Source organism: Sarcophilus harrisii, chromosome 4 (assembly GCF_902635505.1).
Source record: "Sarcophilus harrisii chromosome 4, mSarHar1.11, whole genome shotgun sequence".
NCBI classification, from domain to species: Eukaryota; Metazoa; Chordata; class Mammalia; order Dasyuromorphia; family Dasyuridae; genus Sarcophilus; species Sarcophilus harrisii.
In genome coordinates this window covers 426497067-426639260 of record NC_045429.1, presented here as the reverse complement: position 1 = coordinate 426639260, position 142194 = coordinate 426497067, and the positions used below count along the sequence as shown (strand labels likewise).

The following is a 142194-nucleotide window of genomic DNA, read 5'->3' as shown; positions in this document are numbered from 1 at the left end:
TCTAGGCGAGAGTCTTAGCCAGAACACAGATCAATGGCAACTCTATCTTGGCTGAAGGAGACAGTAGTACAGCAAGCCAGTGGGACAGCACAGAAAGCAAATTCCCAGTATGGGGAAACCAGGTGGGGCTAGGGTGGGCTACTCCCTGCTGTGAGCAAGACACTAAACACAACGTGCCCCTGTATTCAAAGCCAAAATTCAAAGCTGCTCAGAAAGCTTGGGACCTGGAGCTTGAATTTAAAAGCCACAAAAAAGTAATTTTGCTTTCTCCAATCCTGTGCAGTGGAATCTCTACCATTTTTAATAATTTTTCAACAGTCACTTAGAACTTAGCAATGATTTAGCAATAATGTTTAAGATATAGTTTATCCAGGTTTGTTGATTTTAAACGCATTGAAGACAGCAAGCTTCTTTCTTATTTCCCTACTTCCTTTGAGTTTCAATCCTCTCTTAATCACTTTTGTCTTCTTTCCATTACAAAATAGAAGCAAAATAAAACTTGAGTACTTCTGCCTTTTCTCATTCAATTCTCATTGAACCATGTCTGCTTCAAAACAGTGATCTTTTTGCTTCTTTGACACTCCCCTTTTTCCTCCACACAGTTTAAAAAGGTCTGAGTTTTGTTACTCCTGAACAGAAGTATGCTGAAAAATGTTTGTTTTTCCCTTCAGAGGGAGAAAAACTAATATGCCAATAATAGACTTTTAGATTAGTTTGAATTATTAACATTTATTACTTTATATTTTCTGAAGTCTAATTAACAAAACAAATCAAGTCCTGATTTTTACTATTTGCTGATTTTCACGATGAATACTCATGCTGAACATTTGACAATTGGTTCTCATAGGCTACTATTCTTGGACTGTGAGCTCCTTGAGAGCAGACGCTTTTCTATCTTTTCCTTAGGGTATTTGCTATTGTGTATCCACCATACCTAATACATTATAGATTTTTAATAAATGCTTATTGACTGATTGTCAGGACTTCAACTGTCATGTGGTCCTCCTCATTCTGTGTACAATAGCTTCCATGGGTAATCTTTCAGTCTCTCTGACTCTGTCTCTGTCTCTCTCTCTGTGTCTCTGTCTCTCTTTCTTCCTAACTTCCTCCTTTCTCATCTATACCTCCCCAAGCATTTTCTACAAATTAAACATTCCCATCCCTCTCAACCTTTATTGTAAATATAACTCACAAGATCTAGATGTTAGGTCAGCCAGGACATTATTATGATGCAGACAATGATTATCTTTTTTCCAAGAAGTTCTCCTTTATCTGAATAGCTGATACCTAAATCCAGACTTCTCAATTAATGTAATTGCCTCCAAGGCTGGAAACACCCATCTAATTTCTGACTAGACTTGGATTCACCCAGGTAATCTCTCACCTGTACTTAAGGTGAAGAAATACAGCAGAAGCAGAAACCTAGACTTGAGGTCCCATCTTGATCCTGCCTTGGTAAGAACAAAGTGATGGCTATTACTACATATTTGTGCCATTTCTAGAGTGTGGAGTTAGGAAAAAGAAATCCTCCCCTTTCCTGGAAATCCAAGGAAGAGAGAGAAAGTGCTGGCAGAATACCAAAAGCAAAATGCTCAAAAGAAAGTAGAGAGAGCCTTCTTTCCCACAGATTTTATTGAGAGTGCCTCCTTCTGATCCAAAGCAGCCATCTTTCCTGATTCTTAGTGACTAATCACTTGGACAGAATCCTTTAGGAGCTCAGATACTTGGGAACCAATCAAAACCCAAGTGTCTGTCCTTTAGCAAGGAGCTAGAGGGTATAACCACCTCCATGGAAGGTGCCTTTTTCTCATAAAGGTCCATGCCCTATAATCTCAACAAACTGATTAGGATCACTCAATTTCTCAGAGATTTCCCTTGATCAATATTTCCCTCTCCCATACCTATTATTGGCCAGGATTCTAGGAGGACGGAAGAAGCTTGAATTAACTCCCACAGCTCCACAATAAAACCAGAGCTGTTATAAGCCAAGAACTCTGTGGAACAAACCTGGGTAATTTGAGTAAATTTTGCTTCCAGATGAACTGATCTAGAATTCACTTTTCAGCTTTTTTGGATAAAGAGGATATAAAAGCAATTTTAGGACTTTAGCAAAAAGAACTTGCCAACTTAATCTCCTTAATAAACATTTGTTGAACTGAATCAAATTGAAAAAAAATCTCCTTGATACTGGGTTTTACCTATTTTTGGTTTCCTAGATTACTTTTTTCCACCTCAAGGATTACCTTTCTCCTTGGGTTTCCTAAATGTTTTTTATTAAAGGAATTGCTTATACAATTCTTTGGGCTCTGAATAATTTACTGTGCCAGACATAGGGCATAATACACTTGGAGGATAACATTCATGTTGGTTGCTGAATGTACATGGGGAAGAGAACTACTGTAGAAAGACTGAGGGTCTTTGCCTGAATATCAATATACCTTGTATAACATGAAACCATGTGTTGCTTATAGGCAGGATTTATGCGTCACTCCACTGTAAGCAGGACTACTGGCAGGAAAGGTGAATCATGATTGGAATCACTACCAATAGTGAAGAAGATTGTGACAGGATCATTTCTGTAAGATGACCAGAAAACAGAAAGGGAGAAATAGATGGAGCAAGATTCTGGAAGAATCGAGACAAGATAGGAAGAAGGGATATGGCTAGAAAGGAAGACTATACCATTGGGACAAGAGAAAAGGAGAGAAGCAGAGTAATAATATCATATTTATTTAGCACTTTAAAGTCCACAAAGTGTTTTATATATGTAGCACCCAGATACCTCCTTCTTAAACATAGGGTCCCTGAAGAGTTATACCAAATTCAAGTACTTATCAAGTCCACATCTGCTCCAAATGATAATTCGTGAACCTTCATTAATATGTTTCTTTTTTTCTTCAACAACCAGAGAGTTCAAAGCAAAGATACTTAAGGTGAAAAGGATGGCAAGTATGCAAAACAACATTTCTGCCATAAGCATACATTTTCCCATAGATATATACCATCAGTAGGTAAAGTGAATATGCAAAGTGATCATATATGAGAGACCCACCTTCAGGGCATAGGATATTATGAAAGATGGAATAACCATGTTGTAAACCACATTAATTGTTTTTTTTTTTCTTAGCCTCAAGATTTAGTTGACTCGGGGGTCAAAGTTGGTGTAGCTTTCTAATGACTTAAGTACAAAATTCAACCCAAAAAAGGCAAGAATTGTTTGGCTGGCTCATCAGTATGACCAAAATAGGAGCTGGGAATCTATGCCCAAATGAATCAGTCCAGTATACTTCTTTCCATACTAATCTGAACCCTTAAAATTAAAAAAATCAAAGTGATGATAATGTGTAATTAATTTCATTTTGTATCACAAATAAAATTTTGTGTAATTACCTAAATCACATTTCACTGGTTTCTGAGAACAGTTTAGAAGTTCAGTTTTCCTGCTAATCACTATTTTAATCTTGTATCAAGGATATCTGTTACTTCTGAAGGATGCAGATAGATGCCAGGGAGTCTGTTATCTCTGCAACAATGGCTGTTGACGATTGAAAAATGGTCAAAGGATATGAACAGACAATTCTCAGATGAAGAAATTGAAACTATTTCTAGTCATATGAAAAGATGCTCCAAGTCATTATTAATCAGAGAAATGCAAATTAAGACAACTCTAAGATACCACTACACACCTGTCAGATTGGCTAAGATGACAGGAAAAAATAATGATGATTGTTGGAGGGGATGTGGGAAAACTGGGACATTGATGCATTGTTGGTGGAGTTGTGAACGAATCCAACCATTTTGGAGAGTAGTTTGGAACTATGCTCAAAAAGTTATCAAACTGTGCATACCCTTTGATCCAGCAGTGTTACTACTGGGATTATATCCCAAAGAGATTATAAAGAAGGGAAAGGGACCTGTATGTGCACGAATGTTTGTGGCAGCCCTTTTTGTAGTGGCTAGAAACTGGAAACTGAATGGATGTCCATCAGTTGGAGAATGGCTGAATAAATTGTGGTATATGAATATTATGGAATATTACTGTTCTGTAAGAAATGACCAACAGGATGATTTCAGAAAGGCCTGGAGAGACTTACACGAACTGATGCTGAGTGAAATGAGCAGGACCAGGAGATCATTATATACTTCAACAACAATACTATATGATGACCAGTTCTGATGGACCAGGCCATCCTCAGCAACGAGATCAACCAAATCATTTCTAATGGAGCAGTAATGAACTGAACTAGCTATGCCCAGAAAAAGAACTCTGGGAGATGACTAAAAACCATTACATTGAATTCCCAATCCCTATATTTATGCCCACCTGCATTTTTGATTTCCTTCACAAGCTAATTGTACAATATTTCAGAGTCTGATTCTTTTTGTACAGCAAAATAACGTTTTGGTCATGTATGCTTATTGTGTATCTAATTTATATTTTAATATATTTAACATCTACTGGTCATCCTGCCATCTGGGGGAGGGGGTGGGGGGGTAAGAGGTGAAAAATTGGAAAAAGAGGTTTGGCAATTGTTAATGCTGTAAAGTTACTCATACATATAACCTGTAAATAAAAGGCTATTAAATAAAAAAAAAAGATATAAAAAAAACAATGGCTGTTGACTGACGTAATTATTTTGCTTTTATGTTAACAACCAATTATGAAATCAAGATTAAGATTTTTTCTCCTTTATTTCCTCATTTAAGGAATAGCGCTGTATAAGGTCAGTTAGTCTCTGAAGAGTAAGACTGACTGATGGAATGTCCCTGAGCTCTTGGAGAAAATAAAGACCTTATTTCTATTTAGAATATAAATAGAATACAATCTAGGTAAATTTTTGCCTCAAGGAAACAAGCTCTTGTTTTTGTACTTCTGTATTGGAGTTTAGGATGACCCAGCTCATAAAGGAGAAAACCAACCCGAGTAGACTGGGGTAGAGATGGATTTGCCTGAACAAATTGCTGAAAGTAGCTGAGCTGAAGACTTCTAGCCTACCTCCTCATTAAATGTCCACTTGTCAGAATCATTTCTTTTCTTCCTTTCTTTGTAAAATTTTAATAGTATTTTATTTTTATTTGTTTATTTATTTTTTTAATTATAACTTTTTATTGACAGAACCCATGCCAGGGTAATTTTTTTTTACAACATTATCCCTTGCACTCACTTCTGTTCCGATTTTTCCCTCCCACCCTCCACCCCCTCCCCTAGATGGCAAGCAGTCCTATATATGTTGAATATGTCCTAGTATATCCTAGATAACTATGTATGTGTGCAGATCCAAACAGTTTTCTTGTTGCACAGGGAGAATTGGATTCAGAAGGTAAAAATAACCCGGGAAGAAAAACAAAAATGCAAACAGTTTACATTCATTTCCCAGTGTTTTTTCTTTGCGTGTAGCTGCTTCTGTCTATCATTGATCAACTGAAACTGAATTAGGTCTTTTTGTCAAAGAAATCCACTTCCATCAGATTATATCTTCATACAGTATCATTGTTGACGTATATAATGATCTCCTAGTTCTGCTCATTTCACTCAGCATCAGTTCATGTAAGTCTTTCCAAGCCTCTCTGTATTCATCCTGCTGGTCATTTCTTACAGAACAATAATATTCCATAACATTCATATACCACAATTTACCCAACCATTCTCCAATTGATGGGCATCCATTCATTTTCCAGTTTCTAGCCACTACAAACAGGGCTGCCACAAACATTTTGGCACATACAGGTCCCTTTCCCTTCTTTAGTATCTCCTTAGGATATAAGCTCAGTAGAAACTGCTGGGTCAAAGGGTATGCACAGTTTGATAACTTTTTGAGCATAGTTCCAAATTGCTCTCCAGAATGCTTGGATTCATTCACAACTCCACCAACAATGTATCAGTGTCCCAGTTTTCCCGCATCCCCTCCAACAATCATCATTATTTTTTCCTGTCATCTTAGCCAATCTGACAGGTGTGTAGTGGTATCTCAGAGTTGTCTTAATTTGCATTTCTCTGATTAATAATGATTTGGAGCACTCTTTCATATGAGTGGTAATAGTTTCAATTTCATCATCTGAAAATTGTCTGTTCATATCCTTTGACCATTTGTCAACTGGAGAATGGCTTGGTTTCTTATAAATTTGAGTAAATTCTCTGTATATTTTGGAAATGAGGCCTTTATCAGAACCTTTAACTGTGAAGATGTTTTCCCAGTTTGTTGCTTCCCTTCTAATCTTATTTGCATTAGTTTTGTTTGTACAGAAGCTTCTTAATTTGATGCAATCAAAATTTTCTATTTTGTGATCAATAATGTTCTCTAGTTCATCTTTGGTCACAAATTTCTTCCTCCTCCAATAGTATTTTATTTTTCCAATTACATGCAAGGACAGTTTTCATCATTCATTTCTTGAGTTTCAAATTTTTTTTTCTCCTTCCTCCCTTACCTTTCCCCTCCCACAAGACAGCAAGCAATCCAATATAGGGTATACATGTACAATCATTTTAAACATATCTCCATATTAGCCATATTGTGAAAGAAAAATCAGAATAAAAAGGGAAAAGCACAAGGGGAAAAAAAGCAAACAAACAAAAAAGTGCAAATAGTATGCTTCAATCCACATTCAAACTCCATAGTTCTCTCTCTGGATGCAGATGGTATTTGCTAACCCAAGCCTATTGGAATTGCCTTGGAACATTGTATTGCTGAGAAGAGCTAACTCTCTCTTAGCTGATCATCACATAATCTTGCTATTGCTGTGCACAATGTTCTTCTGGTTCTGCTCATTTCACTCAGCAATAATTCATATAAATCTTTCCAGGCTTTTCTGAAATCAGCCTGCTCATCATTTCTTATAAAAATGATATTCCATTACATTCATACACCATGACCTATTTAGCCATTCCCCAACTGACTGACATTTGCTCAATTTCCAATTCTTTGCCACCACTAAAAGAACTACAAATATTTCTGCACATGTGGGTCCTTTTCCATCTTTTATGATCTCTTTGGGATACAGACTCAGTAGAGACACTGCTGAATGAAAGAGTATCAACAGTTTTATAGCTCTTTGGGCAATTGTTCTCCAGAATGGTGGGATCAGTATACAATTTCACTAACAATGCATTAGTGTACCACTTTTCTCACATCCCCTCCAACATTTATCATTATCTTTTCCTGTCATCTTAGCCAATTTAATAGGTATGAGGTGGTACTTCAGAGATGTTTTAATCTGCATTTCTCTAATTAATTGTGATTTAGACCATTTTTTCATATGACTTTTCATTTCTTCCTCTGAAATTGTTCATATCCTTTGACCATTTATCAATTGGTTAATGACTTGTATTCTTTGTGTCTTTATAATAATTTTTTATTTTTTCCAAATACATGCAAAAATAGTTCTCAACATTCACCTTTGCAAAACTTTGTGTTCCCAATTTTTCTCCTTCCTCTCCTACTCCTCTCCTAGACAGCAAGCAATCCAATATAGGTTAAACATATGCAATTCTTCTAAACACATTTCCATATTTGTCATGCTGCACAAGAAAAATCAGTTCAAAAGGAGAAAAAAAATATGAAAAAGAAAAAACAAGGAAACAAACAACAGCAACAACAACAAAAATGAAAATAACTATGCTTTGATCCACATTCAGTCTCCATCGTTCTGTCACTCCATGCAGATGGCTCTCTCCATTATAGTCTATTGGAGTTCTCTTGAATCACCTCATTGTTGAAAAGAGCAAAGTTCATCAGACTTGATCATCACATAATCTTGCTGTTACTATGAGCAATGTTCTCTTCATTCTACTCACTTCACTTGACATCAATTCATATAAATTTTTCCAGACATTTCTGAAATCAGCCTGCTCATGATTTGTATTCTTACAAATTTGATTCAGTTCTCAATATATTTTAGAAATGAGGCCTTTATCAGAAACACTGGCCATAAAAATTGTTTCAGGATCATTTCCTGAAAAAGATATTTAAGGCTTTCAGGCTCTCCATGTTTTTGTCTTTGGTTGCCATGAGAAACCACTGATCATCGATTTGTTGGTTATTAGTCAGTCTAACTAGTAAATTAGTAGTTAATTACCTATAAACTCTGTCTCTTGGGTCTTTTGTTCATCAGATTGTTCTTTAGGAAAATCTGGTCTATTATCAATGTGACACTGACTAGGCATAGAAGTAGACATCACCAATGAGCTTTCCATAGTGGCAAGATGGAAGAAGAGATTGTTGCTAGCCCTCCATTCCCACTTTCCAGCCAATCATAGTGTTTGCCTGCATCTAAGATGCTTTTGACTTGTAAACAATTGCAATGTCTTTCCTATCTATGATGATGCCTTCTAGTTTTTTGATGCTCCTCCTTTTATCCACAAGAATAATCTGTCCGGCCTCTCTTGGGGTCTTTTGACTGAGGAGCTAAAGACTCTTTTTACTGGTAAATGCCAGCCTTATCAATAAATGTAATGGGCTCTAGCACAACTTTCTTGCCTCAGTTTACCTTTTGTATTGCCACAGCTAGAGCCATGAGAACAGCCTGAATCTAGCCCAGTTTACAACACATGGATGATAGCATCTCGCCACCAATACTGCCAGATATTTCTATTCTGAGTGCAAAAGAAATTTCTTTGAGCAGAGTAAGAAACAAAGAGGAGTAATTAACATAAATTTTCATTTCTGCTCACTAAGACTCTGTGTTCCCATTTGTATTTTTTTTATCTTTTTGTCTCTGTGTGATTTGAAAGACTGACTTGTATTTGCTTCAAACAAACAAGGCTAAAAGCTGTGAAGCAGGGTGAGGTCTTAATCAGTCAGAACAATAATACTTTGCCTGAAGGCACTCTTTGTAATGTTATTTATTAAAGAATAAAGGACAAAAATGAAGAAAAATGTCTTACTTGTGGAGTGCAGGAGGCATCATCCCCATCTATAGGTTTTTTATGAAGCTGTTTTAAGATGTAATTTTGGGAATCTGTTAAGTTTTTCTTCTTTCAAGGTGGTATGATCTAGGGAGACATGTATTTACTACTCTCCTAAGCTGTGCACTGGTCAGTGAGCAACCACAAGCACCCTTTTCTTCTCCAGAACTGTCATACTTCACAAAAACCTAAAGTTTGGCCCCTCTCCACTCTAGAAGTAGAACCTCACTTTAGCATTAGAATTAAAGATCAAGATATAGGCTGGAACAGGATGATTTCAGAGAGGCCTGGGGGGATTTACATGAACTGATGCTAAGTGAAGTGAGCAGAACCAGGAGATCACTGTACAGGGCAACAACAAGACTATACCATGATCAATTCTGAGGGAATTCAACAATTCAACAATGAAATGATTCAAACCAGTTCCAATTGTTCAGTGATGAAGAGAACCATCTACACACAGAGAGAGGACTGTGGGAACTGAATATGGACCACAACATAGCATTTTCACTCTTTCTGTTGTTGTTTGCTTGCATTTTGTTTTCTTTCTCAAGTTTTTTTTCCTTCTTGATCCAATTTTTCTTGTGTAGCAAGATAACTGTATAAAAGCGTGTACATATATTGAATTTAACATATATTTTAACATATTCAACATGTATTGAACTATCTGCCATCTAGGGGAGGAGGTGAGGGAAGGAGGGGTAAATTTGGAACAGAAGGTTTTGCAAGGGTCAATGTTGAAAAATTACCTATGCATATGTTTTGTAAATAAAAAGCTTTAATAAAATTAAAATTTTTAAAAATGTTATGTCACCTTAAAAAAGATATAGGGCTGGAAAGTGAATAAACAGAAGAAAAGAATACATCTGACTATAGAAAATTACTATGGTGACAGAGAAAATCAAAACACAAACTTAGAAGAATACATCAAAGTCAAAACTACTACTTTCAAAGCCTCAAGAAAAAAATATGCATTGACCCCAAGGCATAGAAGACCTCAAAAAGGATTTTTGAAAATCAAATAAGAGTGATAGAGGAAAAGTTGGGAAGAGAAATGAGAATGATGCAAGAAAATCATAAAAAAAGTCAGCAACTTGGTAAAGGAAACAAAATACAGAAGAAAAACAGCCCCCTAAAAACAGAATAGTCCTGATGTGCCTGAATGTGGGATATACAAGAAAAATCAGAGCTGTTTGTGAGAAGGATCCTTTTAGAGTTAAGGAACAAGAGCCCCAGTAAGACTTTTTTAGTTAGGGTAATTAAAAGGGCCAACACATTAAAGGGCCAAGCCAGGAGACTGATGAGAGACTTAAATGCCTGTTCTGACTACAATCCTGTTTGTAAGTTTGCCTCCATGATAAGATCAACACCTGCTGCAATCATCCAGAAGTGATAGTGCTGGTTGCATTCCTCAGTGTGCAGACCATGCTGGGGGCGAGGGGGAGAGGAGGCAGGGAATAACAGCAAAAAAAACAAAAAACGGGGGGCATTGTTAGGGGATCAATTCCCCAAGAGCTTCCACAATTGTGGATCATAACATCTGAAGGAGTTGCAAAGCCTTTATTGAACCAGGTGTTGCAGACTGGGAATGAGATAAATAGGAGGCAGAGGGAAGAGGAGAGAGGTCAGACAACGCAAGGACCTCTCACTCAGAGAGGTCAGAGAAAAGCAACTGCCTCTCAGTCTCCTTGTATCATCCTCTTAGAACACGAGGAGATCCATTCTGCAGGTCTGGTTGGATCTCCAGCAGCCATTGTCAGTGGCTTCTGTGTATTCCAACAGCTCTCATGTATTCCAACAGGGGTAAATACAGTTGATAATCATTAATGTGGAAAAAATTTTATACAAAGTTTTTCTGATAAAGACCTCATTTTTTAAATATATAAAAAACAGTCAAATTTATAGAAATAAAAGCCATTCCTCAACTGACAAAATGGTCAAAGGATATATACCCGCAATTTGTAATTGTAATCAAAGGAACTGTAATCAAAGTTATCTATTGTTGTACAAAAAAGTGTTCTAAATCACTCTTGATTAGAGAAATACGGATTAAAACAAGTCTGAGTTACCACTTCCCATCTATCAGATTAACTAATAAGACAAAGAGGAAAAATAACAAATGTTGGAGGGAATGTGAAAAATTTGAGTCATTAATGCATTGTTGGTGCATTCTGGAGAGCATAGGCTCTCCTACGCTATAGTCTCCAGGACTATAAAACTGGACACCCTTTGACCAAGCAATACCACTACTTGGTCTATATCCAAAAGAGATAGAAAACAAAAGGGACTCCAAGTCATTATTAATCAGAGAAATACAAATTAAGACAACTCTGAGATACCACTATACACCTGTCAGATTGGCTAGAATGACAGGGAAAGATAATGGGGAATGTTGGAGGGGATGTGGGAAAACAGGAACACTGATACATTGTTGGTGGAATTGTGAATACATCCTGCCATTCTGGAGAGCAATTTGGAACTGTGCTCAAAAAGTTATCAAATTGTGCATACCCTTTGATCCAGCAGTGTTTCTAATAGGCTTATATCTCAAAGAAATCTTAAAGAAAGGAAAGGGATCTGTATGTACAAAAATGTTTGTGGCAGCCCTCTTTGTAGTGGCCAGAAACTGGAAACTGAGTGGATGCCCATCAATTGGAGAATGGCTGAATAAATTATGGCATATGAATATTATGGAATATTACTGTTCTGTAAGAAATGATCAGCAGGTTGATTTCAGAAAGGTTTGGAGAGACCTACATGAGCTGATGCTGAGTGAAATGAGCAGGACCAGAAGATCATTATATACTTTAACAACAATACTATATGATGATCAATTCTGATGGACGTGGCCATCTCCAGCAATGAAATGAACCAAATCAGTTCCAATAGGGCAGTAATGGATTGAACCAGCTACACCCAGAGAAAGAACTCTGGGAGATGACTATGAACCATTACATAGAATTCCCAATCCCTATATTTTTGTCCATCTGAATTTTTGATTTCCTTCATAGGCTAATAATACACTATTTCAAAGTCCAATTCTTTTTGTACAGCAAAATAACTGTTAGGACATGTATACTTATATTGCATTTAATTTATACTTTAACATATTTAACATGTATTGGTCAACCTGCCATCTGGGGGAGGGGGTGGGAGGAAGGAGGGGAAAAATTGGAACAAAAGGTTTGGCAATTGTCAATGCTGTAAAATTACCCATGCATATAACTTGTAAATAAAAAAGCTATAATAAAAAAAAAAAGAAAACAAAAGAGGAAAGGACCTATATTTACAAAAATATTTATAGCAGCTCTTTTACTGGTGACAAAGAATTAGAAAGAGGGGATATCCATCAATTGGAAATGACTGAACAAGTTATTGTACATGATTGTGATGGAATACTATTGAGTTATAAGAAATAATAAGCAGAACGCTCTCAGAAAAACCTAAAAAATCTTTCTTAGAAGAACTGATGTAAAATAAAATGAGCAGAACCAGAACATTATATACAGTACCAGCAATAGTAGATGATGATTTATCATGACTAACTTAACTAATCTCAGCAATACAATGATCCAAGACCCTTCTGAAGGACTTATGAAGAAAGATGCTGTCCATCTCCAGACAAAGAACTGATGGCATCTGAATGCAGATAAAAGAAATTTTTTCTTTATTTTCTTTATTTTGGGGGGTTGGTTTTTTGTTTGTTGGTAGTGGTGGGTTTTTTGATCTGTGCTTTCTTTCCATCATGACTACTTGCTCTCTAAGAATTAAAGGTAACATGTCAAATCGCACATCTTTTCAGTGAAGGGGAGAGAGGAGGGAGAGAATTTGGAACTCAAAATTTGAAAAAAAAAAAAGTATGTTAAAATTGTTTTTATATGATATTGCAAAAAAAAATTAATTTTTTTAAAGTCTCCTTTTTGGGGGGTATGATAACAGCAACTGTTTATCTTAAGCTCTGAATTGTTAAGAGATAAGATTTCAGAACCACACCTCCTTTATAATCTCTCTACCCAGCTTGGCTCTGTGGACTCTGGTGTAGGCTGCAAATGCTGAGGGAAATTTTCTGTTTATTACACATCCTATGCCTTTAATTCTTAGAGAGCAGATTACTCTCTCAATTGAGATTAATTGATAGCTACCTAAAGCATTTGGACTGTGGGAGAAATTTTTTTTAAGCTTTTTATTTTCAAAACATATGCATAATTTTCAACATTCACCCTTGCAAAACCTTTTGTTCCAATTTTTTTTCCTTCTCTTCTCCCCACCCTTTTCCCTAGATGGCAAGTAATCCAATACATGCTAAACATGTGCAATTCTTCTACGCATATTTCCACAATTAACATGCAGCAAGAAAAATCAGATCAAAAAGGAAAAAAAATGAGAAAGAAAAAATGCAAACAAACAACAATTTTTAAAAAGTGAAACTACTATGCTGTGGTCCACACTCAGTTCCCACGGTCCTCTCTCTGGGTTCAGATGGTTCTTTCCATCACAAGTCTGTTGGAACTGGCCTGAATCATCTCACTGCTGAAAATTGCCAAATCCATCAGAACTGATCATCATATAATCTTATTGTTGCTGTGTATGATGTTCTCCTGACTCTACTCACTTCACTCAGCATCAGTTCATGTAAGTGTCTCCAGGCCTCTCTGAAATCATCCTGTTGATCCTTTCTTACAGATTAATAATATTCCATAACATTCATATACCATAACTTATTCTGTCATTCCCCAACTGATGGGCACCCACTCAATTTCCAGTTTCTTGCCACCACAAAAAAGGCTGCCATAAATATTTTTGTACATGTGGGTCCTTTTCCCTTTTTCATGATCTCTTTGGGATACAAGCCCAGTAGACATACTGATAGATCAAAGGGAATGCACAGTTTGAAAGTCTTTTGGGCATAGTTCTACATTGCTCTCCAGAATGGTTGGATCAGTTCACAACTCCACCAACAATATGTTTATGTCCCAGTTTTCCCACATCCCCTCAAATATTCATCATTATCTTTTCCTGTCACCTTGGCCAATATGAGAGATGTGTAGTGTTACCTCAGAGTTGTCTTAATTAGCATTTCTCTGATCAATAGAGATCAACAATTTATTTTTAAAATGTTATGAATTACTAAGTATTAACTCTCTCTTAACTGTCTGAAAAGTCTGAAGTCTATGTCTGAAAAGTGAAGAGTAAGTAAGCAGAAAAAAGAATTTTTTTTTTAGTTGAGAAAACTGCTTTGAGTTGATTTGTGTAGTAAAATAATAGATCTCTGCTGTTATTTGGGCAATGAAGCCTTTTTTTTATTTATTAACAGGGTTGAGAGTAGCCAGAACCCTTCTTTAGTGTTTCAACAGAAACATAAGGCACTGCTTGCCTCCTAAAACTTTTTGTAATCACTAAAAACATATTAATGGTTAGAAAGAAAGAAAAAAGGAAAGAAAGAAAAAAAAAGCTGTTCAATAAACTTCTTCCTATTTTGGGACTAGATATAGGCAGTGAGGTTTTTATTTCCTTTTGGGAGAATGAGAGATTTAGAGCAATTTGACTTATTAGAGAACATCTGAATTGTGAATAATCAAACAACAGGTTATATTTGATTAGTGAAGAAAATTACCTGGGTTGAACTTAACCATAAATCTTGGAAAGTTTAACAACAATATGTACTAAAAACTGTTTAGATAATTCAGTAGAATGAATATAAAGGATATGGTTCAAATATAAAGGAAAGTTTGGTAGTCTGAGTAATGTGTTTAGAAGATTTAGAAAGAGAAATATAAGGTTGAGGGAAAAGATGGAAGTTAAATAAGAAGGTTTGAGTTTTCAAACATTGTCTCATATAACATATATATGTATATATGTATATATATATATATATATATATATATATATAAAACAGATGGTTTAAGCATATTGAAGAAGGTTTGAAGAAGTTAGAGCTTGTAGAAAAATTAAAAGCTATGGTAATATGAAAATTATGAAATTTGTTTTCTAATCCACTATAGACAGTTATAGAGCATTAGGAGAAATTTGATAAGCAAGGTGTTCCTAACATGATAACTAGGGCAGATAACTATCCCTTTTAAAATCTTTTGCAGTGAATTAACTGGAAATAGTGAATCCCACAATGTGAAATGCTTAGAATTAATAGCCCTTGTATAAAATCTTACACTGAATCACTGAAATTATAAATTGAGGATACAATTTGGAAAATAGATCCAGGTTCTACAAGAAATGATGAGAATTGATTCTGGTCACAAGTGAAATGTGTCCCTTCTAGAATTTATTATCCTATATAGATCCAGAAACTTGTTAGCTGTGTGGTTTTAAATCAAGTTACCTCAGTTATTTAATGTGTAATGTGTATAATGTTGATGTCTAACATTAATCTGATTCATTGTATTAGAGATATTGCTAGAAAAATGAACTCTTCTTTCATTCTTTTGGGTTATGAATTTTTAAAAGACTGGTGTAAATGATCTTTTAAAAAAAAACTCTTTAAAAATAAAGGAAATAGTAAAGACTTCCTGTGAAGTTGGTATACCAAGGAACCCTTTAAAATGTCCTCATCTGTGAAATGCAGAGTCCTAAAATTTTATCAGACCTGCTAATAGTTTAAAATACTGATGAGTGTTTGATTTTATGACGATTGATGACTAGGGAATTAATATTTTTAAGACTTTAAGATCTACACAAAGGAGGGAAAGGGACCCACATGTGCAAAAATGTTTGTGGCAGCCCTTTATATAGTGGCAAGAAACTGGGAACTGAGTGGATGCCCATCAATTGGAGAATGACTGAATATGTATGGTGTATGAATGTTATGGAATATTATTGTTCCATAAGAAACATTCATCAGGATGATTTCAGAGACTTCTGGAGAGACTTACGTGAACTGCTGTGAAGTGAAATGAGCAGAAGCATATGCTGCAACAACAAGCCTATTCGATGATCAATTCTGATGGATATGGCTCTCTTCAACAATGAGATGATTAAGGCCAGTTCCAATGATCTTGTGATGAAGAGATCCATCTGCACCCAGAGAGAGAACTATGGGAACTAAGTGTGGATCACAACATAGTACTTTCACTCTTTTTGTTGTTTGCTTTCATTTTGTTTTCTTTCTCATTTTTTTCCTTTTGATCTGATCTTTCTTGTGCAACAAGATAATTGTGGAAATATTTATAGAAGAATTGCACATGTTTAGCATATATTGGATTACTTGCCATCTAAGGGAGGAGGTGGGGGGAAGGGGGAGAAAATGTGAAACACAAGGTTTTACAAGAGTTAATGTGTATGTTTTGAAAATAAAAAGCTTTAATTAAAAAAAAAAAAAGCCTTTAAGATCTAGCTCCATGCTAAGATTAGAGTACAATGATATGATTTTAGTAGAGAACTACAGATTACAAAAGGGAAAAGTTTCAGTATCTACCATTGTATCACACTGTCCTAAGAATGACTTTTCAGATTTATCTTTAATCTCCTATGAGTAAGTTTCAATAAATATCTAGTTAGTGGTAGATATCTAAGATGGTCTTTAAGAAGCTCATATTATAAGCCTAATACCATATAAATATTGGTTGTGATTTTTAAAATTGTTTTTTGTGAGCTGTGACTATTATATGGGACCCTAAATGTTTCCATTTTGTGCATATTGACAATTATTTAATCTACTCCTCTGAAAACTGTTAAAAGCTTCTTGTGGTGGTTTTCTGGAGGCAGCCTTAGTCTCAGTTACAATTGAATAATTACTCCAAAATCTCAGCCAGCTGATAAAAGATCTGAACTTTTATTGTGTCCTTCAATAAACCTGGTTAGCTCAGGCGTATCTCTCTGCCTGGTTCCAAGAGATCTTGCAGCTTTGTGCTTGGCCTCTGCCTCTGCTTTCTTCAGCCTCCAGCCAGTACCAAGGTAGAAGATACGAGGAATCTCTCTTGCCTCGAAGATAGGGCTTGTAAGCTTTCTTCCAGAGTCTCCGTCTCTGACCCCCGTCAATGTTCTGGAGAAATTCTCCCTTAGCTCTAAGAGCTTCCTCCATATATATCCTCTCCCAAAGGTTAACTCCTCCTTTTCGAGGCAGGGATTGTGGGTTATCTCCCAGAGTGCTCTCTGGTCCTAAAAACTTCAAGGGAGGTGTGAATTCAGACTAAGCCAGCCCTACTAAGCCCTGCATTCTCCCAAACGTGTGAACTCCATTGGGTACTTAGATACTTATGAGCTCTCTAAAGGTGTGAACACAAGCATTGTTCTATCAGTTCCACTTAGTACCTTGTTTCAAGTTCTGACCCCAAATATCTCTTTCTAAGATCAAATCAGTCACACTGAACCATGCCAAACCAGATAACTATTGTCTCTATCAACTCCAATGTCTTAACACTTTGTAAAGATTCCAAAAGCTTCTGCCTAGGAAAACCTGTTCATACCCTGCCAGTTAATTGGATCAAACTCTAAGTTTTTTGCCTGGACCAAAAAACTGTCCTTCAACTAAACTTTTATAATAGTTTAACTTAGCTCATCTTAAGTTATCTAATAATAACAGGTTTGAATTTAAATCAGTAAAGCTTTCTGCATATTTCTTATCATTGTTAATATAAAATTAAACACACATATATTGTGAAACTTGGTAAAACCAACATAGTTAGAAACCTAGATTCTCTTTGAATTTAGATATTGTTAGGTTGTAATTTCAGTGTAAAGAGTATTTTATTATTGTTCTACAAGAAATAATAAGCAGGCTGATTTCAGAAAAAGCCTGGAAATATTTATGTGAACTGATGCTGAGTAAAGTGAACAGAACCAGGAAAACATCATACACAGCAATAGCAAAATTATGTGACAATCAACTGTGATAGACTTAGCTCTTCTCAGCAATACAAGTCCAACAGACTTGGGATGTCATCCTCATCCAGAGAGAGAACTATGGAGACTGAATCTGGATCAAAGCATACTTTTTCATTTTTGAGGGGCCTTTTCTTGTGTTTTCCCCCTTTTGTTCCGATTTTTCTTTTACATGATTAACAGGGAAATATGTTTAAAATGATTGTATATGTATAACTTACATGAGATTGCTTGCTGTCTTGGGGGTGAAAAGAGAAAAGAAGCTCAAAATCTTATAAAAATGAATTTTGTTGAAAATTATTTTGATGTAATTAGAAAAATAAAATATTATTATTTCTCAAAAGAATATTTTATGTTATATAGATTATAATAATGGGGGAAATCTTTCTTCATTTTTATCTGATATTTAATATCATTATGTTTGTTCCAGCTCTGCTGGTGACATTATAAATTCTATTACGCTTAAATCTAAGAGCTACTAATGGGTAAATACCTCCCATATCTAATTAAAATGAGAGAGGTTATATATCAGTTTATGTAAGTTCTATTTAAATTTATAAATAAATAATTTTATTTATAAAATAATTTAGAGATTTATTCGACTGAATTGAAGTAACAAACTAGAAATGGCTTTGTTTTATGTTTCAAATCCATAATATTGTTTGTTATATTGTACAAATATGTATTAGGAAACCACTTCTCTTTTGTAATCTGGGTGTTGTTACATTATGAGATAAATTGTCCCATGAAAAAGAAAAGGGTTACAAACTGTTAACATTGTGATGTGTTATTGCCTGTAGTAGATAAGAAGTTTCATGTAAAATTATTTAGCTATCACTTGTGAAAATTGTAAGATTACTTAAATTATTAAGGGTTGTTATAATAAGGCCAATTTGATTGTATTTTTGGTATTGCTTCTCTTAGAAAATGGAATCTCTTCCCCCAACATAAATACTGAATTTAACAATTAAGAAATCTTTGGTAATCTTTGAGAGCCCTTTGATAGGGTTGCAAATGTTTGAAAAGTGAATAAGGAGACAAATTGGACGCTAGGCATATGGCAGGTTTTTCCATGAGAGGGAAGAGAGAACATATGGGATGGTAGGTTGAGGGAAGTGCTGGGTCAAGGGGAAATTTAATAAGGATCCCTCATTGTCTTTTTAAGGAATTTACATCCTGCTTTGTAAACACACACGTGTGCTTGCCCACATTCAGAAACACACCACACACACATACACACACACACACAACACACACACATACCCTCCCACCCTCCCCCCACCAGAATGTTTCAAGCCCGGGAACGCCGTCCAGAGCTCAGCCAAGCCACCTGCCCTTGGCTCTGGGCCTTCGGTCTCCTGCTGCACCTGTCCCTGGAGAGAAGAGGCCGAGGAACGTGGGGGGATGGCCCTCCTGCTTCCTGCAGAGCAGGCTTGACGTCCAGTTCTCCCCGTGCTTCTCCTGCCTAATTTCCATCCTTGGGAGGGGAGAAGCCTCCCTCGGGCCCTGCACTCCCCGTCTCGTTCTGTGGCCCAAGCCCAGCCTCCCTCGCTTGTGGTTGGATTCTCGGCCTTGGAGTGCACGTAAATAGCCACTGTTTCTGTTTGGGCCCCAGACTTCGAGGATCTTCTCTCCCAGACTGACTCTCTCACCAGGTAAAAGGGGCCGCTCCTCGCTTCATTTTCAGGGGCCTGAATCCACTGCCCCCTGACAGACGGAGCCCTGGGAGAGAGCTCAGCTTAAAAAGGCTGCTCTCTCCCCCTGCATCTGGCTCCAGCTCCAGCCGCCCCGTCTGTATCTGGAGCCCGGAGGCTCCAAAGGGGAGAAGGAGGGGTCGACTTTGCCCGGCCCACCCTTGCTTAAATCCAAGTCTCTTGGATTTTGTCCCCTGACTCTTCCCCTATGGTCTACAAAGGAGCCAATGTCCCCCACATCCTGGAAAGATCCTCAATTGAGCTTTTGCTCTTACCATCATCCCATAGCTCTTCTGGTTAAACTTTGTGGTGAACCCCGAACTCTCTTCCTAACTAACCCTCTACAATCTGGCTTCTGAAGTCATTGAGCCATGCTCTCTCCAAAGTGACATTTGCAGTTCACTTCCTGGTGGCCCTATGCCCAGCGCTTGCCTCCTCCAGCCTCCTTTGGGAAGAGAAGAGGTAGCCTTTATTCAAGAAGGAACAAGATCCTTGACCCCCAGGGAGGTGTGAGTCATAACCAAAGTCCTCTTCCCCTCCTCTGCTACCTGATCCCTCATTCCTTGCCACTGCAGACCTCCCACGCCAGATCTCTAACCATTTACCCAGGTGCTCTCTAGAATGACTCTTCCATTGGCAATAAGGGTTCATCCTAGATCTCCTCTCCCCCTTTTCCCCATCTAGCAGCAGTTACCCGATAATGCAGCCTCCCTGCCCCGCCTTCCCCCCCCCCCATTCTGGTCCTGGTTGTACCTTTACTCCTTCTGCTTGGCTCCCTGGTTGAGGCAGGAAAGTTGGAACACTCCTTCCTTCTTGTTGCTATTAGTTCTTTCCCTCCCTCCCTCAGACACTTCTCTTCCTTTGAGGTATATGCAGCTCATCTCTGCTACCCAGTCCAGACCCTGCTAGCCATCGTCTGCAAACTTCCAGGTCACTCCCCTCCCTTCCTCAATAAGCCACGTTCAGTACCCGGCTCAAAGTTTTTCTCTCCTCTCCAACTCCTGCCCTCATAGCTAAAGACTTACTTGTTTTTATTTTGTTTTTTAATTAAAGTTTTTTATTTACAAGGCCTATGCATGGGTAATTTTTCCAACACTGACCTTTGCATAACCTTTTGCACAAATTTCCCTCCCACTCCTTCCCAGAGCTGGCAGGTAGTCGGATACATGTTAAATATGTTGAAATACAAGTTAGATCCAATATGTGTATACCTAGCTATACAGTTAGTTATCTTGTTGCACAAGAACAGGAGATTTACTTATTTGTGTATATATATATATATATATATATATATATATTGTGTATATATATATATATGTATATACATATATATATATACAATGTATCTATGTATATGTATAATATAATATATAATGTATAATATAATGTATATAATATAATATAATGTATAATATATACATTATAACATTATACATATGTTATATATATTATGCTTTATAATATAATATATAATATATAGACTGTCCCTCAAACATTCTAACTACTCCTTCCTATGACCTACTCTTCTATCCCACCCCAGCCACTCACAAGATGACCCGAGCCTTGATCTTTCCATCACTCACAAATGCACCACCTTTCCATTTAAGAATCCGAACACTCCTTATCTTGACTCTCCCTCTCTCCATCTGCCTTCCCTTACCAAGTCCTCCTCTTCATCCACATTATGATGTCCTGTTCTTTGATCCCTCAGTTCTCTCCCAGGCCATCCCCCCTGCACTAGCCTCTCTCCTCCCCATCTTGACCCCTTAGTGAACCAGTTCAGTCCTCCCTTGAATCCCTACCCTCGTTATCATATTGCTGATTATGCCCTACCATGTATCAGTCTTGAATTACTCCCATCATTTGCTGCCTTCACTCCTACACACAGACTCACAGCTAAAAGAAAGGGGAGAAAATCATGCAACTTTTCCGATTGCGCCCACTATAAATTTATGTTACACGACCTCCGATGGGCCCTGGGCAATCCTAGGATACTACCTTCATTAACTCATTATTCCATTCTCCATAGCAGCTCTTCCACATCTTTTTATTCTTCCTCAGAACCCTCGTGGCTCTCCCTCTCTCCATCTTCTCAACCGAGAACCTTCACTTATATTATACAGGGGGAAAAGTGAATCCATTTTCTATGAGCTTCCTCTTAATATCACTAATATTAGCTATTAATACTAATATTTAGTATTAATAATATTAATATTGACTCTATCTCCTCCTTCACCCTTAAGTCACATGATGAGGTAGCGTTGCTCCTATTCAAGGCTACCTGCTCTATCTGCTCAAGTGATCCCATTTCATTTTGTCTCCTCCAACATGTTGCTCTCTCTGCCTTTCCCACTCTATCACCTATTTCCAATCTCCTTTTATGTACTCTCTTCCCCTATTGCCTACAAAGACACCAATATCTCCCACATCCTGAAAAAAATTCTCATTTGATCTTTCATTCCTACTATCACCCTGTAGCTCTTCTGTCCTTGTAGTAAAACTCCTTGAATTCTCTTCTTAACCTCCTGTACTCTAGCTTTTGACTTTATCATTCCACTGATAATGCTCTCTCCAAAGTTATTAAATATCCTGTTAATTGCCAAATCCAATGGCCTTTTCTCAATCCTCTTTCCCCTCAACCTCTCTGCAGCCCGTGATGTTTCTCCTCCCTAAAATTCTCTTCCCTCTAGGTTTTCAGGATGCCCTTCTTTCCTGGTCCTCCTCCTACCTATCTGACTTCTCCTTGAGTGTCTTAATAGATCCTCTTCCACATCACACCCTAATTATAGGGATTCTGTCATGAGCTCTCTTTTCTTCTCCTCCTATATTATTTCACTTGATGAAACAGCTCTCATGGGTTTAATTACCCTATTTATACTGACAATTCTCAAATCTAATTTTCCTGCCCCAATATCTAATCTCACATTTCCAGCTGCCTTTCAGGGATTTTAAATTGGATGTCATAGCCATCTTAAACTCAACATATCCAAAATCAAACTCATAATCTTTCCACCTAAACTCTGCCCCTCCCCACACACATACCCCTTTTATATCACTGTAGAGAGCAATATGTAACACCATATACATGTTCCTCCAGGCTCATAATGTAGGACTCATCCTAGTATCTTTTTCTTTCACTGCCCCTCCAATTCCCCCCTCATTTCCAGTCTGTTGTCAAAACCTGTTAATGTTCTCTCTGCAACATCTCTCAAATATGCTCCCTTCTCTCCTCTGACATTGCCATTATTCTAATGCTGTTCTTCACCTTGTACCTGGATTAGTTCAATAGCCTACTTGTGGATCTGCCCGCCTCTGGTCTCTCCCCCTCCAATGAATCTCCACTATCAAAGTGATTTTCTTATAGTGCAAGTTAAATCATATCACTCCCTACTCAATAAACTCAAACAGCTTCCTATTGCCTCCAGGTTTAAATATTAAATTTTCTGTTTGCATTCAAAGCCCTTTATAACTTGCCCTTTCCTACCTTTCTAGTCTTCTCACAACTTACTCCCTGCTACTGGTGGGGACATATAGTGGGTGCCAGATTCTGTGTTAAGTACTATATAAATATTATCTCATTTTATGTTTATACAGTATCTGAGATTGGATTTGAACCAACTATAGGCTCAGAACTCGATCTGCTATATCACCTAGCTGCCTTAAAATTCTTTCTCAGAGTATTAGAAGTAACTCTGGCGGGCAGGGGAGAGATTGAGAGGAATATACACTCTTACTACTTACCACAATAATTTCTGAGCCTCCACCAGTATGCTCCCCATTTACAAAACCTTTTTTCACTCACAGCCACCCTAAAAAGAATACTGAGGAAAAGTGTTACACTCATTTAGTGACAAACAGTCCTTCCCAAAGGACTGCCAAGCTGCTCAGTTATGCAAGTACCAGAGGATTCTGTTCTGTCCAATCAGCTCCAATTTTCTTCTCAAAGCAGAGCACAAGTCAGAGAAAAACAGATGCAAAATCTGTCTTTTCCTCTCTGTTTCTTCTCCCTGATTTTACAAGCCAGAGAGGGTAATAGAGAATAACATAGAAAACCCTGAGGTGTTCCTCCTTCAGGTTTTAGATGCTGCCAGAAAGTAATAAACTCAATAGTTCTTCATACACCACAGTATTCGATATGAGTTTCCAGCAGCTGTTTCAGCCTTCCTTCAGCTAATCAGCAAAGGTAAGTCTTTCTTTTAAAGCTCAAGTTCCCACTTAATTGCTGAAGTTAGTAGCTGCTTCTAATGTCTATCTTCTGTTTCCAACTTCCTGTGATTCCAACAGCACTCAGCTTATTCTCCTTTTGCTTCCTATTGCTCCTTACCAATTATGGCTGCTGGCTTCTTAACAGCTTCTAGAGATCTTCCCAAAGACCACATCCTAGATGCAGGAAACATTTAGAGCTGCCATATGGGAATTAATGCTCAAATGAATTAAAAGACATTTGTTGAGCAACTTCTTCAGGGTGAGCACTTGACACACAATACAAAAATGAAACTGCCTGTTCTCAAGGAATACGTATTCTACTAGGATAAGACATATATAGAAGGAGAAGTATTAGGAGAGAAAAATGAATTAAATATATAGCAGATGATGTTGAATTAAATATCACTGGATCACTAAAATCTAGGACTTGCCCAGATTTAGTGAAAAAGCATTTCAGAAGCTAAATTTCAAAAAGTTTTCAAGTTACTCATTTTACTGCCACTGGAACGCCAATAAGGACGTGAAATTGTCAATAGCATGGCAAGTTACAGGTCATATGGAATTACAAAGGAAATTTGCTCATGGCAAAATACACATTTTTTGGTGTCACAAACTCCTTTGACAGTGTGGTAAAGTCTAATAGTACTAGGACATGCTGTTTACATTCATGATTAAAGGAAATATTGAATTTCATTCAAGGAAATGTTGAATTTCAGTTAGAAGTGAGTGACAATAAAGAGGTAATTCTTTACATGAGTGGACTGTGATGTTTTTATTATTGTTGTCTTTGCCTTTGGATGAGAAAAATATCATGATTATTCTTGCTTTTGCCTTAGTTTTGGTAAATGTTTTATAGGTAAGAGTTAATTGTGTCATGGTAACTGACTGTGTAAATGGGAGGCACACTAGTGAAGGCTCAGAGGTACAGAGATGAATAGTAAGAGAATACACACACGTAATCCCTAGGATCCTTAGAGACGGACGTTTGAGTTGAGCAGAATGGTGTTGACACTTTCTTGGGAGCCTCCAGACTCTCCAGCATGGAGGGCGGGTTGAGATAATCAATCCCACTAGGAAACAGGATGGATCATATATGCCACCCGGCTGGGGGCTTCAGTTAAATTGAGTCTCATAATATTATAGTATCTATCTCACAGAATGACCTAAGGCTGAAATGAAGTATTGTACCAAATGTACTCTGCAAATTTAAAAGTGTTATACAAACAATTACTATCACCATCATTGTCATCATTATTAATCCTTTATTACAAACTCCGAGATGACTTGGTCTTCTCTCTCCAGGGTTTTTGTCACTTTCACACCACTGACTAGTTCTCCCTTATTCATCAGAATTAAGTACAAAAGGGGGGCTTGCTCCCCTTTATTTTCTCATCTCTCTGAAAGAGCTATCATTCCTTTTTCATCTGTCATATTATAACTACAAACTACCATAAAAACCAAATTAACAGGGAGTGTCAGGGAGTTGCCTGCCCCACCTGTGGAACTACAAACCCCATAAAGAGCTATCTCAAAGAACCATATATTAAAAATGTCATAAGTAACTTTCCTTTGTGAATTCCTTACTCCCTATAACTTGCCATGCTATTGATAATTCCATGTCCTTGTTGGTCCACCAGCTTGAAAATGTTTTGAAATTTAGCTTTTGGACAAGCCTATCACTAAGTTTGGGGAAGTACTAGATTTCAGTGGTTCAACAATATTCAATTCAATATTCTCTGCTGTGTATATGTCTTGTCCTAGGAGAAGGTATATTTCCTGAAGACACAGGCAGTCTCACTTTTGTATTATATACCAAACACCTAACAGAGTGCTGACACAGAAGAAGGCACTTAATAAATGTCATAATTCACCCGAGTGTTCGTTCACATAAGGTCCTAAATGTTTCCTGCATCCAGATGTGGTCTTTGGGAAGATCTCAGGAAAGGTCATTTCATTTAGTGTCATGGAGTTGGAATATCTGGGGGACTGAGCCCACCTTGTTCTTAATACCATGAATATCAGAAGATAAATCACCCACAAGGACATGCTCTTGTCTTTTGGGACATGGAATAAGAATCATCTCCTTTCAAGAGGTAGGTACCTTGGCCTGAGGTGAGCCCCTGAGCTCTGGAGGTTCGACAGGATTGATTTCAGACTGAGTTATGGCAACAGGATGGGGCCTTAGGACCCAAAGATCCTTCCCCAATCCAAAGCAGAAGTTTTACTCTGGGCTTTGATGGCCCAACTAGGGCCATTAACTGAGGATGATGTAATCTTTTCTCCCTGGGGCTTCTTCAAATTGGGGTTCAAGCCAAATGGTCTTCTAAGAAGGCAGAGATGATAAAAGTTATTTTATGATTTTTATTTTGCTCCTCTGGAGCCAGGGCTGAAAAAAGCCAGGAGAGAAAAAAAGGGGCGTTGGGATCCCTAGGTCCCAAGTATGGCGGTGAAAGATGAAATGACCGAAGGAACAAAGGTTCGTTCTTCCAGACGTATTGTTTTATTAAGCAACAAATGGCAATTGCCCAACAAACCTGGACCAGATCTCCTCAGCTTAGACCTGGACCCTGAATACAGGGGGAGACAGGCTTTATATATTAAAAACAATCAATTGAGGCCAATTAATTAAGAAGAAACAACGTATCAGATCTGATTTCTAATTGGCTGAAGGATTAGGGTCTTTCCAAGTTGGGAGGGGAGAGTGAACAGGCACAATTCCCTGAAATCCAAAAGAAGAGGCCCCCCAAAAGCAGCTGGAGCCTTCTCTAGACCAAAGAGGGGTGAGGGCTCCAGCTCACCATGGCATCCCTCGATTTCCTTATTGTCTTCCTCTTTGCAGGGAGCTGGGTAAATTCTGCTGATCCCTATACCCATATTTATTCTTGTGTCTGAACATGAAAAAAAATCTTCCTTCAGGTTGTCCCTGTGGTTTCCCATCTGCTAGTCTCCGGCTGCTCTGTCTCCCTTTGTCTCTCTCCCTCTCTCGCTCCCTTTCCCTCTCTCCATGTCTTTTTTTCTCTGTCTCTCCCTCTCCTCTTTCTCTGTCTCTTTCTTTTCTTCTCTCTCTCTCTCTCTCTGTTTCCCTTTCTCTGTCTGTCTCTCTCTCCATTTCTCTCGCTCTCTTCTCTCTCTCTTTCTCTCTCTTTCTCTTTTCTCTCTCTCTCTCTTTCTCTGTTCTCTCTCTCTCTCTTTCCCTCTCTTTCCTTCCCTCCCTCTTTCTCTTTCTGTCTCTCTCTTTCTCCCCCTATTCCCTTGGCACTTTCCCCCCATTACTTGGAGATAGTGGTATCCCCAGAGACAAAATAAGAGACAAAAAAAATGGCAAAAGAAATAAAAAAAACCCCACTTCACTCTTCTCTCCTGCCAGTCTGACCCTTGACAAAATTATAAATTGGGGCAAAATTGTTTTTGAAGCCCTCTTTTTAGGGTCTTTAATTTTCCCACTTCAGCATCTACCTCACTTACTTGCACTTCCCATATTCCCAGCCATCTGCTATGGTCATCTCTTTCTGCAAGAAAGAAAGCAGGCTAATTTTAAAATGAATTATACTAAAATGTGGATGACTTCTTAAGCTACCTCTAAGGAAAACAGTGATGGCTCCTAGGTCCAGAGGTGAGTATAAGGCTTCCCACCACTGATGTGAGCAACAGCCCATTCATCTCCTCTCACCTCATGGGTCTCGTCCATGTTCTCAAATGGTTCCTTCGGAGAGAACCTCCCCAGTGCTTTACAGGGTCTCTCACATTTTGGGGGTTGCGGTGTAGCAGAGGACTGATCATTTTATGCCTTGTTCTTGGTAAGTAGTTCATACATTTCCCCAGTTATGCACGGTTAATACCTCCCATGTCCTCAAAGACTTTTTTTATGTCATTTTTTTACATGCAAATGACCCTCATTATGCCATAGCCTGCTTAGACCCATTATTTGCTTCTCTATCCATTGTTCTTTGAGTCACCCACAATTTGGATCCTCCTGAAATTGGGTCCTCCCCTGATTTGTAGTCAGAAAACATCACCACAAGAGCAGATCTAAATTATTCTTTTGCAGAAAGGTTGAGAGCTTGGAGCTATTCAAATGAATTTTTCCACAGCTCGTTTTGTCAGAGTTCTTTCTGCTTTTTGATTCTGGGCCCAGCCCATTGCCCCCTGCAGTGTCTGTCAAAGAACGATTTACTGCTAGGGCTAACTCTGTCCAATTTTGTGTTATAATCAAGAATCTACATTTTTCCCTCACTTTTTTTCTACGTGGATGATCAGGTCAATCTCTTTTGAATGGCCATGAACCTTATTGAAATTCTGGGCCATGATACAGCCAGTACAAAATATTCCACAGATAAGAACATATGGAGAATCTTATATCTAAGCCTTCTTTAACAAGCATTTATGAAGCATCTACTATGTACTAAGCACTATGCTAGGTACTAAGAATACAAGGAAAAAAAAGAAACAAAGTCCCTGATCTCGAGATTAGAGTCTATGTAAGGGGTAGGAGGGAAAACACATACACAGATGAGTAAATAGATATATTTGTATATTAAATACATAAATATTAAATATAATGTATAAATATTATAGATATTAATAGGTATATATTTGTATATTATATATACACACATGTATGTCATATAAGTATAGATATAGGATGTATTGGGAGGATGTTGGGGCACAGTGGATAGAGTACTGGGTTGGAAATAACAAGATTCATTTTTATGAGTTCAAATCTGGCTTCAAATACTTACTAGTTGTATGACCCTGAGCAAGTCAGTTCACCCTGTTTACCTCAGTCCCCTCATCTGGAAAATGAACTAGAAAAGGAAATGGCAAATTCTTCCATTATCTTAGCTAAGAAAACTCCAAAGGGGGTCATAAAGAATAGAACATGACTGGAAATGACTGAACAACTAAAGTGTGCATGCACATATACATCTGCAATGTAAAGTAAACTAGAGAGAGGCAAATATTACTAGATAATATACTTGGGAAATGAACTTAGGCATAATAACAAGATTCTCTAATACTTTAAGTCCACAGAGCAGCATGTAGATTTACATTTTTGTCCCTAATTTACAATTAAGAAAAATGATCTTGGGGGCAGCTAGGTGGTACAGTGGATAGAGCACCAGCCCTGAAGTCAGGGGGCCCTGAGTTCAAATCTGGCCTCAGACATTTAACACTTCCTAGCTACGTAACCCTGGGCAAGTCACTTAACCCCAATTGCCTCAGCCAAAAAAAAAAAAAAAAAAAAATGATCTTATACATTATACTTTGTACAAGCTATCCACTCTGATGGTGGTGAACACCTTTGGCAAATATAGTCTCCTACTTGATGTTGATAGTCCAAGGATCTCACACCAATTTATCTGTAATGGTGCACCTATTAAGAAATCTACACACCTATCTGTGTAGAGCATACACATCTAAAGAAGTATACCGCTGGAGGAGAGTCTTTAAAGTTGTGTTTTGCTTTCTTGCTATCAAAAAGATAACACATGTAATGGATCTTATATCCCTGAAACCAGTGTCAAGGTTTGACAACATGATCTTCTCTGGAAAACACGGCAGAAAGAGTTCTATCCACTTCTCACATTTTCATCAAGGATACCTTCAATAATGGATAGACCATTTCTTTCTTCAACTGAAATGATGATGTGATTCCTTCGCTGACAACTTCTGGGGAGAGACAAAGCTGAGAGAAGCTGGGGCTTCTCTTTTTCATGGGCAGCCCCATGAAAGGGATCTCCATCCTTAGACTCTGCTGTGTTTTTTCCTATTCTGGGTAAAAGTCTCTCTTGGAGTATGCTCCCATTTGGAGTAAGCCAGGAAAAATGTCTAAATGTCCTCCTAGAGTAGCTTTTGTCTAGATTCCCCCAAATGTGGGTAACTGTCAATTCCCACCTAAGGGGCTAACTGCATGCCAGGTATGTCATAGTCTCTTTTTCAATTCCTACAAGAAATACTTAAGACCCAAAGGTTTGTAGGAGTTGAACAGAGTCAGAGACCCCAAAAATAGCCTGTTAGATTTTCTCCAAAAAGCAAACTCTTTGGGGACTTTGGAACAAGCATTCCCCTCCTCTCAGACAGGAGCTATGTTATCAGCTCCCAGAAACGGCAGAGAGATTTGGCAAATTCAGATCAGCCCTCTATGAGTCATTCAGCCAGTCAATAAGCATTCATTAACCACCCGAATATGTGCCAGGCACTGTTCTAGCTCTGGGGGTACAAAGAAAGGCAAAAGACAGTCCCTGCTGTCTCAGGGGAGCTCACCTTCTATTAGGGAAGACAACATGTAGACAGAGACAAATACGCTATAGACAAGATGAATAGGAAACAAGACACTAGAAGTAAGAGGGCTTCCTGGGAAAGGTAGGATTTCACTTGGGACAAGAGGGAAGCCGGGAGGCAGAAATGCAGAGGGAAGGCGCTGCAAGCAGGGGGCACAGCCAGAGAAAATGCCCAGAGTCAAGGGATGGAATGTCTTCTTGGGGGATGGGCAAAGATGCCCTTAGATCAAAGAGCTCCCGGATGCTGGAGGGAGGGAAAAAGGCTGGGAGGGCATGTGTGGGAAAGGGGAGGTGCTAAGTGGTAAAAGGCTAAATGCCAGAAGAGCTTGAGTCCATGCTGTTGGGGAAATCATTCTTCCAGGTGTCTGGGACCCTAATGCATGAGTCCCCAACCTGCAGTTGTTACCTATGAAGCTCTTCCCAAAGCTGGTACCACACAGAAAACCTCCTTTCTCTGTTAGATTTCAAGCCACCTTAACTAGGGAATTCAAAAATCTCCTCTCCCCTACAGAGGAGGTAAGAAGGTGTCTTTCTGCTTCTGCCATCTGCTTCCAAGCATGTTCTGGGACAGGAGGAGGAAGAAATCACCTCCCACCTCCAAAGGATCAATTTCCAATCTTGAAATCCAAGGGGAAGGGAGAAAAGATTCAATTCAATCAAATGAGGCGTTCGTAAAGCACTTGGTACAATGTAAGGGTCTTAAGAATGTTTGTCCCTTTCTCTTCCCTTCAACCAACTCCATTTTTGATATCACAGACAATTCAGAAGCAGGAAGATTAATAAGATGTCCAGGGAATAAAGTGAAACATGGCTGGGTCCCACTCAAACACCAGGGCCAGGTGAAGTGCCCACCAAACGGAGGAGCTAAACGGAGTAGGAACTCCGGAGCTAAAAAGGTTAAGTTCCCTGAAAACAGTATCTGGACTGGATGATTGGCTGGGCAGATGGCAAGAAGATGATGAGAAAGCAGAGCAAAGGATGGCTTCAGCCTTGCGGACTTGAGCCTCCATTAATGCCCAATGCTCTTTAGGACAGTGGGTCTCAAATTTTTGTTCTCAGTGGCTTTACACTATTAAAAATTACTAAGGGTCAGCTAGATGGTGCAGTGGATAAAAAACCAGCCCTGAAGTCAGGAGGACTGGAGTTCAAATCTGACCTCAGTCATTTAACACTTCCTAGTTGTGTGACCCTGGGAAAGTCACTTAACTTCAATTGCCTCAGCAAAACAAAAAAATAAAATAAATTATGGAGGATCTGTTCCAACAGTTTTTGCTTATGTGGATTAAATTTATAGACACTTATCATATTAGAAATAAAAACTAATTTGGAATTTGTCAATCCTCTGAAAGGATTTCTGAGACACCGCCCCAGGATTCTCTGGACCATACTTTGAGAACCACTGCATCAGGAGGAGATCCCAGTGACCACTACAGCACTTTTTCAGGAGAATGGGCGCAGTCCCCGGCCTGCCAGAAGATATGGCCCCGAAGGGATTGTCTGGACAGTGCAGAGCCAAGGGAACCATGCAAAATGTTCTCTGGTTTGGTATTTTAAGTAGCATCCTTTCAGGAAGGTAAAGCAGTCATAACAAATCATTTAACAGGCCTTCACTTATGTCTCTGGTTAAGCATTTCCTTTGTGTGGGAGAAACTAATCACACCTGGTTTTCTATTGCTCTGCTTTGGAGAAGGTCCCGATTGGAGCCAGATCTGAGCTCCAAGTGATTGTCTCTCCCGAGATCAGGAACCTCCACGACTGAGGCTGGCCCACAGGGTAGGGGACCCTTAGTGGAGAGGCTCCCTGAGCCTGCTAATGGCTCTGAATTGTTGTTCCACCATGATTAGCCCCTTATTTGTGCACAAGCACAACTCACCTGTTACATAAGCAAAGTGGCAAGAGGCAAAGGGCAGGCAAACAGGAATTATATAACCAGCCAGGCCTCCTAACCACAGCTCATGCCTGCCCTATCTCTAAGAGCGCTCCCAGAAACTCCAACCCCTCTAGCCAGTCAGCCCTCCCAAGGATCCCCTGCCTTTTTCTATCAAAACACGCTCCAAGCTACTATTTCGAACAAGATTTGCTGCTGAGTCAATGTTTGTGGACAAAAAAAAATACCCCAAAAACAAAGAACACCAACTGTGGTTTCAAGAAAATATTGGAGATGGATTTTAACTCTTCAGAAAAGAGCAAAGATTTGGGAGAAAAGGGACAGAACAGAAGCCAAAGTTCTCAGCAGCACCCCCCCTTTCTATGTAATCTAGGGGAACCTTTTCACAATCTTATTTTCACCTCTAGTAAAGAAGTGAATCAGGGAGGCTCTGGAGTTTCTGAGAAACAAGCTAAGGGATTATTAGAAGGTGATTAACCTGATTATCATGCTTTTGTAGGCTTTCAAACTGCATCCTGCCCTTCCTAGCCAAAGTAGTCTGACTGAGTTATACTGTTTAGTCCTGGGTCTTCCCTGGATAATGAAAGGATTGTAGAGACCGGCCAATCAATCTTCTCATTTCGCTAATGGGGAAATTGAGGCACGGAGTAGAAAAGTGATTTGCCCACAATCATTACCACAATCAGGTAATAAATTGTAGAGCCAGGACATAATCCTGGACCAGCTTTCAGATTCTCTTTCCTCTGTCTCTCCTTGGACACGGTAGACCCACAGTCCAATTTTCTTAACCAGTAACCCTGGCTTTGGACCAAAAGTTGTGAGGATAAAAGGAGTAGGAAGTATAGATATTGGGGGAAAGAATAGAGAAATTTATGCAATCTGATGCAAAGTGAAAAAAGCAGAATTAAGGCCAGAGAGATCTGAGTACATGCTGACAAGAAACGATCTCTAGTCAAATGACAGACATAAAACTGTGCAAAATATAAACTTAGCCATGGTTGATTGTATTGCTTGGTTTTTCTGAATTGCTTTCTTCCCTGTTTTTTGTTTTGTTTTGTTTTTACAATTTGTTACAAAGGACTCACTGGATAGGGAAGGGAGAAGGGTTACATTTGGGGAAAAGGTGCTAGAAAAATAATAGCTATCAATATAAATAATATTTTTGAAAGACTATGTAAAAAATCCTTCTTCAGTCAATGACACAGGTAGTAATACTGGCTCCATCCTTTTCCTCTCTCATGGGATTTGCTTCCTCATAGCCAACTCCATTCCTGCCTTTGCAGTAAGATTCAGAGAGCTGAGAAGTGGGACGTAAAGGATACACTGCCTTCCTCCACTGAGTTTCATAAAGCACTTTGCTAATGTATTTTCTGTGTTTATTATCCTATATCCTACATCAGATTGCATAGAACCTTCCATACTTCTCTAAATGCATCATATGCATCATTTCTTACAATACAGTAATATCTTATTACATCAATATTCCACAATTTGTTAAACATTCCCCAGCTGATGGATATCCACTCTGCTTCCTATTTTTTGCTATTCCAAAAGTGCTACCATAAATACTTTGGTACCTATGGAAATGTTTAGAGAGAATAGTTTTAACTGAAATGATGAGGTTGCAAACCACAATACAGAGGATTTAGAAGAGACTGAGAGGTGAGGAAGTTAGCTGTCTACACTCAGTGTAGACAGCTTTTTCAAAGAGTTTAATTGAGAAAAGGAAGAGAGGCATAGGAAAGTCCCAAGCAGGGATAAAAGTGAAGAAAGCAGAATAAAAAAAAATATTCACAATGACCTTGACCTCAGATGGGCTGGAGCCAACTCAAATTGCCAGTAAGACCGATTATTAAATTTTCACTGTGAGCATTTAGCCTTCAGAAGAAACCAAACTCTACAAATCAGGGCTTGCTATGTTATTTTATTGATTGTTCACCTAATTAAAAAAAGTTCAGACTAAAAAAATTACAGATTGAATTTAAAATTGTGTTCAGCAATTTTTCCCCCAAGAAAGCTGGCTGATAAACATTTACCAGCATACCCACGATTGGAGCCGTGTAATCAGAAAAAAACAACCATAAGATAATCGAAAGTGCAAAATTGCCAAGGACAAAGTATGGCTCCAAAGAAGAGACAGAAAAAGATATCCTGAAAAATACATCTTTGCAGAGCTGGGGGATCTAAAGGTATATTTTTCATGTATTGATCATTTATGCTGATTTTTCTTCCTCTCCCCTGAAAAATATAATTTGCTATAGACAATGACTCTGGGGAAAGGGAGTTATTGAGAGCAATTTTAGAGATGTAAAGAAAAGATATCAACTAAAAATATTTAATTATATATATATTCTGTCCTAAGTTATCTAAGGCCTCTTCTCAGTCATCCTCCTCGACCTCTCTGCAGCATTCAAGACCCTTGACCTTGCCCTCTTCCTGGCTGCTCTCTCTCTGGTTTTCATGACCCGTAGCCCTTCTTCTCTTTCCATTCTTTTTACACATTAATTTGTCCGTGTGCTCCATGGTCCAGCCAAAGAGACCTTTCCAGTTCCTCATACATATTGCTGCATCTTTTGTCTCCTTTGCTTTTCGCAGACTCTCCCGGTGGTATCCTCTCCCTCCTCACCTCTGCCTCTTAAAATCTGTGACTTTCTTTAAGACTCAGTTCAAATATCACCTTTCCTACTCCATCCCAAGCTGCTCTGAGCTTTCATTTATTCTGTAAGTAACTTGTATGTCTATTTATATACATTAGAATGTAAATTTGTTGAGGGTAAGGACTATTTGTGCTTTTTCTTTATATCCCCAATACTTATTCAGCACAGTGCAAATGATTAACATATTACTCTGTACTACAGTATCAGCTCAACAGATTGCAACTAGTTGGGGGGCAAAAAAAAAAAAAGGATTCAATAAGGAGATAGTATTTGGATTGGACCCTGAGGAATCAGGTCGATTTAACAGCTAGAAAGGGGAGACACTTTAGACTTGAGGAACAGCATGGCCAAAGACTTGGTTAACATGAAATCACAAGATGTTTTCAGAGAAGAGATAGTAGACCAGCTTGGCTGACATTCAGCAAAGGGGAGTAGGAGTGAAAATAAAGTAGAAAAAACAGAAAATTAGGGACTAAAGCATGGAAGCTAAAGAGTTTGGATTTTAATAACAGTAATAATAGTGATGATGATTATAACTTTTATATAAGTGCTTATTATATCCATCTCTTGCCCAAACGTTGTAACTCACAGGGCTCCCCACATAATAGACTCTTAATAAATAATGGGGGGTGGAAGCAGGGCTCCCACGGAGAGATGCCCAGTGGGGCCCCTTCGCTGGGTTTGTCTACTCCTGAATACATGCTTTCTCCTGCTGAAGTCCAAGATAACCCCTAAGGGCCCAGCTTTATTTCCTGCTCATCTTAGCAGCTTTAGGGAGCCCACAATTACACTCAAGGATAACCTTAGGCCTAAATCTCTGGCACCCCAAACTCTCTAGCTCTATAAAACCCCACCCTGGAGCTTTCATCTGTGGAGATTAAAGTGTTTTTTACAGACAAAAGTCATTCACTGGGCCTCAGCAGGTTTCTGGAAAAAAAAGGAGAGCAGAAATGAAACAGGGAGGGGTCATTCCTGCAAGGAGCCAGTCTTTGGGGATGGGGGAAGACTCAACCTCCAAAGGCATCTCCTCCTGGCCTCCTGAAGCTTTGACAAACTTCAGGGATAGCCTTTAGATGTTTGTGTAGCAAAGTGAAGGGATGAGGAGGCCCCCGTGCTTGCTCTACCCCCTCTCTGTTGTGTGACCATTCCCAGTCTTAAGCCAATTTCTATTCATCCATTCATTCAACAAATAGCACAGGGGCTGCGCAAAGCCCCCGGAAGGTCACAAAGATGAAGCAGACCCGTCTCGCCTGCCCTGGAGGAGCATAGAACATGGTGCATGCAAATAAATATCCGCCATGGTCATTACACAAAGAGCCGCTCATTGCAATTTTCAGGGGGAAGAAACTGCAGATAGTTGAGGACAAAAAAGGAAAAGATTCATTAAAGAGGAGGCAGTTGGGGTATGTGACATTAAAAATAACAGTGACTCCCATTTGCCTTCAGCCACCATTTTGTGAAGCTAAGTCTCAGCTGCTTCTGTCACCTAATTTTGGAATAGTCTCAAGATTATTTCCTTTCCCAAAGGTCACCCCATTTAAGGAATGTCACAAAATTATCCCTCTTTCCCTCTCCTTTTAGCATCTCCCAATCCCCTCCACCAATAAGAACCCAGGTGACTTGATCCTTAATATTATGTTTTTTACTTGCTCCAATAGGTGTAGAATGCAAGGTTCTGCATCTTTGAAATGAATTTGTTTCCAAATAATTTTTTTTTCCATCGGCATGAATTGCTAAATAAATCAGCAAGTGGATTTAATTACTCTGTTGGGCCCAGGAAATTTTAACGGATAGATATGGAAAGGGAAGCCCCAGCATGGTCAAAGGCCACAACATAAAATCATAAATGCATTTAGGGACGAGATTGTAGATCAATTTGGCTGACTTCAGCACAGGGAAGTAGTAGTGAAAAATATAGAAAGATAGGAAGGTATGTAGGGGCCTAAGCATGGAAGGCCTTCAATACCAGGCTAAAGGGTTTGGATTTAATAAATATAGAATTATAACATTAATAGCTAACCTTTATACAAGTGCTTACTATGTGCCAGGCATTAAGCTAAGTGCTTCACAAATACATCATTTCAGCTGATTTCAGAAAAGTCTGGAAAGACTGGCATGGACTGATGCTAAGTGAAGTGAGCAGAACCAGATCATTGTACATGGCAACAACAAGATTATATGACGATTCATTCTGATGGACATGGCTCCTTTCAACAATGAAATGATTCAGACCCATTCCAATAAACTTGTGATGGAGAGAGCCATCTATACCCAGAGAGAGGACCGTGGAGACTGAATGTGGATCACAATCTAGCATTTTCACCATTTTTTTTGTTGTTGTTTGCTTTTTTTTCTTTCTCATTTTTCCCTTTTTGATCTTATTTTTCTTGTGTAGCATCATCAATGTGGAAATATTTAGAAGATTTGCACATGTTTAATTTATTTATTGGATTATTTGTTATCTAGGGGAGGGGGTGGGAAAAGTGAAGGAAAAAAATTCGAAACACAAGGTTTTGTACCTTTGCATAATGTTTTGAAAATAAAAGGCTTTTTTTATCCTGAGGTAATTAGGATTAAGTAACTTGCTCAGGGTCACAGTTGGGAAGTGTTAAGTGTCTGAAACCAAATTTGAACTCAGGTCCTGCTGTCTTCAGGGCTGGTGCTCTATCCACTGCACCACCCAGCTGCCCCTAAAAAGCTATTATTTAAAAAGAGAAAAAGAAAGAAAGAAAGAAAGACAGAAAGAAAGACAGAAAGAAAGAAAGAAAGAAAGAAAGAAAGAAAGAAAGAAAGAAAGAAAGGAAGGAAGGAAGGAAGGAAGGAAGGAAGGAAGAAAGAAAGAAAGAAAGAAAGAAAGAAAGGAAGGAAGGAAGGAAGGAAGGAAGAAAGAAAAAAAGAAAGAAAGAAAGAGAAAGAAAGAAAGGAAGGAAGGAAATAAGGAAGAAAGAAAGAAAGAGAAAGAAAGAAAGGAAGGAAGGAAGGAAGGAAGGAAGAAAGAAAGACAGAAAGAAAGAAAGAAAGAAAGAAAGAAAGAAAGAAAGAAAGAGAAAGGAAGGAAGAAAGAAAGAAAGAAAGAAAGAAAGAAAGAAAGAAAGAAAGGAAGGAAGGAAGGAAATAAGGAAGAAAGAAAGAAAGAAAGGAAAGAAGGAAGGAAGAAAGAGAGAAAGAAAGAAAGAAAGAAAGAAAGAAAGAAAGAAAGAAAGAAAGAAGAAGGAAAGAAAGAAAGAAAGAAAGAAAGAAAGAAAGAAAGAAAGGAAGGAAGAGAAGGAAGGAAGGAAGGAAGGAAGGAAGGAAGGAAGGAAGGAAGGAAGAGAAAGAAAGAAAGAAAGAAAGAAAAGAAAGAAAGAAAGAAAGAAAGAAAGAAAGAAAGAAAAGAAGAAAGAAAGAAAGAAAGAAATGAAGAAGAAAGAAGAAAGAAAAAAGGAAGGAAGGAAGGAAAAGAAGGAAGAAAGAAAAAGAAAGAAAGAAAGAAAGAAAGGAAGGAAGGAAGGAAGGAAGGAAGGAAGGAAGAAAGAAAAAAAGAAAGAAAGAAAGAAAGAAAGAAAGAAAGAAAGAAAGAAAGGAAGGAAGGAAATAAGGAAGAAAGAAAGAGAAAAGAAAGAAGGGAAGGAAGAAAGAAGAAAAGAAAGAAAGAAAGAAGACAGAAAGAAAGAAAGAAAGAAAGAAAGAAAGAAAGAAAGAAAGAAGAAGAGAAGAAAGAAAGAAAGAAAGAAAGAAAGAGAAAGAAAGGAAGAAGGAAGAAAGGAAGGAAGAGAAGGAAAGAAGGAAGGAAGGAAGAAAGAAAGAAAGAAAGAAGGAAGAAGAAGAAGAAGAAAGAAAGAAAGAAAGAAAGAAAGAAAGAGAAAGAAGAAAGAAGGAAAAGAAAGAAAGAAAGAAAGAAAGAAAGAAGGAAGAAGAAGAAAGAAAGAAAGGAAGAAGGAAAGTAAGGAAGAAAGAAAGAAGAAGAAAGAAGAAAGAAAGGAAAGAAGAAAGAAAGAAGAAAAGAAAGAAAGAAAGGAAGGAAGGAAAAGAAAGAAAGAGAAAGAAGAAAGGAAGGAAGGAAAGAAAGAAGAAGAAAGAAGAAAGAAAGAAAGAAAGAAAGGAAGAAAGAAAGGAAGGAAGAGAAAGAAAAGAAGAAAGAAGGAAGGAAGGAAGAAGGAAGAAAAGAAAGAAGGAAAGGAAAGAAAGAAAGAAAGAAAGAAAGAAAGAAAGAAAGAAAGAAAGAAAGAAAAGAAAGAAAGAAAGAGAAAGAATTGACTAGGAAGCAACAGACAGAATGCTAGGAGAGGATCAAGAAAGAAAGACAGGGAGATGGAAGGAAGGAGAAGAAGGAGAGAAGGAAGAAAGCTGAACCTCTCCAGAGAAAGACATCAGAAGGCCTCAGAAAGATAGGGAAGCTACAAGAAGAGAAAGATAAGGAGACAAGAATATGTAAACCCAGGAAGGACAGGAAGTAAAAAGAAGGAAGGACTAGGAAAGGAAGGAAGCTGATAGAAGGCAAGACAGGAACTAATTGATCAAAACTAAGCCTAGGAGGAACGGCCTGACTCCATGCCCCAATCCACACTGCCATAGAGAAAGGACTAGGAAGAAGGGCGAGCAGGGCAGATTCCCTAAATCGAAGAGAGAAGCTAGAAAGATAATAATAGGGAGACTCCGCTTTCTCTTCATTTCAAACCCAACACTAACCCCTTTGTGGTCAGACAGAGCCTAACCCTCACTGGGGGTGAAGGTGGGAGGGAGTCACCGGTGGGTCAGTGGAGGGCAGCGGAGTAAAGTGGACATGAGGCCCATGGTCTGGGCAATCCGGAGCAGGGGAGGAAGAAGAGGCTCTGCCAGGGCCGGGGGGCCTCGGATGGGACAGCAGATCCCAAGAACAAGAGCAGAACAGAGCCACCTCCCGTCAAGCCCCAGGGAACTTCTCTAGAGAGGTCCCTCTCCCTCCTCCTCCTCACCGGCCCTTCCCCCACCCCTTTAAACCAACATGGCTCAGACTACTGGTTAGCCTTGGCCAGCAGTAGCACCCGTGCGCCTTCCCCCTGGCCGGATGCCCGGGTCCTCCCCTGCCCCACCCCCCAGGGTTACATAAATTCCCTCCCCTCTACCCCTGCCCAGTCCCCAGTTGCAGCCTCGAGAAGCCCCAGCCAGATTGCAGACAAGAGGTGAACAGCATGGGTAAGAGCACAGCCACTTTCTTCTCCTCCCCCCACAATGACAAACACTCAGAAGGCTTCGGAGAGCCCGGACCCCATCCCTCCCTCCCCAAGTTGTTCCTCTCTCCCCTTCAGCCGGCCCGGTCAGCTCTCAGGAGTACTCCGCCAGGATCCACACAGAGGTAGCACAGACTGGGAGGACTCTTCTTTCCTTCCCAGTTCAGCTGGGCCTGAGATCCCCAGACTTTGTCCTGCCAGGGTTAGGAGAAAAAATGTGGAGAATGCTTTCCCCTTCCCCCTTCCAGACCTGTGATCCTCCAGACCACCAGAAGCACCCTTTGACCTTATGTTGCCTCAGGTAGGTGAGAGCAGCATCAGCAGCGGACTCTGTCTGGGGTCAGTAAGCCCCAGAATCACATCCTCGGCCCTCCCAAGGTTGGCTTTGGCCGGCCCAGATGCCCCAGGCCGCTTAGGGAGAGGAAATCTCCGAAGCTTTAGTAGCCTTCTCTTTTCTGCAGAGTCCAGCCCTGATTTGTCACCTGCCCCTGGTGAACAGGCTAGAGTTGGGTCGTCTTCTGGAACCGTGTGAAGTTCTGAGCTCTGTGGGGCCTTGGCCGGGAGAGGATCCGGGATGGAATTTCCTTGGGGCCCTTTTTTTAAGACAGCGGGTGGGAGGATTGGAATTGATTAGCAGCCAGCCTCTGGGAAGTGGTGAGGTGGGAACGTAGAACCCAAGATGAGAGATTCAGTCTCGTTAGGAATTCTTTTGGAGTGGTTTGCCAGTTTGCCACTTTTTCTCCAGCTCATTTGACAGATGAAGAAACTGAGGCATACAGGGACAGTGACTTGCCCAGGGATACACAGCCAGTCCGTCTGAGGCCACATTTGAGCTCAGGTCTTCTTGACTCCGGGCCTGGCGCTCTCTCCACTGTGCCCACCTGGCTGCCCTGCACCTCGGAGGAGAGATGGGACCTAATTTTTTCAACTCTGAAATCTCCAACTCCCTTTGGATCTCATTTGTCTTTGTATCTCAGTATTTCTGCCTTTGTGTTTGGAGTCTCTTCCTCTCTCTTCCTGTGTCTCTCCCCTGTATAGTGCTAAACTGCCAGCATAGGGCCACAAAGTGGTCAAATAGGTCTCCTTAATTCCCTTCTCTGTGGTTCCTCCCAAAGTGTTAGAACCCAAAGGGTTCTACCCAAGTGGGACCCTACCAGAAGCCGGAGTGCCTTCTGGACCCAGTATCCCTGGGGCTGATGAGCTGCTGCTCTCCACTCATATCCAGGGCAAGGTTAACATCAGCAGAATCACAACTGTAGGGATCTAGGGGTGATCGTTTCCACTGGCTTCCCCACATCTGTGAATCCTCATTCCTAGAGACAGACCAGATTGGCTATGATGCAGGGAGGTTAGAACCAGACCCATTTCCCATTCTTTCCTCTCCTACCCTCTCTTTATTTACTCTTTCTCAATTTGTGGCTCTTCTCTCCAGTCCTTCCAGTGTGTCACCTCCAAACTGTGGGGTATCTAACAGATGCATAAGTGGCAGTCTCCGCCAAAAATAATTCCTTTCCCCTGGAATCACTCCAGAACATCTTGTCCCTTCCTCCACCCCGATGACTTCCACCACAGCTTTCTGGGAATGACTGGGGCCATCTTGTACAGATCATGGCCCCTCACCTGCAGCAGCCCCTTCTGGGCCTAGCCCTTTGGAGTTTATTGTATTCAGGCTTCTGGTTATATAATGTGGGTCCCTGGCAAGAAGCCCCAGGAAGGACTGAGTATTGCCTAACCACACCCAGCTTGGGTCCCTCTTAGTTTACTTTTGCATGTTCTTTCCCAGCAGATTATCAACATTTCTCTGAGACTCTGGAGATATCAGCCAAAAAAAAAAAAAAAAAAAAAAAGTTTTCAATTTCCTGAATTCTGCCCTCTTAAGACCCAGACTTGATCAGTCTCCAGGTTATTCTTTCCCCTTTCCTTTCCAGTGGGAGAAGGATGACAGTGGAGGAGAGAAAACACCCTTGTTAGAAAGGTAGAAAACTGAACCAGAAGCCTGTGCCAATTGAGCAGATGACGCAGGCCATGGAGGAAGCCAGAACGTGTGTCTTGGGGGACTACAGATGTGTGGCTTAGAAGTGGTGAGGGGTCACCATTTAATAAAAATGCTGGAGAGCTCTCTAGGACAAAACAAAGTTTATTATACTTTCTCGTGAGAAAGTATAATCCTCATTGGCTGAGGATCTTACATTCTAAACGCAGGAACTACCCAAGAAATTGAACTTGACCAATAAGTACATAGTTGCCCGTATTTGACTGAAATAGGGAGAAAATGATGTCTTGGGAGGATAGCAGGAAGAGGACTTAGGTATGCCCTTGGATCAATGCTCACAGTCCTTCAGACCTACTCCAGCTCTGAAGCAGATGAAGCCTTACTCGATTTTCATAATTGTCCTGAGAGAGCTCACCTCATCTGGTTCACAGAGATGAGCCACTCTCTGACCCAAACTTCTCTCTCTTCCACAGCCAAATGTGAGAAATGTGGACCCGGCTATCCCACGCCTCTGGATGCCATGAAAGGCAAGTGTACCTGCTGCCCCGGGACAGGGAGAGGTGCCAGGAGACCCAGCACTTGATGTTCTTCAGAGAACCCTGCCCTTGAATGGGGCTGGGCTCTGCAGCTGCTCTGCTAAATGAGCAGGATCTGGCTGGGGGTCCCCGGCCTTGGCTCCCCGTGGGTTCTGGCTCCTTCCTCTCCCCCACAGCGCCCATTCTCAGACCTCACCTAGTGCCCTCGGCCAGGTCTGTGTAGGCTGACCCACTGTTTGTTATCAGGGCCCCGAGAAGAGCTTCTCTACCTGCCCTGTATCTACAGGAACACGGGCACAGAGGCCCCTGACTACTTGGCCACCATTGACGTGGACCCCAAGTCTCCTTCCTACAGCCAGGTAAGATGGGCCTGGAGCTCTCCCACCCAGCCCCTCGCCCCCACTGGGTGCCATTCCCCCTCTGTCTCAGGGGGGTGGGGGCTTCTGCTGCGGCCCTTTCCCCCTTTGCCCACTGGGCCTCTGCCCCCAGGTGATCCACAGGCTGCCAATGCCGCACCTGAAGGACGAGCTCCATCACTCCGGCTGGAACACCTGCAGCAGCTGTTTTGGTGACAGCAGCAAATCCCGCACCAAGCTCATCCTGCCCAGCCTCATTTCCTCCCGCGTCTACGTGGTGGACGTGGCCACCGAGCCCAGGGCCCCAAAGCTGCATAAGGCAGGTCCCTCTCCTGGCCCACAAGATCCACAATGTCTGCCTCTTCCCTCCATTCCCAAAGAACACCTCCTCCAAGAGTCCGCTCTTTAGTGGGAAGTTTCCTGCAGCAATAGGAAGAGACCAAACAGGGGAAGCGTGGGATACCCCCCTCTAATGCCCCCGTCAGGGGCGAGCTCTCCGTACAGCACAGCTGGGGCAGGAAGGCAGAATCACAGGTGGCCCAGCACCTGCTTGGATGCTCACAGCGATTCCAAGATCCCATGTGCCCCCTCCAAAGGGAGCCGACCTCTGGAAGGGGAATGGGGAGTTTCTGATGTTCTAATTAAGATTGGGAAAAAACCATGAAGATGGGGGTTGCTGACCCTACTCCCAACTTCCATCCAGGTGGTGGAGCCCACAGAAGTGATGTCCAAGTGTGACCTGGCCTACCTGCACACCAGCCACTGCCTGCCCAGTGGGGAAGTGATGATCAGTGCCCTGGGGGATCCGAAGGGCAATGCTAAAGGTACCAGCTTGACAGAGAAGGGTTCTTGTGGGAGGGCAGAGACCTACATGTCTGGGCAGGGGATGCAGGGGCAGGACCAGGGCTAGCTTCATCTCAAGATGCTGGAGCAGCCTGAGGGGCTGCCGACCTACTAAATGAATGAAAAAGCTCGTGTTTATCCGTGTGCCAAGCACTGTGCTGGGTGCTGAGGACCCAAATGCAAAGGACAGTCTCTGCTCTCCAGAAGCTCAGGTTCTAGTCTTTTTATTTTTATTTTTATTATAATAACTTTTTATTGACAGAACCCATGCCAGGGTAATTTTTTACAACATTATCCCTTGCACTCACTTTTGTTCTGATTTTTCCCCTCCTTCCACCCCCTCCCCTAGATGGCAAGCAGTCCTATATATGTTAAATATGTCGCAGTATATCCTAGATACAATATATGTGTGCACTCAGGTTCTAGTCTAATGGCCCCAAGGCCTCAGAGTGCAGCAGCAAAGCAGACCTTAACGCATCCTCCTGTATCTCATTTCTATTGACAAAATTATCTTTATTTCTGATGTTGAACCATGGGCTAGAGCCAAGACTTTCTTCTCTGGATCTTTATTGGGGAGGGCTCCGGAGGAGGCAGGGGCTACAGGACTAGCAGAGCAGGGGTTGGGCCCCATCTCCAGGAGGATTGGTCCCCGGATGATGGTCTTAGTGATCAGGGAAGGGAGGGGTTTGTACCCCCAGGACGTGGCGCCTTAATAAATGCTTGTTGCCTTGACTGGGTCTGGTCTGCCCTGTTCTTCCTGGGACTCAAGCTGACGGGCCTTAAAGGGGTAGAGAGCTGTTGGTGAGGGCAGGAATAGGGGGGCCCTCTTCACTAGGGCAGCAGAGCGTGGACTTCCTAACAATTAATTGTGTCCTTAGTCAATAGACTTCCTAACAATTGTGTCCTTAAGTCAATTAATTTAACCCTTATGGACCTGTTTCTTCATCTGTAAAATGAAGGCTGAATTCCAGTCTTCAGATTCTAACATTTCTAAGTAAGGCATTCTCTGCATTAAGAACCACCTACCTTTAAGGGGCAGGAAGCAAAGGAATGATAGCATAAAAGCCCCGGGAACCCCTCTCAGTGTGAGTCCTGGGAGATAAGCTCCTGGGAACTGCGCCACCTAGAAGTCCGTGCCTGGGTACAGAACTACCTTCTGGAGTGGGATGAGTCTGCGAGCCCCCTTCTCCATACTTCCTTCCTCAGGAGGGTTTCTGCTGCTGGATGGAGAGACATTTGAGGTGAAGGGGACGTGGCAGAAGCCCGGAGGGGCTGCTCGAATGGGCTATGACTTCTGGTACCAGCCTCGGCACAACGTCCTGATCAGCTCCGAGTGGGCTGCTCCCAATGTGTTCAAGGATGGCTTCAATCCTGCAGATGTCTCTGTTGGTAAGGACTTTCCTACTCCGATTCCCAACTTGCTAGGTCTCATTTCTCCTTCCTCCCACTTTTCCCATCCCTGGGCTGTAGACTCCTGGGGATAGGGTCTCGGAGCTGCTGAGTGTTCTTTCCTCCATCCCAGACTTGGCTCTGGTTTCCTACTTTCTCTCTTCCTAGAACCCTTTGTTCAGACTTCCAGCTTCTTGCCTTGTCTTCAGCCTCGCTCCCCACTGTTCCCTCTCACCCCTTAAGCCTTGTGTTCTGATAGCTAAGGATTCCTCATCCCTACTCTCTGTACGCCGACTCTCCATCCTTCTTAGGGCTGTACGGGAGCCAGCTGCATGTTTGGGACTGGCAGCGTCGGGAGCTCATACAGACTCTACAATTGGAGGATGGGCTAATCCCCTTGGAGATCAGGTTCTTGCATGACCCAGCTGCTTCTCAGGGCTTTGTGGGGTGTGCCCTCAGCTCCAATATCCAGCGTTTCTACAAGACTGAGGTGAGTAGAATACTACTTTGCTGACATTGTATGATGGTCAACTTTGATAGATTTAATTTTTCTCAGCAATACAATGATCCAAGATACTTCCAATAGCTTGTGATGGAAAATGCCATCCACATTCAGAGAAAGAACTATGGAGTCCAAATGTAGATTGAAACATACTATTTTTACTTTTTTTTAAAATTTGTTTTCTCTTTCTTGTGGTTTTTCCCTTTTGTTCCGATTCCTCTTTCACATGACAAATATGGAAATACGTTTAACATGATTGTGCACATATAACCTGTATTAGATTGTTTGCTGTCTTAGGGAGGGGGTAGGGAAGGGAAGGAGAGACATTTGGAACTCAAAATCTTACAAAAATGAATGTTGAAAACTACATGTAATTGGAAAAAAAATACTATTAAGTGCAAAAGATTTATATCATAAAAAAGACTACTACTGTGCTGTAAGAAATGATGGGGTTAGTTTTAGAAAAACATGAAAAGATTTGCATAACTGAGTGAAATAAGCAAAAGCAAGAGAACATTGTATATGGTGACTGTAATACCATTCAAAGAGTAGCTGAGTGACTAAGCTATTCCAAGTAACATGACTGTTCAATTACAAAAGACTTATGAAGGAAGATACTGGACATCTCCAGAGAAAGAACTGACAACCAAAAGTATGAGTCGTGTGGTTCCACATATTACCATTCAGTCACTTTCAGTCATGGCTGATTCATCTTGACCCTTTTGGGGGGTTTTCTTGGCAAGCACACTAGTTCCCCACACAGATCTATATCAAATGCTTGGCCTTCTCTAATGTGGAGTTGGAAAGGAGGGATTCAGCTCAGAAATCAAAATCTAAATTAAAAATAATTTAAAAGGATGACTAGGTATGACCCTCTCCATTAATCTTACCCCTCATTCTTAGATCCAGACCTAAGAAAACAAGGCCACAGTTGCACCTCCACTTCCCCTAGCTGCATAGTCCCATGGTCTTGGTCCTCTTACCATACTCAAACCTTGCCAGCACAGAGGTGCTCAATAGACACTTGGTAACCAACTTTTCTCTGCTTGCAAGCAGAGGGGGTCTGAATGTGTCTCTTTTCTCCCCATCCTTGCTGGTCCTCTCTGATACAGGGCGGGAAGTGGGCAATTGAGAAGGTGATCCAGGTGCCATCCAAGAAAGTGGAGGGGTGGATGCTGCCCGATATGCCAGGTGAGCCCCGTGGGGAGGGCATCTAACTGCTTGCAGGAGGCAGGGAATCCAGGGATCAAGCCGTCCTTTTCTTCTCCTTCAGGCCTGATCACAGATATTCTCCTGTCGCTGGATGATCGGTTCCTCTATTTCAGCAACTGGGTCCACGGCGATCTGAGGCAGTACGACATCTCAGACCCCCAAAGGCCCCGCCTCGTGGGACAGGTTGTGGAGCTGGGGGGAGGAAAACCCAAGGGGAGCAAAAGTCGAGGAAAAGGGGGTAAAGGGGGAAGGGGGAACAGGACAGATCACTGAGGAGACAAGTAGGGAAGGGAAGGCAAGAAGCTCAGCAGGCTGGCAAGGAGAGCCGACCAGGAGCCAGACTGGGGCATAGTGGGCTTGGGAGGGGGAGCGGGGTGGGACCAGCTGTCGGATGCAGCTCAAAGGAAGGGGGGGAACAGTGGCCCTGTGCTCACCTCTCTCCCTATCAGATATTCATTGGAGGCAGCATTGTTCAGGGAGGCCCCGTGCGAGTCCTAGAGGATAAGGAATTGAAGTGTCAACCGGTGCCTCTGGTGGTCAAGGTAAGAGCACCTCCTTCCCTCAAAAGCCATCCCCAAGATCTGGGACCCTGACCTAGGAGTTTTCCTCTCTCTACCCTGCATGGGAGGGAAGGGGGAGAGAGAGATGTCTGGATTTATCTCAGCAGAGGCTATCAGGATCTTTGTGCTTCTTCCCCAGGGTAAGAAGATCCAGGGGGGTCCCCAGATGATCCAGCTCAGCTTGGATGGACGGCGTCTCTATGTCACCACCTCCCTATACAGTGCTTGGGATAAGCAGTTCTACCCTGATCTCATTAAGTAAGAGCCAGCCTCTCTTCCCCATCCTTTTCCCTCTCCCTCCACCACCCCAAAGAAACTCCTTGCCAGGCTTCTCCAAGTCCACACACTTTTGGGTTCCTTACATAGAAACCTAATCCCCATGATTGTCCTGAAAACTTGCCCCTAAACATCATCCCACGGAAGTGTCCAAGTTGGGGAGGAAAAATTCCCATGGTTCGGCTGGAGGAGGAGTGAACAAGAGAATCCCAAGGGAAAGAAGGACTTGACCTTCTCCTCCCATATATCTTCTCCTACCTCATGGATCCATATTTTCCTTTTCCTCCAGGGAGGGCTCTGTGATGCTGCAGGTTGATGTGGACACAGAGAAGGGGGGCTTGACACTGAACCCTGATTTCCTGGTGGATTTTGGGAAGGAACCTCTGGGCCCAGCTCTAGCCCATGAGCTCCGCTACCCTGGGGGTGACTGTTCTTCTGACATCTGGCTCTGAGCCACCCCTGCCCTCCTTCGGAGCCCAAACTCCTCAGGCTCTGCAAGTCTGGGCCTCTTGGCAGGGCCTTCTGACTTCCTTCCCCATTTGTACCCCACCAAGCCCTTGGGGAGGGGAGAACCTGGTCTGGAATCTTAAGAAGCAGCTCCCTTTTTAATCCCTGATTATATTTGCTCATCATCTGCTATTTTTATATGGTTTCTTGGTTAACCTCGATGTTGCCGTGATCTTCCCATCTCCCTCCTCCCACTGGTGGTGGGTATTAAGGAATAAATCAAATACTTTCCCTTGGGTCTTTTATAATTGAGAGAGATAGGCATTTACATGTAGATATATATTCCCAGCACAGCTGGCCTTTTTTGCTTAGGCTAAGGAGCATGCAAGAGTTTTATGAGCTTGTAAACCCAACTCCACATCCATTACGTGTGTCTAGTTAGCCCGTGCGATTATAATATAGTGCTATAAGATGATAAATATGAAAATACATTTAATATGACTGAACATATCTATATCCTCTATTAGACTGCTTGCTGCCACGGGAAAAAGGAAGGATGGGAGGGAGGGAGAAAAATAGAAATTAAAACCTTTAAAATGCTGAAAAATAAAAAAAGATTTTTTAAAGAATGTAGTGTTCATTGATTAGAAAAAAAGCAAATTAAAACAACTCTGAGGTACCACCTCACACCTCTCAGATTGGCTAAGATGACAGGAAAAGATAATGATAACTGTTGGAGGGGATGTGGGAGAACTAGGACTCTAATGCATTATTGGTGGAATTGTGAAGTGATCCAAACATTCTGAAGAGCAATTTGGAACTGTGCCCAAAGGGCTATAAAACTAAACTAAAAACCCTTTGACCCAGCAGTTTCACAACTGGGTCTGTTCCCCAGAGAGATCTGGGGGAGAAAGGCCCCATGTGTGCAAAAATGTTTGTAGCACCTCTTTTTGTAGTGGTGAAGAATTGGAAAAGGAGTAAGATGTCCATCATTTGGGGAATGGCTGAACAAGCTGTGGTACATGGAGGTAGTGGAATATTATTGTTCTATAAAAAGAGATGAACAAGTTGATTATAAAAAGGCCTGGAAAGATTTACACGAATTGATGCTGAGAGAAACAAGCAGAACCAGGAATGCATTGTACACAATAACAGCAAGAATGTGTGATGATCAGTCATGAAAGACTAGGCTCTTCTCAGTGTTCAGTGATCCAAAGTAATCCCAATAGACTTTGGACAGAAAAAGTCATTTGCGTCCAGAGAAAGAACTAAGGAGACTGAATGTAAATCATACATGCTATGTTCACTTCTTTTTTCTGTTTCTCTCTCCCATGGTTTTTGCTCTATGTTTTTTCTCTCCAACATGATTCATAAAGTAACATGTATTAAAAGCAAATAAATTTACTACAATAAAAGAAAAAAATGCAGGGCTAATGAGGGTCAAATCAATGACCCTTTAATAAGCTTTGCTATCTTCCAAAGTCTGGGTCTACCACACTTCTACCCCCAGCTAGCCATTGAGGAGATCATTAGGAGGATTAGGAGAAAGGGAATTCCCACTGATGAAGATAGTTATTTCCTCAGTGGAAAATAGACTTCATGTCATGCTGCCCACTATTTTCAAGTCAGCATATAACAGTCAAGTATGGAGAATGCAGAAACCAAAAAAAAAAAAAAAAAAAGGTCTGCCTCTGAGAAAAATATAATTTGCACATAAGTCAAAATGAAAAAAGAGAAAAGAATTTATATGTTTCTGATACTATAAATATGCATGAGGCCAGAAGGGGCAGAAACCACAAACAATCTCATATACTGACCAAAAACTTCATTATTCTGTTGAACAACTTTCTGTCAGATCAACTCCTACCACTTTCTAGTCCCTGGCTTCTTCCTTTGTTGAACTTGCCTCGGGAAGTAGCCCCTGATCTGTGTCACTGGTCCATGGCCCTCACACCTTACCAGAAGACCACAGGGAGCCCCCAGCTAGAGAAAGGACTTCACACTGTTCCAGTCAATTTAATGCTTAATTAGCCCATGAAAGGGCTGCTGAAACCTGTTGACCAAATTGTAGTTTGGCCAAGAAAGCTATATTATCTTTAAATAATTCCTTCACTTGTTTTGTAGAGTCTCCTTTTATCAGTACTCCCCTTCCAGTTCTACTTATCTCAGTTAAAAATATTCCTCATCCCTTCAACCCTCACCTTGAACCTGCTCTCATTCAATTTTCTCTTCTCCTTTGGGTCATAGTTTCAGACTTTAGGTTTTTGAGACTGAATCCAACTAATTCCCATACTATGTAAACCGTTTGGAAAAACAGGTAAAGGAGTCCTGCCAAATTCCTCCTATGACACAAATATGGTACTAATACCTAAACCAGGAAGAGCCGGAGAAAGAAAATTACTGATTAATCTCCCTAATGAATATCCATGCAAAACTTTTAAATAAAATACTAGCAAAGAATTACAATTTATCAGCAGGATAATACTTTGACCAAGTGGGATTTGGGTTTCCCAAGGTTGGTTCATTATCAGGAAAATTATTAGCATAATCAACCACTATAGCAATAATAGAACCAACAGGAATCGTATGAAAATCTTAATAGATGCAGAAAAAGCTTTTGACAAAATACAGCATCCATTCCTCTTAAAAACACTGGAGAGTGGGGCAGCTAAATGGTGCAGTGGATAGAGTACTGGCCCTGAAGTCAGGAGGGCCCCAGTTCAAATCTGCCTTTAGACACTTGACACTTCCTAGCTGTGTGACCCTGAGCAAATCACTTAAACCCTAATTGCCTCAGCAAAACAAAACATTCCCTCCCCCCCCCCCCACACACACACACTAGAGGGCATAGGGATAAAGGGAATTTCCTTGAAATAAACAGTATCTATCTAAAACCAACAGCAAGTATTATATGTAATAGAGAGAAGCCAGAGACTGATTCAGAACTGAAAAATTTTTGATTGGCTTAAATTATTGTAACAGAAGTACCTCTATATATTGGGTCTATAAAAGGGAGCAAACTGTGGTTAAGACTTAAAGGAATTTCCCTTCCCTGGAGAGAGGAACTAGTAAAGGCTTAGAGCAATAAACACTGTTGTTATTTATGTTCAGGGGAAGATCAAGTGATTTAAGTGGAGAAATTGAGAAGGAGGGGGCAGAGGCAACAGTGGAAAAGTCATGAGGTTCCACCATGAAGCAGTTAAGGCAATGATCAACCTCACTTTCCATGTCCCCTTCCCAATCTTCCCCTCCACTGTAATAGCTCCTTCTCACCTCTTTTATGTGAAATAATCTACCCCATTCTCTTTCTTCCACTGCATCTTTCTCACCCTTTAATTTTGTTTTTTTTTTGGATATCATTCCATAATAGTCAACTCACACTTATGCTTTATTGTCTATGTATACTCACTCTTTCTAATTGTAGGGTAATGATCAAAAAAAAAAAAAAAAAAAAAGGAATTCTTTGATTACTTCTGTGAATGAAAATATTTCTTGTTCAGCTTCAACCAGCTAGAAAGCAGAATACTCAAAGGACAAAGGGACAAAGGGAGACTAAATGGTTTTGGGAAAATTATTCTCTAAGAATATACCAAAAATGACCATTGTTCTATTTGATACAACCAGGGGTCCTCAAACTACGGCCGCGGGCCAGATGCAGCAGCTGAGGATGTTTATCCCCCTCATCCAGGGATATGAAGTTTCTTTATTTAAAGGCCCACAAAACAAAGTTTTTGTTTTTACTATAGTCCGGCCCTCCAACAGTCTGAGGGACAGTGAACTGGCCCCCTATTTAAAAAGTTTGAGGACCCCTACAAACTACTGAACTTTTACATTACTCTGAGCAGTCATTATAATTATATTTTATCACCATGTGAAATTTTCTTTGTGCAAGAATCTTATAAACTGTGAGTTTAAAATGAATTGTATTAGATATCCCTGAATATAATGGGCCTATGTCATTTTAGACATTTCTTTTAGGTATTTATTTCTAGCTGACTTGTATCTACAATATAGTACAGGTTTTCTTCCACATTCCTATCTATGTTTGTTAAAATCCCACTCAGAATTAAAGCATAACCTTTCCTTTCTTATTCCTTTTCAAAAAAAAATTTTTTTATAAAGCTAGGAGTGGCTTCAGAAAAAGTTGCACATTAATATTGTGCCATTAATATTGTGAAGCTGTGATTTGATTCTATAATCTTGGAAAAGAATTTGGAAGTAGTCAAAAAAGTTAATATACATAATAACAATAAATATGGAAGAATGATATATAGAGAGGTAGGTTAGAGCTCGGTTGTGTAGAATCCCAAGTGTATATTACAATAATGAAAGCATTTTACCTGATCCACTGGCTTTCAGTTTCTCCCCTCTGCAATATCCCTTCTCTCCTTTTCTCCCTAATACTCCTTTCTATACAACAGCCAGAATCTTTCAGCTCAAGAAATCAGCCCCTTCCTCAGAAACTTCCAGGGGTTCCCTACAATCTCAGCATTAGAGTATGGACTCCTGGCCGGGTACTTAAGGTCCTATACAATCTGGGGTAACCTGTCTTTCCATCCTTATTTCACATTACTCATAGGATCACGGAGTTAGAATTGAAGTCATCTTAGAGCTCTTCTAACTGCAGCCCTCACTTCACAGATAAGTCAATTCCAGAGAGCTCGACCTGATGAGGTAGTTTTATCATTTGCCCTTCCTGCCCTAACTCCCAGTGACTATCTTGGTCCCTGAGCCCTGCTAGCCATTTTCTCCTGACATATCAGAAGCTGTATCTGATTTGGGAAGAGACAAGGCACAGATTGGCTCTGGCAGTCTCATGGCCTGTAAGGCCTAAAATGAGGAGGAGACTATCTTCTTGTCTTCATTTGTATCATTTGTTGTAGAAATGATAGACTCCGGAGTCCTTACCTATCAACTGGAAGGAAAAGAGAGCTTGGTATAAATTGTGGATTTGGAAGGATCAAATTTGACCAGTTTTATAGATGAAGAGGCAAAAACTAAGAGAGATTAAACAATTTGACCCAAGTTGGGTAGCTAAGTGTCTGAGACAGGATTCAAACTTGGGGGTCTTCCCAAAGTCCATCCAAACCTTCTTAGGACACAGTCAACAAACTCCTCTCTTTCTGTCTCTATTACACATGGAAATAAGTAGGGAAGATGTTTCAGACATAGAGGAAAAATTGGTGCAAAGGCCCAGAGATGGGAGGTGGAGTGCTGACTGGTCTGACCTACAGGGTAGAAGTGAAGGGGTCGCCCTGGAAAATTCACCTCTGACATCTGCACTCCAGGGTAGATTGAGACCAGACTGAGAAGAGCTTTTTAAAAAAATTTTATGTTTAATACACATTGCTTTATAAATCATGCTAGGAGAAAAAAAAATCGGAGCAAAAGGGAAAAACAGTAGAAGAGAAAAAAAAAAAAACAGTAAAAAAGAAGTGAACATAGCATATGTTGATTTACATCCAGTCTCCTTGGTTCTTTTTCTGGATGCAGATGGCATTTTCTGTCCAAAATCTATTGGGATTGCTTTAGAACCACTGGGAAGAATCAAGTCTTTCATGGTTGATCATCACAGATTCTTGCTGTTATTATGCACAATATATTCCTGTTCTGTTTGTTTCACTCAGCATCAGTTTGTGTAAATCTTTCCAGGCCTTTCTAAAATCAGCTTGTTCATTTTTATAGAACAATAATATTCCATTACCTTCATGTACCACAACTTGTTCAGTCATTCCCCAACTGATGGGCACCCATCTCTTTTCCAATTCTTAGCTACCACAAAAAGAGCTGCTATGAACATTTTTGCGCATGTATGCAGAGTTTGATAGCCCTTTGGACATAGTTCCAAATTGCTCTCCAGAAGGGAGAGCTTTATCAGAAACACTGGCCATAAAAAATTGTTCTCAGCTTTGTACTGGATCAGTTTATAAGTCCACCAACAATGTATCAGTGTACAGTTTTCCCACATCCCCTTCAACATTTATCATTATCTTTTCCTGTCATCTTAGTCAACCTGAGAGGTGTGAGATAGTATTATTTTAAGTGACATTTTAGACCATTTTTTTCATATGATTATAAATGGCTTTAATTTCATCATCTGAAAATTGTTCATATCCTTTGATCATTTACCAATTGGGGAATGATTTGTATTTTTATGTGACATGGTTCTTTATATATATTTAGAAATGAGAGCTTTATCAGAAACACGGGCCATAAAAAATTGTTCCCAGCTTTGTACTTCCCTTTAAATCTTGTTTGTTAGTTTTTGTTTCTGCAAAAGCTTTTTAATTTAATGTAATCAAAGTTGTTCATTTTGCCTTCTTTGGTCATAAATTCCTCCATTTTCCAAAGATCTGAAAAATTATCCCTTGCTCTAATTTGCTTATAGTATCACCTTTTATGCCCAAATCATATACCCATTTTGACCTTATTTTGGTATGAGGTGTAAGATGTACGTCTATGCCGAGTTTCTGACAATTTCTGACAATTTTGTCAAAATAATGTCTGAAAATAATGTATTTTGCAGTTTTCCCAGCCATTTTTGTGAAATAATGAGTTCTTATTTCAGAAGCTGGAGTTTAAGTGTTTATCGAATACTAGATTATTATAAGTCTTTATTATTGTGCTGCATGTATTTAATCTATTCCATTGATCTACCACTCTATTTCTTGGCCTGTACCAAATGCTTTTGATAACTGTGCTTTATAAAATAGTTTTAAGTTTAATACTAAGCCACCATACTTTGTATTTTTTTTTATTAATTCCCTTGATATTTTTGACCTTTTGTTCTTCCAGATGAATTTTGTTATTTTTTTCTACTTATATAAAATAATTTAAAATGATTGGTATGGCATTGAACAAGTAGATCAATTAAGGCAGAATTGTAATTTTTATTATATTATCTTGGCCTACCCATGAGCAATTGATATTTTTCCAGTTATTTAATTTGACCTTATTTGTATGAGAAGTGTTTTGTAATTGTATTCATATAGTTACTGGTATTTTATTTTGTCTCCAGTTATTTTTAATTGAATTTCTTTTTTTATCTTTTGCTGCTGGACTTTGTCAGTGATATATAGAAATGATTTGTGTGGCTTTTATATTCTGCAACTTTGCTAAAGCTGTTAAATTTCAAATAGGTTTTTAGATCATTTCTAGGATCTGCTAAATATGTCATCATATCTGCAAAGAGTAATTTTATTTCCTCATTGCCTATTCTAATTCTTTTCCTTTTCTTTTTTTATTGCTAAAGTCAACATTTCTAGTACAATGTTGAATAATAGTGGTGATAATGGGCATCCTTATTTCACCCCTGATCTTATTGGGAATGTATCCAGTTTCTCTCCATTACAAATAATGCTTGCTGTTGATTTTATATAAATACTGCTCATTATTTTAAGAAAAGCTCCCTTTTCCTCTAAACACTTGTGTTTTTAATAGGAATGTGTGCTGAATTTTGTGGAAAGCTTTTTTCTGAATCTATTGAGATTATCATGATTTCTGTTGGTTTTGTTGTTGATATGGTAAATTATGGTGATAATTTTCCTGATATTGAACCAGCCCTGAATTCCTGATATAAATCCCACTTGGTCATAGTGTACTATCCTGCTGATAAGTTGCTGTAATCTTTTTGCTAATATTTTATTTAAAATTTTTGCACTCATATTCATTAGGGAGATTGGTCTGTAATTTTTTTCTCTGTTCTGGTTCTTCCTGGTTTAGGTTTCAGTACCATATTTGTGTCATAGCTGGATTTTATTGAGCAGAGAGTGACATGGTTTAAGAGCTGTATGGGGGACAGAATGAAGCAGGGAAAAGCTTAAGGAGGGAAAACCAATTAGGAGGCCATATCAGGGCATCACCTCTCTGATGTCATGGTCCCCTCTTATGAGAACAAAGAACAAACAACAAGAGTAGCTGGGTGGTGCAATGGATGAAGTCAGGAGAACCTGAATTTAAATTTGACCTCAGATACTTGATATTTACTAGCTGTGTGATCCTGGGTAAGTCATTTAAGCCTGATTGCTTTGGGGGAAAAAATACCAGTGCAGGAGAGAGGTGAAGAGGGTCTGAACTATGGTGAGTAGGGGTAGGATTGTTATTTGAGAGGCGCTGAGAATAATACCAAGGTTTTAAATGTGGGTGATTGAACAAAAAATAGAAGAGTCTAGAAAAGGGATGGATTGAGGGAGGAGATAATGAGGACTACTTGGTCTTTTTTTTAATAGTTTTTTATTTACAAGTTATATATATGGGTAATTTTACAGCATTGACAATTGCCAAACCTTTTGTTCCAATTTTTCCCCTCCTTTCCCCCACCTCCTCCCCTAGATGGCAGGATGACCAGTAGATGTTAAATATATTAAAATATAAATTAGATACACAATAAGTATACATGACCAAAACGTTATTTTGCTGTACAAAAAGAATCGGACTCTGAAATATTGTACAATTAGCCTGTGTAGGAAATCCAAAATGCAGGCAGGCAAAAATATAGGGATTGGGAATTCAATGTAATGGTTCTTAGTCATCTCCCAGAGTTCTTTCGCTGGGCGTAGCTGGTTCAGTTCATTACTGCTCCATTGGAACTGATTTGGTTCATCTCATTGCTGAGGATGGCCAGGTCCATCAGAAATGGTCATCATATAGTATTGTTGTTGAAGTGTATAATGATCGCCTGGCCCTGCTTGTTTCACTCAGCATCAGTTCGTGTAAGTTTCTCAAGGCCTTTCTGAAATCATGCTGTTGGTCATTTCTTACCAAACAATAATATTCCATAATATTCATATACGATTTATTCAGCCATTCTCCAATTGAGGGACACCCACTCATTTTCCAGTTTCTGGCCACTACAAAGAGGGCTGACACAAACATTCGTGCACATACAGGTCCTTTTCCCTTCTTTATGATCAATGAGGACTATTTTGGACATTTAGTTTAGTATGCTTATGGAACACCCAATAGAGTGACGGAAGACCAGAGGTCAAGGGGAAGGCTAGGAACTAAATACAGAGCTCTGACAACCATCAGAAAGAGGTAAGTAAACCTGTTTGAAATGAAGAAGTTGCTGAGAGGATACAGAAAGGAAAAGGCTTGAGAGGGAATCTGGGTACACGCCCACGATGAAAAGGCTGATACAAATGATGATCCAGCAAAGGAGACTGAAGGGGAGCTGTCAGGCAAGTACAGGACAAATGGAGAGAACAATGTCAGAAAAAGCAAGAGAAGAGAATACCCAGGGGGAAAAAGTGTTCAATAGTGTTGCATGCTGCAAAGCAGCCAAGGAGGATAAGGTCTGGGCAAAGAGATCTGGCCTTTAAGAAATCACTGCTAACTTTCAAGAAAGCATGTTCCTGAAGGACCAGGTCTCTAGGTATACACACAATCAGTCCAGTATTCTGGAGTTAACTCCAAGGAAATTTCCAAAACCAATCCATCAGCACATATATAGTAAGCATGAGCTGCTAAAGATACAATATACAAAACACAAAAGTCCATCTCAAAAAACTTATATTCTACTAAATGGAAAGCTTAGGCACAGCTGTATCTAGGTTTTCCCCAAAATGGGTAACGAGGTTTTCAGTTCTTATATAGATCAAAGTAAAAAATGCAAATTGGACATAGGACATCCTTTATTTTGCCCCATGGGGGGAAAGCCATAAGATGCAAAGGAGCTGTGGGAGCCCCTAAACAGATACAGAAAATACCCAAAACATTTAAATAGACTGTTAGCTCTTCTCAAAAGGGAATACAACTTGAGGATAACTTTCTCACAGAATCCTGCATAGTCCCCCCAAAAACTAAAGTCCCATATTGTGGTTTAGACACTCCTCCTCCTCCCCCCAACTAATTCTGGGACCCAGGCATGATTTAAACACTATTAAATAAGCAATCTCTTCTCCTCCCTTCTTGGGACATCAGCCTGTCTGCTTCAGCCAGGCTACAAGCATTTATGAGGCTGGAAAACCCACTCTCAGATGCCCTCCTCTTGGAGGTAGGCAAGTTCACGTCTGCCTCTGCTGTGTGCTCCAGCTGTAAGTTACTACCACCTTCTGAAGACAGAAGAGAATTCTCTTATTCTGCCCCCACAGTGCTGGGCACAATATCCAAGTACAAAGGTGATGAAGGACACAGAACAGGACAAACCCTGGCAAAAAGTGTTCCAGCTCCAGTGCATCCTCCTGACTCCCAGCCCACCAATCATCTTGGAGGCAGCCTTGCCACTGAAAATCAATTCAGGAAAACACAAGAACCCATCGTTATTTGGAAGAGTACTAGAAAAACCTGCTTCCCTCCTCTCAGCAAAAAGGCAGTTAGCTAGAAGGTTAGAAGAGGGGAATAAGGCAAACATTTCAGATACAGCCAGTGAGTGAAACTGTTTTTAGTATATATTTATCTACACTTATCTGATTCAAGGAAAGGTTCTACTGTGGGCAAGAGGAGTCACTGGGAAGTGATAGTTCTTAAGTTTTTTAAAAGAGCTTCATTAAAAAAAAAAAAAGAAAACCAATTAAATATTTTCTGTATCAATGAAACGAGATGCTAATGAGCAAGTCCACACATTCCATGGGAAGATGCCACTCAAGATGCCCCAGGGAAGTCTTGCTGGACTCAAATTGACTAGGGAGCTCATGAAATTGATCAAGAACTGGCTTAATCGTTTTTGCACTATTTTTCCAGCACTTGCCACATCCAGCAGCTGCCAATTCTCTTCTGAAAGAAAATATGAAATAGAGGATCAGGGCTTCTGTGTAATCCATGAGCCTTTGATCTTATTCCCAAACCCTTATTTCAGACATTTTTTCATCTTCCTCTATGCTCTGTACTGAAATCACTAAACATCAGTATATCTGCTGATTTCATTTCGAGGCTATGAGTTAGTCCTTCATAACTCCTCTTACTTTGTAAACAATACTAGTCCATAAGCTGCACTCATTTTCACGATGGCCTTTTTGCAGACACTTAAGCCCCGAGCATTGCAATACAAGATGACAAAATGCCCAATGAATTCTGCCTTCAGACAATGAAGCTTACTCCATAACTGTGTTATTGCCTCTCCAAGGAGAACCTGACTGCTGTTCCATTGACAACTATCTTTTGTATTCTATCTTCATTAACACAAAAAAATGTCAAACTATATGGATATAGCAGACACACAAGACAGCAGATATGGTGCCCATCTGAACACTTCTCCTTTCTCACCAGAGTTAGTATGCTCATGCAACCAAAATTGGCTTTCCCAACTCAGACTGGGACCTTCTTTGAGCACTAAGTATAAAAGACAGATCTAAAAAGCTGATGATCCCATCAATGACACAAGTGAGTTCTTACAATGGTCTTCCTTTCAATGGTTGTCTGACTAGGATCTCACATTTAGAGTAATGACAATTCCAACAAATATTCACAGCCAGCCCATGTAAAGACTGGCCCCTCTCCCATGGCTCTGCCACCATGCCTGTACAAGAGCCCTGGGGCCTGGAGCCCAAGATCTCATCTGGGCCAGCAGCCTCCTGGCAATGAGCTTCTGTTTAGCCAGGCCAGACTTCAGAAAGCAACAGGCACAGCTGGTGGCTGCAGGCCCTGCTTTGCACCTTCCCAGCAGCCCAGATTTGGCCATAGCTTATGTCTCTTTGGAAATCCAAAATCCACCGGGATTACCACTGCACCATGAGGTGGCCCTGGAAAAGGACTTTGGGGAGAAGGGATAGCCATCAATCCTTTGAAGTCCAAATCAAATGCCATCTCCTCTTCCAGGAAGCCTTCCCCAAGTCCCTTCCCAATGCCCTACATCCCTATAGATTGTTGCCCTTCCCATGCACTTTTATTCGATTATATATTATAGCATTTGTTCATGTGGTGTATGATCCTGGTGCCATGAGCGCAGGAACGCCTGAACAAAGCTCTCATCCCACTCAGCTGCTTAGGCCTCCTCCCCAAATTGTACTACCTTTGTATCTCTTCTATACATGCATCTTCATTTTACATAATTCTCTTCTTTTTGTACTCTCAGCCCCAAAATTTATGCTCCTTGAGGGTAGGGATTTTTTCCTGTCTCTCTCTGCATCCCTAGTTCCTGGTAAATAGTAGCTGCTACTCAGTGCTTATTAAATGACTTAATTGGGGCAAAAGGACAACCTCCTAGTAAACTCATGTTGAAGCTGGAATACCTTGCCAGATTCACTTTAGTTAAACTGGCTATCTTGGAGCTTCCCGAAGCCTCTGGAAACTTTCTTGATGTAAATGGAGATCTCTGTAGCTCCTCCATCTTACCTCTGCAATTGTCAGCCTCCAAAGGCCTGTCCTCTGGAGCTACTCCTGACCACTCAAAGTGACTTTTGTTTCCTCTGGCTGGAACAATATTGTTTCAGCAATGAATGTCTTGGGTCAAACTCTCCAGCCTAATCAGTCGTCTTATCAGATCCATACTATATCTGGATCACAAAAGGGTTATTCAGACAACCGGCAAGTCCTAGTTGGATTGGCTCTACCTTGTGACAGATATGAATCATTAAATAAAACATTAAAAAATGTACAGAAGAAAACATACATAAAAGTTAAAAAACAAATGATTTTTTTTTTTACCAAAAAAAAGACTGTCATACAAAACATACTTGTTTTCTTTGATCTATTTTCTTATGAATAAGTTTTTTTTTTTAATCAAAATTTTCAGTACAAAGATCCTCAGCCTTCACTGGTTGCTTGGTTAGCGTTAATGAATTCCTCTTCCCTGACCAGAGTGCCACCCGTGTCACCTCCTTATATCCTGAAGAGGATTAGGATAGGAAATCCCTTCAAGTGCCTTAAAACTTGGGTAAGCCTAAAGGAGGAACTGTTGCCACCACAGCAAAGATGCAGGTAGCAGTCAGGAAAGACTCTTGGTAATGACTCCTGTCTCTTCTTACCCTGCAATTCTGGGGCTAGCCTAGGTCCTCCACATTAGGTTTTTAAGCTGGTCTTAACTGCATTTCAATATAATTAGGTTTCAGGGTAGTTATGTGTTTTAATTTATTCATTTCAGTAAGTCAATAAACATTTTCAGTAAGTACCCACTATGTTCCAAGCATTGAGGATGCAAAGAAAGGCAAAAGACAGTCCCCTGTGCTTAAGAGGCTCACAATCTAATGGGAAAAAGCAACAAGAAAACTGCTATGTACAAACAAGCTCTGTGATTGTTCAGTCTCATTGAGCTCTTCCTGATTCCATTTGAGTCTGCCATTCTTTTTTTTCTGGCTTATTTTACAGATGAAGAAATTGAGGCAAAGTTAAGTGACTTGCCCAGAGTCACACAGCCAGGAAGTATCTGAGACTGGGTTTGAAATCTGGTCCTCTTGAGACCAGTCTCAACCACTTAAAGCTTCCTGCAGGAGGTGGAGTTCTAGCTGGAACTTGGGATCAGGGAAGACAAGAAAGGAAAGACCAGGGGAAATGCCTGGTATAGCCGTGAGGAATATCTGTGGTTAGTGTTGCTGGACTGAAAAGCAGCAGAGCAGGGCATAACAAGGTTGGTAAGGTAAGAAGTGGCCCGTCTTCATGACTTCCAACACCAGAGGATTTGGTACAACGGGTGGTAGAGAGCCACTGGAGTTTGTCTGTCTTTGAGGGAGTGGATTAGTGAGACTTGAAGCTGATCGGAGGGAGGACGTGGGCAGGTGATGAGGGCTGGAAGACCCCAGCAGACTACTTCGATGTCCCAGGTGGGAGGTGATGTGGACCCTTCTGTACCTGAGGGGTGGGTGGCAAAGAAAAGCGACAGGCCTTAGCAGCAGGTTGGCTGCGAGATTCCAGGATGACACCTAGGATGCGGGTGTGGGAGAGGGAGAGCAGGTGCCGCGAATAGGGAAGCTGGGAAGAGCAGTTCCCCAGGTTTCACCAGGCCTCCCAGAGGGGCCTCGAACCACAAAAAAAAAGGTGGGGGGGTTGGGGGGGGTTAGAATACTCTGCTTACACCAACAGAGTGGTGGACAGGAACCCCGGTAATCTGAAGTTTCAAAGTTCCGGAGCTCAGACTGGGGTGCATGGCCTTCAGCCTCAGAATAACTAAGGGAGTAACAATCCGTGGGGCCCGGAGATGTTCCCTGTGCCCATTGTGGACGCACACGTATTTGTAATCGTACAGCATCGTGCTGTTGAGAGCTGGGAAGGCCCTCACGAGATGACCGCATCCCGGGTCACTCACTATTATTCCCCCTCCCGAGGAAGCCGCGCTCGTGGCCGCGCTTTCACTCGGACTCACGGGAGCCCGCCCGGCTGGGTGAGGAGGTAGCACCGACCCGTTCAAAGCCTGGGTCCGCCGCGGGGACCAGGGACCCGTGGGAAGCCCGCTAGGAACTGTCAGGCCCTAAGGGCCCCCGAGAGCCGAAGAAGACTGGAATTGTTTGCGCGCAGCGGGGCGAAGGCCACCCCAGCTGGGAACTTGGGCGGGGGAGGGAAGAATAATGTCGGTGCGGCCGCGGGGCCGGCAGGTCCCCGGAGACCCGGCAGGCCCCTGGCGCAGTAGCTCCCCATCCTGGCCCGCCAGTCCCGTGCAAGTGACAAAGGCGAAACGCACAGGGGAGGGGAAAACCCCGGGAATGCAGGGGCCCGGCTTTCCGGCCGCGGCCCCTTTAAGAGAAGAACCTCCCGGAGCCACCCGTCCCAACCGACCCCAACTTAACCGAAACCCAACCCGGACTTCCCCGTTACCGCTCAAATATTGCCAACTTTGGATTTTCCCTCCCCCGCTAACCAATCGAATCTCTGTTACTAGGCAGACTTGAGCTGCTGCCGAAGGGAGAGAGGCGCTGCATCTCAGGGAGGTGGCAAGGACCAATAGCAGACGGGGCCGGCTGGTGTATCCGGGCAGATTGGGGCGGAACCAACCAATCAAAAAAAAAAAAAAAAAGGCCAAGCTACGAGTGGAGCCGGGACCGTGAAGCCGACCTAGAGTCGCGGTGGCTCGGAGGTAGTTTCTTTTTCTCTACTCCCTTTTCTCGTTGGAAAGAAGAGCGAATGCTTGAAGGTGGGGAGGGGGCAGTGTTTGACTTAGAGCGAGCCGGAGAGAATTTGGGCTGCATTTACAATTCCTATCCACCCCCAACCACAAGCACACCCAGCCTCACCACCCCCCCCCCCTCCCGTTCTCGGGACACCCCTCTGCGAGCGGGACCGCTTAGCCACGCCCTACGCCCCTGCCCCATTTTGCACGGATTAAGCGAGTCGCGGCCCAGGGGGTGGGTGGGGGGGAATCTGCACCCTGCTGGGCACGGGGTGAGCGGTTGTGCCCAGGGACGGATAGGCGGCGGTGGGGGTGGGGTGGGGGTGTAGGTTTTCTTCTCCCCAGACTAGCTGCAGCCCCTCTTCTTCGTCATATGACTGGGGGGGAGGTGAGGTGGGGGGAAGGCCGGAAAGGGGCCGACTGGAGGGAAAGCTCCGAAGGGAGTGGAGGTGCGGAGGTGGCACCACTTCTGCATGTTGCCACTTTCCCTCTGGGGCTCACCAGGACCCTGGGATGGCTCAAGTTTGGAGGACTTTGCCAAGTTTCCCTGCACTTGTGAGGGGAAGCAGGTAGTGCCGGTGGGGCCCCGGCTCCCGATTGTTTTGTTCCTCCTTGAAGTGACTGCAGGGGCGCCAAGAGTAGGGAAGGTGTCCCGGATTTCAATCGGCCCCAAGTTCTGATGCCAAGATGGCAGAAGATGAACCTGATGCTAAAAGCCCCAAGACCGGTGGCGCAGCCCCTGGGAGTGGAGATGCCGGAGAGCCCACCACTCTCCTGCAGAAGCTCCGAGGGTCCATCTCGTAAGTCACCACCCTTGGGACCTCTCCTCCAGATCCCGAGGGGCCTCTGGGTCATCCCTGGGCATGGCTTTCCCACCAGGTGGTCTGGAGGGAGGGAGTCAGCATTGGCAGGATCCCGACCCAGCTGTTTGCTCTGTGACCCTGGGCAAATCACCCTGCCTCAGTTTTCTAGCCTTGAAAATAAGGGGATTACACTAGAATGGTCAGTCCCCAGCTCTGATCTCCTTGTGCAGGTCCCATGCCAAGTTTAGACCCCAAAAGCTTAGCTAGAAGTCACCCCGCTGACCGTCAGCTTTTTCCTTCCTACAGCAAGGCCGTGCAGAGCAAAGTAGAGGGGATCCTGGTGAGTAACATGGCTGAGGGTGTGATGAGAATAATGGGTTCATAGGAGCAGTGACAGGGGAAAGAGTGGGAGACGGAGCCAGCAAAGCGGTTCCTAATCCCAGTGATAAGTAGAATAGATGTGACCTTGGACAAGTCACTCAATCTGGTGAGCCTGGCCACCCTTACCTGTAAAACAAGGGAGGGGAGCCTGGGCTAAAATCAGTGCGAAGGCATCCTGGGACCCAGCTCGGGCTCTCACTGCCACCTCTGCGGCCCTCTCTTCCCCAATCATAGCAAGATGTGCAGAGATTCTCGGACAACGACAAGCTGTATCTTTACCTTCAGCTCCCCTCGGGCCCCAGTGGTGGAGATAAAAGGTAAGTTTAGTCACAACTTGGCAGAATAAAGGACCTGGGTTCTCAGCCCGCCTTTGGCAAGTACCAACTGTCACCCACCAGGGGTCTGCATTAAAAAAGGGGAGAAGAGCTAGGACTCCGGGTTTCTGGACTCAGATAACCCTTGTCTGTGCCAGGGGGGACGAGGCTGTGGGCAGAATGACCGCTTTCTCCTACCCCCAGCAGCCTGGAACCAAGTGCACTCAGCCACGATGAGTACATGTATGCCTACAGATGGATTCGAAACCACCTGGAGGAGCACACGGCCACATGTTTGCCAAAGCAGGATGTTTACGATGCTTATAGGTGTGTGCAGGGGCAGAGGTGTGGGTTACACTCATGTCCACCCCAGAGCCCCTCAGGACATGTCCCCACAACACATCCCCTCCCCCCAGCCTCCCGACCCCTGTCCCTTCTATTCACTGGCCTCCCTCCTTTGGGCACCCATTACCCAGAAGGTACTGTGAGAGCTTAGCCTGCTGCCGCCCACTCAGCACTGCCAACTTTGGCAAAATCATTCGGGAAATCTTCCCTGACATCAAGGCTCGGAGGCTGGGAGGCCGGGGCCAATCCAAGTATCCTTGAATGGAAATGGGGGGTGGGGGCGAGTGCTGCGGGACTACACTGACAACGCTGGGGGGCGGGGGGCACCGGGAACATGGTATTCTCCAAGGTGTTAGGAGATCCCTCCTTTGGCCTTCTCCTTAACATAATACCAGATACTGCTACAGTGGTATCCGAAGAAAGACCCTGGTATCTATGCCACCCTTGCCTGGACTTGACCTCAAGGGCTCAGAGAGTGTGAGTAAGGACAAATACCCTCCTCCCCGGGTGAGCATCTCTGAGTTCACTGGGCGCCCTTTGAAGCCTGACTTGGTTGGGGTCCCTGGCCCTGGATGCTTCCTATCTAAGCTGAGCTGGTGCTGCCAGGCACCAGAGATCCTCCCCTCCCCATCTTGATGCAGGGTCCGAGTCCTCAGGAGGGCTCAGGGGCCTCCCCAGGTTTGGGTAGGTAGCTAGGTGTGCTGTCATCTGCCACTCGTAGCCAGAGGTGGGCCCAGAAGTAGGCCCAGGTCCCCGGGACGAACTAGTGGAAGCGGCCTGTGCCCTGACCTGTGACTGGGCGGAGCGCATCTTGAAGCGCTCCTTCAGCTCCATCGTCGAGGTGGCCCGGTTCCTGCTGCAGCAGCATCTCATCTCTGCCCGATCTGCTCATGCACATCTGCTCATGGCCATGGTGCTTGCTGGTATGTCGACCCTCACTCCTTTACCTAGAGTCCTACTGCGCACGCTGGGACAGCGACCCCCGGCTTGGCTCTCCGCACCCATCCCCCTGTTTCTCCATACCCCATGCTGGAAAACCTTGTCCCTTTTCAGATGAACCTGATCGGCCTCCACGGGATCCCTCCTCTGCTACCAAGAATGGTCTGGAGAACCCAGATGGAAGAGCCTACAAAGGGCAGCCCCAGGTGAGGAGGCTGAGTCACCCCTGCTTTGCAGCCCTAGCGTGAGGTGGTGGGATGGGGCAGGAAGTGAGACTACTGATACTCCATATTTTTTTCATTGTTTTCAGCCCCCCAAGGAGCTGGAGGCCCGAACTGGGTCTGCCCCCCCACTTCGGGGGGAGCGTAAGAAAGCTGCAGAAACCTCAGCCCCGGTGGCCAGCAGCCCCCAAGTGAATGCTCTAGTTGCCCGACTACCTGTGCTCCTCCCCCGGGTGCCCCAGCCCCAACTTCCTCGGCCACTCCGAGTCTCCCCACCAGTCCTAGCCCCCAAACTTCCCTCAGGTACCTTAAAAGTCACTACATTGCCTTTGCCCAGTGGGGCCGGGGTATCCCGGGGAACTCTGCCCATCATCAACATGATCTTGCCCACTGTATCTGCTGTGCCTATACCTGGGAGAGCTCCACAGGAAAGTCCTACCCCGACCCAAGGCCTTGAGAAAAACAGGGAGGTGGGCCCCGGGCTGGGCAAGGGTATGAAGAGGACAGCTGAAGTGCCTATGAGTGACCCCAGAGGACAGGAGCTAACTGCCAAAGCATTGAACCAGGATCCAGAAGAAATCGATGCCAAGCGTAAAAGAGGGCGTCCTCGAAAGAAATCAAACAGTGAGGGGGAGCAGAGCTCCTCCTCTGAGAAACCACTGCCCGCTGCAGACTCGGCCCATTCCCCCAGGGTACCACAGGACTCTTGGGGCTTTGGAGGGGAGAGTGACCTGGCTAGAGGGTCAATGGGAAAGGAGGAGGAGAGAAAAGTGCCTTCTCTTGGCCAGGAAGATAGCACTGATTTCAAGGGAGGAAGGGAACCTAGTGCCCAATATGCCAAAGAAATAGGGGATAGAAGTCTGGTCACTTCTAAAGTGAGTGTCATCAGGGGCAACAGAAGCTGGGAGGAGGGCCTCCAGTCCATGGGTAAAGAGGCAGCAGAACCCATAGGGCAAGGTAATGAAGATCCAAAAGGAACAGGATCTCAAGGCTCCTTATTCTTTGGACATAAAGATCCCAAAGCCACACCCCCTTAGTAGGTACATGGTGGGAGAGGGGGGAGATTTTGAATATCCCACATGCCCCTAATAAGGGTCCCTTTTCTGATCCTGCTTGGTCTTGGCCATGCCCAAGGTCTCCCTGTCTCGGTCTCCTTTCCCTTACAGACTTTGATGTTTCCCAGTCTCCTCTCCCTCCCTTTGCCTTTCCCAGCCTAGTACTAGTACCCTTGGATTCAATACTACCTATCAATAAACCTGCCATGTCCCCTCCTTACATCTCTGGGCCTTTTTTTCAAGAAGTTGCACCCATAACAAAACATTTTAAAGCTAAAAAGAGCATAATATAGTGCAGAGAAGCAAACTGGTCTAGGGGATTAAAGGACCAAATTTCTTGTGGACTGGCATTGCTCATTTGTGTCCAAGTAATAGGTACCTAGTACCTCTGATGATTTGAGGGAAAGATGATATCATCACAAAAACATGTGTAAATGAATATTCACCTATACTTACCTATCTCTGCAGACACTTAGTACTAAATCTAAATTTTAAACCTCTGGCAAAAGAAAGCAAAAAAACGTAAAGGTATCAAAAAGAGACGGGAAGTAAAGGGTTGGTAAGACATTCAGGCCACCCACCTGATGATCTGATATTTTGTTTTTATATGAGCTACATTTCCCAAAGGTAGTTTTGCCACCCTCTCTTCTCCCAGAGCCATCATTCATGGAGAAGGGAAGAAAAAAAGTTCAACAAAAACATATCAAAAAAAATCTTGACATTTGCTCTTCTACCTCTGGAAAGAAAAGATGCTTTTCTTTTGGGGGAAGGAAGGGTGTCAAGTTTGACTCTTTATAAATGTTAAGTGTCTGAGGTCACATTTGAACTCAGGTCCTTCTGACTTCAGGGCTGGTTCTCTAGCCATTGTATCACCTACTTTATTCTAAACTTTTTAAAGAAATGCTATTGTCACATTTAAGCAAAAGTCATTACAATGTTTTAATGGTTCTGCCTAATTCACTTTGCACAGTTCACATTATGCTGCTTAAATATTTTAGTATGTAGACTTCTTTTTCACCCCTGAATCCCTTAATATACCTCCAGCAGTCTAAGAGTATGGATGGTTCTTTAGTCACTGTGGCCACATAATTCCAAAGCTCAAGAGTGGTTGCACTGGTCAATGCACAATTCTACCAACATTATATTAGCATGCCCATCTTTCCACAATGCTTCAACATGGACTAGTCTCATTCTGCCTCTGTGAAGAATGGTGGAAGGTCAAGGTTCTGTTTCCACAAATGGCTGTAACAACTATAAGAAGGAATTTAGGGGAGAGGGGGAGCGATGGAGGAGTCAAACCAGTGATGTATATTACCAGGAGGTGCTTGAGGTCACAAAAGACTTTATTGTGCCAAAAATGATGGATTAGTCTCTAAGAATCTAGCAATTAAAGAAAATTTGAGAGGGTTTTGTATACTGCAGGTCTGGAGCTGAGATGAGATCATGATTTAGGGAAGGAGATACAAAAGTCAGGATGGAGGTTCTGCAGGAAGTAGAGTAATAGAAAAAGAGGTTCTCATTAGCTGGACATGCAGTTTGGAGTGAACTCTGGGCTGTAACCCATCAGTAATTGAAAGACCACAGATATGAGATTCATTCAAATTTTGGTCACAGTGCTCTTGTCACTGCCAGGAGGAGCTTAGGCTTCATTAAAATAGATCAGGGAGCTCTGAGGAGGAAGAGGAGGATAGGACTCTGGTACCTGTGAATTGTGTGTGAACTAAGTTTCCACACCTGCTTCCTACAGGAAGGTATTAAAGATTTAAACTGCTTCACTTATCCTGAATTTGTTCATTCACTGCGTCCTTTTGGGGGTTCAGAATATTGTTTCTGGCATCATCTTTGGCAATTTACTAGGTATGGCATGAAACCTTAAAGTTCTTTTTATTTACATTTCTCTTTTTAGTGACCTAGATCATTATTTCGTATAGTTGATAGTTTGCAATTCTTCTATTGAAAATTATCCATATTAATTTGACCATTTGGGAATGAAGAAATTATTAAGGTCCTGTCAAGTGCCAGGCCAGTACTAAACAATTACAAGTACAAAAAGCAAGACAGTCCTTGTCCTCAACGGGCTTATATTCTAATTGAGGAAGACAATACATATGAGAGAATAATGGCTTGGAGGTCACCGTGGATTTTTTTGGAGGAAGAGACAAAACAGGTGAGTTAAAGAGGGATGGCTTTTCACCAGGGCTAATGCAGAAAATTGTTTTGCCTGACTATATGTAACTAGAATGGGTTTTGTTTTTCTTGTCTTCCCAAGAGTTTGGGAGGAGAGAATAAAAATTTGGAACTGAAAATTTAAATTTAATTAAATTTTTTTAATTTTAAAAAGTTAACTGCTTTATATATTACCTATATTAAATTGCTTATCATTTTAGAGAGAGGGAATGATAGGGTAGAGGAGGGAAAATTTTTCTTTCTTAAAATTGTATTTTCATGTAATTGGGGAAAAAATTTTATAAAAAAGTTATGTACAAATTTCAATATTTAAAGATTTTAAAAATGAATTATTTTAATGAGAGCAAAGTAGGATTTGACCCTTTAATAAATAACATTTTAACTATTTTATCTTTATTTCTTTTTTAATATCTACTTTTTATGTATGTTTCATAGCGCACCATATTGGTTTCATAGCGCAACATATGGCAACATATAATTTGAAAAACAAAATGTTTTTAATGACATTGGGAGAGAAGGGAGTTACCCTCGGTCACACAGCTAATAAAGGTCTTAAGCAAGGTGTTCTATCTACTACATTATGTCATTGCCCCTGGCACACAGGAAGAAATTGATCAATTAATGTTTACTGATTTGAGTTAACCTTTCTCATCAACAGTCTTCTCATCAATAAAATGGGGACAATAAAGACCCACCTCCCAGGATTGTTATAAGGATTAAATAACATATATAAAGTGTATAGCTTAAAACGCTATGCAAACATTAATGTTGAAATTGTGGTTAGTCTCCACTGTATATTTGGTTACATCCCATGGCATGGGAAGGAAAAAGGATCTTGAAGCAGGATCTCAAGACACTGAATGCCTCATCCTGTTCTTAGAACTTTTCTCCACATTTTGTGACTTTGTGAGTCCCTTAGAAAACCAATTCTACAGAATCCTGGGATAGAGGCTGGCTCTACATCCGAGGCCTGCCTAAGGCTGCATGGAAGGATCCAGGGATGAGGCAGCAGGCTTGTGACTGTATCCAACAGATGGTGCTATCCCCAGGCTTAACCCCTTAGAAGGGGACATCAAGGGGGTCTAAATCCAACCCATCCCAAGTATTCCAGCACAGTCTAAAGGTTTCCTATTCCCTGCCCCCTTGCACCCAGAGCTCTGGTGGCAAGGCAAGTTGCAAAAGGGAATGAATGAAACTCACTCGAAACAAAACCCCTGATGGAACTGGGAGTTGAGACCTCTGCTAAGGAGCCGAGTATCTCATACACTCTGCTCCAAATCAAAAAATATTCTACCAATAATCTTGCCATACTTCCTTTGTACCTCCTTTTCACCATATAATCCAAACACAGACTAGCTTTAGGTATGTCCAAACATTCCCATTTTCCATACAAATATGGCAACATTTGCTTGACTGTTCAGGTTATTTCATAATTATTCTGTTTTATTCTTTTATTCTTCATGTTTCATTTTAATCCTAATAATGTTTTGTGCTTCTGATGCTGTGTCCTTCAAAGTGGGGATAAAGCAAAGGTCCCTTATTAAGGGACAGGTCAATTCTCTGAGAGCCTCCACAGCTGTTTTTTGTAGTGTCTTTAGGAATTGCAAGGCAGCCTTTGCTGACACATGTTGTAGACTGGGAACAAGATAAATTGGAGGTAGAGGGAAGAGGAAGGAGGTCAGAGAACAGCAATTGCCTCTCAGTCTCCTCTCACAAGAGGAGATCTATTCTACAGGTCTGGGTTGGATCTCCAGCAGCCACTGTCAGATGACTCCAGTGTATTCCAACAGTCCCTGGGTAAGCCCAGTATTAATCTAAAGGCAATTGCCATTATGGCTGGTGTGAGAATTGTGTCAGTGCCTTGAATAGAATCAATCAATCCATAAACATTTATTAAGCACCTACTATGTGCCAGGCACTGTGTGAGATACATAAAGAGGGCAAGGGGAGGAGGGGGTATGGTGTTGGAGGTGAGCAGGTGGCTTGGACAGAGAGAGAGGGCTGAGTCCAGAAAAACTCCTGAGAGACTGGGGGGCTGGAGCTACCCTCTGCAGCGAGGCTGGAGAACTTCTTTCCACCAAAGGCCACTTGGATGTTTAAACTTCATTTGTGGACCATGTAGAATTAAGACCTTACAGAACTCAAGCCATGGGAGGGTGCTGTCCCTAGTTTTCAGCTCATCACTGCCTGCCCTTGCCTTAACAAATGGATCCGCAGTAACAAGGAAGTTTGTAGGGGGAATGAATTTTGTTTCAGACACCTTTCATTTATCTGCTGGACTTCCATGTATGAGGTGTCTGAATGGCAGCTGCAGATGTGAGGGAGAAGAGGGCCCAGGGTGGAGCCCAGGAGACACCTGCAGGAAGAGTACAAGGTCTGGAAAAAGATCCAGCAAAGGAGCTTGACAAGGAGCGCTCAGGTCAGGAGGAGGAGAGAACAATCAGAGAGAAAAGGGTGATTGGCAGTGACGGGCTGCATAAAGATTTCATTTCTCAAATACTTACTGAATATAGATTTATTTTTAGAAATTATTTCTAATAATTTCTAAATAATAATTATTATAATTATTAAATTTCTAAAAATAAAAACCATTTCCCAATTGTTAATGATTACAGGCACTTTTCAGAAGAAATCAAAACAAATACTCTAAGTCACTACTGATTAAAAAAAGGCAAATCAAAAAACTCTGAAGTACCACTTCATATCTATCAGAAATGACAAATGCTGGAGGGGATGGGGGGGGGAATAGGTACACTGATGAACTGTCAGTGGAGGAGTGAACTGGTCCAATCATTCTGGAGAATAATTTAGAATAAAAGAAAGTTACTTATGGCATTTTTAATATATAGTTATTTGGAATATCTCTTTATGATGTTTGAGGTCTGCAGTTCCATAGTTGGAACAGATAACTCTTAATTTGGCTTTATGGTAGTTTGTAGCTGTAATGTAATAGTTGAAAAAGGAATAGTAAATCTTTCAGAAGGATGAGAAAACAAGAAAGAATTGCTCTTTTTATACTTAATTCTGATCAAAAAAGAAAGAACTAGTCAGTGATGTGGAAGTGACTAGAACCCTGAGAGGGAGAATGTCTTGGAGTCTGTAATTCAAAAGTAATAATAATAATAATAATAATAATTGTTTGTATAATGCCTTTTAAGTTTGCAGAGCACTTTAGATATATTACCTCATTTGAGCCTTCCATCAATCCTGTGAGATAGTTACAACCACTATTATTATGCCCAATTTAAATGAAGCCCCCGGCAGTATGGTGTGTAAGATCCTTCTTGCTTCCTAGGCGGGATTGCTCTTTTCAATCTGCATTCAGTGCTGGAGAGTCTGGAGGTTCCCAATGAAATGTTATCTACTCTGCTACAACTCAAATGTGTCTCTTTGAAAGGATCAAAATGACCAACATGGAGCTGATACATGAGATAAAGGGCATAAAAGATCACCTCACTGTCCTTGATGAGTTTTAAGCCTTCTGGCCTGGCTGAATGACATCCTCAGGTACTCCTTAAGAACTAGTAGAGCATTTTTCTGTGATCTCTGAAAGATCACAGGAAACAAGAGACTCTCAGACAGAGCAAGGACCAATGTTGATCCAATTTTCAAAATAGGAAGAACCAGAATCTACAAACCTTAAACCAAAGAGCTTGACTTTGGTTCCTGGGAAAATGTCAGAATAGATCATTAAAAGATACTTGGCAAGAGGCAGAGTCAATTTGATAGAGTAGCAGGAGTAAGTCCCATAAGCCCTACTCCCTCCCAAGAACACAAATTAAGAAAATACACCAGACTGAATCCCAGTGGGAGATCAAAAAAAAAAGTTGCTGTCAATCATTTTCCAGTGAGATTGGCATAAGGAAACAAAAGGTCTGTGCATAGAGGAGACAAAGTGGTCAAGACTGACCAGAGGGAGCGTTTCCCAGTAGCAGCTACAGAAAATGAGGCTGTGCCCTTTAGTAGGAAGAAGTCCCAGTTCCAAATGGCGGCACTGTGACCTCAAGCAGGCTGCTAGAACAGGGGCCAACTGACAGCTGTCACCAACTACCCAGTATCAGGTCACAGATCCAGAACTGAGGGAACCTGTATCCAAGGCTAGCATTCTGGAATGAAGAGTGGTCGCAGGGCCTAGGCCATGTCCTGAGCAAGGAAGAAGTTCAAACAAGGTGTCTCATATCTAAGTCCTACTTTCTAATCATTGAGTATACCACAGAATTCCATCCTGTATTCTCTTTTCATTTTCCTCTATACTATTTCACTAGGTGATCTCACCAGCTCCCAAAGATTCAATATCATCAAAATGTTGGTGATTCTCAAATCTTCTTCATCTACCCCAACCTCTCTACTGTCTCACAACTCCAAATACCTATTGGACTTTTTGAATTGGATATCCTAATTATTAGACATTTTAAACTCAATACATCCAAAACTGAACCCATTATCTTCTCTCCCCCCCATCCCCCCCCCAAAAATCTTCCTTCCAGCTTCCCTGTTATTGGAGATGTTTTTTGTTTTTTTTATTTTGAGGAAGTTTTTTTTGAAGGGGTATAGTCAAGGCAATTGGGGTTTAATGATTTGCCCAGGGTCACACAGCTAGTATGTGTAAAGTGTCTAAGGTTGGATTTGAACTCAGACCTCCTGATCCCAGGGCTGGTGGTCTATCCACTCTGTGCCAACTAGCTGCCCTTTCACTGTTATTGTTGAGAGTACCCTAGTGTCATCGTGGACTCCTCACAATCTGTTGCCAAGGCCTGTCAACCTCCCATTCATGCTCCTTCCCTACTATCTGCAGGATCAAATATAAAATCCTGTTTGGCACTGGAAGCCTTCCTAACCTAGCTACCTCCTACCAATCTTATACCTTCTTCTACACCCCTAAATCAACCTTAATACTCTCTGATCCAGCAACACTGACCTCCTCATTTTAAATTTTTTTAAAATTTTAATGGTATATTATTTTTCTGATTACAAGTAAAAATGGCTTTTGACATCGATTTTTATAAGATTTTGAATTCCAATTTTTTTCTCCCTTCTTCCCTTCCCCCCTCCCAAGACAGCTTGCAAATTGATATAGGTTATACATGTACAATAAATTTTTAAATATATTTCCATATGAGTCATCTTGGGAAAGAAAAATCAGAACAAAAGGTAAAGATTACCAGAAAACAACAAAAGGTGAAAATAGTGTACTTCAATCCATATTCATTCTCCACAGTTCTTTCTTGAGATGTGGATAGCATTTTCCATTCAAAATCTATTGGAATTGTTTGCTGAGAAGAGGTAAGTCTATTATAGTTGATCATCACATAATCTTCCTTTTACTGTATACAATGTTCTCCTGGTTCTCCTCACTTTACTGAGCATCAGTTCATGTAAACATCTTTCCATAGCCTCCTTAATTCTTTAAACAAGACATTCTATCTCCCTACTCCAGGCATTTTCATTGGCTTTCCCCCATGTCTGGAATGTTCTCCTTCCTCATATCCACTTCCTGGATTCTCTGGCTTTTTTCCAGTTCCAGTTAAAATCTTACTTTCTAGATATAAGAAGCCTTTTCTGATTCTCCCTTGATTCTAGTGTCTCCCTTTTACTATTTCCAATTTATCCTATACATATCTTGTCTGTACATAGTTGTTTGCCTATCATCTTCTCTAGTATACTATGAGTTCTTTGAAAGGCTGTTTTTTGCCTTTTGGTGTATTCCCAGTGCTTATTAGCAGCAGGCACTTACTAAATGTTTACTGACTAAATCTGACCCTGTCCAATAAGTAGAACCACCAACTTCATTCATTCTTTACATTATACAGTCTAAGATCAAATTAACTTTCTGGTCTGTCATATTGCACTGTTTAAACTCAGTATGTTGCACTAAATACTGAAAATACAAATGTAAATTGGAAGTTAGAATTCATTACTACCCAATCTTTAAGGAAAGGGAAAAGGAAGTTGGGTCTAGTTTACTTATATAAAATCCAGGAACTGATTTGCTTAATATCCCAAATGCCTAGCATAACATCTTGTTCATAGTGGACACCTAAAAGTTGTCACTGAAAAGACACAGAAGGGAAAGACAAGAGTAATGAAGATCACAGCAAAGATTAAATTTTTTAACTGAATGCTGTTTTTATTTCGAAGGGAGAAAAAAATTTCTAGATTTCAAAGATGGCAAATATCAGAATTAGTTCTTAAAAGTACATTCATTACTACTTCTTGTGTGAAAGGAAAGGTACTCTTGAAATTGTTTTCATCATTAGTAATAGAGAAAAAAAATTCCAATTCTTGATTAGTAGAGTATCAAATTTCTTTTTAACAAAAAAGTCTTTCATAGATTCATATCTCCATCTTGTGGTCTTTTTGAACACTGACATAGCAAACTTTTAAAGCTGTGTTCTGCCATTTGAACTTAAGGCACTAACAATATTCATTACCTCTTGGTACTTGCTTTGAGGGCTACTGAAAGAAAGCCAGAAGACTGGATCCCTAGAACAGCTTCAAAAATCAAAGGTCCTATAATTTCATTCATGTAGGAACTTCTGTTTGGAAACTTTCAAAAGATGCATATTAATAGCTTATACTCTCAGATCTAAAACCACCATTCCATATTTTGCCCTCTTCTAGCTAAACGAATTTGCCATTCCCTCTATAACTCTATGTCCTTATAACACATCACTGAAGTCTTTTGTAGGATGCTTCGTTTGGGCACAGAGGTGTCTTGGAGTCCATGTAAATAAAGTTTAAGCTCTATATCCCAAAGAGATCATAAAAAGGGAAAAGATCCCCCATGTGCAAAAATTTTTGTGGCAGCCCTTTTTGTAGTGGCAAGAAACTGGAAACTGAATAGATAACCATCAATTGGAGAATGGCTGAATAAGTTACGGTATATGAATGTTGTGGAATATTATTGTTCTATAAGAAACAATTAGGAGGATGATTTTAGAGATATGGAGAGACTTGGAGAAACTGATGCTGAGTGAAATAAGCAGAACCAGGAGATCATTGTAACACGGCAACAAGATTATACAATGATCAATTCTGATGGATGTGGCTCTGAGTCTCAACAATGAGATGATTGAGGCCAGTTCCAATGGTCTTGTGATGAAGAGAGCCAGAGAGAGGCCCGTGGACACTGAGTTTGGATCACAACATAACATTGTCATTCTTTTTGTTGTTGTTAGCCTGCATTTTGTTTTTTTTCATTTTTTTCCTTTTTGATTTGATTTTTCTAATGCAGTAAGATAATTGTATAAATACATATGCATACATTGAATTTAACATATTTTTATCATCTTTAACATATATTGGATTACTTGCTATCTACAGGAGGGGGTGGAGGGAAGAGGGGGAATAAATATGAATATAAGGTTTTGCAAGGGTTAATGTTGAAAAACTATCCATGCATATCTTTTGAAAATTAACAAGTTTTTAAAAAAAAAATAAAGCTCAAGTTCTGGAAGATTTCACAAAGATTTTGGAAAGATCAAATACAAGACTTGAAATATTATACCCAGTTGGTAGAGCTGTGAATTGGTCCAATCAATGTAGAAAATAATTTGAATTACTAAAGTCACTAAATCATTTGATGTAGACATTCTACTATTGAACATACATCTCAAATAGATCAAAGAAGGAAAGACAGATCTGATAAACATATGCCAAAATGGTCACAGAACTTTTTTTTGTGGCAGTCCCCTCCCCCAAAAAACTGAAAACAAAGGGTATATCCAGGGGCCCTTGTCAACCAAAACAGTCAAGGACCTGAGTCTATGACATTTGAAGACCAGCTAAAGTATGGGGCATGTTTAGCCTTTTTTATGAGAAGACGCACTGACGCACTGGCCACCTAACTGTTTGCAAGAACCTAGAAGAATTAGACTTGCTATTTCTCCCCACAGGGAAGATCTGGAAATTCAAAGAGGAACATTTACCCTCTAAATCAGGAAAAGCTTCCTAATATCCGAACAATTCCAAAGTGAAATGGGCTACCTGGAGAAGCTTTGAAGCAGAAGTACCCAGTTCTTGTTGGGGACATTACAGTGGAGATTCCTTCCATGGGTCCAATTAGATGGCCACTGAAGTCCCTGTCACTTGGGAAATGACCAAAAAGATCTGTGATATTGCAGTATAAACATTTGTATCACAAGAACAACAAATATGAGGAATTTAGAGATGTATCAAAAACTTGTATGATCTGACAGAATAAAGCAGGGAGAACTAGGAGAACAATGTACACAATGCTTGAAATAACTTCAACAAAAGCACTGAAAGGCAGCCAACCTCTAATTAAAAGGACCTATCTTGTTACAGAACAGATGATGAAATATATCTCCTGCTCTCTGTAGAGAGAAATATGAATGACGAAGGGTGAGGAATGCTGCCAATACTCAGGTGAAATGGCTGTGGGGATTGGGTTTTCTTAACTATTTTCCTTTAGTTAGCAGGGAGAGTTTAATGGAGAAGCACAAAGCAGGAAATCACAACAGTATAAAACGGCAGCAATATAAAAACTTTTAAAAGAAACAAATATGGGCCCCAAGACAGATTGTGTCTTGTCCACTTACCCTAATTTAATGAGGCTCATCTCCAGAAAGTTCATCATCATGAAATATGAAGTAGTCTTGTTTATTTGGTTTATTAGCCAGAAAAGTTTATATAATGATCTAGAAAGTTATAAAAGTGCTACAAGTCAGGGGATATTGCCATCAACTAAATCACAGGTCTTTGGAAGTTCCGATGTGCCCTTCACAGAGATGTCCCTGTCCATCACTTCTTTCAAGACCTGCCCCAAAACATCTCCAAAAAAACTTTCCTTTAATCAAGACAGTGTACTGTGTGGTATGCTGTTTTTGTCAACATCCAATTTATAGATGATTTGGTAGATGTCTCTGTATACTGTGGTTCCAGTTTCGATCTGCATTTCACCAATTCACAATAGTCTTAATTCTGGGGAAATCAATATGATAAAAAAGAAAAGACAAATGATCATAGATTTACAGGTGGAAGGGACATGAATGTTTTGTTGAGAAACTCTGCCCCTAGCTATGTGACTATGCAAATCACCAAATTAACATTTGGATACACGAATACACGTGGATAAGACAAATGTAAACAATGAAACAATATATATAAAATGTGAGAAATACATGAACACTGAAGTACTATGATAGTTCAGATAAGGTGAAAATTACTTCTGTAGGAAAGAATCATCAAAGGCTTCATGGAAAAGGTGGCTTTTAAGCTAGTCCTCCAAGGACTAACTGATATAGGCTGGCAACAAGTCATGAAGGGAGGAGGCATGCCAGACACAGAGAACAGCAGAAACAAAGTCATAGAGACAAGCACGTATACAGGACATCTTTTTAAAACGGGAAGATAAATAGTTCACTCTGCCTGAGGTATATAAGTATATAACAGAATGTGGAGCAGTAAAACTGGAAAGGTAAAGTTGGAAACCAACTATAGAAGGTCTCGAATTTTAGGATCAAAAGTTTTCATTTCATCATATAATACGAGGAGGAGGAAGGGAAGACTTTGCCCTGGTCAGATCATATGTGCAGTACTGGATTCAGTTCTGGATGTGGCATTTTTGGGAAGGCTGTAAAGCATCCAGAATGGGAAAGGATCTCAAGTACATACTAGATGAGGATGAACTTAAAGGAAATGGAGAAGTTTAGCCTCCAGAAGACAAGGCTTGGGAGGTAAGGGGGCAGGGGAACATAAGATGATTATCTGAAAAGATTAAAAGAGTTGTTTTAGGAAAGAGGGATTAGAAACTCTGCATGACCCCAGGGGGAAGAACAAAGAATGATGGTGGAATTTACAAAACCACAAATTTAGGGTTGAGACCTAAAGAAAATTTCTTAACAAGTGGGCAAAAAGCTGTCTCTGGAGATAGTTTAACTTCACTGAAGGTTTTCAAAGAAACGGTGTTTATGTAAAGCAGGACATTTTTGTCTAGTTAGGTTAATGGTCTAGTCTAGGTTAGAGTAGTTGGGCTTGGAGATACCTTCCAGTACTGTGATTTTATATCAGGAGAGTTTAGGAGAGAGGAAAGAGATTATCTGAACACTGGAAGGTAAGAAAAAGACCTGAAGCATTTTCAAAAAAGAGCAGATGCATGTCCTCCAAGAATCAGATGTTCAATGATTCAGTAAAAGTCAAAGGAAGAAGAGACTAACAGTAGTGGTTGGTGACTCCCTGATGAGGAGTATTGAAATATTTATTCTTTCTACCTAGAATGTAGAGAGAATATATCCATAGATAGGATTCACAGGATACAAAATAGGATTCAAGAAAGGAGTCAGTGACATAATCCATGGCTTCTCTTGAGTGTACAAAGTATAGGTAACAAACAGAGTACACTAAAGATCCCAGTGTAAAAAAAAAAAAAAATCAACCAAACTTGACCCCATAGATATATATGACTGAGACTTGGTGGGATAAAAACTAGGACTGGATTATGACTGTCAAAAGGAACCAAATCAATAAAAGGTCAACTAGGATAGACTTATACCATATATATTAAGAACATATGCTTACTGGGGGAAATCCAGAATGGGGAAGCATGAAGAAGCACATTTAGATGAAGTTTTTAAAGAGGCAGAAACATAAGTGAATGGACACTGATGTATATCACCTGGACAAAGATGAGAAATTTGGGAAACAGATGACAAGCATGGAATCTAAGCACCATGGGAGATTTCAATTATCTACACATCTGCTAACGCTCACTGACCAACATAAAAAGAGCAACTAATAAGAATTTCTTGACTTCATAATCATTTTATGCTTCTAAAGATAGGATATAATGAGGAAAAACTTCTGTTCTAGTCCCGATTTTCACCCAAAGGACTGGCTGCTAAGGTGCAAATGATAGCAACTCTGAGGAAGAAGTAACCATTCCATCTTGAAATAAATGCAAAAGAAGGAGAGGAAATCTGGGGATTGTCATATACCCCAGATATAGGGAGAACAAATTTCAAAGGACTGAAGAAAGTCCAGTGGATTCAAATTCTACAAAGTAAGACCAGGAATGATCCGAGGCTCTTAATTAAATTCCGCTCCTACAGAAACAATTCTGATGCTGGAAAAAAGGACCTTCATTGACCAATTAGCAAGCATAGAAAACAAAAACAAAATCAGAATAATAAGATAAAAATTTCCTCATTGCTGTTATTGCAATGCTGCCCCTGACTCTCAGATCTACTTGTCTTAACCTCTCAACCTGCATTTTTGCATCTCCAACTTCTTACTGGATGAGAGTTTATGCCATAAGTTGTGAAGACAGAACACAGCTCTAAAAGTTTGCTGTGACAGTGTTCTAAAAGACCACATCTCAAATTAAACATCCAAAACTGTATTCCTACTATTTCTCTCCTAAAATCTCTTTTGAACTTCTCTATCCTCCCACACAGGTAACCAACCTAGGTATTGTATTTGCTCCTCAAACTCTTACTACCCAAATCCACTCAGTTGTTCTTATTCAGAACATTCTTATGTCCCTTCTCTTTCCTCTTAGTCACAACTCCACTATAGACCCTAATCACCTCAATGCTAGACTATTGTAAAACCCTGTTGGGGGACAGAGGAGTGGGAAGAGTCTGTGCCACTTAAATCTCTCCCTAATCCAATCCATCTTCCCTTCAGCCACCAAAAGTGATTTTCTTGAAATCCAGGTATTTGTCACCTTTGATTTTCAATAAACTCCAGTGGATCCCTATTATTCCAGGATCACATATAAAATCCTGTTTGGTTTTTAAAGCTTTTTGTTACTTATTTCCTTCCATCCCTTACCCTTCCAGTCTTCCTATAACTTACTTTTCTTAATGTTTTCTGTGATCCAATGACACCAGCTGCCTTACTGCTCCTCACACAGGAAACTTCATTTTAAGACTCCCAGCAAGAGGTTTCACTGGCTCTCCTACATGACTAAAACATTGCTTCATATCTCGCCTGAAGTCCCGCTTTTTAATTTTTTTTAAACAACAAGCTTTTAAAATTATCACTCCAAAATGATAAAAAGTCTCAGAAAATAGAAAATAGTGTCTCACCTCTTTTCCAAGTTATCTTCAAATCAAAACAACCAATATGTAGAACTGGGTCTTTGGTTTGGTTTTGTGACTGTTCAATGTAGCAATTGTTGTGGTTTTTTTGATATGTGGTTGAATCTTACATAACTCTCAAAGTTGTAGAACTTCATTCAGTCAATCGAACAAGCAAAACAGCATGTATGTATTCATCATGTCTTGGATTGTTGATAAACTGTGCATATTTTCCCTAGATAACATTGCCTCCTTGTGATACAAAGCCCAGGCCATTCCCATTCACTTCAATGGCAGTTCCTTTGGTAAAAACAGCCAAAGTTGTATATAATAGAGAGGAGGATGATTCTTCATACCAAATGTGGATAGGCAAAAAGTAGTTTTAATTTCAGGGTAAGTTACATAAGCATTCCTAAATTTGGTGATTTTCTAGTGAAGCCATCCCCAACAAAGCAGACTTTAGTAACCATTCTCAAGTTTTCTTTCTCTTTCTTATACAAATAACTTTTAACTCTTCTGCTTCTCCTTGGGCATGAACTTTTGGCAAGAGCACTTCTCATATACCAGCTTTTCATTCCTGTTCAATCATGTTGGAAAGGACTTTGGCTTAGGACTATCCCTCTCTGTCCAGTAGATATACAGACTTGCTTCTTGGGGAATTTTTTCATCATTCTTTTGATTGATATTTCTTTCCATGCATCTTGATAAGTCTTTTTTAACTTAATCTTCTCAAAATTATGCTATTTATGGTAGAGTTTGGCTTTTAGACAATTCATTTTCTTTAGATATTCAGGAGCTTCTCAGCTTTTTTTCTTTCTTTTTTTCTCATAATAATCCAAGCAGTAGCTATACCATTTTCAATATAATTCTATATATTCATTCTGTAACATGTCAATGGCCGGGGGCCCATTGAAGAACCAGCTAAAATGCTTTCCAAACTTCAGACCCTTTGCTGTTAGTGACTGATTCCCCATAAGCAGGAAAAGAAAAGGCTTCTACAAGGAGCTTTTCCCTGTCCTCTTTAATCTATGTGCTTTTCTTCAAACTATTAGCTTACTCCAAGGTAATTTGGGGGGATGGAACAGGTAGTGATCAAGAAAGGTCTGTGATATGTAGTACATGAGATAATATTTAAATTGATTATTGAAAGAAATTAGGGATTCTAAGTGGAAGAGGTGAGGAGACAGTACATTCCAAGTTAAAGGATGTATGTAAAGGCTAACAGATGGTAAATGTTATGTGGTATTACGTCAGAAACACCAGTTTGGCTGAACTGCATTGTACTAAAAAGGAATCAGAAATAACTCTGGAAAGGCAGGCTGAAGTCATGTTTTAAAGGGCTTTAAATGACAAAAAAAATATTACCTTGGCAGCTATGTGGAAGGAACAAGAGAGGAAACTGATATAGTGAAGGGCATTTAAAATATGTTGACCAAGATGGCAAATGTCCTTAAGTATTATTGACAGAAGAATCAATTGAAGAACTGAGAATATTTATCAAGTATTTAAGGGCTATTCCATAGAAGAGGAATTGTACTTGTTCCAGGCACAATGAAGGAAAATTGAAGAGAGGAAGTTTTAGGCTTAAGGATATAAGGGATATCATCTTGATTGGTCTCTCTATCTGGTCTTTTCCTTCTTTCCTCTATTCTTTCAAAATAATCTTCTTCAAGTACGATTCTCAGCTCCAGGATCTTTAGTGTTATCTCTATTACCTCTAGGGTAAAATACAAAATTCTCGATCTAGCACCTCACAGAATTGGGATGAGCATCCAATGTTATCTAGTCCAACCTCTCCATTGACGAGGAAACGGAGGCTCACATGGGCTAAGTGGCTTGTCCAAGTTCACAAGGTGAGCTAATGGCAGAGCCAGAATGTAAATCCAGGTTCTTTTGTCTCAATCCAAAACTCTTTCCACTGCACCACATTGCCTTTTTCATGTAAAATCTTCTACCATTAAGATTCTACCTGCCTTTCCAGGTTTCTTTTCATATTATTCTCTTCCATGCATTTTCATTGCAGTAAAACTGGCTTAGCAAGGGTTCCCACATATTGCACCTCTCATCTTTCTGCCTTTGTCCAGATTGTTCTCTACATCTGGAATGGGTGAGCTCTTCATCTCTGGCTCTCAGAATCCTCCAAGGCCAAGTGCTACTTCTCACCTGAGGACTTTCCTCTTCCTGCCTTCTAAAATTACCTTGTATTTACTTGGCATATATTTATCTGACATTTATCTATGTACATGTTTATACCCCCAGCCTCAAGCAGAACATTTGACAACAGGGAGGACATCGTTTTCCTTTTTGTATCCTCAGTGCCTAGCACAGGGCATTTCACGGACTATACAGTAAATAAAGGTTGGCCAAATTAAACATTAAACAATGGCAGTACCATTAGCTAAATGTAAGAACTGTTAAGGGAAGTTCAATTTCAGTTGTTAGGTTTGAGGTAGCTAAAAACAGGTTTAGAACTTCAAATTAACTATGGGAACAAGAAAAAAGATTTGGATATTCCCTTCCTTTATCAAGATGACAGTTAAACCTGTTTTAACAAGCTATTTCTGGGGTTCTTGTAATTCTTTATAATCCCATTTATTTTATGTATTTAAGAATATTATTCTGACAAGGGGTCCACAGGTTTCACTAAGCCGCTAAAAGGGCCCATAGCACACAGACAAATAAACCCTGGACCAAATTACCAGGGAAGAAAACGACAAAGAATTGGAGGATACCAACATTTAGAAACACCTGCAGCTTGGTAGCAAAGTGGATAGAGTACATATCTGGAATCAGGAGGACACTAATTCAAATCTGACCTCAAACACTTCCTAGCTGTAGGACCCTGTTCAAGTCACTTAACCTAGTTTATCTCTGTTTCTTCATCTGGAAAATAGAGCTGGAATAAGGAGATGGCAAACCACTCTAGAATCATTGCCAAGAAAAACCCTCATAGGGTCAGGAGAGCGGAACGCTACTGACTAACAATAACGCACCAACTGGAAAGAAGCGCCGGCCCCAAAGGTAAAAGGAAAACCAGGAGAATATACACGTGGCAGAAGTCACGGGGAGGAAAGTAGCAAACTAGACCAGAAGGAAGCCATCCCATTGTTGGTTTCTTCTCCATTTCCCTCCACATCTAGTACTCAAAAACAAATCTGGGAATTCCTGCTACGAAGCTCTGGGCTTTAATGGACTCAGACTTGGAACCTGAAGCTCCAAAACTTACTGACGGTCCCACCGATATCAGCAGCTCCCACTGAGAGTAAAGCAGGGTGATGATGCTCATTTTAGAGATGAGCAGTCTAGTGACTTGGCCGGGAGGGGGAAATGGGGGCGGGGGAGCCGCGGCCGGTCACAAGGCATCTTCTGAAGGATCTGAAACAGGGTCTTTCAGATTCCAAGTCCGGCCCTCGGTCGCTGCCACTGAGACGGTGGACAAGGCTCCCCCCCCGCCCCCCGGCTTAGGCCCGTCTGCTGACTGCGAAAGCCGGCGGCGGGGAGCTCCAAAGGCACAGGGGGCTGACCCAGCTCCGCGCCAGCACGTGCGGTCTTTGTACAGACTCAGGAGAGGCGTCGCAACCGACCAAGTCCGGCTCTGGCCCCCGCGCCGGACCCGGGCCGTCCCCGCCTTCCCTCCAGGCGCCCCCAGCACGAGGAGGAACCTCGGGGTTCGAGATGGGGGCAGCAGCTCAGCTCCTGGAGGGAAGGCCCCCGGAGTCAGACTGCGGGGCGAACCTCGGGCACTCGCAGTCTCGGCTTACCTGGGAGAGGAGTGGGCAAACCTTGCCTCACCCACCTCCGGGGGCTGAGGTCAGACAACGGCGCTATCGAAAGGCGGGGGCCGCGGCAGGTCACCCCGCGGGGCGCACCCCCGAGGCTGCACCAGAAGATCCGCAGCTCGGCTTGGGTGGGGAGGGGGAATGAATGGACCCGCCGTCACGTGACCCTCCCCACAGCCGCGAGGCGGAGCTCCCGACCCCGCCCCCGCTTGCCCCGCCCATCGCGTGCCCCGCCCCTCGCGTGCCCCGCCCCCCGCCTCCCTTTACTCACCCTAGGCCAGTGGCCGAGCGGGGCCGAGGTTAGGGGAGAGTGTGTAGAACAAGGGCCCGGCATCGGGCCACGACGAGCCGGAGCTAAAGGCTCCTTTACTGGACGGTGGGGGGGAGGGGAAGGAAACCACCTCTACGGGTTGTGGCGGGTAAAAGCGCGGGAAACGGAGGCCTCGCGGGAGGTCCAGTAACGGCGCCTCGGAAGCGCCTCTGCCAGGAGAAGGTTCGAGCCCGCAGCCCGGCCCTTCCAGGGGGAACGGTTGTGGGCCTCGCCGTCTCCTCCTCCGTAGCTAGAAGCTCCTTAAAGACCCCTCTGCTGAGCCCCCGGCCCCCAAAACGGACAGGAGCTGACTTCATCCAAAGGGGGTTGGGAGGAGACGGAGAAGAGGCAGACATTCAATGAATGACCAGCGACCTCCGAAATCCCCGGTCCTTCTTTACCACATAGTTTGCATAATCATTTAATATCAAACTACACGAGTCTGACCCCACTCCCTGCCTCTTTTCTTGCACAGAGAGTTCCAGAATTAAACAATTCCCAATCGTCCCGAATCCAATTGCTACCCGTCGCTTCCTGCATTTTCGGAATTTTCCTTCTCGGCTCCCTTAGAGCCTCGCTATGCTTGCTCGGCCTCCGAAGGTTGACCCCGCCCCTTTGTCTGGATGCCCCGCCCACCTTTGGCCCCGCCTCTCTAGTCTAAGGTATCTTACTCGGTCCTCCCACCCACGCACACACACCCCCCTTTTCTATTTCTGGATAGGCATGTTTTAGACACCTCAGTCGACTCCATAGGTTACTATGGGCTCAGTGGGGTCCTGAGCCCCCGGGACGCGCGGAGGAAAATCCCCGGGAGGGAGGACTCAGACCCTGAAGCAGATACCACACGGCGGAATCCGGTGCGGAGGAAGACTTTCTGTTTGTTTGTTTCGGTCGCGAGGAGAAGTTGTGCTGGCTGGCCAGGGTGAAGGCGGCTCAAAGGCCCCCGCAGGCAGTGCTCAGGGCAGCCCCGCAGCCGGGGCCTGGTGCAGCCGCCGCCGCTGCCGCCGCCGCCGCCGCCGCCGCCGCCGCCGCTGTCAGAGAAGCGGAGGCGGCCGATGGAGCCCGGGAGCGGCTGCTGCTGCTGAGGCGGCGGCGCCGGCGCCGGCGGCCCGACATCGACCCCACACCACGTCCCTTCCGCGGGGGTCCCCGGAGGTAAGGCGCCCCTCCCCCCTTCACCTCCTCCAGCGTTCCTCTTTTTCCCATCCCCATTCCCCCACCCTCCTTCCTCACCCCCGGTCCGACGGCCCAACTTGCCCCCCCACCCCTGGGAGCACCTGCGTATCGGGTTCCCTCCAACTTTTCCCTTAAGCTTGGGGTCCTCCCACGTACTTTGCCTTCCTCCTCTCTTAGCTCCTCCCCCTAACTCCAGGGTTTCCCCCCGTCTTTCCTCCTCTCGAACCCAGCCCCACTCACTTATTTTCTTCTTCCCCGTCGCGGGCCCCTCCACTCTGCGTCCTCCCCCCCCCTTGCTCTTTCCCCCGCTCTGCGGACCCCAGCCCTCGCCTTCCTCTCTCGTTGTGCCGTCTCCCTGTCACTGGGCTCCCTCCCAGGCCTGACATCGCGAATAGATTTTGGTAACTTCCCCCCTCCCCTCCCCCCGCGTATGGTTTCGGGCCGGCCCAGCGCGAGTACTCCCGCCGCAGAGCAGCCCGGAGGGGCTTAGCCGCGACCACCGCTGACGACCTCCCTCTCTTGAGGAATTCAGCGGAAGTTCCTTTCGGTTTCTCGGGGCCTTAACGATTGGGCTGCACAGTCCGGAATCCCACTTTGCTGTGTGTCCGGCACATCCTCCGTCATCCCCTTCCCCGCCCAGCCAGCCCCCTCCGATTTCCGTATCAAAGAAGTCTTGCGCTAAATAAATATGTTAGAAAGATGGTTCTGGTTTTCCCGAGCAGAAGATTCCCTAAAAGACCGACTGGAGGTGATTTCCTAATGTGTCAAGAGCCTTTGAGCCCAGGCTCGGGTATATGCGCTTAGCAGGGATGAGAAATGTTGGAGAAGTCTGGCTTTGGCGGAGGGGCAGCGCACTGGGCCTGGAATCGAGAAGACCCGAGTTCACATGTGGCCTCCTAACGTTTAGGAGCTGTGTGACCCGAAGCAAACCGCCTTAAGGCTTTTAGGAGCTGTCATACTCCCTTTCAGACTTGTTTCTAGCATTAAATGAGCAGGGTGGGCGCCTTATCGATGCTTTTTCCTTTCACTTCCTCAGTACTAAATGTCAATACTAAATGGATTGACAAATCGGTATGGATGAGGTGGTGGGGAAGTTTGCTGTGGGATATTTAAGCTTTGTTGCTTTAAAGATACTGGAGAATTATCTTTCAGTAGAGGCTGTGCCCTGATCCAGGGTGAAATTTGTTGAATTCCTCTGACTCACTGGAATAGTTTTGTTGACTCCATAAGACTGTGGGCAGCTTGTGCCAGCCTCTGAAAGGTAACCAGCATAACAAAGGAGCATGGGACAGTGGACAGAGCCATGAGGACATAAGACTCCTGGGTTCAGTGTGTGACTTCCTTATTTGATCCCCAGAGTAACCTTAGGCATATTAATCTACTTTGTGTAAGTCAGCTCTGTAATGGTTTAATAGCTGGGACTAGTTGAGGAACAGAATCACACCTACCTTGTTTGTTTACAAAACATTTTAGGAATTATAATCTAAAGGTATTTATTAATAGTTGTAGTATTGTATTCCTGGGAATTTGCCTTCTTGTCTCTTTTATCAGATAAGTCCATGTTCTACAGAGACTATCAAATTAACATGATTAAAAGAGAACCTCAGCTCCATTTAACTTCTCATCTACACCAAGGTGTTAACTAAATTCTCTCCCCTGCCTGATCCATAAACCCATATTCCAAGAAGTGGAAGAGACCCTCAGATGAAAGAGACTTGAGAGTGTAGCTGCTGCTTTATCAGATACCTTTCTATCATAGTCATGTTAGTGAAGAGAGATTTGGTATGTTGCCTGAAAACAATTGTTTTCAGGCACATGGAAAGTGCCTACTCCTCCTACTGAGGTAATTAAAGGACCTCACTTTTTATCTTCTCTCTTGTCCATTTCCCAACTGGGAATGGCTGTGGACCCTTTTCTCAGGAACATTGATGATCTAGAAGAGTTTGAAACTTAAGATTCAAGTTCACCTGCTCCAGCCTTTTTTTCCCCATCTCCCTTTTTCAAGCTATTTCTTCCTCATAGGAAGAACACTTTCTCTGAGCATAGTAAAACTCTTGAGCAGGGAGGAGAACCTTTCTTCTGGTAAGAGCTTTGATGGAAACTACATGAGAATGGAAGTCATCCAAATAACCAAGGGGACTGGGTAGAGAGAGCTCAATTAGAAAAGAGTAACCATTGATTTTTTTTGCCATGTGTCTTTTCTACTTGGTGCTCCTAGAACTGACTTAAGCCTCTGCCCAGAATTTGCTAATACCAGCTCTTTGACCCCATTCCCTCAGATGCAGCTCAAGAAGCTCCCAGCCACATTCATTATTGATTCAGCCACATTTAGTTCACTGCCATCCCTTCATTTGAAGGTCCTGAGAGAAACTTTGCCCAAAGTTCAATATTCTGTTGGGACCATTGCTGTGATTTTTATTTGGTTCCTGATAGAGCATAAGCTTGCTTAACTATATGGCCCTGGAAACTGAATTGAAAGCTAGGAAAATGAGAGGCCCCAGCTTCCAACTTTAGCAGTAATATCAGGTGGACTGAAACTATCGCAAGTAATGTTGAAGTTAGACATAAGAATGATAGTGACCTAGAACTCTGATTTACAAGGCATATCTACTCATCTCATTTGATTCTCACAATAATTTTTGGGGCAGGTGCTGTCATTACTCCCAACATACAGATGAGGAACTTGGAATGACTAGTTTAAGGGATTCACCTACGATCCTATCTTAAGTACCTGAGGCTTTCTGATTCCAGGTCCATTTCTTTCTCTTCGGGCCCCTATTGCTCACAGACTCATAGGATCCAGAGACCCCAAGCTAGGAGAGTTCTCAAAACTTAGTTCAATCTCCTACTTTTACAGACAAGGTGACTGAGGCACAGGTAGAATAACAACTTGCCCAAAATCACACAAAGTAGAAGAGTTCCTTCTCCTCCATTACTCCTCCTCTCCCCCCCTCCACCCCCAATCAATTGGCATCCAAAAGATTGTGATGAGGAGATTTGGACCTGTCAGAAGAAATCCAAGAAAACTATGGACTTAGCTTTGAAAAATCTGTAGCAGAAACTATGGCTTTTTTAGCCTGCAAAAAGGAAGGAGAGTAGGGCTTGGGGAGCACACATTTTATTCTGAAAATTTGAAAAGTTAGATTTGTTCTTTTATATGTTAGAAATAGGATTTGAAGCAAATGTCTTCTGACTGAAGAACAAGGGTTTTTTTCACTGCCTTCTATGAATGGAACAAATAACTGCTACTTCTGTTATATCTTCTTCATTGGTGTTCTGAAAAAAGGACTAGAAGACTTGTTTAGAGGCAGAGTCTGGATTTAAGGACTTTTTTAAAAGTTCAAACATGAAAAGTGCAAGACCTTTACAAATCTCTGAAATCTATTCCATTCCAGAAATGTTAAGTACTTAGTGTGGGCAGAGCATTCTACTACTTGGGGAATGCAGAAATAAAACCGCTCCTACCTTCAAGGAGCCCATATTCTGCTAGGGAGAGAACATGTTCAGAGAAGTATCAGGATCACCAAGTACAAGGAGGCTTATAAGACCATCAGAAGTGGTCTTAGAAGCCATTTAAGAGAACTTGAATGTCAAAGAGCAGGAAAATAAGCCCAGAGAAGAAATGACTTGCCCAAATCTAGTACCCTTACCAATGTCCCACTAAGGAGAGGCATGATGAACAAATGGGTGGGAAGGCTGGTCCTGGCCTCTGGTATGGCTTCAGGCACAGACAGACTCTTGGTAAATGCATTAGTGGAGTAGGGTGAAATGGTAGCTGAGAATAAGAAGGTTTCTGGATCCTTAGAGGCAAAGAACAGAGATGAGCCAGACAAGTGTGACCAACTTCCTTTTGTTGCACGTGTACACGTTCTTCCCTTTGCCCTGTAATAACCCTGGATGCTGAGCTCAGCTCACCAGTAATGGAGCCCATGTTCTGTTGTCAGTACTCCCACTTCCAAGCCAGGGACTTAACCAGAAGAGCAAAGGCTTCTCCAATTTCTTTTTATACCCAATTCTCAAATCACTCAGGCTCCAGTAAGTTTGAGGTAAGGAGCTTCTCTAAGCTGGACAGTCTGAGCTTTAATGGTCAGATAGGAATGGGGATGGTCTGTCCCTTGAAGCCACAGAAATTGTAAACCAAACTGGATTTTCTTCCCTCACTGGTTTTTTTTTTTTTTTCTTTTTCTTTTTCTCTTCCTTTCTGGCAGAGGGGGAGGATGGAATAGAGAGAGTAGATTCAGGACTTGATGACCTAGTCCTTTCAGAGACTGCCCTGTAATTGTCTTTTCTCTGCAAAACTGCCTCCTAGACATCCTAATTTTAAAATTTATCCTTTGAAACCAATATGGGTTATATTTGGGACTATGTTGGACTTTGGGGACCAGACAATCCCCTACTCCTCTTGTCATTCCCCAAAATTTAGGAACAATCTAAACATTCCCTCCTCCATATTTCCTCCATTGTGCCCAACCTCCCAGCCAGAGCATTAAAACTAGACCCTGACAATTTCTAAGTATCAGAGAAACTAGGAAGTTAATTCACTCCTTTATACCTCTCCCCAAATCCAGTTTAGGAAGCCCATCTCCAATGGGGAAGTGTCATGGGGAACCTTTTGTGCTTTGGTACTAGGGAGTCTGGTTCCACACCCTTTGGCAAGCCTGATCTTCTAGAAGAGTTAAGAAACCTGAAGTCAGCAAAGAAGGCTCTTGGAAACTAGTGAAGTGAGGTCCTCTGCTGGACTCTGGGAGAAGATAGGAAGAGGCACATGAACCTCCTATCCTGAAAATTATACCTCACCTTCTCCCTCTCCAACCACTAATAAAGTTAAGCTGCTTTCTATTTGCTAAGCCTCTCAGTGAATGCTGAAACTTTGTACAGACGAGAATAAATAAAGCTCACCTTCACTAAAAGTTTTGGGGAGAAAATGAGCTTGAGGGAAGCATCGGATTTAAAGAGTCAATGAGGCAAGAAAAAGTGGAAGGAGAAGGACTGTGAGAAAAGAAATGTAAATAATGACTGTTGAATAAGAAACTCTTGGCTTTCTGTATCAGTTTATTTTCTGACCTAGAATGATGGAGGAGGCAAGGCAGGGTGGTCCAAGCTGACCCAGAGTTACAGTAGAAAGTATTGAGCCCTTCAGAAGTATGGTGAGGAAAGATTGATATTTTCTTATGCTTATGTTGTACAAGTACGAGTAGAGACAGATCCACACAAGTAGTAGTACTGATTATGCTGCTCAGAAAGCAAGGCCCCCAGGGGCCCTGCCCAGCTTTGGAAGAAGTCGAAGTAGAACAGCCAGCGCTAGTCTCCATCAGAATTAATTGGCATCAGAAAGATTGTGGTTAAAAAATTCCTTGGATTTGTCAGGAGGAATCCAAGAAGACCATGGACTTAGCTTTGAAAAATCTTTAGGAGAACCTAGAGATCTTTAGGTTGTAGAAGGAGATAGGGCATGAGGATCACACAGTGTTTTCATTCAAGTATTTGAAAAGATATGTTCTCTTTAGCTCTAGACATCAAAACTTTAATCATTAAGTGGAAGTAAAAAAACTTCCTAATAGTAGAATTTTCCAAAGGTGGAATAGACTGATCACTAAGTCGTATAAGACCATTTGTTGGTTAGTTTATAGACATTCTTTTTCAGATAGTGGCTGGACTAGATGGCCCTGAGATACCCTCCAGTGCTGATTGGTTGAATTGCCTCACAGCTTGAGGGATATGGTAGACACAAATATAGACCAGAAATCCTCAGTCAAGTAGGATTGTCTTTTACTCTTTATATTGTCTGAGGAATGAGCATTCAGTGACTGCTTAGAGAGTCCAAGCTACCTCCGAGACCCTCCAAATATGTATGCCTCAGCCTGGGCTTAAAAATTCTTGCTAATACTTGGAATTCACCTTCATTCTGATCCTCAAATGTCCTCTGACCGGCCAGTGTTCATTTAATGTACTATAGTCTTAGTCTGTTCGTGGACTTGTAGCCATTGCTGACTATAGCCAGACTCCCAAGCCTTGGTTGATAAAGAATTCACAGTATCCTCCCTCCACCCCTCATCCAGTAAGTTCACTTTGTGGTTCTCCAATTTTTATAAGGATCTAACTAGTAGCTTTAGTTGGAGAGAAGACTAAAAGATGATTCTGATTGGGGACCAGAGAGGGAAGAAGTACTGACCTCTCTTTCTTCCTTGAGATCTCTAGGGGATCTCTCTAGAAGAGAGGTCTGGATCATGGGAATCTCATTCCTCCTCTCCCCCCACTCCAAGTTTTACAGCCAAGATTCTTAGCCCTGGTGGTGGTTGATTTTTGGGACCCCCAAAACATTACTAGGGATATTGAGATAAAGCTTTTTAACCTCAGATTCTTAATCATTTCAATAAAAAATAACATAAATATGCCATCCAGCTCCTTCAGGAATAGGGGAGGGTGTCATGAAAGCAAACAATAGGACGGTGAAAAGTGAAAGACTGAGAATCATTATTCTAGAATGCTTTTCTCTTAACCTGGGCCGCCGTGGTTTCCGATGGCCATCAGAGAGTTTATAGTCTAAAAGGGCAGGTAAGAATACACGTGGAATCAATAAAAGATCTATCTGAACCTTAATGAGGGGTTGTGGGAGGAGTGATAAATTAGTCCAGCTTCCTAGAGAAGGCAGAACTACTCGTGTCAGTTCCACAAACCTTAATTAGGCATCTGCTTAAATTACTATAGTGACAAAATTGAAAAATAACAAGTCTCTACTCTCCAAGAGTTTATAATCAAATCTCAGGTGGGGAGAGGTGAAAGTGAATACATGTATGGAAATGAGTGTAAAACATGTTTTTAAATGATCAAGTGTATAGGAAGATCAGGCTCAATGGCTTGAGGGAAGAGCTATCATTTCCTTCTTGATAGAGTAAGGAATGACTTCATGGAAAAGAAGACACCTGAACTGAGTCTTAAAGGAAAGAGAATGTTATGAGTAGAAATTGGAGGTCAAGGAATCTGTTACAGGCAAAAAAAAAAAAAAAAGTTTTTAAAACATGGTATATACTTAGGCTTAGAAATCTGAAGCTTAAAGAAATGCTCCAAAGGGAAGGGGCACAGAAGGGATGAATGGGAAGGATGGAGAATAAACTTTGGAGCAGCAAGAACACTGTATACCTTTAAAGTGGACCCAGTCTAGAGAAACAATGTATGTACACCTGTGAAAACATTGTAAAAACATTTACAGAGCAACATGTTAGCAAATACATCTTCTGAACCTAGTGCACACTAAATACATTGAGACAAAGTAAAGGAGTATTGAGTGTGATATGGGTAAAATCAGGGAGGTAATGATGTTCCTGCTAAGTAATGCTCAGTGAAGGAAAGCAGATTCCAGGGAGAACTTCATGGAGTTGGAAGTTGGAATATAATAGGAAGGCAGAAAACTGACTGGTTTATGTTTCTTTTTTTCCTGTCCTTCCCCAGCTTGGAAGTGCTGTGTCCGGCTGTGGCCATGGGAGACACAGCCGTGGAGCCAGCCCCATTGAATGCCTCTTCAGAGCCCACTCCAAGCCCACCAGGCACTAATGGGGGTGCCCTGCTCAGTGTCATCACTGAAGGGGTTGGGGAGCTGGCAGTCATTGACCCAGAGGTGGCCCAAAAGGCCTGTGAGGAAGTGTTGGAGAAAGTAAAACTTTTGCATGGTGCAACCAGCTCCCCAGAGGGACCCCCACTTGAGCTTGTCAATGGGGACAGCATAGGCAGTGAACTTCGCTGCCTGGACGAGCCACCCAGCCGCATCCAAGAGGAGGATGAGGTGGGGACCTCTAGCTCAGCTAAAGGGGCGAGGAGGCGGCGGCAGAACAACTCGGCCAAGCAGTCGTGGCTGCTGAGGCTGTTTGAGTCAAAGCTATTTGACATCTCCATGGCCATTTCATACCTGTACAACTCCAAGGAGCCCGGGGTTCAGGCTTATATAGGCAATCGACTCTTCTGTTTCCGCAATGAAGATGTTGACTTCTATCTGCCCCAGCTGCTAAACATGTACATCCACATGGATGAAGATGTGGGGGATGCCATCAAGCCCTACATTGTGCACCGCTGCCGCCAGAGCATTAATTTCTCCCTTCAGTGCGCCCTGCTCCTTGGGGCCTACTCTTCGGACATGCACATCTCCACCCAGCGACACTCCCGTGGGACCAAGCTCCGCAAGCTCATCCTTTCAGATGAGTTGAAGCCAGCTCATCGAAAGAGGGAGCTGCCCTCCCTGAGCCCTGCTCCTGACACAGGCTTATCCCCCTCCAAAAGGACTCACCAGCGCTCCAAATCGGACGCCACTGCCAGCATCAGCCTCAGCAGTAATTTGAAACGCACAGCAAGCAACCCCAAAGTGGAGAATGAGGAGGAGGTAAAATGCAAGGATTGGGTCAGGAACAGTGGTGTGTGGGACTGCATGGGGAGAAGGTTTCTGCCTGAGGGTGGTATTTCTCATGTCTTCTTCCTTCCTCAAATCTTCCATTTCAGTCAGGGGCATGGAATTTTAGAGCTTGAAAGACGGAAAGTATTTAATCTAGCTTCCTCATTTTATAGATGAAGAAAGTGGAAACTCTTGCATACTTAGCTAATTTGCCCAAGGACACCCAGCTAGTTAGTGAGCAAACCAGGTCTCCAGACTCTCAGTCACTTGCTTTTTCTGCCTGGCTTTCAACCTATTCACTTCTTGGTAGGAAGCTCTTGGAGGCCATGATTGTGGAGGAAGAGTTTCTGGTGGCAGGGATTCCTTCTTGTCTCCACTTAAGATCTGGGTTGTCTGCTTAAAATCCACAGGGAATGGCAGAGTCTGTTGGCAAATAAAAAAATAAACACTTTTATCATAGGTGTATATCATGGGTGATGTAGAAAGCTGTTTAAGAGCATCAGCTTATTCTGGCCTTCTGTCACATAAATGCTGTCACACAATTCCCCACTTTGTAGATTCAAGGACAAATTTCATTCGATCAGAATGTCCTTACTACATGATAGCTCTTAGATGATAAAGTGAGGATGAAATACCTAATTTCCCATTTTATGTTTGAGAAGGAATTAGATATAGGTAAGCAAGCTAGATGAGAGTGGTTCTCAGGAGCTCTCAGTATAAAACTAGAGACATGACAGCCAAGAGAAGGAAGCTGTGAAATGACATTATTGGGATAGGTATGTGGCCTAAAGATGGGGAATCTGTATCAGAAATCTAAACTTGCCTTCTAGTACCCAGCTAGGTAAATGGCAGGGGAAATTATCCCAGTGGACAACCAACTGTTGGTGACCTGGTGTCCCAGCCAGACAATGATGCCCCAGTTCTCCACCACTGACTCACCATTGGCTGGGATCCCAGCCTGGCTTCCAGCCCAGTTTGGGAAGGAAGAGAAAAAAGACTAAGGAATTGGCCCTTGTTGGAAACCCCATGTGGCTGGGGTCTTGGCATGTGCCCACTTGGGGGAGTGCCACATCCCATGTTTCTGATACAGTAAGGATCCTTTCAACCTGTCTTGGGTTGGAAGGCAGAGAGGAAATCTGCGAAGCCTCATCTGAAACCTGCTATCTCTGGGAATTAGACTTTATAGCCCAGTTTGTCCTTGATCATGTGGTCAGGTTGTTGACCTGGAGTGAGGCAGAGTGAATACATATGCTCTAGTCCAGAATCATTTACCAGAAACCCCTTCTGGAACTGTCACCTGTCCTTTCTGGCCTTTGGACAGAAGTTGTCCCCAGTATCTACGTCCCCATGACCATACTCTCTTAAGATGGAACTGTTTCCTTCCTTGTTGGACACTGAGCTAGGTAACATCAGTTGGGATGGGGGCCACCTGCCCTCAAGTAGTTGCTATGTTCTAATAGGCAGAGACTATACAAAAGGGAGTGTCATGGTTAGGAAAGTTATAACTCCTCTAGGGAGTTCTAAGTATGGGTGGAACCTATGGAAATTTCTGCTACACTCTTTCCTGTGGTAACCTTAGTTTTGACTTGATCAGGTGGCCATGAAATGAAAGAATGCAGGGGCAAGATTGTAGACCTAAGAAGAGCCATAGGGCTCGATAAATTCCAGGCCTTTTGACTTCAGGGAGTTCAAAATCAGATAGAGAGTTTAGACTCTATTCTTTTATGACCATCTTCAAAATTCTTCAGAGGCCCCCTGGGGCCACTTTATAGGCCTGGCCTTTTCTCCCCTACTTGTACAGCTCCTGTCTTAAGGCTGGACACATTTTGACTTTGGGGCTTTCCTTAGGTACTGGCTATGGCTGGTGCCCTTTTTCTTGCTGGTCCTGTCTAGGCAACTTGTTAAGGCCAATTCTTGTGGGCAGTTGGGTCAGGCCTTCCAGGTAACTCATTTTCCTGAATTGGTTCTCTATCTCAATATATATATATATATCTTGGGAGAGGGAAGGGGATAACAGATCTCCAAACACTCACAGGTTATCAAATGCTAAAAGGATTAGACATCTGATTCCATTGCCCTTCCTGGAGGGAAATGTGATCCAGAGAGTAAAAGAGACCTGATACTTAGAGCTGTAACCAGGACTTTTCCTCCCTTTCCTTTATCATTTATTGATTAATTAAGCTAATACAGTAAGTACCTACCATACACAGAGCACTGTGTCAGTAGTGTGACAACATAAAGATGAAGAGAAAAAACCTGCCCTGGGGTGATTTTTTTTTTTTTTTTTGGTTCAGTCATTTGTCATGTCCAACTCTTCATGATCCCATTTGAGATTTTCTTGTCAAAGACACTGGAATGGTTTGCCATTTCCTTCTCCAGCTCATTTTACAGACGAGGAAACTGAGGCAAACAGGGTTATTGTTCAGGATCACACAGCTTGTTAGTACCTGAAGCTGAATTTGAATTTAGGTATTCCTGATTACTCTCAATGTCCACTCCTAGTGCTTCTTGCCCTTAAGGAGCTTATAGTTTACTAGGCAGAGTCTCCTAGTCTGGGAGAAGGGGTTATTGAACTCCCTTTCTCCCTTTATTTACTCTTCTCCCCCCCCACCCCCACCCCTCCAGCCTCCACAGTTTCCATTTGTTTGCCTAAATGGATATCCTTCCCCTTATCTTCATTACCCATCTCTTAATTCCAATGAGGATTATGTAAGGTGGGGTTGTACCATAGACTTCAGAGACTTGGAACTCCGCTTCCTTCATCTCCTTTCCATAGACAGTCACCAGAAACTGAGCTTAGTAACTTTCGTCAGCTGCTAACCACCAGGCAATTTTCTTTCCCATTTCTGACTAGATCAATTCCTCTACCACCACAGTAGCAACATTTTTGGTGTATCTGTCTTGCTTTCTTGGGACTACCTCAACCTTTGTACAGAGAAATCTGTTCCATGTCATTCTGGGAGCGCCAGCCTGCCTGCCAGCATGATATTGTTCTGATGTCAGCTCTTGGCCCAGCCCTGCTCCCTGGAGCTGACTCAGTGAAGACAGGAGGTCATGATAACCCAGTGGAAAAACCTTCCCCACGGGTATCCCCGAAGCAAAGTAGGAATGGGGGAGATGAGACGGATGGGAGGTGTGGAGGCTGGCTGTTCCAAACTAGGTTTGTGGTACAAGCCATTCTATCGCTGATAAAAGGAGGCCTTGAAGGTTGTGCCTTGGGGCTCTCACCCGGCTCACCAGCCCTCCCCTCACCTGGAGAAGGGATATAGAAAGGTGAGATTTCTAAGGTTAACTTCCCTACACTCTCCTTTGTTCACACTTTCCCTCAATGTTCCCCTGACTTCCCCACCCTCCTACTTTCTTCAACACTCCTCAGGATCTCCAAGGAAAGAGGCAAAAGTTGGGACAGTCTTCAGATTAGAATGAGGCAGCTCAATACTCAAGTAGAATTTGTTGAGTTAAATATTCAAATAGAAATTAAACTTTAATTAATCTTTGCAGAGGAGGGAAAAAGTAGGATTCTGTCCCTTAAGTCTAGGCTTTGGCCTGCACCCCCGCCTCTTCCCCCCCCCTTCCAAAACTCTGGCATACCTCATTGTGGGGGCCACAAGATCGGCGCCGTCCTGAGGGGCCACTGGGGCTTTGTGAAAGAAGAGACAGCCTCATTCTTCCCATCCCCAGCCTGGTCCTGGCTGAACCATTAAGGGGCCTCCTTAGAGCCCCCAGAGCTCAGAAAGAGAGAGACTGTCTGGGACTGTGGTTTCAAGCTGTACCTGGCAGCTAGGAGCAAAATCCAATCACCTGGTGAGTGTATAGGCAGTGCAGGGGTAGTAACTATCACTTAGCACTGAGCAGACTAGAGAGGACATGACTGTTTGTCCCCTGCTTCCTCTGGCACCCAGTGTGGTGAGGAGTCTGTGATGATTCATCAGCTTGTACACCCGGCTCCTTCTTCACAGTATCCCCTCAAGACTACAGTAGAACTGGAGAGCCCTAATTTGAGGACCCTGTATCTAGCAAAACCTGACCTGAATTAAGAGCTGGCATTTGGGAAACTAGTGAGCGTCAAAGTCTTGGCAGACAGTGTTAGTCTAAGGAGAGCTGCCCCTTCTAAGACTCAGATCTGGAATTTTTCTTTGAAATAAGGGCCGAATGAGTGAGAGAGGAGAAAAAGATAGAAAGCACAACAGGGAGATGTGCTGTCCTTCCACAAACAGTGTTGGTCATTTGTCCCTCTCTCTGATTCCTTCAGGGTCTGAACCTACCTCGTCATTTCCCAAACAATGATAATGTTAGGGTCAAACTCCATAACCGGGTTTAATTATTTAAAGAAAAACACAACAGTAGAGATATGAAAGTGAAGTGGTTGTAATCAAAATTGGAGCTAAATTCTTTGCCTTTTTCTCTCTCCCTTCCCCCATCCCCTCCCCCTCTCTCCCCCTGCCCTCCCGGCCCCTTTCCCAGGAACTCTCCTCCAGTACCGAGAGTGTTGATAAATCATTCAGTTCCGTAAGTGGGGCCAGGCTGGGGCTGGGTGGCTGACTCCCCATGTCCGCCCATGGCAGCATTTCCTCTCCGTCCCCAGATCTCCTTTTAGTATTTTTACCTTTGCCCACATGCCAAGATCAGCTTTTAAAAGACTCCTTCCTACCCACCCCCACCCTCATCCCAGGGGCTGGGACCCTTACTGACTCCCCTGACAGAGAGGATCTACCTTTCACCTTGCTGCCATTTGTCCTGAGCCCTGGCTGAATTGTGCCCAGTTCTTTTTTCTCACAGAAGTTAATGAGAACAGGGGGAACTGTCCTTTTTATCCATCCCAGGTTTCTGGAACAAGCTTCCTAGAGGTATTGGTGGGAATTGGTTTTTGGAGCTAGTGCCAGAAACTACTTGGCAAAAATGTGTGCCCTGAAAAGGATTCTTCTTCCCTATGTCCTTTTCCCTCCCCCAGCTTATTTCCTCCCCCTCACCTGGGGCCCTCCAAGGAGCACCCAATACATATGAGGAAAGGACTTGGTCTAAAAAGAAACGTTTGTTTGCCCACAGACTATTTCTCAACTGCAGCTTCATTTCTTATAGATCCAAGTAACTCTGTTTTCCCAATTTATTAGCAAGAATATTTCTTAGTCATCATCTCTCTTGCCTTATCTGTCTTGCCATAAGTCCCTTTGGTTGACATTCCAGTGCATTCCCTACCCCCAAGAGTTTTCCAGGATCAAAGACCCTGCCTCTGGGCAGAGACGTGAGAGGAAATGCTGGGGCCTCTGGGAATTTGAATGATTTTTTTTTTTTTCATTTTGGTTTTTGTTTTGTTTTGGGGTTTTGTTTTTGTTTTGTTTTTGTTTTTTCATTTTGGCTTTTTTACTTGTCTCCCCAATCAATTTTCTGTGTTCTGTGCCATTCCTTTCTCAATCATGATTCCTGTCTCCTCTGTGAAGTGACATATATCATATAATCAGCCAGTCTGGGTGATTCTACTGATTTAAGGATCAGGACAAGTCCTACCCTCTTTTCTGAGATGACTACTTGAACATAAAGTCCAAGGAGGGTCTTTCTCCTTGAGGAACCCCATCTGGGTAGGGTTGAATTTCTAAGTTCATTCTTCCTTTCATCCTTTTTCCCTCACTGGATGTTTGGGGGTATCTTTGATAATAGAGAGCCCCCACTCTGTTTTATTCTTCCTGTTCAGCATTCAAAATTCATGAAAAGACCAGAGTTTAGTTAGTTCTTGAGTGGGATTCCTGAGAATCTCCTAGTCTTGGTAGATATGTACCAAGTGGCTTTCCCGAGAAGGTCAGTCTTGCAGTATTAAGTTAGAAATTCTCGTTTAGGGAAAATAATCATGAGGGGGAAAAAAGTCTGGTGAGTGAAATGTTATTCATATGAAGGAGTGGCCTGTTGATAAGTGAGTGAAATCAGTCAATAAACATTTATTAAATGTCATCTATGCATCAAGCACTAAACAGATAGGATAGGAATCTGAGCTGGTGGTCTTGATAAACTCTTCCCCTGGTGTAGAAGCCTAGGCTAAAGAATCCCCTTTTTGTTGTCTAGCCTAGTCCATCTCTTCCTACCCAGACTACCCCTGCCTCTTTGGGGAGATGTCTGGAATATCCTACACCAGGATATGGAAAGCTTCTTAAATAGTGGATGAGCCATTTCTGGACCTGGGCAGAACTGGATGGCTTGAGAGTATGCTGTTTGTGCCGCTGGATCAGGGCTGGAGAGGGGAGGGCATCTCAGAAAACATGGGTTCTCCTCAAAAATCGAGAGTGAGTCAACAGCTCAGCCTTTGGGTTAAGGGCTTTCTTGAAAGGTCCTCCTTTAGCTGCTACTGCTTTTCCCCATTGATTTTTCACCCATTAGACAAATTCTGTTCTCTCCTACCCCTGCATGTTTATTGCTTGCATGTGGAATGATGGGAGAGAGAAGGGAAGGGAAGAATGTCATTTGCAAGAGCTTGAAGTGGGATTTGGGGAAATATCCATTTTTACTGAGGAAATATCCACCAGAATCTTCTTGTTCCAATCCCCTAAGGAACTGGAAGGTGCCAATCACCTCCATAGATGCTCAAGAGAGTCCCAGTAAGTCAGAATGAGGAGATTGCTTAGTGAGAAAGAGGTATTTCTCACTAAAGTTCTGGAAAACCTCAGACACCCCTCAACATACCCTCTCTTTGTACACTGCATCTTGGGGATATCTCCTAAGGACTCTTAGAACACTGGGAGGGGCCTGACATTCCCTCTGACCTCTCAGAACCTCCACAGGAATCACTGGGGTGATGGGAAGGTTGTGCCATTGGGCCAAAAACCATCCCCCAAAACCTGCTGCTCCCTGGACACCAGGGAACTTTGGCTACAGTCGATCGAAAGAGACTTTGATGAATGGGGTTTCTCTGGCAGCTGTGTAACTCCCTCCTATCTCTTACCCTGATACTTCATAGCCGGTCAGACTGGCTCCTGAGCGAGAGTTCATCAAATCTCTGATGGCAATTGGCAAACGACTGGCAACGCTGCCCACCAAGGAACAGAAGACCCAGAGGCTGATATCTGAGCTGTCCCTACTCAACCACAAGCTCCCTGCCCGAGTCTGGCTGCCAACTGCTGGCTTCGACCACCATGTGGTTCGGGTACCCCACACCCAAGCAGTTGTCCTCAACTCTAAGGATAAGGTAGGTAAGCTCCCACTTGTCCCCCCACGCCCAGAAGCCGACCTCGCTTGCTCCTTTTTATTCAACAAAATCTGCTAAGCAGCTTGTATATGCTGAGCATGGTTGCTAGTCACATGCAGAGCTTAGATAAAACCTAAGGCCTTCTCTCAGAGCTTAGCCTTTCTCTTCCAGTGTTTGCTGTTTGAAAGTCCTAAGGTAAGCCCTGGGTGAGGAGCTTCATTCTTCCACTTGGGTTTAATTTGGAAAAGCTTATAGGAGGCAGGCTTGGATTTGAGTGAAGAGGGAGCAGGGAGTTGGGGGCACAGTAGAAGGAAAATCCCTGTAAGTGCTAAGAACAGTTAGACTGTCCCACCTATACATTTACTGTTCTAATTGACATAGCCCCTTCAATTTGCAGAATTCTACTTCTGCAACATAGTTCACATGCGTTTTCTTTTTTCTTTATTTACTATAGCTTTTTATTTGCAAGATATATGCATGGGTAATTTTTCAGCACTGATACTTGCAAAACTTCTGTTCCAGCTTCTCCCCTCCTTCCTCCCACCCCTCCCCTAGAGGGCAGGTAGACCAATACATCACATGCATTTTCTTACTTGAACCTCAAAAAGCTTGGGAGGTTGGGAGGATAGGGAGGATAGGGAGTTTGAATCTCACCTGAGCAACAGCTAAATGAAGGTTGGGGAAAGTTGAAATGATTTGTTCAACCTCATAGTAATTTACTAGCAGAGTTGTTGGCAGGACCTGCGCTTCTCCACCTTTGTCCCATGTTCTTGCTCCTACTCCACACAGATTCTGTTTCTTGGACCTAAGAGCATTCTATGTCCTCTGACTGAGCTCAGAAGGCTAGAGGTGTCACCAAAACAGCCTGTCGTGGCTGTCACCCAATGGTTTCTCTAAGGCTTTTTGGAAGCTATTACATTTCCTGACCACTACTATTACTTTTCAGGGTAATGAGTTCTATAAATTTAATATAGAGAGTATAGAGTCGGGGTGTTTTACATTTGTTCCTTTTAATAAATGTTCCTTTTTTATTTTTCCTAGATTTCCCTTGCTCAAACTTGACATGTCCCCTCCTGGCTTGCATGTTTCCACCTTTGAGGAATTCTAATCTCTTTAGTATTTTCTCACACAATAGCCTCCTCCCCCCTCTTGCATCATTTGAATTGCCTTCCCCAACCTTTATCCACTTTGGTTATTCTTTTCTTGAGGTTCAGGGAGCAGAAGGACTTACTAGGATTTCAAGGGAGTTTAATTTGTTGGTTTTGTTCCTCACACCCTTATTGATAAATGCTATTTTGTTGGCGTTTGGGGGTGTTGCTGCACACTGGGCCAATGTCTGCAGGAATGTTTGTCCAGCTCGTCATCCAGGACTTTAGTTGGAATGAATTTTCCCTGACTCCATATTGATTCCTCTAACCACCTGTGTGCTCCCCCGCTTTCTCAAGCCCCCGCCCCTGCTTGAGCCTTGCCTTTTGGTACCTCAGAGAGTTCCATCTCATTGGAACCCTTGAGACTTCACCGCACACTCCTTCTTCCAGATCATGGGATTTAGAAGCAAAAGGGACCTTCAGTCAACTAGTCCAACTGCCTCATTTTACAGATGAGGAAACTGAGTCCCAAAAGGCTAAGTAATTTCCCGAACGCCACAGGTCAGAGGAGCAGAGCCAGGCCTTCAGAGCCCCTCCTGTTCCCACCCAGCCATGCTGCCCCCCTCATCTCCAGGACCGAGCGCAGCAGGAGATGACGAGCATCCCAGACATCCGGGGAGGCTCCCGGGGCAGGAGAAGGGGCGGGAGCAGGCCGCCTGAGCCCCCCGCTCTTCCTCCAGGCGCCGTATCTCATTTACGTGGAGGTCCTTGAGTGTGAGAACTTTGACACCACCAGCGTCCCGACCCGGATCCCAGAGAACCGGATCCGCAGCACGCGGTCCGTGGAGAACCTCCCCGAGTGCGGCATCACCCACGAGCAGCGGGCAGGCAGCTTCAGCACCGTCCCCAACTACGACAACGACGACGAAGCCTGGTCTGTGGACGACATCGGCGAGCTCCAGGTGGAGGTGAGAGGCCCACAGGGACCGCCCCAGACAGGCAAGGGGGAGGGGCTGCCGGGACCGACTCCCTGGGGTTCAGGGAAGGGGGAGGGGCTTTGCAGAGAGCACAGGGAGAGGGACAGTGCAGATGCAAAGTCACAAGCGTCAGGGTTCAGGATGTGAGTGGGAGAACCCCAGAGGAGGTTGGCCACAGGGGCAGTGCCCAAAGCGGGGCCAGGAGAGTCTGGGCTGGACTCAGTTATCAGGATGGACAGTTAGAAGCATCAAGGAGCCTGCCTGGAGCAGGGGGAAGTGGACCTCAGCAGGGATCCAGAGGGCTCGTCACGGGGCCCTGGGCACTAAGGCCAGGCTGGGCACAGAGCAAGCGGCTCCCAAGGCCACTGTCCCCACACAGAAGTGGGAACGCTTGGTGGAACGTCTTCTGTCTGTGCTGAAGGCTGGGCCAGACGCTGGCAGACAAATACAAAGGAGGCCCTGCCTCCAGAAGCTGACTGGGCCCATACCTGAGAGTTAATGAGCAACCCAGGGAGGCCTAGTGGCAGGAGGAGGAGCGGGGCTCCGGGCAGTGATACTGACATTGCCCAAGAGGAGGAGGGTTGGGGGGTGGGGAGGGGTGCCAGGCCGGCCCTGGCAGACAATGTGAAAGCACCAGAACGCAGCCTCAGAAATAATGGTTGGGGGGCAAACTATGGCTTAGGGAGGTCAGTGATGGCTGCAGTTGACTTTCACACCCAGGCTGTTAAGGCTCTGGGCACTGGGGAGATTCAGAGGGAAAGTGCCATCATGCCTCCCTCAGGAACCTCCCAGCCTTAGAAAGAAAAAATGGTCCCTGTTGGGGCTCATACCCCGCTGCCAAAGGGACATGAAAGGAGACCACGGTGGGATTGATGTGAGTGTCAGAAGCAAGGTCTGGAAGGGCCCAGAGATCAGGGTGAGAAGGAGGGGAGAGGAGAGGGGTCCTCTGCTTCCTATGGCTACCTCTTCCTTCCCCCCCAGCTCCCCGAAGTACATGCCAACAGCTGTGACAACATCTCCCAGTTCTCTGTGGATAGTATCACCAGCCAAGAGAGCAAAGAGCCCGTGTTCATTGCAGCAGGAGACATCCGGTATGACCACCCCAAGAGCTCTGCCCTTTCTCCCTTGACCTCTCCTTCCTTTAGAGCTGACGTGCCCATCTGGGGGCCACACAACTGGCCTTTTTCATTGCATTCTCTCACTCATTGTTTTTGTCGACCCCAGTCTCTAACCATATTCTAAGTTTCTAAGTTTAGTGCTATCCCGGTTTCTTGGCTTTTTAAAAACATTCTCATCTGGGCCTGACTGGGCTGGGAGTGGGCTGGAGTAGGCCGGATCGGGCCGGAAGTAGGCCAGGGCCAATCCTGTAAATGTCAGCTCCTGACCCGTAGTACGGGATGGCTTTGTCTCCTGCCAGACGGCGCCTCTCAGAGCAGCTAGCCCATACCCCTACCGCCTTTAAACGGGACCCAGAAGACCCATCGGCAGTTGCCCTCAAAGAGCCCTGGCAAGAGAAAGTCAGGTGAGTGGATGCTGTTCTGACTTCAGGCCAGGTCACCCCCTTGATCCCATCAAGATTCACAGTGTCCAGAGGTACAGACCCGGACTTAGCCCATGTGCATCCCACCAGAGTGGGGGGTAGGGGAGATGTTAGGGGGGGCGCACCCACTCACCAGGAGGAGCTGGTTGCCTCCTCATCCTCATCTCCTCCTTCCCTTACAGGCGGATCCGAGAGGGCTCCCCCTACGGCCACCTCCCCAACTGGCGGCTCCTCTCAGTCATTGTCAAGTGTGGGGATGACCTGCGGCAAGAGTTGTTAGCCTTCCAGGTGTTGAAACAGCTGCAGGTAAGGGGAGGGGAGGGGAGGGGAAATGCCCAGCTTGGGGATGAAGAGAACTTGGGCCTGGATGCAGCTCCTGCCCTTAGGGAAGATGGAGGAGACAACAGGGACCTCTCCTGGCTCCTTTTGGCACTGCATCTTCCAGAGGTGGAGAGGAGTCATACTGGCTGGGGTTTAAGACCTTGCTGTTCTCCCTTCCTTAAAATTAATTACTCCTTCCGCACAAAAAACATAGGAGAGCCCATCACACGTACTCCCTCCCCTTGTACCGAGCAACATCGTTCTCCATTTCTGTGACTCTTTTCCTGGTGTTTCCTGCTATGTCGGGGTCTAGCTCCTTCTCTGTTTTCCTGGACCTCTCTAGCTTGCTTTTTGGTCCCGGCAGGATCTTTGGATTGTTTCTAATGTTTCAAGACAATCTTGGTTAAGGTAACAGGCAGAGAAAAGGTGGCTAAGTAGGGATTCAAGTCTCTTCTCCCTCTGGCCCAGCTACCATTTTTCCCAACTAGAGAGATGATGGTGATCCTCCTGTGTCCTTGTCTCTCCTCTCAGTCCATTTGGGAGCAAGAACGGGTGCCCCTTTGGATCAAGCCCTACAAGATCCTTGTGATTTCTGCGGACAGCGGCATGATAGAGCCTGTGGTCAATGCTGTGTCCATCCATCAGGTGAAGAAGCAGTCACAGCTCTCCCTGCTCGATTACTTCCTACAAGAGCATGGCAGCTATACCACCGAGGCGTTCCTCAGCGCCCAGCGCAATTTTGTACAAAGCTGCGCTGGCTATTGTCTTGTCTGCTACCTGCTCCAGGTGAAAGACAGGTGGGTGACTGAGTCCCCAGATCCTCATCCCACCTGCCTTCTGGGCCACTCTCAGCTTTGAGCCCCTGCCCCAACCTCTCACATATGCATATGTCCCCCAGCCTGGGGGACCACCTAGACATCACTGCATCTCTGTCTGTGCTGGAACATCCAGAATGCAACTATATTCCTGCTGGTTGTCCTGAGTGTTGAGTAGTCTTAACATAGATTCTAAAGCCATCTATCAGTGGTTTGGGAAAGGAAACAGCTTGGCTTCCCTGAGCATAGGAGGGTCTGAAAGCAAGAGGTGTGCTTAATTTCCAAGTCATCAGAGCCATGCAAACAAACAGCATGCCAGATGTAGGGGAGGAGGGTGTTGTTTTTGCTAGAAAACCATTTTCTAGGCCAAAGCTCAGGATTTTGAATCCAGTTTCCTGAAGCACTATCACAATAGGATCTAGCAGATGGATGGCTGAAATGGGATGGCTGTCTGCCCTTCCTGTTCCTAACTCGTTTCCAGTTCTCTTAGAGAATGAGAGATTCATTCCATTGTGGAACAAAGAAATCGAACAGCAGTCTGTTGAACCTTTTAAAAAAAAATGATGAGCGACTCAAATGTAGGAAAAACAGAAAAATTGTGGCGTTATTCAGGGAATAACCTGTGATGGTTTAACATGCAGGGAACTGGATCAGAGTAAAATTGCATGGTTTTTTTATCCCAAACCCAGAGCTTTTCCTAATTTGAGCTCTGCTTCCTCTAGTGCCCTGGTGATTGGTTGGGACATGAAAGGAGAGCAGTTTCCCCTCTGGCCAGTGAGATTTAAGGCACCCCACCCCCTTGGCCTCCTTGGATACTAACACTTTACTTAACAAAGGCCTTGCCTGGCTGGGTTGTGTTATGCTGAATAGGTCTCTGCCTTCCCCACCTTGGAGTAATCTTGGCTCCCTTGTGGGACATTCTTTTGGAAGTCATTAAGACCTGGAATTTTCTTTCTTTAATTCATATGCCCCCCAGCAACTAATGTGACTTGTAGGTCTAAGATGTTCCCTGTTAATTTTTTTTTAAACTAAATATAAACATTTCTCTGGGTTTTTAGTGTTCCTGTTTCTGCAGCCCTTCAGACTTTGCTGCTGCTTATTATGGGCTGGTAAACCCAACCATGAATTTTATTAGAAGTGTTGGATTAAGCAAAAAGTTCTTCAGAGAGACTTTCCCCATGAGGTTCGGAGACTGTTCGGACTTATCTGTCGGCTGTGCTCCAGGTGGTTATTGCTAAATAAGTGAGGTGAAAATTGAGTTTTCTCATATTAATAGCAATTTTGGACACTACGGCCTCTGCTGGCATTTTTTCCTCATTGAAGGGTGTCTGCTGGTAGTATGAGCTCCCAGGATGGGTGAAGGCAGCCAGGAGTGGATTTTGCAAAAAGCTTTTGCTCAACACATGTTCACTTGGGGGGGTTCGGGGTCACACTGACCCACAAGTACTTTGCTTCCTCCTTTACCTACTATCTTTATCTCCTCTTCAGGCACAATGGGAATATCCTTCTAGATGCCGATGGTCACATCATCCACATCGACTTTGGCTTCATCCTCTCCAGCTCCCCTCGGAACCTGGGCTTTGAGACTTCAGCGTTTAAACTGACCACAGAGTTTGTGGATGTGAGTTTGTAAAAGCTAGTCTCCATCAAGCTCCCTGCCAGGAGGAGGATGAACTCTGGGGTTCTGTACCATGGAATGGAATGGCCCAGATAGCGAGGGGACATGTGGGTGATCCTTGCCAATTTCTTGGCTAAGGAGGACGTTAGCTCTGTGAGAGGGCAGGTGGGAAGTGAGTGGGGAAGGGCAGAGCTTAGTTGTGAGCTTCTTCCCTTCCCTTCAGAGCTGTGCTTCCCACTTACCCCTCCATTCTCCAGGTGATGGGAGGGCTGGATGGTGACATGTTTAACTACTACAAGATGCTGATGCTGCAGGGGCTCATTGCTGCCCGGAAACACATGGACAAGGTGGTGCAGATCGTGGAGATCATGCAGCAAGGTGGGGGCCCTTGGGCCGAGGTAGTGGAGCGGGCCCCACCCTGCCGCATGCTGGCAGGTCCAAGAGCCCGAGTCCTGGCTGGTAGCTCGGGGAAAGCGACCCACACCTGCATACACCAACTCTCCCGCACTTTGGGGCAGCCCTGGGTGTCCTGGGCTCCGCCTGGTCCCGGAGCTCTTCATTTCTCCCCTACTTCTTAGGGAGTCCAGGTCCTGGTCCCATCTCACTTGGAAGTCAGCAGCCCCATTCCGTTTCCATTTTCCGTCCCACTGGCCACAGCCCCTAGTTCCCAGTTCAGTGCTCTCCCTTGGCTCTCTTCTTTTCTTTCCTGTCTGTCACTTGGGCCTTCCTTCTCTGCCCAAGCCTGCCTTTCCAAGCTCTCCTTCAGCTGTTGGCTCACCTCTTCCCTATCAATACTCAATTGGGCCACCCCGGCCACACCCCACAGGTTGCCGACGTTGCACGGGAGAGTCCCCGCCCAGCCCCGTAATGACGGTGGCCCAGGTCATCTGTGAGTGTCCTGTAGCATAGGCAGAGACTGCAGCCAGATAAGTGACCGGGCCCCGGCCTTCCTTGCCTGGCTCATCACAGCCCAGGGACCCCTCCTGTTCCTGCACCTGGGGCAGGTCTCCCCCAGCTCTTCCCTTCTCACCCCCTACCCCACATAATTGCACTGGAGCCTTGTCAGGGCCCTTAGGCTTGGCAGCTGTGGACAAGAGAACAGGATGGGGGGGAGGGGGGGGGCGCGGGAAGGGGAGGTGCTGATCCAGGTCAGAAGCAGGCCTGCAGGCCTTGTGCTTGTGGGTGACCCCCGAATCCCCCCTCCACAGGCTCCCAGCTGCCCTGCTTCCATGGCTCCAGCACCATCCGCAACCTCAAGGAGCGCTTCCACATGAGCATGACTGAGGAACAGCTACAGCTACTGGTGGAGCAGATGGTGGACGGCAGCATGCGGTCCATCACCACCAAACTCTATGATGGCTTCCAGTACCTCACCAATGGCATCATGTGACGCCCTGCTGCCAGCCCCAGGGAGCAGCGGGGGTGGGGGGGGCAATGAGAGACTCCCTGGGAGGGTCAGCATCCACCCGAGGGAGACAAATGGTGAGAGTGCTAGCGAGGATCACTCGGTGATGAGGGAGCTTGCCCCTGGAGTGGAGGAGTGTCAGGGAGGAAGCTTATTGGGGTTTCCTGACCCCTTCCCCCATTTCTGACAGTATTACCACCTGTGACAGGCTCCAGGAGCCACTGCCCCCCATGGAGATGATGAAGGGATACTAGAGTTTGGGGGAAAGAAGGGGACCTTTCTGGGGTCTGGGGGGTTTTCCTTGGCTCCCCTTCCCCATCTGCTCTGGGTCACAGGAAGAGGAAAGGGGAGCTTGACTAAAGGTGGGGACTAGCCATTCCCTTGGCCCACTGGTTTCTCCATCACCATGTCCGTGGTGGAAGAGGCTCACAGCACGTACCTGGCGTTCCCCCTACTGGAGGGGGAATCTGATTGCGGCCCCTCCACTTACTGTGCCCCCATTGGGGAAACAGGGAAAGGGAAGCAGGCCTCCTTCCTTGAGGTGTGGGTCCAGTCCCCATTCTGCCCCAGGCCCAGGGGGTGGAGATAACCTGTGTCCGTTCTGACCCCACTCCCTCTGGCCTAGGGAAAATGCTCTCAATTTTTTTATTTTTAATTTTTTTTTTTTTTTTTTTTGGTTTGAAATAAAGTCCTTAGTTAGCCACTTGTGTTCTCACTTAACTTGGTCAGCCGCTGACCAGCAGGAAAGCTCCTATGCCTGCCCAACCCAAGGCGCAGAAAGTAGAAGCTGGAATTGGGATTAAACCACTAGCAGTTTTAATGGGCCCAGTGCTCCGCTCCCCTCCCCTCTCAATGTTAATATTATTAATTATTCTTATTACTACAAGAATAAAGATTCCTGAGTACCCACCCCTTCTGCCCTCCCTGGTCCCCACCAACCTCCCATAGAGTTTCTGAACAAAGAGAAGTGAAAGGCACTGTAGGGGCCGGGCCTGGAGCCAGGAGGCTGGGGGCAGGCCCGAGGAGGGGAAGGTCACCTCTCCTGGTGCCTAAGGTTGGGGGGAACCAAGAAGGGGAGGGAGGATCAGTTGGGGGTGCCTCTAAAACCAAAGTAGAGACAGGTTTCTAATCCCCACCCCACCCCCCCACCTACACACTAAATGCCTGAAGAGAGGGGGGAGCTGAGGATTAGTGTTAGGTCGGGAAATGAGATGAGGAAGGTCCTCTCTGGGACCCAGGTGCCAAACCCAATATGGGGCAAGGGAGATGAGAGGAGGGAGGGGATGTCCTTCCTAGCCCGGGCATGAGGAGACAGCAGTGGTGGGGGTCCGTTTTTACCTCCTCTAGAGCTCCAGGGCCCCTCCCCCCTGCTTCCCAGGGAGGAGGGGGTCACCTAGCTGTCCCCATTACCGCCCTGCCGGGCACGGATGAAAGCCATGCCATGGGTTCGAAAATGTGTCTTGAGGTTGAGCGGGCTGTCAAAGCCTTTGCCACAGACCTTGCAGACCAGGGGTCCCCCAGAAGCCGGCGAAGGCGAGTCCCCTCCTTCAAGCTCAGGCCCCGACTGGGGAGGCACTTCCTCCACAGCCCCCGCTCCCCCGCCAGCAAGCCCCCCACAGCGCCTCTTCTTGTGGCTGATGAACCGGTGTCTGCTGAGGGAGCCAGGCGAGGCAAAGCAGAGGCCACAGTCCCGACACTGAGAGGCCCCGTCGTCGCCGCGAAGCCCTCCCGGGTGGCCCTGCTCAGCCCCGCTCGAGGTCCGGTAGCGCAGGGGTGGCCGGCCGCCACCACCGGGCCCGGCTCGCAGGGGTTTGGCTGGTGGAGTGGTGCTGTCTGGCTCCTCACTGCAGGAGTCCGAGGACGGGCGGCGCTTGGGCCCAGAAGCCTGGAAAAGCCAGGGTGACAGCTGGGTGGGAAGGGTGACCCCATGCTAGCCTCTGGGAGCCGTGCCCTCAGCTGCCCACTTCTGAGACCTGTCCGCACCCTCCAGCGGTTGATCTCATCTCCCAGGAGCTGCCTCTAACTGACCGCCCACCCTTGGGTCCCCTGGGTACCTGGGCACCGCCACGTGCAAGTGTCCCTGCCAGACTTGGGGACTGGGCACCCAGCCGCAGCCTGTGCCGGACCTGGACGTGCTTCTCCAAGATCAGCCGGCTGCTGAAAGTGCGTTTGCCCTCTGTGCAGTACCTGGGGTGGAGAGAAGGATAGGATCCGCATGGGACCTCCTGCGGGGGGGGGGGAAGGGAAACAATCCGGGGAGCTAGTGCCGGACAAAGGCCCGGTTACCTGCAGGGGTAGACACGCTTGATGCCCTCATGGTTGACCCTGACGTGGCGCCTCAGGCTGGGGGCAGAGCAAAAGGAGCGTTCACAAAGTCTGCAGGGAAACTTTTTCACCGACTGGAGAGAGGTGGAACCGGGGGATAAGTCAGGGTGAGGTTCCCTGATACTGAGCTTCGGGGACCCCATCACCCACCCCTCAGGCATCTGAGACTAACTACCCCACCCCACTTCGTCATCCCACCGCCTCATCTCCGGTCCCAAGCCCCCCACAAAGTCCCATGTGGCCTCCTGGGTGCTGCTATCCCCTCACCTTGCCGTGTTCCTTCTTCATGTGGGCCACATACTCGTCTTGTTCGGGAAACCACGAGTGGCAGAGGCCGCAGGTCCAGCCCCCAAGCCCCCCACCCCGTCCCCTGCTGCCCCTGTTCCCCCGTGGTTCACGTCGGGACCTCTTAGCTGGTCGGGGTAGGTCAGGGGAACTAGGGGGTTCCTCTTCTTCTGAAGAGGAAGATGACTCTTCTGTGGGAGGGCCTGCCCTACCCCGAGACAGAGCCAATTCCTCAGGTTCAGGCTTAGGGGTAAGCAGGGTACCCCCTGTCCCTTTCCCCCCAGCTTCCTCTCCGGGCCGCACAGTCTGATGACTGTTCTGTGGGATGGAGAGAAGGGAGGGGAGTCACCATGGTTGAGATGGGGAGAGGAGCTTCTCTTTCTATGGCTTAACCCCCACTTCATTTTCCCACAACCCCTACTTCCTGTTGACCCCTTGTCCCCAGAAACATTTCAGCATGGTTTTTCCTGCCCCTCCCATTGCAGGTTCCTGCCCCCCCCCCCCGCCCTCCAGCCCCTCTCAAGATGCTCAGCTACAGTGCCCACGGCCACCTTGAGATGCTCCAGCATGGTCCTCTTCTGAGCAAAAAGTAAAGGGCAGGACGGGCACTTGAAGACACTGACGCGCTGGGGCAGCAGGTGCTGGTCAAAGTGTGAGGAGAGCAGAGGCTTGTGGGTGAAGACTGTGTCACACATGGCACACTTGTAGATCAGCCTATGGAAGGATGCAGGGAGAGGCTCCTTCTGGCTCCTCAGATGCCCCCCCAAGCCCGTGGAGGCCCACGCTCCCCCCCAGATCCTGGGTCTCACTTGGCTTCCTGGGCATTGAAGCCTGGGTGCTGGGTGAGGAGGTGTGCATGAGCGCTGGGTGCGGACTTGAAAGCCATGGGACAAATGGGGCACTTGTGGAAAACTTCGCAGTGGGATGTCTGGATGTGGGACTTGATGGAGTTCACTCCACCAAACACCACTGAACAGCTGGGGCACCTGGGAGGAAAGCGACAATGAGCGGCGAGGGCAGCCCAAACACGACACCATCTCTGGCCCACAGTACCATTCTCGGGCAGATTCTGGGGGAACAGGGATCTGGTCCCCTAGAGAGTAGTGAGGGAAAGAGAGAGGAAGACTGGAGGAGAGGGAGAAAAGTGGCGGCTGCAGGGCCGCAGCCACAAGCAAGCCTCCTGAGTGGGACGGGCAGTGGGCCAGGCAGACTCCCGGAAGGCAGGACCCTCCTTCCACAGCTCCACAGGAAACCAATGGAAACAAAGGAGGGGGCCCCACCGAGCCCTCCGAGGAGACTTAGCGGGCCAAGTTGGGGACACGACAAAGTAAGAGAGGGTGGGCACCTGTATCCGACGCGCCGGGAGAAATGGAGACAGGTTTCCCAAAGGTGAGTTTGGAAGTTGGCCAGCAAGAAGTTCCCCCCACACTCAGGGCAGACATGAGGGGGGCGGCTCTTGTGCATGCGCTGGTGGGCACTCAAGCTACAGCGATTGGGAAGCATCATGGGGCAAGTTGAACACACCTGGAAAGGGGGGGCAGAGTAAGGCAGAGTGCACCTGCTGGAAGCCGCAGGCTCCGAGGGGGCCCAGACTGGAGGCTTAGGCTGAGCCCGCACATACCCCACACGAGCCCCAGGGGGTGTCCCCTTCTTGTCCACAGAGCTTTCTCCCCCCCAGACCTGAGCTTGCCCTCCCCTACTTGGCCTGTCGGTACCGTCCCAGCCCTCGCCCCCTTTCATGGCCGCGGCCCCTCCCCCTGAGAGAAGGATGACTCACGTTGCTGGCGACCCCAGGAGCAGGGGGTCCGACCTGTTGGAAGTGAGCGGCCATCCCGGCCTTGTCCCGACACTGCTCCTTACACTCGAGGCATCGAAAGCAGGTGTAAGTCAAGGTGGGAGCAGAGGTTGGTGGCGGCTCTGCCGCCGGGGGCAACGCCGGGGAGTCAGCCGCCCCTTCCCCTTTGCCTGGAGTGGCAGGAAGGGGGGGCGCCGGGGGGGGCACAGCCACAGGCACCAGAGGCGTGATGTCTGGCTGCCCGACCATCTGGTCCAGGGCCACGGGCCGCATGACGAGGTGAGAGCACTGCATGACCAGGCCCCTGTCCTTGTGCTCACGGGCATGCAGGAGGAGGCTGCATTTGTTGAAGAAGACTAGTCGGCGGGCACAGTGGTTGCAGGTGACCTCGATGCGCATGCTGCGGCGGTCATAATGTCTGGCCAGGCTCTTCTCCAAGGAGAAGGCGTCCCCACACTCCAAGCAGCGGTAGCCAGAAGGGGGCAGGGCCAGCCCCGCCTCCGCCGGCGGGCACAGGTTGGGGCGGTAAGCCGGCAGTAGGTTCTTGCTGTTGAGGACCTTGTTGAAAGCCTCCACCAGCCCTGACTGGGTCCGAGAGATCACTGTGCCCCCAGCACCCGTGGGCCGCGAGGGCTGCACCATCACCACAGAGGCACCATTGACTTTCTGACCCCCGCCCCCCAGTGCCCCCTTCCCCTCAGATTTGGGCAGAGTCTGGGGTGCCAAGCCAAGAACATTTTTGGCCACGCCCTTGGGGGCGGCAGAAGCAGGCAGAACCACGGCCTTGCGGGCCACATTCGCCGCCATCAGCATGGCGGTGCTGGCGTTCTGGATGGTAGCTACTGGAAGCACTGTGCCCTTCAGCTTGGTGCCATCCCCTAGCTGGACGCTCACCACCTTGGGGCTTTCGGGGGTTGAGGTCACCGGGGGTGCCTTTGGGGGGCCAGCCTCTGCTGGAAGGGTCCCTTCAGTCGGGGGAACAGCGGCAGGAGGGGGCTCAGGGTCTGAGGGCACCCGTGTCACTGTTCTGGTAATATTCCCACAGGAGGTTTTAATAGTTTTAATACGAACTTTGAGAGGTCGGGAGGAGCTGGAAGAGGCTGGGGAGTCATTGCTGTCCTCATCGGCTGCCTCAGCTCCGCTTGAAGGACTCTGAGGGGTATCAGGGGCAGACTTGTCGGCTGTTCCCTCATCTTCTTCATCTTCATCCCTCGGTGGACCGGTACCCAGTGGCTTTGGGGAGCTAGGAGGGTTTCCTGAGGCTGGCAATGACTTAAAAAAAGGGGCCCCACCCCCCTGGGCAGGAAGGACGCCCACCTCTTTGGGGCTGGAGGCCACACCAGACCTGCCCGAGCCAGAAGGACGAAGGGGGCTGTCACTGCCTGGCTCTGTGGTTCCTGAGGGTCGGGAAGAATCAGGTGGCAGCAGAGAAGGACCATTTTCCTGGCTCAATTCAAAAGGGGTAGAGAAAGAGGGAGAAGTCAGGGTCCCCTCACGGGATGACGGAACAGGAGGCGGCAAGGGGCCTGGGGCCTGGGACTCGGGCCCAAAATGTGCAAAGAGGTCCAAGGAAGGCTTCCCTTCCCCTGTTTTGTCTTTCCAACTCTCTCCTTTGGGAGGAACTGGGGAGCGGGCAGCTCCTGAGGGGGATGGCTCAGGGCCCCCAAAACCATTCTGTAGTTGTCGGGGTCCCATGGTCCCTTCCTTGGGCCCTGGCCCTCCTCGCACTCCGTCCCCACCTGGACCACCACCCACAGAATCAGGCTGTTCCGGGCATACAGTGTTTTTGACAATAACGCTGACAGCAGAGATGTCTGGATGGGGAAGGCTATGATCAGAGGGCTGGGCCGGAGCCGCCGCGTCTCCAGCAGCCCCTGGTCCTTCCCCGGAAGATCCCCCACCATTGGGTTCTGCCTTCCCTTGGGCCCCAGGCCCCTCACTTTCCTCAGGCCCTGAATGTATGGCCTCATTAGCATCAATATCAGGGATGTCAAAGGCAGCAAGGAGGTCATCAAAGTCTGGGGTCTTCATGTCCCCCATAGTGGGGGTGGGACCTACACCTGGGGAAAGAGGGAATAAGAGGGTGCAGTTGAGACTTCAGGGAGGAGAGAACTTTCTTTTATTTCCCATCCTTTCCCCTCTCTTTAACCTTGTTAAGAACCCTCAGACTGGACAATGCAGTACAACAATCATTTATTAAGGACCCACTGTGTGCAGAGCTCTGTGTTAACCACTGTGGCAGACACAAGGTTGAAACAAAGACACCAATTCTGTCCTTAAGGAGCTTACAGTCTAGTAGGGGGAATAAGTCAACACCTTAGACAGCTTTGATACACAATATTGCAAGAGAAGGGGAGGCAGCTGTGGAACAGCTGGAAGAAACCTGTCTCTAGAATCTCAACAGTGGGTTCAATCTTTCCTGAGGCTTATTTCCCAGTTATTTAGTTAAAGTCATTAACCTCTCTGGACCTCACTTTTCTCATCTGTTAAATGAAAGGACTACACTAGATGAGCTCCGAGATCTCTTCCAGGTCTGCAGGGTCTGTGACTACAGAACAAAAAACCAATATTCTGAGATCTAAAGAAAAAGGTAAATTACCACCCAGGGAGAACAAGGAAGGTTTGGACTGAAAAACAGGTCTACCGATTCATCAGGCAGGGATCTAGCTGAAGTACAAAACAGAAAGAGAAGGGAATGATGGAACATAAGGCTGGAAAAGGAGGAGGCCAGATTGGAAGAGTTTAAATATTATTTGATGAGTAAAAGGAATCTGCCAAAGAGTTTGATCAGGATTGGAATAACCATCTCTAAGGAAGAGGTTTCTGCCAGCAGGATGAAGACTGGATTAAAGGTCAGGCAAAGAATGGAAATGGAGTCAAAGATAATTAGGAGGTTACTACAAGAGACTAGGGAACTGGTAATGAGAGCCTGCACCAGTGTGTTGTCAGTGGAGCAGTGGGAGGGCAGGGTCCCAATTACTAGAGAGGCTGAACTGGGAGGAGCTTTGAGGATCCAAATAGGAAAAAGTCCAAAAAAGCATCTGGGTAAGGATGGTGGTGAGGGAAGGGAGAGAGAAGGATAAGAAGTAATAGCAAGAAAGAAAAGTGAAGACAAGAAAGTAAACAAGAAAGCCAGAGAAAGAGATGGAACTGTGTGAGGGTGGAGGTGGGGGGTAAGAAGGGTCTTGAGTTTACAGAGGGCTGAAATCAGCAGAGGTTTTAGATACAGACATGGGCCCTGTCCTTGAAGTGACTCCATCAGTCAGCTCAGTACCCAGCAAAGAAAAAACAATTAATCGATAATTGTTGATGCATATACTGATCTAGGCTCAAGGTTGGCCACAGAATCAATTAAGGTCAACTATGAGTCAAAGGAAGCCTACAAAAGATGAGGAAGTCAATAGGGCCAAGTGGTCAGAGCCCTAAACTGGGATTCAAGCTCATCCTAAGTTTCACATTCAGCTTCACCACCTATAAAAGGCAGAGATTTATTCCAACTCCCTACAAAACTGTTTTAAGGATAAAATCAAATAAAAACTGTAAAGTGGCACACAAAAGATATATCAAATTCAGATAAAAAAAATACCTCAGATCTGCTAAGGATTAGGATGAGAGGACAATAGAAATCTGAGGTTGGGGCCATTTGAGACCATTCATAAATTCAATGCTAATTGGGGTGATTCTTACCATTTGGAAAGAGAATAAAAACTGATCAAAGTGAAAAATGGCCTCAGGAATAGGGAGATCCAGAGATTAGGAGCCGGAGAGACCCGGAGACAATGCCCCAGAGCTGGTCACAAAAGGCTCGGCTCGGGGCCTCTCCTCAGTCACAAACACCTGCTGCTCAGCTCCCCAGTCTTCCCTAGAGTGGCACACACTTCCCTCAGCCAACCCCTCCTTTCTCCAGCGTTCTCTCTCCTTTCTTCCCAAGCCAAGGGACCAGCACGGATAGGAGAAGCTACCCTGGGATGTGAGAGGGAGCTGGGGGAGGGACCCCTGAGGCCACCAAGGTAAAAAGCTCCACACCTCCATCACCAATTCCATTCAAGGCCAGGCCCCCTCCCTCCCTCCCTCCCTCGGCGCCAAGCCCTTGCCACCCAGTGGCCTTCAGAAAAAAACGCAGAGGTGAAGAAGTTTGGGCAGAGTCTCCAAAGCGAGGGAGAAGGAGTCTCTACCCCCACCAGTCCCCTCCCCCTTCTCTTCTCTCCAGATGCCTCGGGTCCTTGGGGGCCAGGTCCCTCACCTGTCCCCAGCCCTGGGATGGTAACAGGAGATAGGCTCTGCAGGTGGCAGCAGGTACTAGTGGAGGGGCCTTGGGGAGCAAATGGAGGAGGAGGGAAAAAACCCATGCAGTGTGAAGCAAAATGGGGATTCCTCGCCTTTCTCCGGCACCTACAGCTGAGATACAGTGGCCCCTGGCTTTTGTCCTGGCTGCTCCCCGGGGCTGCGAGAAGTGCCTGGCCTGAGCCCGGGGGGCCCTCAAGCCCCGCTCCCCGCCCGCCATCCCCACACCCCCTGCACCATCCGAGGCCCTGGTGCAGGGTGGGCGGCTGGGGTCACTGGATCGCAACGCACACCCAGAGGCAGCAGAAGCCCGCAGCTCACGGGAAGCGCTTTCCGCCTCCCGGTCCGCAGCGCGCTGCCGCCCACCCCCCTCCGATTTTCCTTCTGTTCTCGCCCGAAAGCCAAAGAAGGCTGAACAGGAAGAGGTTCCGCTCCGGCCCCGGCCCCCTCGGCGCGCGTGGGGGAGGGGAGGGGGGAGGAGGGCTCCGCTCTCCCCGGCTCCCAGCGCCTGGCACTGGGGCGAGGTGGGGCAGGGCAGGGAGGGGAGGCGGCGATTAGGCTGCAGCCGCGCCGGGCAGCGGGCGGAATTAAGTCTCTGCCATCTGCCGAGGTGCAGGGTCAGAGCAGCGCGGCGAGGCGGGGAACGGGTGCCAGGGCGCGTTAAGGCCGAGGGGAAACTGAGGCGGCCGGGGGGGGGGGGCGCGCCACGCAAGCCGCGGCGGGCCGGGCCCGGGAAGTCCCACCCCGCCTCCCTGGCTCCGCAGGAGGCTGCCGGCCCTGCGGGGCCGGGGGCTGACCCCGGGCCGGCCCTCCAGGCCGGCTCCGACCTGCCCCGCTCCCAGGCTCCGGGGGGCCCTCCGGGTGGGAAGGGCTAGGCCGGGGTGGGGTGGGGCGGGGCCCCGGACACCAGCTTCCCTCGGAGGCGCGAGCGGCCGCGGAGGGGGGGAGGGGAAGAGCTGACCCCGCAGGCCTCGAGCCTCTGAACCCGGTCCCGCGGGGTCTCCCGGGGCGCGCCTGAAGGAGCGGGAGGCCGCTGGTCCGCGGCTCCGGCTCCCCCGGGGCGCAGACACCATGTTGGGTCGTGCGCCCTCGCGGCCTCCCGGGACCCGTCACCACCCCGGGTCGGAGGCTAGGGGAAGGGGCCAGTACCGAAGTGCCTCCGGCCCCCGAGTATTTACCTGGCTTGCCGGGAGCACGGTTCTGCCGGGGGTTCGCCCACCCCAGGCCGGACCCAGGTGGGCGGCGGCGGCGGAGCAGCATCTTCCCAGTACAGACTTCCACCCCAACCCCCCCGACGCCTCCTCCCCGAGAGAGAGAGAGACAGAGAGGGGGGATTTACCCAAGTGGGGGAGGGGAGGGCATTTACCCGCCCCCAACGAGGGGGCGGGGCCGGAGGCGGGTATTTACCCGGGGCGGGCTTACTTGTTCCGGTCCCGGGCCAGGCTGACACTATGTGGTCTTTGCCCAATTCCTGCAGCCGCTGCCACTGCCAACGCCACCTTCGCCGCTGCCTCCGTTTTTCACCGCGGTTACTTCCTGCTTCTCCACTGTGGAGCTTTTCCCCCTCCCTCAGCCCCCTCGGCGCTCCTAGCCGGAGCCGCCTGCACTTGCACTCGCCATTGGGCATCACGCCCGTCATTCGCGCCCTAACCCCGCCCATAGACGCATACTACTGGCTTCTGCTGCAGTCGCTCTGGACGAGGTCCCCGCTCCCCTCCAATCCTCATTGGGCCGGGGGCCTCGTCACTCAGAGGACTCCGGTCGCCATTGGTCGTCCTCCTGAGCGCAACGTGCCCATCCCTCTTACCTGAGCTTCTTAAAGTTCATTGGAGGAAGCTTCAGTCGCTTACGAACTGCCCTGCCTGATTCCCTCTTTTTCCATTGGAGTAGACTACTCTCCGACGTCCCTCCGCTCTCCTAAAGCCCATTGGTTTGTATGCAAAATGTATGCAAATATGAAAGAGTTTTTCTATCAGATGGGGGCTTGCAGAGGGAGGGGCAGTTCCTCCTCGACTCTTAGAGAAACCCGGATAGGAACTATGCCGTCCATACTACTTTCTGATACAAACGACCTCTGCGACAGTACGCCGCGCCATGACGCTAAGGCGACGTCACTGCGTCACCTCTCGTCATGACAGGGTCTGCTGTTAAGTAGTGCCAAGTTTCCTTGTCAGTGTGGTGACGTCACACCAAACTACACGTGGCCTTGGGATGTTCCCACAGTCCCACTTGCCTTGCCTGGCCCTTCTTCCTATGACGTCTTGGGGGGCGGAGGCGGGACACGTGGAATATGACTTGACTAGGATGCGAAGTGAGCGTGTGAGCTCCCCCATAGAGTGGTCGCTTGTGGCCATCGGGCCGTCCCTTGCCCTTCTCTGAGAAGCTACTCTGAGTCTCCCTCCCTGGCCCAGCCCCCACGCTCCCCAGTGCCTGGACCACTTAAGGGAAAGAAAGGCTCTCTGTGCCTCTCACTGCACTAGCCCTTAATTACTCTGTGGGTATTACAGGGGCTGGGGTTGGATTTAACCGCGGAGACCTAATCCAACCACTTCTTTTAGAGAAGAAGAAACTGAGGAACAGAAAGAGAAATTGAATTTGACCATCAAAATGTCCCCTTCCCCAAGCTTCTCTGATAAAGCCCTTTCTCCTCAAACGTAAAAAGAACTGGGTCAAATTTGTAAAAAAATGAGAGCCATGTTCCAATTAATTGATAAATGAGCAAAAGATAAAATCTACGGCTATATTGTTCTAACAAAAAGAAAAGGGCTTTTATGTATAGAAATATTTATAGCAGATCTCAGAGCAAAAATAAATCAATTGGAAATGGAGGGGATGTTCATCAACGGGGGAATGGCTGAATAAATTGTGGTGTGTGATTGTCAGGGAATATTATTGTTCTATGGGAAATAACGAGCAGGATGCTCTCAGAAAAACAAAGCAAAACAAAAACAAGCTGGAAAGTCCTCCATGAACTCGAGCAAAGTGAAATGTACTGTCTGCAAAGGAGTAGCAATGTTCTGGGATGTTCTCAGCGGTACAGTGATCCACGATTTACCAAAAATCCCATCCATACCCAGAGAAGGAACTGATTCTATCTGAATACAGACTGAAGCATTTTCTCCCTCCCTTTTTCCTTCTTCCTCTCCCTCTCTCTCTCTCTCTCTCTCTCTCTCTCTCTCTCTCTCTCTCTATTTTTCTTGAGAGTTTTTTAAAATTATTATTGGAGAGAGATAATGTTTTCATTCACAACATGACTTTTACGGAAATGTTTTGTACAACTTCGCATGTGGTTTCTTAAGGAGGGATGGGGATAGGGATAAAGGAAAGAATGTGGAATTCAAAAGTTTTCAAAACAAATCTAAAAATAATTGCTTTAAGTGTCACTGGGGAAAATATTAAATAAGTTTTTTTTTTTTTTTAAAACACCCACTTCCCCCAATGATGAGCAAAGATACCTCTAAGAAATGATTGGGGGAGACAGATATCTCCTGGAGAAACAAAGTCCTTGCTCTCAAAGAGTTTGAGGAGATAGTACATAAACCCACAAAGGTGGCTTGTGGCAAAGGGCAGATCAAGAGTTTAGACACTTATGGCTGTTAAGATTTCAGGAGAGAAACCGAGACAGGATTTGGGCTGGCAAGGAAGACTTTGAGTGAGTGATTGGGCTTGACCCCTGGTTTTAAAGTCAGAGCAGGATTTGAATTCCACCTGGTCTCTAAGTAATTGTAAATTAAGTTAAATGAGTCTCAGTTTCCTCATATATATATAAAGTGGATTGTGGTACCTGTAATTTGCCTCACAGAATTGTCATATGAAATTATATATATATATATATATATATATATATATATATATATATATATTTTATTTAATAGCCTTTTATTTACAGGTTATATACATGGGTAACTTTACAGCATTAACAATTGCCAAACCTCTTGTTCCAATTTTTCACTTCTTACCCTCCACCCCCTCCCCCAGATGGCAGGATGACCAGTAGATGTTAAATACATTAAAATATAACTTAGATACACAATAAATATACCTGACCAAACCGTTATTTTGCTGTACAAAAAGAATCAGACTCTGAAATATTGTACAATTAGCTTGTGAAGGAAATCAAAAATGCAGGTGGGCATAAATATAGGGATTGGGAATTCAATGTAATGGTTTTTAGTCATCTCCCAGAGTTCTTTCTTTGGGCATAGCTGGTTCAGTTCATTACTGCTCCATTGGAAATGATTTGATTGATCTCATTGCTGAGGATGGCCAGGTCCATCAGAACTGGTCATCATACAGTATTGTTGTTGAAGTATATAATGATCTCCTGGTCCTGCTCATTTCACTCGGCATCAGTTCGTGTAAGTCTCTCCAGGCCTTTCTGAAATCATCCTGTTGGTCATTTCTTACAGAACAGTAATATTCCATAATTTTCATATACCACAATTTATTCAACCATTCTCCAACTGATGGACATCCATTCAGTTTCAGTTTTTACCACTACAAAAGGGCTGCCACAAACATTCGTGCACATACAGGTCCCTTTCCCTTCTTTATAATCTCTTTGGGATATAATCCCAGTAGTAACACTGCTGGATCAAAGGGTATGCACAGTTTGATAACTTTTTGAGCATAGTTCCAAACTACTCTCCAAAATGGTTGGATTCGTTCACAACTCCACCAACAATGCATCAATGTCCCAGTTTTCCGCATCCCTCTCAACAATCATCATTATTTTTTCCTGTCATCTTAGCCAATCTGACAGGTGTGTAGTGGTATCTCAGAGTTGTCTTAATTTGCATTTCTCTGATTAATAATGACTTGGAGCATCTTTTCATATGACTAGAAATAGTTTCAATTTCTTCATCTGAGAATTGTCTGTTCATATCCTTTGACCAGTTTTCAATTGGAGAAAGGCTTGATTTTTTGTAAATTAGAGTTAATTCTCTATATATTTTGGAAATGAGGCCTTTGAGATTATATATTTTTGTAAAGTGTTTCACCAACCTTAAGGCATTATGCCAGTTAGGAGGAAGAAGAGGAGATGAAGGGAGAATGTCACCTCTCAAGCAGAAGAAATGTTGAAAAAAAAGCCCCAAAGTAGTAATATGAATGTCATGTTTAAAGGATAGAGAATAGACCTGTTAAACTGGATTAAAGTTTAATTTAAAAAAAAAAACTGGATTGTTAGAATTGAAGATGTAGATTGCAAAGAGATTGTAGAAAATCCTTGAAGAGGTAAGACAACTGATCTTTATATAAGCAATGAGAACAGTTTTTTGACTACTTACTGTGGATTTAAGCCTGTTCATTCCTGGTAGTGTGTGGAAAATTGTGGAAAATAAATTTTTTATTTCAGAAATTAATGCCAGACCATAGAGAAAAGGCATCACAAGTAGAGTTTCATTTATTCTGAGAAAGGATTTTTTAATGTTTAACAAGTTGCAAGTTGTAATAATTTCATTATGAAGTTGAAGGAGCTAGATTTCAACTCATCTGAATAATTTCCTAATATATTCCTAATGCTATTGAATAGTTCAGGTTATTAAAGCAGGGGTTCTTCACCTGAGATCTTTGAAGTGTTATTTTTGTTCATTTAAAAATTGAAAATAATATAATAAATTTAATTTCTTTCTTTTATAATACTATATGTCCTATTTTATGTTTTTAAGAATATTATTCTGATTACATACTCGATAGGGATATAGAAATCTATCTTATCCAACAGGAAAATAAGAGGGGAATGGGATATGTGAACAGAGAAGGGTGATAAAAGAGAAGATATATTAGGTGGGGGAGTGGTCAGGACCAAAACACTTTTGAGGAAGGACTGGCTGAAAGAAGAGAGAATAAATGGGGGGAAATACAGTTAGTAATAGTAATTATAAAAAGAATTTCAAAGCAAATTTCTCTGATAAGACCTCATTTTTCATATACAAAGGAAACGGAATCAAATTTATAAAAAATAAGAGCCATATCCCAATTGATAAATGATCATTAGATATGATCTGTGCCCAAAGGGCTATAAATTCATTTGTATCCTTTGACCTAACAACACCACTACTTGACATGAATACTAAAAGAGATTGGGAAAAAAAATATTCATAGAAACTCTCTTCTCAAGGCAAAAACAATTGGAAATCAAAGGGATGCCCATCAATTGGGAAATGTCTCAATAAACTATGGTGTGTGTTTATGATGAAATATTACTGCTCTGTGGGAAATGATGAGCAGGATGCTCTCAGGAAAAAAACAAACAAACAAAGTAGGAAGTCTTCCATGAACTCAAAGTGAAATGTAACATATATAAAGTAATAATAATGTTCTTTGATGACCAGCTGTAAATGACTGCTATTCTCAGTAGTACAATCATCCTCAACTACTCTGAAGGACTTAAGATGAAAAGTCCTATCCATACCCAGAGAAGGAACTGGCTGTATCCATATACAGTTTGAAGTATTCTTTCTCTCTTTTTTTTTAAACTTAATTTTTCTTGAGGGCTTTTATTTTCATCAGGGTTCCTACCTATGGTTTTGGCTTGTTTTGTTTTTCACTTGACTTTTATGGGAATGTTTTATATAACTTCACAAGTGATTTCTTAATTGTGGATGAGGATAAGGAAAAGAACCTAGAACTCAAAAAATTTAAAAACAAATATAAAAAATTTATTTTGAAGAATATTATTCTGAAAAAGAGAGGTCCCTATGGTTCACTAGAATGTCAAAGGAGTCCATCACACAAAGAAAATTAGGAGTTTTTGTGTTAGGTAAAGATTAAACTGGTCCAGATTGTATTTATAAATCCAAAAAGGGGAAAGGGAAGGCATTTAATTATTAAGTATGTACCACTATGTGCCAAGCACTGTGCTTTTACACATTTTATAAATATCATTTCATTTGAGATCCACAACAATCCTATGACATGGGTACTATTATTATCCCCAATTTACAACTGAGAAAACTGAGGCAGAGAACTGTTCAGTTTCTTAGGAGTTCACACAGCTAGGAAGAGTCTGAAGCCAACTTGAATTTCAAGCTAATGTTTCTATCTACTGTGCCACTTAGATTTGGATAGAGAGCATATCAAATTGATTGTATGATGAAAAGAGCATTAACTTTAGAGTTAGGTGACCTAGATTTGTATTCTGTCCAATCTAGCAGGATGACTTTGGAAGAATCACTTAACTTCTCAAGAATTCAGTTTTCTCATCTATAAAATGAAAGAATTAGACTAAATGTAAAAGTTCTTTTCTTCTTCTTTTCCTCCTAGTCCTGTAAATGGTCTCTTTTACTCATTTCAGATCACAAGTTTAGAAATAGAAGAGGAGTAAAATATCTAGTCCAACTCTCTCCTTTGGGAGTTTTTAAAATTCTTCCCATAAATGAGAAAATTGATCCTGAGAATGGTTAATGACTTGCCCAAGAGCACAGAGAGCAAATGAAGAGTAGGGGATTTGAACCCAGGTCCTCTGCCTTCTATTTCAGTGCTTTTCTACTGTACCACAGTACCCATGTTTCAAAATGACTCTGGACTCCCATGGACCCAGGTTCTCAACTAGGCTCTTCTGATTTTTAAATCACCTCCTGGCTGATGTTTTCCTCCTGCTCCAGATAATCCTGGGAACTTCTGATGTTAACCCAGATTCAAATAATAGGAGCTGACCCCTTTCCTCCTCTGAGAAGTCTTCCCTGACCACCAATTTTGAATCTCTCCTTGTCCCCTATCCCCTCCCACCCTGAACTCCTGGGTCACTTACTGAATGAAATACATTCAGTACAGCATTGAAACAATAAAACATTCATTCAGGAAGAAATATGCAATAAAAAGCAATCACCACTGACTTTCTCAGTAAATAAGTCTCATACCCCTTCCCCCCAAATAGCCTAGAATTTTAATTCTTTTAAATAATTATAATTCCAATAGGGAATTTTTGCATAGTCTCTTTGTAGCTGAAATGAGAGGTTGTAAAACGAATTGAATATAGCATTCACATTTCTTTTTAGATGGCAGCTAGTCTTAGTATCTCTCTGTTCCTAGTAGGACTCCTTGCTTTATGGGGCTTTAGAAGTGTTCCAGGTCTACTGTGTTCCTGGATGTCCCTCTCCTGCCCAAAGCTATCTATCTTTTCCATGACCTCATTCAAAATAATGTTTCTAAACCATGGAGATTGAATGTAAATCAACACATGCTATGTTCACTTTTTTTTTTTTCTGTTTTTTTTTCTTCTGTTGTTGTTTTTCCCTTTTGTTCTGATTTTTCTCTTGCAACATGATTCAAAAAGAAATGTATATTCATATTGAAGATACATTAGATTACTTGCTATCTAGGTGAGGGAGGGGGTAGAATAGAGGAAAGGGAGGGAGAAAAATTTGGAACACAAGATTTTACAAGGGTGAATGTTGAAAACTATCTTTGCATATATTTTGAAAATAAAAAGTTATCTTTAAAAAAGAAATATGCATTTTAAAAGTTAATATTCATGTAAAACCAGAAAATACAAAACAAAACAATTAAAATTTAAAACTAATATATTCACATTTAACATACATTGGATTACTTGCTATCTAGGGGAGAAGTTGGGGTGAGAGGAAGGAAGGGAGAAAAATTTGGAATACAAAGTTTTGCGTGGGTGAATGTTGAAAACTATCTGTACATATATCTTGAAAATAAAAAGCTATTATTTTAAAATTATATATTTAAAAAGTTAATATTCATATGTAACTAGAAAAAATAATTAAATTTAAACAATAATGATTAGAGGAAAAAAATTAAAATGATGTTTCTAATCTACTCTTGTTCTCTGGACCCAGAAATGGAAAAAGTAGTACTTTCACTGTTACATCCAAATAGAGATTAAAGTCTTTCTTAAACCCATCTTCTACAAGAAGCCTTTCATAATCCCTCTTAATTCTAGTGCTTTCCCTGGCTTGATTATTTCCTATTTATTCTATATAGAGAGCTTGTTTGCTTTTTCTCTTCCATTAGACTGAGTTTCTTAGGAGCAGGGGACTTCCTTTTCCTTCCTTTTTATTCCCAGTGCTTAGCACTATGCCTGCCATGTAGTAAGGGTTTAATCGTTGACTGACTAAAAAAATGATATCCCTTAAGCCCCGGTCTTCCCTGACTGGAAATTCTGTAGCCTACTTCCATGACAGGTTGTTTCCCCATACCCTGAATGATTTCCCCCTTATTGCCAGCCCCAGTCTCTCTGAGCTTTAGTCTTGCTTCATCAAATGCTCATGAGACATTTCAGACTAAATGTCCTAGAGACATCTTAAAGACATCTTAAACTCAACTGATTAAAGCTGAACTCATTCTCTAATTCTCTCCTCTAACCTTCCCCTTTTCTGTCAAAGGATGAAAATAAAAGCCCTCAAGAAAAATTAAGTTTTAAAAAACAGGAACATTTTAGCCCCAATTTGCAGTTTATAAATGAAAGACAAAAATACTGAAAATAGTCAGAAGGAACGGATTCAAATACTAAAGAACCACAGAATCACATATGATTTAGCAGCTACTACTACAGGGGAACAGAGAACTTATAATTTGATATTCCAGAAGGCAAATAGTATATTATAGGCTTACAACTAAGAACCAAATCCTCCTTTCGTTCTCCCAGACTCTTACTCAGAGCATTATTATTCTCAACTTCTCATTCTCATCACCTCATATATACAATTGGTTGTCCATATTGTCCCGTCTATCTCTTTTCACCTCTCACCTCTATTATTGTAATGCTCTCCGGAAAGGTCTCCCCATCTCATTTCTCCCTATTCCAATTCACTGTACATACAATTGCCAAAGTGATTTTCCTTAAGTATAGATCAGACCATAATGTAAGTCCCCTTCTCAGCAAACTCCACTGTTTCCTCATTTATTTTCTTTCTAAAATAAAATAGAAATTCCTCTGTTTAGTTTTTGAAGCCCTTCACAACCTGACCTTGGTCTATCTCTCCAGCATCCTTTACATTACTCTCCCACCCACTTTCTGTGATCTAGTCAAACTGGCCTTCTCTGGGTTCCTCACACCATCTCCTAAAGCTGTGCTGAATGCTCTTCCTCCTCATTCCTCAAAAAAATCTTTTTTCCCTCAAAATACTGCTCAAATTCTACTTTCTACATGAAACCTTTCTTCTGCTAATTGCTAATACCCCTCTTCCCAACCTGCCCTGTATTTACCTATTATATATATATATTTCTTTTCATTTTCTTTATATTTATTCTCTCTCCCTGGCAGTTCATTTCTCTCTGGGCATAGGGAAAAGCAGTTGCTGAATTGTCTGACTCAGAATGAAGACACCATAGTTGTTCATTTGCATATGACAAGCAGGAGAATATAGGAGGAAATGGGGAATACGGGCTCTTTCTGGGACTTCCAAAGGAAGAACCAAAGAATTAGAGAATTTTGAGTTATTATCCGGGTAAACACCGCTCTAAGATTGTGGAGAAAATGTAAAATTTACCCCAATATCAATAGAAAGTAGGAATTTTGTTACCAATTATAAGTTAAGGAGGAATCCACCACTGAACCAAAAAAGATTCTAAGAGAACAAAGAACAGATTTCTGAACTGGGTCAAAGAGAGAGAACCCTCTGCCCTATCCCTGGTTACCAGGAAGAGCGATTGTTCAGTAAGGGGCGAGAATGCTCTCTATTGCCATCTGCTGCTGAGAAGAATGAGCAGGGGGGAGAATTTGCTCTGTTCCCCAAAAGTATGATTTGTTGCTGAGAAAATATGCATTTCTGTATTTCACTTATTTGTGTCTAAAGTGGAAAAAAAATAGAAAAATCTTGCAAAGGAGCAGAGTTGGAGAAACTTTTGCCAATTTTAGCCACATGACTGTGGCTAAAAGCATCGGCTAAGTTGAAAGCTGGAAGTGATACTACAGTTGCCATTGAGGAGTAACTTGAAGCAGAAAATGGAAAAGGCCACCAGTGAGGTAACTAACAATGACATATTCCCGAGGGACAAGATAGATTAGTTTAGCTTATTAGTAGAAGCACAGAAAACGGCAACTCCTAAGGCGGAAAGAAGATCGGCCCCATTCCCAGAGGTGTGAGTTGTCTTAGCCACCCATGTGCTTAAATATCTGCTAACTCTTCCCCAGGGACACTGTGTGCTCGGTACAAGTCTTATTGGTGAGATGTTTTAATACATGTTATGTGTTTTCTTTGCATTGAAAGGAAATGTTTTGGTTAAGATTGAGTATGGAAGCCAAAGGTAGCAAAGAAGCTGGAAGAATAGTGTGTGCTCCTATACTCCACTACTCTACGACTGGAAAACTAGAAGTTCAAAAGCTGATCAAGGAGAAATTTTTAAGAAATTTAAGGACTACCTGAATGCTATGACAAGAAAAAAAAAAAAAAAAAAGAACCTAGACATCATATTTTAGTAAATCATAAAAGAAACTTGCCCAGGCATTTTAGAACTAGAGGACAAAGGGGAAATAGGAAAAAATCCTTTGGGTTTTTTTTTTTTTTCTCAAAGAAATGAAACCTTCTAGAAACAGGCTAGCCCAAATTTGCAGTTTACAAATCAAAGACAAAATACTGAAAATAGTCAGAAGGACTATTCAAGTACTAAGGAACCACAGAGTCACTTATGATTTAGCAGCTACAATTATAGGGGAACAGAGAACTTATAATATGATATTCCAGAAGGCAAATAGTATATTATAGGCTTACAACTAAAAACAACATACCCACTAAAACTGAGTATAACCCTACGGGGGAAAGAGGGATTTTTAATGAAAAAGAAGACTTTCAGGCATCCTGATGAAAAGACAGAGCTACATAGAAGCTTTGAAGCTCAAACACAGGAATCAGGAGAAAGATAAAGGGATAAACATGAATGAACAGTCATAAACCAAACAACCATAAACTGATTACATTCTAATATGGAGAGATTATACATGTGTTGCCTGGAAACCCAACTATCATCCAGTATCATAGAGAAAGTCTACTTAGAAGACCTTGGAGTAGTTCTGTTATATCTTGATCATCTTAAAAGAATGGAAAGAGACAAGAAGGGGAATATATTGGAGTTGAAAAGAAGCAATAGAAAGGTAAGGGAAAAAAAATTATCTCATATAATCAGAGTATACAAGTTAGAAGTCTTTATAAATAGGAGATTGAGGGGATTCTCTGACACTTAGACTTTACTCTCATTTGAGGGAAGGATTAACACACACACACACACACACACACAAACTCAGAACTGGTTACAGAAATAGATTTCACTAAACAAAGAAACAGAAGGGAAAATTGAGAAGGAGGAATAAGATAGAGGGCAGAATAAGGAAGAAAATAGTCCTAAGGAAAACAAACTCTAAGGATTGTAAAAATAATTTTGACTTTTTTTTGAAAGAAATAGAATTTGAGAGGGTACCCATCAATTGAAGAATGATTGAACAAGTAATACATATATAACATATTCTATATATGACATATAGAATATAATAATCTATGATTAATTATGTTATATATGTGATTTAAGTGTGATTGAATACTGATATACTCTAAGAAATAGATTTTTTTCAGAGAAACTTGCAAGACATATATAAAGAGAGACAAAGGGAAATGAGCAGACCAGTAAAGTAATTTATACCACAATAAACAATATAAAGACAAACAACTTTGATAACTCTGATAAGTTTAATGACCAACAATCCCAGATTAATAGTGAAGCACTATTTCACCTCCTGATAAAGAGGTGAAGGACTTCAAGTTCGGAATGAGAATTTTAGGGGGAGAATATGACTAATGAGGAAATTTGTTTTGCTTAACTGTGTGTGTTTATGACAGGAGGATATAAAAGATTCAGTATTAGTGGCTAGTTTGGCCATGGATATACATCAGTGGGGGCTCAAGCAATAGTGTAACAATTCTGGGAATAGCTTGTTTTCTCTCCATTACACTATGAGTAATCATTGAGAATCGGACTTTTTCATTATTTGTTTTTGTGTCCTCAGCATCTAATACAGTGGCTGACACAGAGTAAGCTTTGTTTATTGGAATCCCTGTTTTCCCATAAGGTATAATTCAATTGCCAATTCTTTGAAGAAGACTTTCCTGCTTTCTCCTGGTTGATAGTTCCCTTGCATTTGCATCATTTTGTATTAATTTTCTTTATATCCTATATTTATATATCTTGTATTTCTTTTTCTTCAAGCCTGTGATATTCCCTGAGAATATAAAGTCTTGAAAAATTAGGTCCTTAGGTGTTTTCTAAAATTCTCTTTCAAGGCCCTTATCATGGCAGCAAAGTCCCTGTTGGTTTTTAAAGGCTCTGTTAGCAAAATATGTAAATTCTGACAGCAGTATCAAGCTAAAAAACTTTTGAGAAAAAGCCTGTTGATAGACTATATGTCTACTATGGACCAAACTAACTTCCTGAAAACCTCATTCCCAAATGCTGAGTGGAAGGTAATGAAGGTTTCAGTTCCCAACAATTCAAGTAAGGTATGAAATATTCATAGCCCACATCAACAGCAGGAATATTCACATGCATTCAGTCAAATTATAAATCTTTTGAAGAATTAAAGTATAATTTAGATTTAAGCAAAAGAAAGATATTGCCACTAATAAAATTGTTTATGTAATAAATAATAATGTAACCCCAACTCCCCCTTAGCATAACATATAGAGAGTTAACAAAAACTAATCAGAAAACCCTTGGGAGCAGAAATCATATAGATAGTTGTCAGACTAGCATTATGCCTCAAAATAACTACAAGACTACTGAACTAGCCTTTAAAGAAATGTGATGGGATAGGAAGACACTGAGGAGACGTATTCAGGATGGTAGAAAGTGGTCAGAAAAGAATTAACTTCTCACATCCAGGCAGTAGGACAAATTAAACTGAGGCACAGAACACTATCTGATGTATGACACTCCCTCATTTCACAGATGATGAAATAAATTCAAAAAAACGGTTTAAAAGACTTGTCTACAAAAAGGAAGCATGTGAACCATGGTCATCAGACTTTCAAGTCAAGTGATCTTTCTAGTATATCACACTGCCCCTTTCTTCCCCTTTGCTGTCCATTTTCTAGAAAGAATTATTTACAATGCTTTCTCCATTTTCTTACCATCTACTCACTCCTCAATTCTTTGCCATCTGGCTTCCAATGTCCTTACTCATTTATAACTCTTCTCTCCAAGGTTGTCATTGACATTTTAACTATTAAATCAATATCCTCTTTTTGATTTTCATCCCTCTTAATCTTTTTCTTTTCTTTTTTTCTTTCTTTTTTGCAAATTTTGATGTTCTTGATCGCTTCTTTCCTCCTGGTCACTATTTCTTCCCTTTTCATCCTATCCTGCTCTCATCTACCTGACTTCTTAATTTCTAATCCTTGGAGAGTGACCTTACTGGAGCATTATCCATGTCCTGCCCCCAAAATAGTTTGTCCCCTCAAGAATTTGTCCTGGTCCCTCTTCTCTCTAAACTTCACCAGGTTCCATGGGTTCAGCTATTGGCTCTATGTTTCTTGTTCATTTACTCATGTCTGTCTCTTCATGACCCCATTTGGGGCTTTTTTTGGTGAAGATATTGGAGAGTTTTGCCTTCTTCAGCTCATTTGACAGATGAAGAACTAACTGATGCAAACAGGGATAAGTGACTTGTCCAGTGTCACACAGCTAGTAACTATCTAAAAACAGATTTGAACAAGAAGATGAATCTTTCTGACTCCAGACCCATCCAGTGCCTCACCTAGCTGCTCCAACCATATTATACAGATGACTCCCAAATCCATGTACTGAAGCTTTAATCTCTCTCCTTACTCATGCCTTATCAACTATCTGCTGGACATCGCCTGGATATCACAGAGGCATCTCAAAGTCAACAATGTAATCATCCCCTCTAAAATCCATCCTTACTCCATATGTTCCTATTTTTGATGTCATCATCTTTCCAGTAACTCTGACTCATAAATCTGGAGCCATTCTTAAATCCAAGGGAATGGAATGACATGAGAGGGGGAAAAAAGTCCAGGAAAGAGGAGGCAAAAGATAAAGCCAGAATTAGAGACAGAGGGAAAGACAAGGATAAAATCAGATCACTGAAGGGGCAGAACACACAAAGACTGAGGCTTTGTTACTATAATCTTCAAGCCTAGTGGGAGGAGGCAGGGAAATGACAACGTGGACATGAGTGGTACTTTTTAAAGCCTAACACCAAGGTCATCATACCAAGATTTTGGTCACTTCTACACTTCATTTAGGCTATCTGGATGGTCCCGAGTGTTTCACAGAAAGACTATCAGCTAGATAATGCAATGGATAGAGCACTGGGCTTAGAATCAGTAAGATTCATCTTCCTGAGTTCAAATCTGACCCAGGTATTTACTGGTTGTGTGAGCCTGGACAAGTCACGTGACTCTATTTACCTCATTTGTAAAATGAGCTGGAGAAGATAAGGAACTCCCAGGAACTCTGCTAAGAAAACCCCAAATGGGGTCACAAACAGTCAGACATGAATGAACAACAAAAACATATAAGATATAGTGTAAATAGGAGGTATAGATTGGGATTAATAGTATGTTAAAACTGACTAGCTCATATGTACCACATTAACTGAATTTTGGCTTGCATTAAAGGTAATCTGGTATCATTTTATAATTCAAATTAAATCAAATTTCACATTAATAGCTGCATATATAAATGTGGGGACCATTTGCTTAAAAATACTTAAACCCGAAGGAGTTTATAAAAAAGCTTACATAGAGAGAAAAGATGGCAGCCCAGGACAAGAGCCTTAGAGGTGGAACATCAATGATGATTCAACAAAAAATACTAACAAATAATAGTCAGGCAAGTAGGAGGAGAGCCTCTGGAGTAGAAAAGCTGAAAGAAGAAACAGTTCTGAGGAAGAGGGGATGTTCTACAGTGTCAAGAGCTAGAGTACAAGGAAATAAGGACTGAGAAAACACTATTGAATTTAACATTTAAATCTTTGGTAACCTTAGGATACTTTGATTTGGTTACAAGGACTGAAAAGTGAGGAGACAAATTGGAGGCTAGGAATGTAGGCAGTTTTTCCATTATGAGAGGGAAGAGAGAACATATGGGATGGTAGTTTGAGGGAAGTGCTGAGTCAAGGGGAAATTTAATAAGGATCCCTCATTGTCTTTTTAAGGAATTTACATTCTGCTTTGTAAATACACACGTGTGCTTGCCCACATTCAGAAACACACACACACACACACACACACACACACACACACCAGAATGTTTCAAAGACCCAGAACTCAGTCCAGAGTGCACACGAGCCACCTGCCCTTGGCCCTGGGCCTTTGGTCTCCTGCTACACCTGTCCCTGGAGAGAAGAGGCTGAGGAACGTGGGGGTTTGGCCCTCTAGCTTCCTGCAGAGCAGGCTTGACATCCAGTTTTCCCCGTGCTTCTCCTGCCTAATTTCCACCCTTGGGAGGGGAGAAGCCTCCCTTGGGCCCTGCACTCCCCATCTCGTTCTGCGGCCCAAGCCCAGCCTCCCTCGCTTGTGGTTGGATTCTCGGCCTCGGAGTGCACGTAAATAGCCACTGTTTCTGTTTGGGCCCCAGACCCGGAGGATCGTCTCTCACCAGGTAAAAGGGGCCTGAATCCACTGCCCCCCGACAGACAGAGCCCTGTCTCTCAGAGGGAGCTCAGCTTAAAAAGGGCGCACTCTCCGGCTGCATCTGGCTCCAGCTCCAGCTGCCCCGTCTGTATCTGGAGCCCGGAGGCTCCAGAAGGGAGAAGGAGGCTCTGGCCATAGGTGACCTTCAAGGTTCTGTCCTAGACCCTCTTCTTCCCTAGTGCTCCACGTGATGATCTCAGCTTCCATTAATCTGAGCTCCCATCTCTGTGCTAATGATTCTCAAACCTACCCAAACTCCCTGCTGACCTCCCATCTCCCATCTTCAGTGATTCTGAGCTATCACACACTGGGTGTCCAGGAGACATCCCCAAGCCCACACAGCCAAAACTCCCCTCGCTATCTTTGGTCCTTAATCATCCCCACCTCCTACTTTGATCGTTACTGTGGAGGACGCCATCATCCTCCAGTCCCTCAGACTCATAACTTAGATGTCTTTCTGGACTCCTCGTTATCTCACTCCCCCATACCCAGTCTCTTGGCAAGGCCTGCAGATTTCACCTTTGCAACACTTCTTGAACACGTCCCCTCCCTTCCTTTGGCAACGCCTACATTCTAGTACCATACCCCCCCACCCCGTGCCTGGGGTCTGTTCAAGGGTTTGCTTGCCTCAAGTCTCTCCCTATTCCAATTCATCCTCCATTTAACTATTAAAATGGTGTTCCTAAAGCATAATTTTGACCACGTTATCCCCCTACTCAATAAACTTTAGGGGCTTCCTATTGTCTCCAGGAGCAAACATAAAATGATCTGTCAAGCCCTTCCTATCTTTCTAGTCTTCTTAACCTTACTCCCAGTTCAGTACTCTTTGAGCCAGTGACACTGACCTCCTGGCTGTTCCAGAACAAGGCTCTGGGCATTCTTTCTGGTCATCCCCCACGCCTGGGATACTCTCCTTCCTCCATCCAGACCACTAACCTCTTAGGCTTCTTTCAAGTCACAACAAAATTCCACTTTCCACAGGAAGCCTTCTTTCTCCAATTCCTCCTAATTCCAGGTTCTTTCCTATTAATCCTATATGTTACTTACTCTGTATGAAGTAAATTGTAGGCTCCTTGAGGGATGGAACTGTCTTTTGCCCTTTTTTGTACTCCCAGAGCTGAGCACAGAACCCAGCCCACAGATGTTTATTGATCAAACATTTATTATGTATCTATTATGTACCCTGTATTGTGCTCAGTGCTAGAGACAAGAAAATTGTGTTTCCTCACTATTTGGAGGACTTTCCTTAATATCAGACCAGAACTGTATGGGAAGGGGGGGTTGGGTGAGGAGGGATCCCAAGGCTCTCAGCACACAGATTTATATGCAAAGGAATCCCGGAGTAGAAACAAAGGGGTCCATTGGGGTCACTTTTGTTATGAAAACCTACCATCCACAAAATTAGTTACCATTGTTTAGCATTCTGACCAGCTTTTAGGCTGGTCCTTACAAATTGTATTTGAATAATAGTACTAAGTCTGGAGATTTTCAAGTTTCTTTTCTACAAAATTGTATTTTTCAGGGCTGGTGCTCAGAGGGGTATTAAAATTGACGTATACCACCAAACTGGCATCCTGAGACTTTCACCCACATCTAAGATAACTCCTGATCCTAGGTTAGAACACATGTTGAAATCCTGACCTTAGTAGAGTGAGGAGTGTTTACAATTGAAATCATTACAATTTTTTTAAAAATCCCAAACAGTAACCATCCACAAACCTTTTCAATAAAAACTGTACACTTATATTTACTTTAATAAGTGCATATCTAATAAGTGAATGAAACAGTAGGAAAAAATGTCCCATCTGCTACCCAAGTTCCCTAATGATCTTTTACTTCTGTATGTATTTATTTTGTTATTAGTCAGGGTACATGTGATTCTGATTTTGTCACTTTATGTTACATTTGATGTTCCTCCTACATTTATACTCTTCATTCTTCTTTCTCAATGGCACAATAATATTCCATCATATTAACATAGCAGTTTCTGTGATCATTTCCTAATCAATGGAGATATGTATTGTTCCTAACTTGTGCTATTTAAAAAAAATCATTTGTGCTATTTTTAAACAAAGTTACTATTGTCCATAAATATTTTAATAATATATTTAAGACTCCTAGGTCTAGGAGAATCACTAGGTCAAAAAGGCTTACTAGTTTTGAAATTTTTGTTGTTCAGCCATGAACAACTCTTCTTTGATCCCATTTGGGATTCTCTTGGCCAAGAAACTGGAATTTTTTGGCCATTTCCTTCTCCCACTCTATGAAATCACAGATGAGCAAACTGAGGCAAGCTCCTCCCAGCTAGCATAGGAGATCCATTTGAAGTCTTCTTGACTGTACTGCTGTATCCACTGCGCCATCTAGTGACCATTTTGAAATTTACTGTATGCCCTCCTGCTTATCCAAAAAGATCGCACTAATTTCATAGCTTGAGTAGTTTCATAGGGTGCCCATTTCCCCGCCCCCCGCAATTATTTAACCTCGATAATTAACGCAATTTCTCAAAGTGGTTTAAAAGTTGGGAAATTTTTCACGTGATCACTGACAATTTCTTTCTTCCTTCCAAACTGGCTGTTACTAGCCAGAAACAGACTTGAACATAAATCTTGATAAATTCTTGATAGATGCTGGTGTTGGGTTTTTATCAGATATATCCAATAAGCACTAAATGACTGCAAAGATTTCTTTTAAATTTTATTGATGATTTTGCCCTTTTACATTTCATTCAGGCTCTGTGTACTTACTACAAATTCCTTTTGGACACTGTATACAAGGCTGTCCTATTCAATAATGAAATATTTTATTGTGCAAAAATATTAAAAATCTAGTTTCTTGTCATTTGTAAAGAAATTCTCTCCTATCCCCAAGTGATATAAATTGAAGACTTCAGCACTTCTTCCCTTTAGAGTCTGAGGAAACTCAATCCTCCCAATGCAGATTATAAGCTACATATAATAATCCTTTTCTTTTCCCTCCTCAAAACAAGTAGGTAGGTTGTTTATTAACTTTAACTCTTCAAGGAAGGTCTGGCTTCAGCCCAGGAAATCCCCCAGCCCTGGGACTAAGGGGATTGGATAGATGGGAGCAGTGTAGAGAAGCCAGAGTGGGAAGTCTCCGCAGAGACTGGGACACACAGAATGGAAGAGAACATATATTTTTGGGCACCCGGGACAGAAGGCAGAAGGGGAGCACTTGGAAAGTGAGGTGTGGGGAGTGTAAAGATTGTTGGTGAGGCTGGTGACAGATAAGGACTTGAATTGCCCATCTGGCACTTAATACCATGTGACCACGAGCAAGTTATAACCAGGACCCCATTTCATTTATAAAATGGAAGTGACAATTCCAATTCTTTGCAGTCTTTAAAGCCCTATATAAATATCAGTTATTAATGAGGCATGGAGATTGAAAACAACCATGACTATCAAGAAGACACTAGCACTTTGATAAAGGAGACAGGAATAAGCCCAGATCCTGGGGACACTGGGAGAGGAAGTTCTGTGGTGGGGGAGCTCCTCCCAAGGCAGGTCAATACTCTGTAAATTCTAGCTCGAGCTGGCCCGTGTACCAGAGTGACCTAGCAAGGAGCCAGACGCAATAGCTGCCTCTCTGGAAGTCCACCTGTGCCCCAGGTCCTGGGCTCAGCCTCGGGAAGACACAATGCTCCCTGTCCCTCTCATCATCCAGAGGGACACACGCCCCCTCATCCATTACGTTTGCCTATAGCCCATTTCTATCCATTGTAGCTCTGACCCGATTTGGACACCTGCGGCACCATGGACTGAAAAAGAGGAGCACGTGCTCCTCCTCCGGGGCAAGGAGAAAACTTCACGGTAAGAGCAGAAGAACCCAGGACATCGATTGTCTAAGGAACACAATCACTCCCAAGCACCCCAGCCACCTGCTCTGTGCTCCCATGGCGGAGCTTCCCCATGTCTCACAATTCCTTTAATTCTCAGGGCAACTGCCATGCCCATCACATCCTCTCAGTGCAGCAGGACAGACTCAAAGCCGTCTCTTCAGCCTCACCTCTCCGTTGCCCAAAGGTTTGTTGCCCACGCCAAAAAGCCCAAATGGTGAGAAAAGGGCAAAGGAGGGAGGCAGGGAAATGACTTCTACAAAGCTGTTCTGATGCTGAAAATTGAGTGCCTGGGGAGACGGGCTATGGGTGGGCCACACTAGCTAAATTGCAGACATCCTACCAACTTGTTCTGATCCCTGATCCACGAGCATGAACCAGTCCCACATCCTGGAACGAGGCATCAGGCAGGGCAGAGTCCCTGGAAACCATCAGCCTTCCCCTCTGTCTGTCTGGTGCAGAACCAACATCTCCCACTGTGGGAAGATAAAGGCCACCGAGGTTTAACCAGAAGAGCTTGGATGGGGGTGGGTGGGTCTGAGGGCTCAGTCGCTGTGATCCCCAACAGGCCCTTGAGTGTCTGGAGTTCAGTTTCTTCATTTGTATAGGAAGACGGCTTCCAGCTCCTCCTAAAACTGGATTTCCCATTTCCTCTGCCTTGTTTGGCAAACTTCCTTTTCTTCCACCCCAGGAACACAGCTCCCTCATTTCCAGGCTCCTTTATCTATTTCCGACATTGAACACCGGAGCTAAAAAACCCCTTCTTCTTGGTGCAGCTTCTCCCCCTCCCACAAAGTGGTGGTTTTGAGTTTTAAGGAAAAAAAAAAATCACCAAATTTTATTTCAGTTGTAACTGTTACACAAGACCATCACCTAAACACTATGTGAACAACTCCCCCCATACCCTTTTTGGCCTTTTTTTGGGGAGGAGACTGAGCGCCCCTCCCCTTCCAGCCTCCTCACTTCTTATCTTCCTCTTTCTTCTCCTTTTTGCCATCCTTGGTGGCTTGGGAGGCCAGAGATCCCATGGCGTTTCGGATGGCCTCATTGTTGGGGTCCACGCCTGGAAGATTCTCCAGGACGCTCTGCAGGAACTCGGGGTCTTGCATCACGTCATAGTCATCCTCCTCCTAGGGAAACGACAAGGTTAACCTTGGAGCAGGGAGACATCAGAAGTTCCATCTGCTAAGCCTGACTGTACCCAGGCCAGGGAGCCAAAGGAAGGCGGGATCCCCAGACCCTCGTCACCTGGGCTCCCTGCTTCTCCTGGGACTGTCTAGTCTTCTTTCCTCAGACTGGGGTCCCCCAGACAGGCCACAATGGTCACAGACCCGGCGGGGAGAGGCTGGAATTGGAGCCCTGGAGGCGAGGGGACAAGTCTTACCTTGGCGGGCTCAGAGGTGTCCATAGCGGAGCCGGCATCAAGGTCCCCCGATTCTGCCTGGACAAACTCTGGAAAAGCGAGGCACAGGTTAGCCCCCTTTCTGCTCCTCTCCCCGGGGCCCTCTCTGCCCTCTCTGCCTTCCCTCACCGTTTCCCTGCAAAGACATCTGCATGGCATATGCAATCTGCTCCTCTTCAGTCATGCTGCTTAAGTCGGGGAGCCCACTCCGACCAAATTCCTGCTGATTGATGGTCATCTTCAGCAGGGCGTCATCTGAATCTGGGAAGTTGGGGGGGAGCAAAACAAGGGGGACGTCGTTCTCCCGTTAGGACCTTTTCTCCCACCCCCCACCCCCCATTTGGCCCCATGGACCTCTTCCTGCTCCTGGACCCGAGGCTCCCCAGCCTTCGGTCCCCATATCTCACCCCCACCTTCAGTCCCAGTTGTGGCAATGCCGGCCTCTGCAGCAGAAGCCGCAGCTGCCCGTCTGGCCTCCTCCTCCTGCCTTTGTCGCTGTTCTTCCATGGACACCCGAAGTGCCTGAGGGAAGAGAAGGCCAGGGATGGGGGGAATCAGCTCTAAGAAGATTGGGGAGGGGGGGCGGGGTAGGGGGAGGGCTTTGGAGCAAGAGCACAGCAGAGCAGGCTCTGGTCTGTGCTTCAGGAGAAAGGCTGAAGAGAACAACTGGGTGGTGGGACAAGAAGGGGACCAGATGTGTTTGGGGATCAAACTGTGAGGACTGGAGGAAAATGATTCAAAAAGCAGTTTTGAGACAATCTGAGACTGGAGCCTTCAGGGACTGGGTAATTAAGAGTCAGGGGCAGTGGGGAGGGGTATTTAACAGCATGAGGTAAAGAGATGGAGCTAAGAGCAGTGTCTTGCACTTAGTAGTTATACAAAGAATATTTGTTGAATGAAGGACTAAGAATCCTAGAGATGATGCAGGGAAGTAGGAATAGGAGGGATGGTGAGGGTTTCTGGGGGCTCTCACCAGGGCCAGTTCAGGATCGGCGCTGGGATCCACCCCAAACTCGAAGTCACTGGCCCCCAGCCCCAGCATGGCACCACCTTCTCCGGCCAGGATAGGGGAGCTGATGAGGGCATCAGCCAGGCTGGGCCCAGGGGGTACTGTTACCAGATGCGAACCGGTCCCATCTTTGCCATTTAGTGTGTTCACAAAGGCTGTCAGTTTGTCTGTGTTTGCCTCCTGGAGTGAAGAATAACAGGGGATGGCTGATCTCACTACTCAAACTTCAGTCTTCCAACATTTGTTTTCCATCCCTGTAGCTATCCCAGGGAAGATATTCCTCTAAATAAGGAATTTCTTTTTACCACCCCTAAAGAGTCTTCCCTGTTAGTTTGTTCAAGTCAGGATCCCGGCTAACCCCCACTTACCTCCTCCCCAAAGTTGATAATGTCAACATTCACTTTTTCTTTCTTTAGCCGCTTTGCTAGCTTCACCAGCTTCAAAGGGAGTTGAGAAAATGAAAGATAAAATAAAATACATGGAAACTCACATTTATACAAAGTATAACTCACAGTTATACAGATTTACTAAGTGCTTTCTCCAGAATAACCTGTGAGGTGGAGAATATGAACATCACTAACTGAATGAAACAATAAATGTAATATGCTATAACAACCTTAAACTAGCTATAATTACGTTTCCTGTTTTAAAAATAAAAAAACCAAAACAAACAAACCAAAAAACCCCAAAGGCTCAGAGGGATTAACTGTCATACACTAAGTTTCCAAACTGCGAGAGGAAGCCTGTACCTCCTTATTTCAGGTTGCATCTTAGGAATCACTGGTTGTTCCTTTCATAACCAGAGACAAGTTCGACCCCAGCCCCGCCAGACACAGCCCTTCACCCAACTGCCCCGCTCCAGGCCTGAGGAAACGGGACTCTCCAGACACACATATTGCTCTTCCTGGGCCTAGTACTGTGAGGACTCCATGGAGGAAGGCCCAGCCTCCCAAGCCTCCCTGCCCATCTAAGTCACAGAATATGGTTCATAGTCCCGTGTCCCCTGGCTCCCG

The 142194-nt window shown here is 43.7% G+C and overlaps 5 protein-coding genes and 1 pseudogene across 21 annotated transcripts in view; 3 read left to right on the top strand and 3 right to left on the bottom strand.

Annotated features, from left to right (window-relative positions):
* Positions 1–39524: 39524 nt before the first annotated feature.
* SELENBP1 (selenium binding protein 1) lies at positions 39525–48393 on the top strand. 2 transcript variants are annotated; one of them, XM_003769928.4, is made up of 12 exons: positions 39525–39617; positions 42119–42172; positions 42428–42540; positions 42671–42856; positions 43241–43361; positions 44587–44769; positions 45081–45259; positions 46384–46462; positions 46545–46666; positions 46933–47025; positions 47183–47301; positions 47609–48392. In XM_003769928.4, exons 1-12 carry the CDS (start codon positions 39614–39616, stop codon positions 47769–47771), a joined length of 1416 nt encoding a protein of 471 aa, XP_003769976.1. In that variant the 5' UTR covers positions 39525–39613; the 3' UTR covers positions 47772–48392. The 2 variants fall into 2 exon arrangements, with proteins under 2 accessions (XP_003769976.1, XP_031823380.1); XM_031967520.1 differs by lacking the exon at positions 39525–39617 and adding an exon at positions 39624–39777 and having other exon boundaries at positions 47609–48393.
* Positions 48394–61785: 13392 nt separating this feature from the next.
* Positions 61786–67014, top strand: RFX5 (regulatory factor X5). 7 transcript variants are annotated; one of them, XM_031967514.1, is made up of 11 exons: positions 61786–62017; positions 62513–62707; positions 63359–63540; positions 63850–63883; positions 64159–64241; positions 64443–64565; positions 64715–64834; positions 64979–65060; positions 65305–65506; positions 65637–65728; positions 65833–67014. In XM_031967514.1, the coding sequence occupies exons 3-11, from the start codon at positions 63428–63430 to the stop codon at positions 66778–66780; spliced, it is 1797 nt and encodes a 598-aa protein (XP_031823374.1). In that variant the 5' UTR covers positions 61786–62017; positions 62513–62707; positions 63359–63427; the 3' UTR covers positions 66781–67014. The 7 variants fall into 7 exon arrangements, with proteins under 7 accessions (XP_031823374.1, XP_031823373.1, XP_031823375.1 ...); XM_031967513.1 differs by having other exon boundaries at positions 61786–62025; XM_031967515.1 differs by having other exon boundaries at positions 61786–62025; positions 63245–63540.
* Positions 67015–81091: 14077 nt separating this feature from the next.
* On the bottom strand, positions 81092–83847 carry LOC116423432 (annotated as a pseudogene).
* A 2108-nt stretch (positions 83848–85955) lies between these two features.
* Positions 85956–110305, top strand: PI4KB (phosphatidylinositol 4-kinase beta). Of its 4 annotated transcripts, XM_031967509.1 has the most exons (13): positions 85956–86270; positions 93741–94662; positions 99136–99180; positions 101615–101842; positions 103671–103898; positions 104889–104998; positions 105325–105429; positions 105630–105753; positions 106300–106565; positions 108072–108204; positions 108459–108579; positions 109028–109090; positions 109410–110305. In XM_031967509.1, exons 2-13 carry the CDS (start codon positions 93769–93771, stop codon positions 109589–109591), a joined length of 2499 nt encoding a protein of 832 aa, XP_031823369.1. In that variant the 5' UTR covers positions 85956–86270; positions 93741–93768; the 3' UTR covers positions 109592–110305. The 4 variants fall into 4 exon arrangements, with proteins under 4 accessions (XP_031823369.1, XP_031823370.1, XP_031823371.1 ...); XM_031967510.1 differs by lacking the exon at positions 99136–99180; XM_031967511.1 differs by lacking the exon at positions 109028–109090.
* Positions 110306–110402: 97 nt separating this feature from the next.
* On the bottom strand, positions 110403–120363 carry ZNF687 (zinc finger protein 687). 5 transcript variants are annotated; one of them, XM_031967505.1, is made up of 9 exons: positions 119718–120363; positions 113994–116071; positions 113562–113740; positions 113026–113202; positions 112768–112930; positions 112199–112534; positions 111893–112005; positions 111661–111793; positions 110403–111491 (listed from the first exon to the last, which is right to left on the bottom strand). In XM_031967505.1, the coding sequence occupies exons 1-9, from the start codon at positions 119953–119955 to the stop codon at positions 111000–111002; spliced, it is 3909 nt and encodes a 1302-aa protein (XP_031823365.1). In that variant the 5' UTR covers positions 119956–120363; the 3' UTR covers positions 110403–110999. The 5 variants fall into 5 exon arrangements, with proteins under 5 accessions (XP_031823365.1, XP_031823368.1, XP_031823364.1 ...); XM_031967508.1 differs by having other exon boundaries at positions 120103–120363; XM_031967504.1 differs by having other exon boundaries at positions 119703–119910.
* Positions 120364–139579: 19216 nt separating this feature from the next.
* Positions 139580–142194, bottom strand: part of PSMD4 (proteasome 26S subunit, non-ATPase 4) — an 8811-nt gene continuing 6196 nt past the window's right edge. For 2 of the 3 annotated variants that reach the window (XM_012549712.2, XM_012549713.3), the window contains exons 5-10: positions 141550–141618; positions 141146–141361; positions 140580–140694; positions 140302–140433; positions 140155–140222; positions 139580–139900 (exon numbers count right to left, since the gene is read on the bottom strand). In XM_012549712.2, coding sequence (XP_012405166.1) covers positions 139730–139900; positions 140155–140222; positions 140302–140433; positions 140580–140694; positions 141146–141361; positions 141550–141618 — 771 coding nt within the window. In that variant the 3' untranslated portion in view covers positions 139580–139729. The remainder of the gene's footprint in view (positions 139901–140154; positions 140223–140301; positions 140434–140579; positions 140695–141145; positions 141362–141549; positions 141619–142194) is intronic. The other variant, XM_003769926.4, reaches the window with a different exon arrangement.

Excerpts from the sequence above, each read along its gene's own strand:
- SELENBP1 (XM_031967520.1), top strand. The coding sequence starts at position 39,654 with ATGACAAACACTCAGAAGGCTTCGGAGAGCCCGGACCCCATCCCTCCC. Across the intron at positions 39,778-42,118 it reads CCGCCAGGATCCACACAGAG|CCAAATGTGAGAAATGTGGA; the intron begins GTAGCACAGACT and ends TCTCTTCCACAG. Across the intron at positions 42,173-42,427 it reads GCCTCTGGATGCCATGAAAG|GGCCCCGAGAAGAGCTTCTC; the intron begins GCAAGTGTACCT and ends GTTTGTTATCAG.
- RFX5 (XM_031967514.1), top strand. The coding sequence starts at position 63,428 with ATGGCAGAAGATGAACCTGATGCTAAAAGCCCCAAGACCGGTGGCGCA. Across the intron at positions 64,835-64,978 it reads GGAGGCCGGGGCCAATCCAA|ATACTGCTACAGTGGTATCC; the intron begins GTATCCTTGAAT and ends ACATAATACCAG. Across the intron at positions 65,729-65,832 it reads CCTACAAAGGGCAGCCCCAG|CCCCCCAAGGAGCTGGAGGC; the intron begins GTGAGGAGGCTG and ends CATTGTTTTCAG.
- PI4KB (XM_031967509.1), top strand. The coding sequence starts at position 93,769 with ATGGGAGACACAGCCGTGGAGCCAGCCCCATTGAATGCCTCTTCAGAG. Across the intron at positions 94,663-99,135 it reads AAGTGGAGAATGAGGAGGAG|GAACTCTCCTCCAGTACCGA; the intron begins GTAAAATGCAAG and ends CCCCTTTCCCAG. Across the intron at positions 99,181-101,614 it reads TTGATAAATCATTCAGTTCC|CCGGTCAGACTGGCTCCTGA; the intron begins GTAAGTGGGGCC and ends GATACTTCATAG.
- ZNF687 (XM_031967505.1), bottom strand. The coding sequence starts at position 119,955 with ATGGGCGGGGTTAGGGCGCGAATGACGGGCGTGATGCCCAATGGCGAG. Across the intron at positions 113,741-113,993 it reads CTCCTGGGGTCGCCAGCAAC|GTGTGTTCAACTTGCCCCAT; the intron begins GTGAGTCATCCT and ends CCCCCTTTCCAG. Across the intron at positions 111,794-111,892 it reads AAGCGTGTCTACCCCTGCAG|GTACTGCACAGAGGGCAAAC; the intron begins GTAACCGGGCCT and ends TCTCCACCCCAG.